Consider the following 114,521-nt stretch of genomic DNA (forward strand, 5'->3'; position numbering starts at 1 on the left):
AAATAAATTAAATAAAATTTGATTATTAACTCTTCATAAATACCGTAAAATTAATTTTTTTTATTCTATAAATAAACACGTACATCTAGTTTCGAATAAAAACCTTTTAAATTTTTAGTATGCTAACGTGTTTATGACCTGAATATTCCAATTTTAAACAAAAGCCTAACTCAAATTTATATATGCTATCGTCATAACCTAAAAGTCACTATTTCTTTTCTTTTTTTTTTTTTAATAATCTAAACCAGAGATACGATGTCTATAAAAAAGATTTAGATCTTCTAAAGTTTGAATTTCATTTTAGAAAATAAAATGTGATCTCTTATTATTAATTTTATAGGTAAGATCAAAAATAAATATAAAAGAGAAACTATTCAAAGTAAAAAATTATACTTTACTATCTAAAATGAAATTCAAACTTTAAATGATCTAAATCTCTACCAAAATTAAGATAATAAGTTAATAAAATAAAAGACTTGGATGTGAAGCAAAACTTGCATTGCTCCTATCGTGCAAACAGCTTGTCAAGCAAGAACCTTCATTGGCTTTTTAATTTGTTGGGTCAATTTGTCAACTCTGACGTTCAAAAAGTGCACAACTTAACACCTTATACCACTCATGCCATACATACTTCTATATCTGTATTCTCCTATTTTTTGACCATGTGCTTTTTTAAGTCTTGCCACCTTTTAACTTGTCTTGCCTTTGTACCTATCTTGAACTCGTCAAATAAATTGAAAACTAGTATACCCTAATTCAACGTAATTAAATACTATTCAATTCGTACGTTTATTGATGTATTTAGGGAATAATCAAGATTCCACGAACTTGAAATTTCCCCCGTATTTATCCTAATAAACATTATTATTTTCATTAATAATTAACAATTCCAAGGAAATATCGTTTTCACAAATAACTTAGCCTTGTCTTAATCAAAGTAAAACCCTCCTAGATTGTTAATTTCCTAACTTTTTTAGATAAGTAATATATAATATAAATTAATTTGAATTAGTCTAATAATTAATTTATTTATCCGATCCACTTAAATAAATATAAAAAATTTAAATTAAATAAAATGACAAATAAATTTTTAAAAATTATATTTTAAATAAATAAAATCTTTTAAAATAATAAATATAGATATATTATTTTTAAATTAATTTTTATAATTAGAATAAAAAATTATAATTTAAATTAATTTATTTATATTTGTTATTCTATATAATTTTATTAATATTTTTTTTAGAGACTAATATATTTAAATTTGTGGTATATTAATGGTTTGTCTCTGAATTGAGATGGAAATTAAAAAAATTAACCCTTTAATACTGTAGTAAAGCAAGTATATGTGTTAGGGTGGGTCCATTATACTTGCAGAGCAAGTCGGTGACTTAGTCTTTTACAAGGAAAATCCAAATGAAATATGGAAGTTTCGAGGAAGTTACCAATTGAGAATGAGATTTATATTAAGATATGTTTGACTTTTTTCTGATCTGTCTTTATACACATATAACAAGCACGCAGATCTGGATCGTCACTCACACTCACACCCATGTTGTAATCTTACGTACATATATTCATTCTCTCTTTTGCCAATAAACATCATATTTAATTTGTGTCACGTTTATCTCATACAGTAAATAAATTATCCTTGAATATTATGTAAAATATATGATATTTTTTTTAAACATAAAGAGATTTAAACTTACCTCTAAAAATTTGGATATGAAAGTAGGATAAGTGTTATATCTTAACGTGGTAATTTTTTGTGCTTTTTAAAATTACGAGAGGTGTAAAAAATTTTAAAAATTTGGGGTAAACAAATCGGACGGTCCGAGTACAAAAATCGGACGGTCTGATTTCTGTACCTTTTAAAAATCAAACGGTCTGATTTGTATTCTGTAAATTAAATCATCCCACATTTAAAAAAGATACGGTAAATCATAATTTAGAAAAATATCATTGTTAACCCAATATTAAAAATAAAAAAGTGCGGCCTCTTAGATGAATATAAAAAAATTATACTATTTGAATTATAATTCATTGACGTAAAATATATGATGATTAATATGTAAAATAAAATAAAATATACAGAATATTTTTCTTTCACCGTGTTATATAAAAAGTGCTTGTGAGTTGTGAACCATAATATCGCAACTCAAAAAATAAAAAACAAAAACCTGTAACTCCCAACTACTAACATGGATGAGACAAATGTTATTTTTCCAATGTACTAGTAAAGTCAACGACCAAATGGGTACTGTTATTACTGCATATTACGGTAGTAGCCTTTTGTGTGTGAGAGAATATTAAGTTGTTTGGAAAAGTCAACGAGCGATGCCACTTGCTCCTACTTTCAAATTGTAAATTGCAAATTTCAAGTACATGGAGTTTTTCTGTTTGTCTAATGAGAAAGAAGAATATACACATGAAATTTAAAAAAAAAAAAATGAGTTATCTTCATTTGATATCAAGTTTACAAATTTAACTTTTAAAATTAGGTATATTGATATATTTATTTGTGGAAACTCAGGTGCAGTCGATTTCACGTAAAATTGATATTTGAGAACCGTTAGATAATTTGACTGATTTGACTAAATTTTCATCTAACGGCTCTCAAATATCAACTTCACGTAAAGTTAGTTTTACCTGAATTTTCACCATATTTATTAGGTTAAATGATCTATATTATATCTTTTGAGTGTCAATTTTTTTTAATTCACTATCTTGTTACTTAAAAGCATATTTTAAAAACTATAATAATAAAAAATAATGTTTTAAACTTTTATTATATTTAATGTATTCAAAATATAAAACAAATCAATACCTTTTAGTAAAATATTTTTTATAATATTCTAAAATTTTGTTTTCAAAACATAAGTTAGCATATCTTTTTTTTTCTTTTTTTTTTAGGATTTTGTGTAGTGCGAAATACCTGTATATATACCAAAATACTTAATTAGCAAAAGGATAAAAGTAATTGGTCAAGCAAATGATGGTGTTAATTATATACTTAAAGATTAGCTCGTCTGACTTTATTAGTAGTCAAGTGATCTTATGATGATAATCAAGAGATTAAGAGATGCATTCAATTATTATGGATACAGCACGCTATATATGCATGCTTGATAATTATATGACAATATATAGATGCAATGTAAATTAATATAAGAGAGCTGAATTTTTGTGATTTCGAGAACATACATCTATTACAGCTAAAAAATGCTGAAATATGTCACTTTGTCAGTGGTTGAACAAAATAATTATTAAACCAATTATATGTTCTTCAATAATTCTCATCATATATTTGCAATTAAATAATAATGAAACGAAACAACCCCCTCTCAAAGGAAAAAAGCACATTCCGAGTTCGACTATATTAAATATACGTTAAAATTAGTTACTAAAATTTTGAGTTTTTATGTATACATTAAAATTAATTATTAAAATTAATTATTAATATAAAATATATATTAAAAATAAATTAAATTTTATATATATTTATATATAAATATATTAATAAGAGTGAATATCTCATTTAGTCTTTGACAATTATTTTAAAAAAATAACGAGATCTCTAAAAAAATATTCAATTCAGCTTTTGATATTTTTTATAAGATTGATTAGCTCATGTAAAAATATATAATATTGACTTTTTTGGATACAGAGACTAATTCGTCTCATAAAAATAAAATTCAGAAATTGAATTGATAACTATTTTGTCAAGAATCTCATTATCTTTTGAGATAATTATCAAAAACTGTTTTAAATTTTTTATTAATAATTAATTTTAATGTACGAATACCATTTTTATTCCGAGTTACATAACCTACTTGTTTTTCACATCACCAAATTAATCCATTATGAGAAGAAAAACTAGTCCCTAGTGAAGCTATTATACATCACCTCTTCACAAGTATATACCACATTATTTTATTGTTAATAAATTTGAATTTAACAAAAGAAAGTCAGATGCGATAAACTGGGAATGAATTCTTTTAATTTTTTAAATTTTTTTATAAAATATAAATTTTTACCATACATTCTTTAATTAAGAAAAAAATGCCAGAAAAAATATTCAACAATAAAAAGTTATACCTTATAAAAGAATTTGAGAGAATCAATTTTTATGATAAATTGTGTCCAGATACACATAATTAATTTCCTGCAAAGATTGCAGGAGGCAACACGTGATCCTTCATATGAATTTGTTTAGCATTAGTGATAAATCGTAACGAAGCTGGCACATGTGCCACCAAGGTACTACTAAAGAACTAAAATTAAAATTGACTAAAATACAAAATTAGTTTTAATCTTACATCCCAATAAAACCAAATGATTGTTTGGTATTTATAAATAATAATCAAATCTAAAAAAATTTGCAGGAAATCACATCATTAGTGGCTAAATACCTAGCTAGCTAAGTGAGTTATTTTGCCTAAAATTAAACCCCCTAAATGAAGTTGAGAAGTAGTAGTCATAAGAAAAGGTCAACTTATATTAAAACTACACCAAATGAAGGAGCTGGCATATACTATAATTCATGAACAAATCAAACCAAACCATACCTACCAATTGTGCCATGCCTAACACTCTTATCGGATAACATCGAGCATTAATTAAATTTCATGATTGCTACATGGAGCTGAATCAATAACTTGTTGTTTAATATAACTAGGTTTTAGTTAAACAATATATCCTTAAGACACTAATAATTATAAATAAAAAAATTATTCTTTTAATGTTTTGAGTAATAGTAATGCCATATCTGTTATATGTATATTTAGTAACATTTACTATGAACCCAAAACTATATTAGCATTATCACTTTCGAAACACTCAAATCATGCATGAAGAATAAGAATCTCATAAAAAAAATTTACATTTCTTCTAAGAAAAAGAAAATATTGTGGTGGGTAGTGATTCATTTATTTAGGGTGTATGTCTGGTATTTGATCATGAGAGCAACTTTAATAAAATATTTTTTTGGTATTATTCTTGACTTTTACCGTAATTGAATTGATTTAAATTGAAATTTATATTAGATATAATCTTTAAAATGATATTACTATAAGTAAGGAGATACTGTATTATTTTAAAAAAAAGATTAATGCAATGTCGTCATTTGTATATCTATTAAATCCATTAAATTAACATTATAATGTTAATAAATTGAAATTAGACCAACTATTAGAGTAGGCGCGCATGACTCGACCCGCCTCGAAGATCCGGTCCAAATTTGAATATTTTGAAACTAATTTGGTGTGATTTTATTGGATTTAAGATTGGGCTTAAAAATAGACCCGATCATTATTTAGGGTCAATCCTGAGTCAAAGCGAACTCGTCTTCACCCGACCCATGTGCACTCTAGGGGAACTAAAAAAAATATATATGTTTTAAATTAATTCCAATATTATGTTATATTAATTATAAGTTTATTGTTTTATTTTTAATTACATTTGTTGAATCAAAAATAGATCAAAGAAGTATGAAATTAGAATTTATGGACAAATTTAAGTTTAAATATGGTTATCAACTTCTCTCTAACAAGTATTTTTTTTCTTCTTTATAAATGGGTGCATCATAATTTTTTGATATAAAATTTATCAAGACCTAGATTTTATCCAATCGAGATCTGGTTTTAGTGTGACCCGAAAGTAGTGTGATTTTATCGGATTTAAGACTGAGTAAAAGTCTCAAAAATATGTTCGATCATTATTTATGGTCAGATTCGGATCAAAACTAATCCAATTTCACCCAACTCCATGTGCATTCCTATATTAAAGTAACAAATTTTATATTAAATATCAAATTAATTTTTATAAAATATAATATTTATATAATATTTTGTAAAATCTAAAATAAAATAAAATTAATCAAGGATTGAAGATGCTCTTAAGGAAGGAATTAGTGGATACTGGATAGTGGTGAAAAATCCAAAACATGGAAAGAATAGAAGAAGTGTGAACATACAAAACATGCGGAAAAGGTACAAAGCGAGGGATGCATGGTACCACGGAAAATCAGATCTGTCAAATACTGAAATAGATATTTATTTATTTATTTTAGTTGAAACAGTGTGATTGCCTTGGCCCTTGAGAGATGGAAGTGGCACATGCAAATTTTACCAAATAAGATTTTGTGTTGAACTTGGCTTGGGCAACTTCTGAAATTTCCAGCCTCATACTCAGATTTCAGAAACACAAGCTGTCTGCTATAAACTCTTTTTTGCCAGCCATTTTATCTATAACCTATTCTCTGGACTCTGGACCATATCGCTTTGTTCTTGCACATTAAACGAGAATTTTATAATGGAAATTGAAAATCAATTGGATCCATTATTCCAGGGTCGCAACAAACAGTTTTGTGACTCCTGCAGCTACTTGAATCAGACCTTATAATTAAAAAAAAAAAAGTATGGAATAGTTGGATAGGAAATAATCAACTTTGCCAATTTTATCTTAACATTTTTAAAAACCTTTAAAAATTTATAGAGACTATTTTATGGCCGGTTGCCATTTATTTGTTCCAGATGAAAATGATAGATAGGTACTCAATTATTTGGGTATGTACCAAAAAGCAAAACACACAGAAAATTTATAATCATGTTATGTATAAAAATTCAGTTACTAATTAAGTATTTGTATAGAATATATTAAAATATAAAATACTCATTAAAAATGTATAAAATTATATTTATAAATATATACAAAATATTGAAATCCATAATAGTTGATTTTTTATGCACGTAGCAATTTTGGGCAAACAATATATAATTATATATACACTCATTGTGTTTGCATCAAAATTTGTTTTTGTCTTAGCACACACGCATTAGGCCCAGCTCGAATAAGTTGGGCTATACTATAGCTATCGACAAAAAGGCCCAATTATATTAGGCCTCATATATAATTATGAATGTGTTTAGTCTGTTATGACAAAAAAAAAGTTGTTTAGTTTCATATCATAGAACCCTTAGTCCTTGACCTATCAAGTTGATAGATACCATCACTTGAAAAAATCAATTAAGGTGGTGTTCACGTCAGACATGACCCAAAAATAAAATATAATGTTGAAGTTGATGAATTAAAATTACTTAACGGCTTTAAAATGTTCATTTCTTTAATGATAAAATGAAATGCTCAGGTTCTAAATTATTATTAATTTAGCCTGAAACACACATTGTAGTTTAAGAATTTATTAGTTTGGTTATAGTTGCACAGTTTTGTCACATTACTATTCGCAGTTCCTATTTATCGTGAGTGCTAGAAAAGTTTGTAAATTATAAACTAACAATCAGTGTAATGAAATAAACTATGATCTCATTTTCTTAATAAAGCACCCAGCAAAACAAGCTACTAGTAATGAGTAGACATTATAATTATGAAATATGTGCAAAAGAAAACAAAAATGCTCATTTTACTTGGATGATCTCATTCTCTACTGCTTCACTAATTTGCAGATTATAACATGATGCAATTTAACAGTGTGTGTGACTAACTATACTCTCAAACATTTTATCATTAACTTTTAACAAAGACTGACATCATGGTGGGAACTCCATCAAACTGGTAATGTTTGCACTCTTAAGTGTTTGTACTTTTGCTCTTTGTTGAACCTTTTTGCACTCTCATCATACCCTTGAGATAAAAGGAGCTTTAAGGCATCAACCCCCTCTTGCAATGCCTCATCAATCTGTCCAATTTGGGAACAAGAAATAAATAAATTTACTGTAATGGTGAAAAAAATTGGCTTCATACAAGCTCATCAAATATTAAAAGCTGAAAGGCTGATACACTACAGTGACATGCTATGCCCTATGGTAATGACCTATAGACAGTTAGATACTGCATGCTCTATTGCTAATAATCATTGGCTCACTTTAAGTATTTTGCTTTTGAATTTTCAAATTAGTACAATTATATCAAATCATTGAAGAGCAACACCAAGAATAAAGACAATTCGTTGGCATGTTTATGTGATGCACTATATCTGAGTTGTGGCGGACCCCAACTTTGGCACTGCACATCAAAATGCCAACTCACTATTTTTCTAGTTATATTTATTTGGACCACCATAGATATTCTTGGGTGCTCATTATGAACCATGCTCCATGTGGATATGAAAACAATCAACAAAAATGACTTGATATGATATGGCTAGCTATTAATTTAAACACCAATTTAAAATGGCATTTTTCTAATTGGTTGGGAGCAAAATACACATCATGCTCCAAGAGCACCTAAGAATATAGTACTTGGACATCAATTGCACCGAATTGAGAACTTGAGGAGCAATACTGCGTCTAGCTGTTACAGTATTGGAACCCAAAATGTATTTAACAATAAATGATAACTTACTCGTTGTCTAGCTGTTACATTGAATTTTTGAAGCAAGAATGCTTTAGGATCCATTTGCCCAGGAGGCCTTCCAATCCCTAACAGGAGACAAATTCAATATAAGTATGATGGTGATAATAATAAAATTTAGGGATAAAGAAGAAACAACTTTGCAACAAAACTAACCGATTCTTAGCCGAGGAAATTCTCTATTTCCTCTAAAGTGATAGATAACACTCTTCAGCCTAATTCAGTAAGAAGTGAGAAGCGAGTACAAGATAAATAGTAGAACTTGGGAGAAGAAGCTGAATATAAAAAATTCAGAGCTCAAAAGATGCAAAATTATATTTCATGAATTCACGTTCCCAGAACAACCCGTCCCCCAAGCCTAAAAAATGTTATTGATTGTAAACATCAGTTTGGTTGCTTCAGATAATTAGGGGGAAAAAATTACTTTTCCTCTTCACCTGAATCAGTGAAGCAGTAAAAAAATATCATAGATAACATATTGCCTGTTGACAAACACAAATGTGATGAACAATGATGACCCTTTGAGTCTAATGCATACAATATACTGATTCATTTCTTGAAAGATAGTCATCCACTATAGAGAGCAAATGCAAATTTCTTTTTCGAGTAAACTAGCATTTCTAATCATAAATGTTTTGAACGTTGACAAATTAACTGCGAAAAAAGAAAATTAAAGTTGTATCCATAAAAGATGTGTTCCGGTTGACAAAATTATCCAAATACTAAAGAATTATACAAAATTTCCAAACTACCCTTTTTTTAATCCTAATTTTATTCACAAATCTATCCCATTCTTAACCCTAGTCAATTCCAGTTCTTTATTCCTCCCTCCCTCCTTCCCCCAACACTGTCACAACCTTCCTCAAATCCCACGAGACTCACTGTCCCATTGTTCATTCAATTTTGTGTGTGAGAGATTGTGTGTAGCATGGCAGAGGAACTGATAAAGAATTTTCGAAGCTCTTTATCTTCTACCATCACTCAACTAGCCTCTATATCGCAGTCCCAAATTGAAAGTTTCTAGTCCTTGCAAATTTTATAAAAAAACTTTTAGTTCTATCTTCTCTTGGTTTGAAAGAAAGAAAGAAAAAAGAGTGCTGATTTGCCCCTCATATTAATACATATTTTCTATCTCTACTCTCACTGTGTGTTGGTACCATGCAGCTCTTCCCCACTACTACTGCAACAACAACGCACACCTTTGTTTCTCCTCTATCTCTTAATAAATCTGGTTCTTTTTTCTATTCATGTGATGAATTGTTTGATTGTTTCCTTCACAGGAGACTAGAAGGAAAGCCATAGACCTTACAATTTGCTTGATGCTACAATAGAGAAAAAACAGTATCGAAAGAGGAAGGGTTGAGGGAGGGATAAAGAACTGGGATTGACTAAGGTCAAGAATGGGATAGATTTGGGAATAAAATTAGGGTCAAAAAATGGTAGTTTAGGAATTTTTTATAATTTTATAATATTTGGAAAATTTTGTGAATCGAAATTTATCTTTTATAGGTATAACTTTAATTTTATTTTTTTGTGGTTAGATTTGTCATCGCTCAAAATATTCATTGTTAGAAGTCGTAGTTTACTATTTCTTTTCCAGTATGTTATCTGTATTTAACAAACATACTGATATCTAGAGGAGTAGGTGCATGTATAAGGAAACAAGTTCCCGATGATATCACTGTAAACTATATTTTTCAAAAAGATAGATAAATAAAAACTTCCGTATATGCAGACAACAAATTTTCTTCATAACTATCATTACCCTTTGTGGCTTCCATGGCCCCCTTTGTCATTGAGACGAAGCACCCCACATGGCAAATTCAAGTCATCGTGGAACTACAACCCAAAAAACCTTGGTTAGATAAAGAATATCATACCTATTAACCTTTCATCTATTAGGCGCTAGAAAGCAAAGGTGCATGGAATAACTTACCACAAGCACATGATTAAGAGGTAGTTTGTAATAAGCAGCCAGCGGTTCGGTCTGCAGTACAAGGAAGGCAATATTATGATGCTATTAAACAAATAATTAGCACATGGCTATATATACAAGCTAAACAGCAATGACACTAGCAAAATAGACAATAGGGAGCTAACTCAAAAATAGAAACATTCCATGTAACTATATTAGTATACTATCATATGATCCCAGCAAGAACTCAGCACTGAAAATACAAATAAAACCAATAAATGAATGGGAAGTCATCTCTCATTTCTTGATTACATATGATAATACCACCTACTTGACTTCTCTTTCCTTTTTCCTCTTCTCCGTTTTATATGAAAATGAGGGCAGGTTAATTGTAACAGCAGAGGACAGCTATTTGACAAATTACAAATTTATGTTCTTCTCTCAAAGCGCTTTCCTGTTACTTCAAATCTCCAATTTGAATTAATAGTATCGTAGCAAAACTATTACTCTAAGGAAACCACCACAACTGGCCTAAATCCTCTAAGGAAACTCCAAGGAAAATGGACTGCCAAAGGCCAATCAATAAACAATTGTCCCTCAATTTAGTTTGTCAACTTAAGAAACTGAGTAAATAATCAAAGGCATTGAAGGTTAAGGTAATTTTGGCATCAGTAACAAAAGTATCTTGATGCATAAACAAAAAGACCCGCGGGGTGTTGTTAAGAACATCTTAGTTGCTTACTGATTCACCACTCAAATTCATATATGTTTGAGGCTTGGCGAGGAAAACAGGGATATCACCAACAAAACCTGCAAATGACAACCTCACCCTAAAACTCAAGAAATCCAACATACGCTGAAAGAGAAACAAACAAATACAATAATGAATCCAGTGCGAGGGACAAACCCTTTCCAAAAAGAGCTTTGCAATGGACTGTATCCATAGGAATTCCTACTGACGAAGCAAATGCATCAATCATCTCAAATCCCACCTGCACAGGATGGTTAGTGGTAACTAGAGAAGCGCAAACTAACAGAAAGCAAAACAAAGCATTTAAACGTACATTGTGTCTAGTTCCTCTGTACTTGTCACCAGGGTTTCCGAGCCCCACAAAAAGCCATGGGAGTGGAGCAGCAGCAGAGGAGAAGCACTTTCTGCTTAGCCTATTAAGCATATAATAATTCAAAAAAGAAAAACCAAAAAAAGCTGCAGCAACAACAAGGAAATAGAATTGAAATCAGTTTCACAAAGCTGCACCTGCTTAATTCAAATTATAGGGGAAATAGAATTGGATGCACTGTGGAATTTCTGCAATACCTGAAAACCTGAATGAGCAGACGCTGTTCCTCTTCAATCTACAACCCACATCAATCTGAATTTGTGTTCTGTTACCAGGAAACTATTGAAGCTCAGTGGTGAACAACTGAACTCGGTAAGTAATCCTACGTATACAAATCAAAACAATGATCAAAAGAATGCATTTCGGTTTTTCCAGTTTCCCCAAACAATTTGTAACAGTGACCAAAACAATAATAATAATACTCTTATAGATACTGACTAAGCCTTTTTTTTTATTTAATTTATTTATGTGATTGAAGTCATTGAACCAAATTTATTTACATCTAACTAGCTATCACACTAACTCCCTACTGACTGAATCTCCATCCTTCTCCAGTGAGAGCAACGAGCTCCACTATCCTCCAACAGCGAGAGGCCAGAGGAGTTAGTGATGAGGACGAGGACGGGGACCAACAGGGGTTAGGGACGAACAGCGGCCATAGGAGAGGACGAGGAGCTTACCGTCGACGACGCCGAAGAAGCAAGCAGAGACGTCATTCGGCGGAGACCGGAGAGGCGAGGCCACCGGCAATTTTTGGGCGGCAACTCAGCGATATAGATGTAGCAGTAGCAAGGAGCCAGAGAGAGGGACCCGGGCGAGGGGAGCGTCGCCGTCTGTGTCAACGCCGGCGACAGCGGCGGAGAACGTTGCTGGGCCGGAGCTGCTGCTGCTAGCGGGAGTGAGGAGGAAGTAGGACGAACTGAATCTGGGGCTGTTAGGTTTCGAAATTAATATTTTCTTTTTTAAATTCAAAACAACGCCATTTACAGTTAAAAAACAAAAAATCTAAAGTCTAAAGTAGTCAAAGTGGGGCTAATTTTTTTAGTTATCTAAGTTTAAAATGTGTTATTACAATTATGAAAAAATGATGTGTTTTGTACGGATACCGAGATAATTTTTTTTTTAATTAAAATTCACAAATCGAAAGCTCAAATTTTGTTTTTTGAAATAAAATTTAGGGTCAAATTTGGAGCAATAGAAAAATTTGAGCCTCAAATTTGTGTGGACTCAAATTTTTTTTAAAGAATAAACAAATCGGTGAATCAATTTTGTGAAAAAAAAAATTATAAACTACAAATTTGACCTTTAGATTTATATTTTTTTTAAAAAAATTTAAACCACAAATTTGACTTTGTAGTATAAAAAAAAAAAAAAAATCCACAAAATTGTGCCTCAAATTTGTGATCATCCTATACAAAAAAAACACACAAATTCTCCACATTATTTAAAAACACCACCACAATCTCAATAATAAAAATAAAAAGTGTCAAACTGGTTCTTTTGTATTGGTTTCGAAAAAAAGATAAAATAAGACATTAAAAATAAAAATTTGTATACTTATATTTTATTTAGTAATCAACTAAAATAAATTATAAAAATTTAATTTATTGATATTTTTATTTAAAAAAATTTAGAAAGAAAAATATAATCATAAGAATAGATAAATACCCTTTTCGACCCCTGATCATTTGTTCGTGGGACATGTCACACCTTTATCATCACTAAACCTCAACCAAGTCCCCCCATCGATATAAGTAAACCGATCGACTTCTGTGATCGGTTGCAAACCGGTAACCTGTATGATGTGTCAGTTGGAGGCTGAGTTGTCAAATACAAGTGCTAGGTGTCATTGGAAATTGTTGCAGGGACTAAATACTCTCTCCCTACAACTGAAACGTCGTCGTCACATGGGGTTCATAATCCCTCCTTTTTCGTACGATTCAAAGGGTTTAGGGTTTTAATCTTTATTCTATGGGAGAGGACTCGCAATAGTAGGCATAGGTACTGCGAATTCTGGTTCTTCATTCAGTCGCTAGAAAAGATGCGGTGGGTGTGAGGAGAGTTGGAACAGCTGAATGAGTGCCGAAGGAAGCAGTATGGAAGGAGCATCGAGAAGGCTGAAGAAGAAATTTGCTCCTCCGGTGTACAATTGTGGATCCTACGCCATTTTGTTTGAATCTAGCACTTCAAAAAATCGAAAGAGACTTTTCTTTGGTTTTTCTTATTTTAAGGCAAATTTTGTGTTTAGAGTTTTGTTTGGTTTGATGAGTTATTCTGTAATTGTTTGGAGTTTAACAGTAGGCATCTTTGATATAGAACAACACACGATATTGCAAATACTTTTCTTGGCTAGATGAGTATATTGCCTCTTTTTGTATTGAGAAAGTGCCATAAGATGGAGTTGCAAACTCGACGAAGAAGATGGAAGAAAGAATTGCAGAGATAAAAAAGAAGATGGATGATATCAAATGAGAAGAATAGTGGTGCTCTTAGCAATTAAAAATTATTTGGGTTGATTTTGTTGGGCATTATAATAGGAAAGGGATGTAGTCTAGTTACATATGTATAATGTTAGTATGCTTTTGTTAGTAATATTTTGTAATGGGTACAATTTAGGGATGCATGAAAAATTTTAGACTATGAAATTGTAATAAACTATAGTAAGAAATTAATAGACATTGTGTATTTAGTTATGCATATTTTGTACTTTCCATGATATCTGTATAATTGATTGATAGAATCAAGGTTGAAGGAAACTAAAAACATAGTAACAATGTACATTTAACCAAAGATGATATATTGTCATTTCATAATCACAAGGTATCCAATGTGTAACTCACAAACCATGGGAGGCAACGCAATCAGAAAGTAACTCACAAACTATGTTAGACAAAGTCTTCAAAATAAAACCCACAAACTATGAGACAATTTTTCCAAAAACACACGCCCTTACTTAGTACTAGTTTCCCAAATTCTGGACTAGCAATAAAAAAATAGAAACAACATCAAAAATAGATAACTAAGTGCGATATCTTGTGGTATCCTAGTCAACTAAGTCTGGTTTGGTGGCCTGAAATTTGGTGTTGGAATGAATTTCAATAATTTTGAGAAAGTTCCTCAACTTGCTGCTACCGCTGTTTCTTTGGAGATGGCCTCATTATTTTTTAGTATAGCTGTAGGCTGGCCCGGAAGAAGTTGGACTAGTGGTGCAGGCTGATTAAGACCATAGTTTAGGGGAGGCTGTGGATTCAGAGGACCTGGTGACCTAAAAGTCTTCTACCTAAGCCTGAATCTGGGTTTTAGCTGGGCTGGTGGTGCAAGTGCAGTTTGAGATTGCTATGCAGCGACATCGATAATATGTTGTTAGTTCACACAAAAATGAGTTGAACAATAACTTAAAATTCAAAATAAATAGCATTACCACTGGAGGAGCAGACTAAGTGATAGAAATTTTTGTGAAGTATGTGGCCTCTTTGGCATATTTTTCTTATGCTTCTTGGACTTAGCCTGTTCTAGTTCCAAAAAATAATATGGCAAAATGATACATGAGCACCTATTACATACCAATCATATTTAACTAGTAATAGCCAAGCACAACACTAAACCCCAAAAAAAAAAGCACAGCAAATGTCAGTTCACAGTTCTAACCCTAATTTATTCTAAAGTGGGCTTAGGCTTCAGAGACTTGGGGTTGTTATGAGTCTGGCCAGAGGTTCCACCTTGAAAATGATCATCAACATTTCCATTTTTCAATTTCTGCTCAATTTAACACTTCACAACTCAAAATTCATCAACTTCATCCACAACCTTCCAAATCTTAAGTTATCGTCTTCTAAACTCGTAACAAAACATATCTAATCCTAAGTCATTTAACTCATCCTCAATAGCTTCAAGGCCTAATCACTATTTATAAGTCTTAAACATAAGATAAAGAAGTTTGGAAAGCTAGAAGAACCTTTAAAATGAGGAAAAACAAGCTTTCAACAAAACAGGGGTCTCAAACGTACGCGAACATCTATCCCGCGTACGCACAAGATTGAAACAGGGTGGTTGCGTATGCGAGACTCCCAACCCAAAAGGAATCCCCGTATCGCGTGTTTAAAACTCGTGTACGCATGCCTCGAAATTTCATTCCCGCGTATGCACTTAGTGCCCGTGTACGCGAGATCACTTGGCAGTGGAAAATGCTCACGTCGCGTGCATAGGTTCGCGTACGCGAGCCATAGCAGACTTGGAAAATTGTGAAAGTTGCAGAATTTCAAATTTTTATACCGAACTTCAAATGCACATAACTTCTTTGTTTTAAAATATTTTTCTTCCGTTCTTTAAACGTATAAAATCCCTCGAACCAAATTTTCATTTAAATCAAGTTTCATTCAAAATGAGAGTTCGGAGGCCAAGTTATGTCACGTCAAAGTTTGTCAAAAACAGAGTTTCACAAAAATCAACAAAGTTCACTAGTTTCCAAAACTTCAAAACTAAACCAATTTAAACCACACTCGGAATAACCCAAAGTCTCGTACTAAAAAATTTTCGACAATCTCTGATCTATTCACTATCAAAACCATTCAATTTCACAAATTTACTTAGATCCCTATCAACATCATTATCATAAAACCTAACTACTAATCAAATCCACCAACATCCTTATTCCTCAATTCAATTATCATCATCATATTGGAGTTCCACCACAACAACATCTCAATTCATACCACAATCACAATTCACTTATTTATCATTCATTCAATCGCTCATTCTCATAAATCTCAATTTCAATATTTTATCAACTCATTTTCATTTCTCATAATTACTAAATCTCAATAAGCATCATCAATCCTCAACAACAATAATAATATCCACACCAAACATCAACAATCACCGTCATAATTCATTAAAATCATCACAATCATAAATAACACCAATACTCATCTTATTATTATCATAATTCATATATCACACATTTCAACACTCCATATGCTCTTCATCATCAAACATAATTTCACACACACTTAATCATACACCAACATCATTCAATCTTATCTTAGGGTCAATAAACCTAAATTTCATGAAATATTACATATTACATAAAGAAAATCGAAACCATGCATTGACCGATTTCTAATATGCTCAAATACTAAAACTTGATTCCAACAAGATTCCACCAAAGCCAAACCAAATGCCACAACCAACTCCAAAATCACCAAAGTTAAGCTTCATACAATTTTACGATACATTAATAACTAAAGCTCATAATACACCAAACCACAAGGATATAGAGGTTTCTTACCTTATTCAATGGTGATTGGGAAAAAACTCGACAATTACCCGCTACTAGAGTTTACTTAAACAATCAAAATCACAAAACTTACTCAAAAACCAAACCCAAAATCGCGGAATTGTTAGGGCTAAAAACTGGAGTATGGATATTGACATCTTGCCAACTTTGTTAGCTAGAATTGAAGAGCTCGTCGAGAGCTTCGCGTGGCCACAAACAGATCATCAATCAGAGCACCATAGCTCAAGTTATGGTTTTCGGAAGGTGACAATTAATAGTGACACCCATTTTCTTCTCCTTTCCCTTCACTCACCGTGGCTCCCTCTCTCTAGGGCTGAAAATGAGGTTGTTGACTCATTAATCGAGTTTATATATGTTGGATTTGGGCCCAACCTGAACCCGATCTAACTCGTTAGTATTTTTGTCCTGTTTGGCCAAACTTTTAGAATTAGCACCCGATTTTTAACTTTGAATATTTTTCTAAATTTTTCTACAGTTTTTATTGCTCTCACGCAGTATCAGACAAACTTAAACTGGTACTACTGGCTAATTTATCGGTAGACGTTTTTACGCATATTTCAGCAGAAAAATACTTTTTTCTATTCGAAAAAATTTACTAAATCTGAATTTTATTTTTATATTTTCAAAATAACATTTCTATATTTTTGACCTTATTATGCGCAATTAAATTATTATTTTATTTTATAATCTGGTTCTTACAAAGGAAATGGGGGATTATGAACCCCACGCGATGACAACGTTTCAGTTGCAGGGAATGAGTATTTAGTCCTTGCAACAATTTCCAATGATACCTAGCACTTACATTTGACAACTCAGCCTCCAACTGACACGTCATACAAGCTATCGGTTCGCAACCGATCATAGGGGTCGATCTGTTCACTTATATCGAGAGGTGAGGACCTGGTTGAGGTTTAGTGATGATTAGGGTGTGACATGTCTCATGGGCAAATGTTTAGGGGCCGGAAAGGGTATTTATCCTAAAATTATAATCATAAAAAATTAACAAGAATAAAAAAATAAAAAATAAATTATATCTTTTGTTAGTATTTTTGTGTCTTTTTTGTTAAGATGGATGCAAAATACAATGATTCAGTATCTCTAGACACAATGTCTCTATTCATATCTCATCTGTCAAACACGATTTTATATCTCTGTGTCCGTATCCTGTACCTATAAACAAACATAGTTTAAAAGATCACGCGATTTTCAATTTGATTTCTGAAATTTCTTTTTTAATTAAATCCCGTCTTAAAAGAATTAAAATTATTCATATTAGTTCTTTTCATCACTTTCTTTATCTATGATGTTAACAGAGTCTAACCTAACTGTTAAGTTACATATCAGCGCACACTTGTGACTCCTAATTAATTGCGAGGATAATAATATTTATAAAATTTGATCAAATTAATCTTTAGAGTAAAGTATCGTTTTTGTCTCTAACGTTTGGGGTAAGTTCCAAAGTTGTCCCTAACGTTTCAATTGTCTTATTTAAGTCCCCAATGTTTCAAAATTGACTCAATATTGTCCTGCCGTTAGGGATCCGTTAATATAATTGACGGCGGGACCAAATTGAGACAATTTTGAAACGTTATGGACTTAAATAGGACAAAAATATTGGGGACAAAAATGATACATAAAAACAAAATTTAATTTAATTTTATCTTTCAATAATATCATTTTTTATTGTACATAGTATTCAATTATTTTTTAATTACATCTAAGTAAATTATACCTAATTACATTACTTTTATTTTAAATAAATTTTTTTTATAATTCTAAAGAATTTTGATACATTAGAGAGACAAAAGGTATAATTTATATTTTATTGTATATATATTATTTTTTTCTGCAAGTTTATATACTAGTCATTTTACAAATATTTCATGATAACTAAAAATCTATAAGAGTAAAATTATAAAAAAATAATTTATTTAGAATGAAAGTAATATGATTAAGTGTAATTTACTTAGATGTGATTAAAAAATAATTGAAAACTATGTATAGTAAAAATTTGATATTATTGAAGGATAAAATTAAAGTTTATTTCTATGTATCGTTTTTGTCCCCAACGTTTCCGTCCTATTTAAGTCCCTAACATTTTAAAATTGTCTCAATTTTGTCCCGCCATCAATTCTGTTAACGGATCCCTAACGGCAGAACAACATTGAGTCAGTTTTGAAACGTTAGGGACTTAAATAGGATGATTGAAATGTTATGAACAACTTTAGAACTTACCCCAAACGTCAGGGACAAAAACGATACTTTACTCTAATCTTTAAATGATAAACCCTACTCAAAAGATAGAGGATATATATTTCCTTTCTTTGGACGCTCTATTACTTTGCATCAATTTTCAATGTATAGAGTCAATTGTGGTTGTTGTTGTTGTCGTCGTCGTCGTCACCAGAGATGACAATACTATTTAGATTTGTGGGTATTCGTTCTACCTTTATCCGGTAAGGACGGGTAATTACTCGATCAGGTGTTGGACGGGTTTTTGGCAAAATCGGATTTAGAGAATATTCATCTTTATCATATATATATATATATATATATATATATATAATATGTAATATAGGTAAAATAATTAATAAAATGATTGATAATATTATATTATTTTTAAATTCTTACTTTAATTTATGTTATGTATGTGATGATAGTTATATAAAATTTAAAATTTAATTTTATTTATTGGAATTTAATAATTATAAGAGTGAGATTGGGGTGGGTACTCGCGGAAGCGCGATTAGAATTTAAATTTTTACTATTCTCAAATAAGAATGGGAGAGTTCTATGTAGATTGTTGTAAAGGGAAACTGAATCAGGTAAGCAAAAATCTCTGCTACTTGTCCTATTACTACCCCTTAATTTATCACTTTTATTATATTACTTTTTCTTCTAGGGAGTAGATTACCGAACAAGGGAACAAGCTACTACAAAATAAAGTGACAATTTCTCAAAAAATAAAACTCTACGACCAAATAAAATATTTAACAAAGTCCAATTAAGTTGTTATAATCATTTCTCACATTACGCGCTTTATAACCGTTTTCCACATCACACGCTTCTTCTTTACCACCACCACACCACCACCTCCATCTCTTCCTCCTTCTCCTCTTTATTTTCTCATATGAATTTTTTCGATCTCCTCCTTCCTCCTCTGCCATCATCATCATCGTTATTGTTATCATTGTCGTTTTCTTTTTTTACGTATAACATTTCAAATTCAGAATGCATTGAAATTACTTAATGATGGCGATACACAAGTAAACTCAGTCCAAAATAAGAAACCAAGTACACCTTATTTAAATCCAGAATGCACCAAAATTACTTAATGATGATGACACACAAACAAACTTAGTTCAAAATAAGCACAGACTAAGTGCACTTTATTTAAATTCAGACTGTACCAAAATTACTTAATGATAATGATACACAAACAAACTCAATTCAAAACAAACATAGACCAAGTGTACTTTATTTAAATTCAGAATGCACCAAAATTACTTAATGATGACGACACTTAAGCAAACTCAGTTCAAGACAAGTACATACCAAGTGCACCTTATTTAAATTCAGAATGCACCGAAATTACTTAATAACGATGACACACAAACAAACTCCTCCTCATCCTCTTTTTTCTTCATTATCATCATCATCTTCTTTTTCTTCATAACGGTGTCTCATATGGATATGGCAGAAAGGTTTAAGGACAAAAAGTCTCCCAATCCTAAAACGATGTCATTCCAGTCTAAATCTCAATCCTACAAATTTAGAGAATGGATGAACGAAAATGGGGGGGCTCTGATGCTTTTTATGGTCAGTGATGTTGTATCCTCGAGTTCAAATAGAAGTAGAGGAAGAGGAAGGCAAAAACGATCAGCTGCGAGCTCTGGACCATGTGCATTGCATGCAAGAGATGAGAAAGACAACGTTTCTCCAAAGTGCTTTTGCAGAATGATATGAGAATCTGAATTAAAAAGAAATAAAAGGTATAATTATTTTGTAAATTTTACTAATATATGCTATTGTCCTCAAGTCATGAAGCTAATTTTAATAATATTGACATAAAGTTGATTTGGTTGTTTTTTAAAATTTCATTTAGACTGATGATGCCAAAATTGCAAAAGAGGTTGAAGCCTATGAATCGGGGATAAGAAAAGAGCTTGAGAAGCAAGATAACTTTAGACAAAAAATATTATTAAAATGGATACAGTCTTTTACCATATTTGTGTGGATCTTAAAAAGAATATTTAGCTGGTTTTTCTTTTCCTTCTTTCTCTTAGAATGAAGAGCGATTAAGGAACGATATGGAGAGACAAGAATGCGAAAGAAAAAAAGAAGAAAGACTGATACGCGAGAGATAATGAAAAAGACTGGAATGATGTTGTTTTAAGATTAGAGGACTTTTTGTCCATAAACCTTTTTGCCACCTCCATGTGGGACACTATTATGATTACATCAACACAATAGCATCCACGTCAGACATTTTCGTTACATTTCATAAGCTCAGTTTGACAGAAGAATCTAAATGTCCTAATTTTAAGAAAGTAAAAAATATAAATGTATTTTTTAATCTCTAAAAAATTAAATATCAGTATGACAAAAGATCATTGATCTATTTATCTTTTTTTCTAAATTTTTTTAATATCTACATAGTAGACTTTTTCTTTACTTTCACCACTTGTTATTTTTTCTTTTCATGGATTATTAGTATTAGCTACATTATTTTTATTATATTTATTGAGACAAATACAGAGTGCAGGATAAGAGTAATATGCCAATCACTCGCACTACCAACTAACAATAGCAGGTCAGCAGCACAGAACTAACAAAACAATGAATATTTCTTAAAGTTGTACCAATTTCGGGGCTATCACATAATACGTCTTGTAAAATGTTGTCAGCTAATAGCCTAATACGCCTCATATAGTGAGCATATGATGATGCCCTTTCATCAGGGTCAGTCTCCTAAAATTTTTCAAACCACCTTTTTTTAACACGAGAGAAAAAAAACAATATAGTCAATACCAAACTCTTATGAAAAGAAGTTAATAAAGCCGCAAATAATGCACGCAAAGCACATGATTAATGATTTAGATTAGAGATGAGAAAAAATGAATTAAACTAGGAGAAAGCATATGAAAAACAAAAGAACAGAAGGCATACACTAATGATGAGAGTACAAAAGCATGGGCAACAACAGCTAATGTTCCCATTACACAACTTGCTTCGCGGCTTACCCTAATTAGCCCCACTCTCTCTCTCTCTCTCTCTCTCAGGCTCAGCATAGAAAATCTGTACATGCCCCTACACACTAATTATGGAATAAATAAAAAAGGAATTTATTTGAATTATAAGTCTATAATAATGTTTATCTAAACTAATAATAAATAAATAAATAAATATATAAGTTGATATAATATTACAATTTCGTTGAATATGTTTAAAAATTATTTTCGAGAGCGATTCGTACAGAACTAAAATTGTTTAATATACACATAATTTTAGTTATTACTCATTAGTCAGTCAATCACTGTATTAAAAGAAACACACGGGGTATTTTTCATTTTTTTACTGTGCATTACAGTAATAGAATTATAAAATTAGTCTGTACTTATATTTTGATGTGTTAAATACTCAAATTAATTTATAGGAAACCGTGCCTCCGCCAGAGACCATACCAAGCCACGACCCCTCTCCCTGGCACCGTATAAAATAGACTCGGTAACGTAAACACACACAACGCGACGCAGAGTGAAAGAAAGAGTAACAGTAAGAAGATTAGAGAGAGAGAGAGAACACGGGTGGGTGAGTGAGTGAGTGTGAGTGTGAATCTGAGTCTGAGTCACTCTCATTATCAACTGCCATCTCTCCAAACCCTAAAAAAGCCTCCATCAATCATCAATCATAATATATCATCGTATTTCTCTGCTCTCACTCTTCTTCTTCCTCAGCCGCCGCCAGCCACCAAAAAAGTAAAAAGAAAAAAAAAACAGAGAAATGGATCCCGAGTCAACTCAGTTGCAGCAATCGGAACTGGCCGCCGTGTTGGGGCCCGATCCATCCCCATTCGAGACCCTAATCTCGCACCTGATGTCTTCCTCCAACGAGCAGCGGTCCCACGCCGAGGCGCTCTTCAACCTCTGCAAGCAGACCGATCCCGACACGCTCTCCTTGAAGCTCGCACACCTCCTCTCCTCCTCCCCTCACCAGGAGGCTCGAGCCATGTCCGCCATCCTCCTCCGCAAGCAGCTCACTCGCGACGACTCATACCTCTGGCCACGCCTCTCCCCTCAAACTCAGTCTTCTCTCAAGTCCCTCCTCCTCTCTTCTATCCAGACCGAGAACGTCAAATCCATCTCCAAGAAGCTCTGCGACACCATCTCCGAGCTCGCCTCCGGGATCCTCCCTGATAACGCCTGGCCTGAACTCCTTCCGTTTATGTTCCAGTGCGTTTCTTCCGATTCTCCAAAGCTTCAAGAATCCGCGTTCCTCATCTTCGCGCAGTTGTCGCAGTACATCGGAGAGTCACTCACGCCTCACATCAAGCATCTTCACGGATTGTTTCTCCAGTGCTTGACCTCTCCGACCACGAATTCCGATGTGAGGATAGCCGCGTTGAATGCAGTTATTAATTTCATTCAGTGCTTGTCTGGCTCCGCCGATCGGGACCGGTTCCAGGATTTGTTGCCGGCCATGATGAGGACGCTGACTGAGGCGCTGAATTCCGGTCAGGAGGCCACTGCACAAGAGGCGCTGGAACTTCTGATCGAGCTCGCCGGTACGGAGCCGAGGTTCCTCCGGCGGCAGCTGGTGGATGTTGTTGGAGCCATGCTTCAGATTGCCGAGGCAGAGTCGCTGGAGGAAGGGACGCGGCATTTGGCGATCGAGTTTGTGATTACTCTGGCCGAGGCGAGGGAGAGGGCACCTGGGATGATGAGGAAGCTGCCTCAGTTTATCAGCAGGATGTTCGCCATTCTGATGAAGATGCTGTTGGATATTGAGGATGATCCTGCTTGGCACAGTGCTGAGACAGAGGACGAAGATGCCGGCGAAACAAGTAACTACAGTGTTGGACAAGAGTGTTTGGATAGGCTTTCGATATCACTGGGTGGGAATACTATTGTCCCGGTTGCGTCTGAACAGTTGCCTGCTTATTTGGCTGCTCCTGAGTGGCAAAAACGCCATGCTGCATTGATTGCACTTGCTCAAATTGCTGAGGGTTGCTCAAAGGTAGTGAACATGAAACTTTAACTTTCGAATTGCTGTTAACTTTTCATGTTAGGTAGTATAATATCTTGTAATTTGTATATGATTGTTTGTTGATTGTGAAGTTACTTATCCATGTAGGAAGTATCCCCTTTTTTTTCACTCCGTGTTTGTGGTTTTTATTTTGTGTTGCCTTCCCATTGCTGCTGCAGGTCATGATAAAGAATTTGGATCAAGTTGTGGCCATGGTATTAAACTCCTTCAATGATCAACACCCTCGTGTGAGGTGGGCAGCTATCAATGCAATCGGTCAACTGTCTACTGATTTGGGTCCAGATTTGCAAATTCAATACCATCAAGGAGTGTTGCCAGCACTAGCGGCTGCCATGGATGATTTTCCAAATCCTCGTGTGCAGGTCAGTGTAGTTTTTATTGTCACTGAACATGTGGATAATCTCACAATGATTAGTGGAAATTTAAATGAAAATGTTGTCATTTCCTTATGAGCTTTGGGTATATAGTCTTGATTGTTGCTATGCAACTTTATAACTAGTGCAGGTTTCATTTACAATAATAGTTTCTTGCATTCTCAATATGGCATAAACTCATAAAGAGTGACATTGTATTATATGTTGTAGTTGGTGGAGGAAATACTAAGTAGAAGTGGGAATACTGGCAGAGTGCACATTAGCACTTTCACTGTCCTGTTAGATTCATATATTTTGATGGCAATTGTTTTTATTCTATTCCTTTGGTGATAGTCAACATGCTATGCAAGAGTGCCGTTTATGGATCTACCTTAAAAAAAGTAAAAATAAAAAATAAACAACAACAACAACAAAGCCTTATCCCACTATGTGGGATCGGCTGCATACGCCATTGAGCCCTACTATAAACATTTATGTAATATGATACAGGCACTGGATCTACCTTATTTTTTAATTAGATAAGCTTCTAGTATAAACTTTTCTGTAATATGATCTATACAGGCACATGCTGCTTCAGCAGTACTCAACTTCAGTGAGAACTGCACACCTGATATTTTAACACCCTACTTGGATGGAATTGTTAGCAAATTGCTTGTAATTCTTCAGGTATGTTTATAGAATATTATTCCCAAGAGTAATATTATTGTTTTAATACATATATATTCTTTCATCATACCACTTATTTTGGATTTTTCTTTCCTGTGTTTTTAGAATGGTAAGCAAATGGTACAAGAGGGCGCCTTAACTGCTTTAGCATCAGTGGCTGATTCATCTCAGGTATTTTATATGATTTGCAAATGTCAATATCTATAATCTTATTAGTTCCTTTTCTTATAATTTACTCATTAGTGTTGTGGTCTTGCTTAGGAACACTTCCAAAAATACTATGATGCTGTCATGCCGTACCTGAAGGCTATATTGGTTAATGCAACTGACAAGTCTAACCGCATGCTTCGTGCCAAGTCTATGGAGTGTATAAGTTTAGTTGGAATGGCTGTTGGGAAGGAGAAGTTTAGGGCTGATGCTAAACAGGTAGGCTGTTATTATTTACTTTCTTTGAAATTGATATACCACAACTTTCTGAGTTAATAAAGAGTTTTCTCAATTCTATATTCTTTTTCCAAACAACCTTCAACCTCGGCTAGAACAAATGATTAGTCCTAATTGGAAAGGGTGAAGTTAAGTGCTTAATGAAGTGAACCGTACAGTACACCTTGTCTCTTTCATGAAGAACTTCTCTGTTCTCTCTATCTCCTCTGCAAGTTCTCATGTATTTATCCTATATATGATATATGCTGGCTCTTTAATAGGTCATGGAAGTTCTTATGTCCTTACAAGTATCTCAAATGGAGACTGATGATCCAACAACCAGTTACATGCTACAGGTATAGTTCTTAATTTACTGCCAGTGCATACATAAAGTGCGAATTAGATTATCCAGTCACAATAACTTTCATTTGTTACAGGCATGGGCTAGGCTTTGCAAGTGTCTGGGGCAAGATTTTCTTCCTTATATGGAGTTTGTTATGCCGCCTTTGCTTCGGTCTGCTTCACTTAAGCCTGATGTGACCATTACATCAGCTGATTCAGAAAATGATATTGATGATTCTGATGATGACAGGTGTTGAATCTAGTCCATCTCTTGGTTAACTATTTTGGTTCAAAATGATTCCCCTTTGCTTTCATGTATTGTCATTTTGGCCTAAAATATGTTCATGTTGACTTAAACAAATTCTGATTTAGTGACTCTTTTTATTCTTTGTTTTCAATACTTAAGAAATTTGCTTGCATTTCATGCTGTATGTACCGTGCTCACAGCACACATAGATCTTGATGCACATGCACATACATATTTGCAGTCATTTCGGATGCTCATTACAGTTTCATTTGACCGGTGAATCAGATGCATTGATAATTTTACTTAGGCAAGATAAATCCAACTAAGTTTTGTTTATTTATTACACTATATAGTATGGAGACCATCACTCTTGGGGACAAAAGAATTGGTATCAAAACTAGTGTTCTGGAAGAAAAGGCCACAGCCTGTAACATGCTTTGCTGTTATGCTGATGAGTTGAAGGAAGGATTCTTTCCATGGATTGATCAGGTTAGACTGGGAACACTATAAAAGTTAATAACACCTTTACATATAGCACTTTGTTTATAGAAACACCTTTTTCTGAGTATTAAATTGCATGTGGGACAGGTTGCAGGAACTTTAGTTCCACTTCTTAAATTTTACTTCCATGAGGAGGTTAGAAAAGCAGCCGTTTCAGGTATAAGAATGATTGTTCCTTTGCATCTTTTTTGTTAACAATTTTCCTCTGCTCATTAAGTTGTTTTATGCCATTATCCCAGCTGTTTTTAATGGTTATGATTTCTTATATCATTTTAGCAATGCCGGAGCTATTACGTTCTGCAAAGTTGGCTATTGAGAAAGGGCAATCTCAAGGTCGGGATGCATCCTATTTAAAGTTTTTGAGTGACAGTATAATCCCAGCTCTGGTGGACGCGTTACATAAGGTATTCCTTATACAAGTTTATCTGTTCTTAGATGCATCTATATGGAATTCATTAGGTTTTTACAGCATGAGTAAGTTGTTATTATGATCTGAATCCTTAGGGGTTGTTGATCAGTCTCTAAATATCATATAAGCTGAGGTGTTCCTTTGTGAGTGCAGTATGGACTTTTTTGTTAGTTTAGGAGACCTAGTCTAGGCATGGATTTGATAACCAAGCTTAATATAGGTTATATTGGGTGGACTTCGCCTGGCCAGGCTCTACAACGGCATTTGTTGTGCTAAAGTTCTCCCTCTTCTGTTTGCTTGCAGGAACCAGATACAGAAATTTGTGCAAGCATGTTGGATTCATTGAATGAATGCTTACAGGTTAGTATCATTAGATGATAAATATTATACAAAATTAGGGGGTGTTACACTCGAAGTTTGATACTTAACATTCTAGTTGGAAATAAAATCTAGCCTCGCATATATTAGCTAACATCATGTTTTATAATTGATCTAGAATAGTAGAATTCTAGATTAGGATTTATATTTTTTCTTGTTGAATTGGTTATTAATCTGTTCAACCATTTCCCCTCATTTCCACGTGATAGCAAGTCTGCTCCACTTTGTAATTGTTGTGGTTTTTGTAGTTTTGTTTTTAAAAATAATCATATATTATTATGCAAGAATTTTCACTCCCCTTCACTATTAAGGTGGATCCTATTGCTTACTTCCTTTTGAATACCCTTTTTGTTGTCACTTATTTATTTTATAATCAAATTATTACAAGGAAAGAGTAATTCCTGTGTAGCCTCAATCCAGTATGTGCTCTGTTCTTTTTGTGTCCTTCAGATTTCTGGGATGCTTTTGGATGAAAGCCAGGTCAAGGCCATTGTTGACGAGATAAAACAAGTGATCACAGCTAGTTCAAGTAGGAAAAGAGAGAGGGCAGAGAGGACCAAAGCTGAAGATTTTGATGCTGAAGAGAGTGAGCTGATTAAAGAGGAAAATGAACAAGAGGAAGAAGTTTTTGATCAAGTTAGTTGTTTAAATTCGTTTTTAAAAAATCTGAGTTATGTTGATTGCTGGGCTACTGTCTTTGTATTATGTTCGTACAGATAAATTCTTTGGTCATCCTTTCAAAACATTTATGTGTCCCAGGTGGGAGAGATATTGGGAACTTTGATCAAAACCTTCAAAGCCTCCTTCTTACCTTTCTTCGATGAACTGTCATCATATTTGACACCTATGTGGGTATGTTCCTCCCAGAAGCTGTCACTTCTCTTCTCTAATTAGTTTTTCTGTTGATATTAACTGCATTTTTATTATTGAGCTGGTCATTTAGCATTTTGATTGGGGTACTAGATCGTACTTGAAGTATATGTAACTGTTTATATTTTTCTGTTTTCTAAGTTTTAGCTGCACCGAATTGTAGTGATGGCTCTAAAACGCAGGATCTGTGTGATAGCAGCAATCTGTGACCATATTATTTTTGGAATATTCCTGAATTCTTCAAGTCACACTGTTGAAAGCTTTAGTTCAACGATGAATCTTTAGGCTTTCTTTGGGAATTTAATTTGGCTGTGGGTTATGTTCAAATAAATTGGGAGTTAGAGATGAGCCATTCATTCTGCAGGGTTAATTCTTCAGGGCAATAAAATTGCACACACACACACATGACTTTTTCTGGTCGTCATGTCCATCATCTGCAAGCTCACGTATTGCTTTTATATTAAATCATAATATTTTCTCAACTGTTGGATATAGGGAAGGGACAAGACACCTGAAGAGAGGAGAATTGCCATTTGCATTTTTGACGACATTGCGGAGCAGTGTCGTGAAGCAGCTATAAAGTAAGTGCTGTTGTCTACTCTTGATTATCATCAAAATGTTTTGCTGAATGAGTTGTCATATTCACTAATTGACCAGGTATTATGATACATATCTTCCATTCTTGTTGGAGGCTTGTAATGATGAGACTGCTGATGTCCGGCAGGTCAGGCATTAGACATGTTCCATTGTTTGATATTTTGAGTTCCATTTTTTCTTCTCAAGTTTTTTTTTTCTTTCTTTCTTCCTGTAGGCTGCTGTGTATGGCCTTGGTGTTTGTGCAGAGTTTGGTGGATCCGTGTTCAAACCTCTGGTTGGAGGTACTGCTTCGTTCTGTAATAAAATTTGTTGATATGTATTGCATTACATTAATTAACAAGTTAGTGGCTCATTGCAGAGGCTCTTTCGAGGTTAAATGCTGTGATCCAGCATCCTAATGCTCTTCATTCAGATAATGTAATGGCATATGATAATGCTGTTTCAGCTCTGGGAAAAATTTGCCAATTTCATCGGGATAGTATTGATTCTGCCCAGGTCTTTACATTTTTTCTGTTAATGGTCACTCTTATTGTTTGGCTTGTTCATCAACATCTTGCCTTATCATGGTGTAATCTCTGTGGAGGCTGAGTTTTTTAATTGTCAGGTTGAGATGGCATATGCTTATTTAATCTTTTTGCAATCTTGTGTTATGTTTACAGGTGATTCCTGCATGGTTGAACTGTTTGCCAATAAAAGGTGATTTGATTGAGGCCAAAGTTGTCCATGATCAACTTTGTTCCATGGTTGAAAGGTAAGGAACTCAAATTTTCCTTTTTAGTTTCCTAATGCAGTCCTGCATTTTCTCTTTTTGTTCTAATTATCATTTTTGTTTACCTGTAGGTCTGACAGTGAGCTTTTGGGTCCAAACAATCAGTACCTTCCTAAAATAGTTTCAGTTTTTGCTGAGGTTAGTTTTTATCAAGCATTTGCTGCTTTGATGAGCCAATGCATATTTGATTTGATTTATTTGTATGTTGCCCATTTTATGCGATGTAGGTTTTGTGTGCTGGAAAGGACCTCGCAACGGAACAAACTGCTGGCCGTATGATTAATCTGCTCAGACAGCTTCAGCAAACCTTGCCGCCTGCAACTCTTGCTTCTACTTGGTCATCTCTGCAGCCGCAACAACAGCTTGCATTGCAATCCATCCTTTCTTCATAGTTTCCATGGTTTTGCTTCCTTGAAGTCTATCCTTTCTTGATAGCGTCACATCTGAGTTCGCTATTGGTGTCTTGCACTGCTTGGGGACATGCTTTTTCCGGTTTGGTGGTCTCTCAATTTGTTACCCATTCTTTGCCATAAGATGGTTTCCATCATTCATTCTTGCATGGTGTTTTTATAGCAACATGGCTTCAGTTTTGAGAATGCAGATTCAATTGTGATTGGAAAGGAAACTTTCTGTAGAATGTGTATATTACGAGTGTTAATAGTGCCGTTTAGCCCAAAATAAGGGTAGGCAATTGTGGCGTGGGAGCTTCTGTTTCTATTCCTCTTTTTGTTTTTTCTTACCATTTTGCGTAAGAATAGAGTTGTCTGGGAGACAATTCATACAGTTTTGGTCATTTGTATTGGTTCCTTTTTTATTTTTATATTATCACCGAGTATGAAATGTATCATATAAAATACTATTTATTCATTAAGGTTGAGGATAATTTTTCTTTATATACAGTATTTACCAGAGCTTATGTTCATGATTAATTACCTTGTTAACGAAGCAAAAATGATGCGTTGAATTGTGTTTATATAAACATAAGAGGATACAAAGAACACACCGTTGACGAAAAAATAAGAACATAAAATTGATAGTTGAATTATGTCATTGTAAACTTAACTAAAGATGCTTTTGTTTTAATTCTTTGAAAGAATGAACTGTCATCGTCTCATTGATCACCTGTCTTGTTGAAAGGATGTCTTCTAGGTTTATTTCACTAATTAAAACTCGATAAATAAAATCAAGGCAGGATAGTTAAATCAATAATTGAATTGTGTCTTTGTCAAATTACATAAAGATGATATTGTTGTCTTAATTTCTTGAAACAATTAACTTTTTCAACCACCTAAAAAGAGCATGTGTGCTAGCTTTATTTCACTATTTACTCAACAAAAATAAAGGCACAATAATCACTTAACAAGTTCGAAAACAGATGAGGACTTTGAAATAGTATGCCATTTGTGATACTCTTTACAGCTATTCACTATATAATAAAGAAATAATTTGAAATTATCTATTTAAAATAGTATGCATGAACCGGTGCTATGTATATAGGCTCTAGGCTCAACTGTGAAACATCTTAAAACTAATCGAAAAAGATAACATTTTATATAAAGCGGTCATCACGAATCATGCTTTGCTTTGTCTAAATTGGGTTGACCAAGCTAAGCCACCGTGATGAGAATTGAGGACAACCACTACAGAATAAGATGTTAGTTAAATGAGACAAGAAACTGAAAACGAGCATTCCACTACTATTAGATTCTTTAACTTGTGAATCTTCTTTATATATATGTTTTTGGGTTTTGGCTAGCTTAACATATGCATATGAATTAATGTGTATAAAGTGTGAAGAACAAAAGACCAAAGAGAAAGTGAATATGAAAAACAAGTCAAAGTTTGTTGGGGTGAGGCAAAGAGCTTCTGGAAAATGGGCAGCAGAGATCAAAGATACATCAAAGCAGATAAGGATTTGGCTTGGAACCTATCAAACTGCTGAGGAAGCTGCTAGAGCCTATGATGAAGCAGCTTTTCTCCTTAGAGGTTCCAACACTCGCACCAACTTCAACACTCGTCACACTATTGCTCCCAATTCTCCTATATCTCTCAAAATCAGAAATCTGCTCGATCGTAGAACCATCTCAACTCGAATTCAAAAGCAACTCCCTATGGTTAGTCCCAATGTTCAAGATGCCAAGCAAGAAAACCATGCATGTAGATATAGTGGTAGTAGTGAAGGTGAGTCTTTGTTTTGGGTGCAGAACCAAGTTTCTGACAATGTTTATAGGCCAGAATTGAATATGATGACCTGTGCAACGGGTCCGGTTGAACTAAATGAGTATCAGTTTGATTATTCATGGGCATTAGCTCAACAAAGGATTAATGAATTACCAATATTATCACCAGAAAGTGGATTCAATGAAGAAAGGAAACTGTCAGATTCACTTTTTGCCATGAATGAGGATGACCATGGGAATGAGTATGAGTGTGATGTCAGTTATCCTCTCTCCCACTTGTTCTGCTTTAATTGATGTTCATGTTCTTATCCATGAGTAATTGTTTTGAGAAATCGACTTTTGTAATTGGAAGTATTTATATGCACTTAGAATACTCTAGTTTGTATGAAATTACCACCTTTTCCATGTCATTTTTTTAAAGTGAAAGTTACTCATATAGCTCATCTATGATAGTTTACTGTTCTAGCTTCAACCAAACATATCCATAATAAATAAACGGCACAAAAATTTCTTGGAGCTCGATAAATTCAATATGCAAATAGGGAAAAAATTGCAGCCTAGCAATGGCAGGTTCCCGAAAGTAGGCTCATTCTATTTTTGCTCTCTTTCAAGCCAAATAATTTGTTGTTTAAAGGCTTTCTTGAGTTTTAAGCAAACTGAACCTGTAGCTCCAAATGATACTTGATAGTTGATACTGAATGATCTAGCGGCCAACGGATCAAAAGTACAAAGCTCCTCATTACCAAAGATTCTCACATTTGTTAGGTGCTGCATTTTCTATTTTTGAGACCAACATAAAATGCACAAAGACTTGATTCTATCCGGTTAAAAAGCATCATGAAAGATGATTGACTTTCTTTCATTCATTCCATACAAAGACTTGATTATCATTGCTGTTATGAGTGTTTTCACTTAGACTAGCAGTAGCTACATTTGATTCACGTGCCTCGGTGAATCTTTCACTTCCATCTATATTGAAATAATAAAAACGGAGATCTATTAGAAATTGCAAGCGGCGACACATAAACTAAGAAAAAATATAATAACATATAGGATGGACAACTCTGAATACACAATTGAAGCAACAAACGATAGAATCCTAAGTCAACATATAGAAACATAATTGTTTTAATCACTTAACAGTTGGAATAATAGAAAACTACTTCACACAGGATTAAAAGGAACAATGCGGGTTCGGGGCAATGTAACGAAGCATATACCCCTTTTTACTTGTAACAATTATGTAGAAAATGGTTTCTCAATTATTTATAATATCAATAGTCTTCTCCTTCTTCTTCATCTTCTGCTCCCTCAGCTCCAACTTCCTCATAATCCTTCTCAAGAGCAGCAAGATCTTCACGGGCCTCGGAGAACTCCCCTTCTTCCATGCCTTCACCGACATACCAGTGAACAAAGGCTCTCTTGGCATACATGAGATCAAATTTGTGGTCAATGCGAGAGAACACTTCAGCAACTGCAGTGTTGTTACTGATCATGCAGACTGCCCGTTGCACCTTAGCAAGGTCCCCACCGGGTACAACTGTAGGAGGCTGGTAGTTGATACCACACTTGAAGCCAGTTGGGCACCTATCATAGAAAAAGACAGCAAAATAGAGATCACATCGTTGCAGCCGACATACACCAAAGATTCACATAAATGCTCAGTTATCGAGCTATATTTCACACGCAACCAGGCTAAACAATTCTGAGGTGAATAATGCACTTAAAGACAGGTCAAAATCATTGTTATTGTTATAAATTACCCTACCCGTACCAAAATAAATTAATGGTCCACATATTAGTGTTACAGCTAGGTTGATGTTGTGTATCATAGTGATACAACGAAAATTTATTTCATCCCTACTAAATTGTTGGTCCACAGCACAAAGCTCCCATGATTCCAAGGAATGAGAATTGAATTGAGCAACATTGGCACCTTATCGTGTTATATTACCCACGTTGGGATGAGGCTACTATTTTCAAGATTAAAATTCGATATCATCAGGTCACTGAGTGTACACAACAATGTAAAACTATAGAAAGCAAACATGTTCCAAGTAAAAAATAATATGATGATCAATGAACCTGTTAACGAAACAAAGTTCAGTAAGAGTTGTTACCAGTCAACAAACTGAACAGTCCTCTTTGTTTTTATGGTGGCAACGGCGGCATTGACATCCTTTGGAACAACATCACCACGGTACATTAGGCAGCAAGCCATGTACTTGCCATGCCTAGGATCGCACTTGGCCATCATGCTGGAGGGCTCAAACACTGCATTGGTGATCTCAGGCACTGAAAGCTGCTCATGGTAGGCCTTGGCAGCCGAGATAACAGGGGCGTATGAGGACAACATGAAATGGATGCGAGGGTAAGGCACAAGGTTGGTTTGGAACTCAGTGATATCCACATTGATGGCGCCATCAAACCTCAAGGAAGTAGTCAAGGATGATATGATCTGAGATATCAACCTGTTGAGGTTGGTGTAGGTAGGTCTCTCGATATCAAGGGCCCTCCTGCAAATATCATAGATGGCTTCATTGTCCAAGAGCACGGCGACATCAGTGTGCTCCAGGAGAGAATGAGTGGAGAGAACACTGTTGTATGGCTCCACAACAGCCGTCGAAACCTGAAATCAGAGATTAGAGCACCGTCAATTTCAGGCAAAGTAGAGATTAGGGAATAGAAAACATGCAGGTAAATTCTTGAACCCTAAAATCTTCAAGTTATACCTGAGGGGAAGGGTAGATGGTGAAGCCGAGCTTGGACTTCTTGCCGTAATCGACGGAGAGGCGCTCAAGGAGGAGAGAACCGAGGCCGGAGCCAGTACCGCCACCGACGGCGTTGAAAACGAGGAAGCCCTGGAGGCCGGTGCAGTTGTCGGCGAGCTTGCGAACGCGGTCAAGGCAGAGGTCGACGATCTCCTTGCCGACGGTGTAGTGTCCCCTGGCGAAGTTGTTTGCGGCGTCCTCCTTGCCGGAGATAAGCTGCTCCGGGTGGAAGAGCTGGCGGTAGGTGCCGGCTCTGACCTCGTCGATGACGGTTGGCTCGAGATCGACGAAGACGGCACGCGGAACGTGCTTGCCGGATCCTGTCTCGCTGAAGAAAGTGTTGAATGCATCGTGCGCCACTCCGAAGGATGTGTCACTGGCAGTTACAGAAATCAGATCGAAGAACTGAAATTGAAATGGAGTGAGTGAGCGAGTGAGTGAGTGAGTGAGTTAGTTACCTAGGCATCATTCCATCGGGCTGGATGCCATGTTCGAGGCAGTAGAGCTCCCAGCAAGAATTGCCAACCTGGATGCCAGCCTGTCCTATGTGTATGCTGATTATTTCTCTCATCCTTCCTTCTCAATTCTCACTTGCAGTGTTGCAGAGCAGAGCGATTGAAATCGGAAATGAACCAAGCAAAGAAAGAAAGAAAGAAAAGGGGAATTGATAAGGGTTTAGAATCCGCCTTCTCTCTCTCTCTTCATTTGGCGCCAGCCTAGCTTCCCTTTCTCTGTCTCTTTCGTCACCCACGGACCCCACGTCCCCACCCCGCAATTGAATCAATATTTTACAGTAATAACCAAATAATTTTGATACATTAATTGCATAAAATATTTTTTAACTATTGAAATATTATTCTTGTTAAGTTGTTAATCCCTGGTCCTTCTCAAAATTGAAGAAAAAGAAAGAGTTTTCTTTTTTATACTATATTGCATATTAATATCTGTGTGAGTTGTGATTACTGTTTAAATAGAAGGGAAGGGATGGGGTTGGTATTTGGTGGAGCATAGTGGCCATGTGCATACCACTCTTCTCAGTTCTCAGTCCTCAGTTCTCACTTACAATTATTAGTCTCACCCCTCCCAACATGCCAACATCCCAACCCACACTGTCCCACACTATTATCTGATATCTCTTTCGTTTTCGGTTTTTTACCCTCTTTATCCTAAACACCATTCATTACTTTCCTTCCAAAATATCTTCACTTCTCTTCTTCAACATCCACATACAGTAAAAGGATCTTATATACTGATGCAACATAACAAACTTGTACATAAGGAATGAACTTGTATTTGAAAAAAGAAAAAACTATTGTTAACTCTTCCATTCAAACTATAACATTCTTGTTACACCATGGTACGTTAGATAATATAATTGCATAAACTTGTACATTCTTCCTGTTGAATTGCACATATATACCGTATTGAGTAGTGAGTACTATATATTGACCATGCTGCTGGCAAACAAAAATAGAATTATGATGAGAGGGACCATATATAATAAAAGATGGAAGATCTAAATCCCATTAGTAGTCTTGCAATTCTTAGTTGGCAGATGGTACCCACTTGGCCACAATATATATAACATTCATATACTCTACAGAATGTGCAGGCCTCCGCCCTCGTTTCTTGTTAATCATTATCACATGTCGTGTAACCAATTCAATTATTTTTCATATTTATATCTATCTAACTATCATTAATTAAACTATTTTCTGTTTCCAAATTGTAGTATTATTCTTGTGGTCTTGTCGTGCATAATGTCCTCTGCTCCATGAACTCTAATTCTACAGTACTTTTAAACATTTTTTCAAGTAATTCGTTCATGTAAAACTATACTCTTAAACGAATAATTACATCTGGAAATGATGACAATAATCAGAAAACACCAAACTGCTGCCCTTTGTGGCCCATTGCTCAAATCTCAATCAATGCAACCCTTTTAGATACAATCATGTTCACTTTGTTATAAATCATAAGGTGAACTTTCCAAGATCCAAATTAGAAGGGAAATGTTAATGAGGTTTGAATCTGACGCATTGTTTTTTATTGTGGGCTCTTACTTGTTGGATCCTGGAATATGGACATGTTAACAAACCAAGGCCCAATAGTTGAGTCCACGAGATAGACAGGTTAACAAAACATTTTGTCAAAAGAAAAACATCCAAAAATTCTCCGTCAAAAGAAAAATAAGCAAAAATGTATCCAACGTGACGATAATGTATGAATAGTCAAAGTTAGGGCAGTTAAAATGGGCCGAGTTATTAGCTGGCCCGTACAATCACCATAAATAGACGGATTTTTTTAACTCTAATTAATGGATTAACCAAGCTGTGCTTGTTAATCCATTAATTAAATAGACTGATTCGTGAAATAAACGAATTAATCAGTTTTAACCCATTTAAATTTTTCTCTTTTTTTTTTTCAGTTTTTAACAATTCAATCGAAATATCTCAAATTTTAACGCAATAACCTACTAGAAGAGAAAATATTTGCTCCAAAATTAATATTTTAAGAAAAAGTCTAAGAAGCCAGAACTTGTGTGTTTTTTTGTCAGCACTTAACCATAAAAAAAAGTGAGTAATTTCTCACCATTAAATATAATCGCACATCATTAAAAATATTATTGATAACTAATTCATGATTACAAAATACCAAAGTTACTGGCCCTCTAGCATTGCTCATATTTTAATCCAACAATTAATTATTTTTATTTTGTAATAAAAATTATTTATTTAGAAAAAAATAAAAAATTAACTGATTGGCCTGCTTACTTTGACAAATTTTTGTAAATGAATTAAACTATTTGTGTAAGTTTGCAAACTTAAATGAACGGGCCTAAACTGATTAAACTAACTCATTTGATAACTCTAGGCAAAGTGGTTCTAAAAGATTATGTATTTTAATTTAATTGTTGACCAAATTAACCGTGTTATAAAATGATTTATATCGCACGTTATTATTTAATTAGAAAACCAATCTTACTCATGGTTGTATCTTTCATTTATTAATTTAAGGTGTCTGATTTTTCAAGAATCAAATTAACGAGAACATAATTTGAGGACATTTTAACTATTCAGCTAGAAAAATTAAAGGTAGACGAATTATTTACTTTTAATCTTCTATGTCTATTAAATCTCTCCTAGTCAGCACTAATATTCAAAACTAAATTAGTTTACATTATGGTACAACCAATTGATCTAAGAAGTACAATACATACACCTTGTTGTCCGGTTAATGAAAGAAAGTAGTCCAAGAAAGTAGTCTATCACAAAAGAAATGAGTAACTTAAACAGGGCCCCCAAGAAGTTTCCATGTAGTCTTATGCGGTTTCGTTCAATTGGCAAAATGCTACCTTATGGATTATGGTACGTAACGTACAAATATACGTATACTATTAGAATTTATTAGAATGAATTAAAGGGCAAGTAATTACCAATTAAACCGTGTCCACTCTTAGTCACAAAAAAAAAAAAAAAAACGTGTCCACTCTTTATTGTTATTATTATTACCATTAGCATTAACTAACTGCTCAACAAGCACAATACCAATTAAACGTGTTCATTATTTATTGTTATTATTATTACCATTAACATTAATTAAAGACTTAATAGATATTACTCTACTTATTCAAATATTTTTTTATTATTTTTAAGAAATTATTTTTTATATTTTTACTTTTAAAATTATAAATTCAATAAAATAATTTAAAAATTAAAAATAAAAAATATTTAAATATATATAAATTTTATAAGTTATTTAACTTTTAAAACGTATAAAAATTATAAATTTAATTAAATAAGATATTAAAAACTTATTATATTGTTATTTTGTATAATAAAATTAAGATAAATATTTATAAAATAATTATCTATAAATATTATATAAGTTTATTTATTTATTTTTAACAGTATTTAATTTGAAATAAACATAAAAATTTATATTCAAAGTATTTTTTATTTTCATGTATAATTTTAATAAATAAAATATATTTTATTTTTAATTTTATATTCAATTTATTAAATTATATTTAGTTTTATTACTTTTTAAAAATTATTAATTTATACTTTTATTATATTTTTTCATTGTATCACGCACTATTATTTTTTTTTTACTATTATTTTTTATACACATATTTGTCATTGTCTTATCGTCACTATTGTATGTATTGTCTTGCTCTCTTTTTCATTTTCTTCTTTTTCTTCCACATTCTCTTCACTCAATCGTAATTAATTATCACCAAGTTCTATTATTACAACTTTTAATCTTGTCCATCATTTTGATCTATAACCATCCATTCTATTACTTTTTATAAGTCGTTGAAATGTTAAAACAATTCGTTTTTGTATCTTTTGAATATCTAAATGTATAAAAACAATAAGAAATTTTTTGATGTGCGTGTTAAGTTGTCTTATTATTCTTTAAGATAAAATTTGAGACATAAAGTATTCAAAATTTTTGCTCAAATTATCAAAATTTGATGTTAGTAATTCCTAAAGATAATATCAAGATATATTATTTTTAACTAATATAATAAAAACAGTACTGTTCTTGCAAGGATACTTTGTCTGAGCTATACGTCGGCTCTAAGTTGGTCTGACTATCCAGCAAATTCATCCGAGCCGATAATGCCCTTGTGAACTTAAACCCAAGCGTGGTACCTGTAAAAGGGACTCTGACGCTCAAGTCAATAAGAGAATAAAATAAACAAATAATGAGTATATAAGATCGGGAGAAAAATGACTCCAGAGTAAACTTTATGGGTGAGGTGATTTTCTTAAGCAGAAGTCTTGTCCGTCTCCTCGCTCTTTTCTTCGGTTTTATAGATTCATTGTGTAGCTTAACGGTCAGTGTAATTCGAGATTTTGGCGAGTGAACTAGTCCGATATTTTGGCAAGTGAGCTGGTTCCGAAATTTTGGTGCGTGGAGACTGTTTTGAGGTAACCGTTATGCCGAGGTATGACTCGAGTTGGGTCGAGATCTCTGGATACAGTACAAGTACATTATTGTAAATTTTCAACTAATAATTATAAATTTAAGTTGCAATTTAATATAGTACCTTGAAAGAGAGACTGTCATTATTTTTTACATTTGACTGATATTATATAAGTTTCATATTTATTTTATTGCGCAAATTAATTAAACTATACTTTATTATTTTATTTTGCATATTTTGAAATAATGCGATCGTACTATAAAAATAGCATTAGTTTTCATAATTTAATGTGAATCTTTTTATTATTTCATTTGTCATTTAAATACTATTCATAAAAAAATAGTTACTTCAAGTGAAATACTATATACAGATAGACAATTTTTTTTTTAAATTCATAGTTCTAATTTATTTCTTAATCCTCACATGATATAATTTAGTAGGTTGATGGTGATGATTTTTTTTATTAGTTAAAAAATTTTAACTATTTTCCCCCCCTTTCTCTCGATCTCTCTCCATAATATTTTTAATTTCCTCTATAATAAATATTTTTTAAATTATATAATGCTTAAAAGATCATATATTTTTATTTATTTTAAAAATTAAAAATTAAAGTTAAATGATATTAATATTTTTTAACAAAATTAAAATAAATTAAAAGAACAATATTAGGTTTTATATTCTTTTGTTCAAAACATTACAGTTTATTATATTATTAATTATTATATTATTTTTGTACCATATAAAAAAGTAAAATTTTATATCTTCTTTTAGTTATTTATTTTATTTTATTTTAGTTATCTAATTAGCCTATATATCATCTGTAAGAACCAGAAGTTTATTAACAGATTAATTAGAATAAAATAATAAATTAATTATTCGAAATAGGTTTAAAAATTTAGGAATATTAATTTAAAAATTTGAAAGTGAGATTTGGATTCAGTGAATTTTTTTGAGTGGAAAAATGTATTTTTCTGCGAAAAATTTACGTAAAAATACGTACCAATAATTTAACTGGCAGTACCAACTTAAGTCTATCTGGTACTGTGTAAGAATAATAAAAATTGTAAAAATACTTAGAAAAATAATTAAAATTAAAAATCGAACGCTTATTCTAAAGATTTTGGTCCAAAGTTGGGTCATATGAACAAAAAATACTATCCAGTTTGACTGTACCCAACATATATATACTTCATTAATGAGCCAATTCAGCTCATTTCAGCACTAGAAAGGGAATGAGCAACTGAGATTAAAGAAGAATAACCCTAGCAAGGTTACTATTGAATATTGATTGAGGCTCATAGGAGTGGATTTTCTATTCATCTAAGAAGTACGAAGATGCATCACGATTTGAAGAAAAATATTTTGGTGGCTTGAAATGAAGGGTGATGTAGCTTCACTTGTGTCCAAGTATCTGATGTGTCAGAAGGTAAAGATAAAATATCAGAGACCGTCAGAAATGCTACAACCTCTTGACATTCCTCAATGGAAGTGAGACAGAGTTGCTATGGATTTTATAATGGGTTTGCCGAGGATTTAGTAAGGATTTGATGTGTTTTGGGTAATCGTAGATCGCTTAACCAAGTCCACTCACATTCTACCTATTCGAGTGAACTATTCGTTGGAGGAATTGGCAAGACTGTATATTAAGGAGATAGTGAGGTTGCACGGTGTGCCAACGACGATAGTGTCAAATCGAGATCCCCGTTTCATGTCAAGGTTTTGGGGAGCTTTTTAAAAAGCTTTCGATAGGAGACTATGTCTCAGCATGGCATATCATCCACAAATTGATGGACAGACAAAAAGGACTATTCAGACATTGGAGGATATGCTAAGGGCATGTGTGTTGAATCAACCGAGAAGTTGTGATCATTACATGCTGTTGGTGGAGTTTGCGTATAACAACATCTTTCATGCGACTATGTTAATGGCTCCATATGAGACTTTGTATGGACGAAAGTGTCAGTCTCTATTGTGTTGGTATGAAGCCGGTAAATCAAGTGTTTTGGATCCGGTTTTGGTAGCAGAGAGACCACTGAGAAGATCAAGAAAATTCGAACTAGAATCCTAACTGCGCAGAGCCGATAGAAGAGTTATGCTGACCAGAGGAGAAAAATGTTATAATTTGAAGAGGGCGAGCACGTATTTTTAAAAGTTACTCCGACAACTGGGATTCGAAGAGCGATCAAGACGAAGACGTTGAATTCGAGGTACATTGAACCTTTTGAGATTTTAAGACGAGTCAGGTCGGTGGCTTATCAAGTAGCCTTACTGTCACATCTTTCTAACTTACACGACGTATTCCATATGTCACAACTCCATAAGTACACACCGGATACGACTCACGTGTTAGAGCCCGAATCAGTTGAATTGAAGAAAAACTTGACTTTTCAAGTCACATCCGTGGGGATTGATGGCATGAGCGTGAAGAAATTTTGCGAAAAAAAGTTTTGTTGGTGGAGCTAGCCTAGAGTAGAGCCGGAACCGAAGAGCTTACTTGGAAATTAGAGTCAGAGATGCAAAAAGATTATCTCGAGTTATTTTCAGGTAAGAACCGGAAGCTTATTAACTGATTAATTAGAATAAAATAATAAATTAATTATCCGAAATATGTTAAAAAATATAGAAATATTAATTTAAAAATTTGAAAGTGAGATTTGAATTCAGTGGATTTTTTCGAGCGGAAAAATATAATTTTCTTTGAAAATTTTGTGTTAAAATGCATACCGATAATTTAACCAACAGTACTGACTTAAGTCTATCTGGTACTGTATAAGAATAATAAAAACTGTAAAAATACTTAGAAAAATAATTAGAATTAAAAATTGGACGCTTATTCTAAAGGTTTTAGTTCAAAGTTAGACCAAACGAACCAAAAATGCTAACCAGAAGGGAATGAGCAGCTGAAATTGAAGAAGAAGAACCCTAGCAAGATTACTATTCAACTTCTTCTTCTTTCGATCATATCTTGAGGTACGGAACTCTGATTTGCGTGCCATTTGTGGTCACGCGAAGCTCTTGCTGAACTCATCATTTTTAGTTAAACAAAGTGGTATGAAACTTTTAATTTCTTGTCCATTTCTCTCGTCCACATAATTTCAAATTTTGGGTTTGGTTATTGAATGAGTTTTATGATCTTGGTTGTTTAGGTGCCAACTAATAGTGAAAAATTTTTAGATTTTGTCTTAATTCTCAGTGGGTAAAATAAGAAAGCTCTTAACTCTTGTGGTTTGTCAGTATGTTAAATTTTAGGATTGATTTTTGATAATTTGTGTGATAGCTAGCTTGAATTGATGTTGTTTGGAGTGAAATTGATTATTGAAATACTTGGAATATGAGCTAAAGTGGTGGATAAGTTTGGTGTCTTTCTGAACTTGGAAATTTTGTGGAAGAGGATCAATTTGGTGATTTTGTGTTTGTGTGGGAATTGGCCAAGGTATAGTTTCAAATTTCTTTAAATAATATGTACTGTTGTGGGCAACTTAGGCTACTGGACCCTAAGATAGGATTGAATTGAATGAATTGCATGACTTGGTTAATTGTTGTTGAGCTTATTATGATGAAATGGAAGTTGGTGATGTTGATTGATTATAATGTGATTTGATCGAATGAAAGATTGAACAAATGCAAAATTGATGTTTGTTGTGGAATGATGATGGGTAATTATTGTGATGGGAATGGCTAAATGTTGATAGTGTTTGTTGACGACTATGTTGATAATGGTATTGATATCAATTAGATTGAATTGAAAACTTTGAATGGTTTAGATGGTTGAAGAAGGTTTGGTATAGATTTTGGGTTGTTTTGATATGGTTGGCTTGTGATTAAATTGGTTTGGTTTGAGAGATTTGGTATTTTGAGGATTTGACAAATTTGATAAAATCTTATTTTTAGCCAACTTCAGCAGACCATAACATGGCCCTCGAAGTTTGAATTTGAGTGAATCTTGTTTCAAATTAAAGATGTTGTGAGAGCTTTAAAACGGTATAAAGATGAGGTAAATTGGAGTTTTGTAGGAAAAGTTATGAACGTCGGAAGTTAAGCATGAAAAACTGAATTATGTGATGTTGTAGAGAGCCAGAAACTCTGGTTTGTGTGTCCACGCACACTATCATGCACACACACGGACTAGAGCATGTGTTGCAACTCGTGCGTACGCACGAGGGGGTGTGCATACGCACAGGCTGGGAAAGTCCTTCTGGTGCGTGCGTATGCATAGCTATCATGCGTATGCACATGTCCTGTTTTCCACCAAAAAACCTGTTTTTAACTATTTGACCTTTGCGGCAAGTTTGTAAACTTTCATAACACTTGTTTAAGGTCCCCTAGCTAGTTTTTAGACTTTGGAACACCTGAGAGAGCATTGAGTGAATTAAAAAAAGGTTATTTTTTGTTATTTTTGGAATACCAGAGAGAGCATTAGGATATTCAGTGGTTGGGTTAACTTGAGTAGATTGACAGAGTGGTGTATTGATTATAATTGAGAAATGAATATGAAGGATGAATTATGAAAGATTGAGAATGATGAATTACAAAAGATGGAGATTGTGACTCATGAGAATGTTGTTTGCTATGCACCTGGCAAGGACGGTGGTTAATCTCGCTTGTCGAGGTTTCGGCGCCGGCATACGGGTTGTGATAGTCTTCCACCTATGTTTAGATGTGAGGGCTGAGGTAGTATCCTCTCACATAACCTTTCTTGTCATAAGAGTGAGTTGGACACTATATCACAGGATTGAAAGTATGTTGGGTACTATATCCTAGGGTTGCGCGTGAAAGTGAGCTAGGCACTATATCCCAAGGGTGCACACAGTGAGCCAGTCACTATATCCCAAGGACATGGCAGAAAGGCGACATCTAAAATAATGTGTCGGGTTGGCAATTTAAACTGACAAGTGATATCATGAGCCAAATAGGGTAGGCATTCATCATATGCATTTTTTATATGCTTGTTTGCTTTGATTTCTTGAGTTATGCCTAAATGAATAATATGCCTAATTGCTAATTGATTTACTTGCTATACATGTATATTAATTGTGCTTTACTTGTTTGCATTAATTGTGTCTTACTGGGGTTGAGGAGGATTGGTAGGCGGTGGCGATGGGATCGCATGGAAGGTAGGTTGGCGATGGTTGTGGAATAGGGGTGGCTATAGTTAGATTAGAAATCCCTTAAGTTAGATGATCCTGTTATGGCTAATTTCATGTTTCTTTAAGCTTGAATTTTTGTACTGATGTGAAGTTCTATAATTGTCTTTGGATTTCCGGAACCTTATATCTTATCTATTGGGTACTGTTACTATACTAAGAACTACCCGATTCTCATACCATATGTTGTTATTTTTTTCAGATGCAGGTTGTAACTCACCTCGGTGAGTTCACGGATGCTGACAGAGCGGACGATGGCTCAACTTTTATTTTGATTTACTTTTGTAGTCTCTCACTTTTGTATATTTTGTTGCCTTAGAGGCTTGTATTTTGAAAAACTTTGAGAGATAGGATGTTAGTTGTTTTAATAACGTGAATATGATGTGAGAGAAACTGGTAGAAAATTTTTAAAACAGAAGAACTAATGTTAAGTGGAGGAGTTAATTAAAAAGGGTATTATTGAAAAGAAATTTTGGACACCAAAATCCATGTTTTACCATTATATATTGTTATAGTTAATATTAAAGTTGCGCTTTTGGTGTCTGGATAAATTAAATAAGAACCAAGAGACAACAAGAGAAAGAAAGCTAAAAAACTTTAGCAATGTCTCTCTGGGGGAGATGGTCTAGCATATCCCCAGACTCTAACCACACCAGGTAATCTCTGCTATCCCTTGCACCAGTTTTAGCTAGCGAATCAGCAGCGCTGTTAGCATCACGCTTGTTAAGATCGGACTGAACATTTCAATGTCGAATCAGTAGGTGCTGGATTTTGTTTACAAGATCGATGTCACAAGCATTATCATAATTCCAAATACCACCCAGAAGAAGAAAGACATCTAAACTATCTATTTCACAAATAACTTGTCAAAAGCCACACTCTCAAGCCAGGACTAGGCCATTCCAAACCGCAAAGAGCTCGCACCTCTTTATGGACCAGACAGGAAGAGTCCCAGAGCAACTAATAATTCAAGCACCAGCATAATTCCTTAACACACACCCAAAATCTGCACACCCTTCGTCATAATATATACGAGCATCACAATTAATTTTTATCAGATTCTGAGGAGGAGGTCGCCAAATCAGACTTTGCTCTGGAGAATTAGTGGAGTAGAAGGAGAACATTTGCCCCTAGATCTCATTCGCTATAGCTCTCACTAGGTTCACCACCCTCCTATCAGACCACTCAGCAATTGCACTAAAAATATGTTGGTATTTAGGTCTCTAAATCCACCAAATTGTTGATGCAAAGATAAATTCTCCTCCCTTGATATTATTCCTGAACCACTCATAAAAATTGTCTTCTCTCCGAAGAATAAGACACTCCAAATCCGACATCTTCCAAATTACTTTCTCAGCCTCACACTCCCTAAGACAATGAAGTACTGATTCTTGAGTCATGTTACATCGAGGACAAACATCAGAATCAACAAGACCTCTTCTAAAATGAAAAACAGCAGTTGGGAGAGCCTCATTGACCGCCAGCCAAATAAGCTTCTTAAACTTCTCCTGAATCTTTAATTTTCACGACCAAGACCAATCAGTCCCATCATTCTACTGAAACTTTCTTTTAGCAAGCCTGAAGTATCCAGTTTTGGTGCTATACTCCCTATGATTATTTGGATTTCAATACCAGCTAGGGGGCATCATTACAATGCTTGGATGGGGATAAACTCAAGATCATATCTCTAACATTTTCTGGTATAGGTGATATCAAGTGATCTAGTCTCCATGAATTACCATTGAAAGCATCCGCAATAGTAAAGAGCAACTCAGAAATGTAAATATAACAAATAGTACCTCCAATTTTGTCAATTGGCCTCCAGTGGTCATGCCACAAAAACTGCTAAAGATCTCCGTAACACCACATAAACCCTTTCCTTAATCTGAGAGTAAGCCTTCAAAATACTACGTTATACATTAAAAACATTCTTATTGTTATCTGGGATGAGAATCATCGAGTTCTTCATGTATTTACCTATTAGAAGTTGGACCCATAGCTTGTCTTTGCAGTGAAAAATCTGCCAGATGAGCTTACCAAGTAAAGCATAGTTCACACAATAGAAGTCTCTAATACCCAGCTTACCTACCTTTTTGGGAGTCGCAATCTGGTTCCAGTTTACTAAGGAGAGTTCCTGCCCTTTCGCACTCCCTTTCTAAAAAAATTATCTCATTATGGAATTTATTTTCTCATTTGCATAAGCTGGTAGAAGCGATACTTGCATCTGATAGACATGGATTGATGAAAGAACATATTGAATTAAACAAAGCCTACCTACTTTATCAAGCAAACGTCATTTCCAGGAAGCCAATCGACTTTTGACTTTTTCAATCACTTCCTGGGCCATCTTCCTGTTTGCTTTGTCATGCCCTATGTTCACTCCCAAATACTTCCCTAAATTCTGGGTAAATCAGATACTAGTAACTCGCAAAAGCATCTCCTTCCTTTTTTGAGATATGTTCTTCGAGCATTGAGCCTTAGATTTAAAAATATTCACTTTCAAACCAGAAGCTTTAGTAAAGAGATCAAGCGCATGTATCATAATCTCAACTTGGGTCTTTGTTGCTTTGCAAATTAAAAGAAGATCATCCGCAAATATTAAATGAGATATTTTTTGTCCTTTCTTAGAAATAGCTACAGGCATCCAGTCACCAGTCTAAACAAGATGAGAGTTAAGACAAACCAATCTTTCCATACAAAGCACAAATAAGTAAGGATACAATGGATCCTCCTATCTAAGCCTTCTTTGGGGGGTAAAATTTTGCAATCGGTCACCATTCCATATAATAGATAGAGAAAAAGAACTCACACATGTCATAATCAGCTGGACAATGCTGTCAGAAAAATCGAAATTTTGCAAAGTATACTGAAAAAAACGCCAATCCACCCTGTCATAAGTTTTTTCCAAGTCAATTTTAAAAGCTATCACTCCTTTTTTTAATTTAGTCTTTCGCATAAATTGAATAATCTCTTGGGTTATGATTATATTCTCCGAGGTCCTTCTACCAGGAATGAAACCACCCTGGAGAGGGCCCTCAATCTCTGAAAGAAATGGCCTGAAGCGATTAACCAAAACCTTTGTGATAATCTTATAAATTACATTGCAGAGGCTTATTAGCTGAAAATCCTTCATACAAGGCGAATTGTCCACCTTAGGGATCAAAACCAACAGTCTCGAAAAATGTGGCTACTAAGAGATCTCCAAGAAAAGCTTTATTCACAATTCTCCGAACATCCGGCCCAACAATCTTTCAATACTCTTTGAAAAAGAAAGCTTGGAAACCATAGGACCACGCACCTTAAAAGAATTAATTTCCATGATCACTTTTCTTACCTCCTCCATGAAAATCGAAACTGTGAGTCTCTCACAAGTTTCTTGACTAAGTTGAGGGAAAGAAATGCCCTTCAAATTATCAATCATAACTTCTTTTTTAGAATAGAAAAGTTTTTGAAAAAATATATTTGCTTTCATCTGAAGGAGGCTTCATCTGTTGTTGATCAAGAACTATTTTCTAGAAGCAGGCCATGAATTTTATTTCTTTTTCTTCTGACAATAATTTACAAGTGAAAAAAAAACTAGTGTTGCGATCACTAAATTTTATTCACTGTTCTCTCGATTTTTGATACCACATAAGTTTTTCTTAGAGAAGGATAGTGTTCAACTTTTCATGCAGCTCCTTTTCAATTTTTTTTATAAGACTAGCAAATTTTGAATTTTGTTAATCCAATTCTCTAGATCCCGTTTCTTGATAAAAATATTATGGAAGATTTTTGAGTTAAATTTCTGAGCCTTCTGCTGAACCCACTTAAGGCTCCTCACAACATCACGAGAATCAAATTTTCAAGCTTGTTGTACTATTAATTTAAAGTTTGAGTGTGTAGTCTAAGCCACTTGAAACTTAAAAGGTCTATACGTCTTATGTGTTACTTTAGGTATTGTATTCCTAATAAATAAATATAAAGATATAAAAATAAAATTATATTTAATAGATAGAATAAAGATAGAAATATTTTATTAAAAAAGACATAAAAAATTAATAAAAGATATAATTAATTTTTTATTTTTTTATTATTTTCATCAATTTTTTATAATTATATATTTTTTAAAGTTTTTTATATGAAAAAATAGAATAAATTAAATTTTAATTATTTATTTTAATTTATTATAAAATAAAATATAAAAATATTAATTTTTGTATTTAAATTGTTTGTGTCTTATTATTAATGTGTTGTTATCCTATTTTAAGATTGGTAAAAACTTATGTACAATTAACTTCATGTAAAGTTGATAATTGAAAATCCTAAATAATTTAATTAATTTGACTAAATTTTTATCTAATAATTATTAATTATCAACTTCACTTAATGAAATTGATTATACATGAGTTTTCACTTTTAACATCCAAACATAGGCTAAAAATCCTGAGTGGGAACGGTTTCTTTTAGCACAAGCCACAGTTAAGACGTGCGCAGTTGAGCTAAAAATAATGTGTCTAAATTACGAATCGCTCAGATAAATGAAAACGAAAAAAAAAAAAAAAGAAAGGATAGACATGAAATTTATCTAAGGTTTGAGAAATTAAATATTTTATATTTGAATGAATATTCTATTCGACTCTTAATAATTATTTTTTTTTTGTCAAGAGCTTCATTATTTTTGAAGTAATTGTCTGGAGATATTTTAAATTTTTTTTATTATATTTTAGAAGAAGGCTTCCATGAGTTGAACATATATATGCTCGGCGTCAATTGAAAACAATGTTTTGTTTTGAAAAAAGATGTGAATGGAAAACGTAGATGTGGAAGCTTCGATGCGCCGACCGGATGTTAAAATCCAAGTTATAACCACTAAGAAGAAGATAAGTGGTGAGTTGTAATCGGGCTCAGTGATACGACGGTGCTGTACAAATTTCCACATTGTTTCTTGTTCAACGCCATTCAGTTGATCAATATTAAAACCTGTATTATTATATTAATTGAAGAAAATCTTATGTCTTAGATTGTTCAAGTTGTGATATTGATGGTTTGATGAATCAAAAAAATTAAGAGAGAAAGAAAAATAATAAAAATTTAATTTGAAAAAAGAAGAAAGAGGAGGAAATTTGGGAGAAATGTGGAGTGTTGTGTGGATGGAAGTGGCACTACTTAATAGAAGGGGCGGGTAAGTCAGTTGGATTAGGCACAGTGCAGTGAATAATAAATAGCTTCCTTTTTGGGTAGGTACCGTACCAATCCTCCATTGCGAATATGAGTCAGTGTTTGGTGAAATTATCGGATCAAATTCCACTACACTTAATTCCCATCCCTTCCTTACGCATCCTGTTAATTAATTGTTAGGTAAAGTTTCTTATGTAGTAGTAGTAATAATTTCGGTTATTTACCGAATAGGGTAAACAAAAATGATGATGATAGATTGATTAATGAATAACGTGAAAAGGAAAAAGACAAGACACGTTTAAAAGAAGAATAAGTAAGTAGTGTGTGAAGTGCACACACTGTGGGCTCGTAATGGCGAAGGAGAAAGCAGGTGTCGTTTTATGGGTTTCTCATTCTCTCTCAACTCTCTTGCGGGTAAAGCAAAGCAATCTCTAACACCAAACACCAATGCCGTGTGGGTTAGCCTCCTCTCTTCTCAATCTTAACCTTCTTAATTGCGCCACCCATTCCCACTTTTAATTACCATAACATAACCCCCTCTTTTCTTCTTTTTATTTATTTCAAACAAAATAAATTAAATAAATCATATGCCTTTATGCCTAGGTAAGCATAGTGCCAAGGGATAATATTATGTTATATGATTCTTTGTTTCTTTCTTTCTTTCTTATTCGTGAATAATTATATGATGATGACTATGGGGTCTGTTCTCTATGCCTTCTCAATCTTGATCTCGGCATCATAAGATTTTCAATCATATGTGAATTCCACTTATCCAATTCAACTCTTTCTTTTCAACTTTTTCCAATATTGAATGTGGTGTTGCAGAACGTTTTCTTGAAGGCAAGATTCATCATCACTTGCTTTGCTTTGCTTTGCTTTTTGGGGGAACTTGAATGAAAGCTGAATTTTGTGGTATCAACGCCTTTTCTTCTTTTCTGATTGTTTTCTTTAACTGATTTACTTTATTTCTTTTATGGGGTGGGGTTCAAGCCTCAGATCAGGGCCTCAGGGGGAAGATCAATAGTAAAAATTGATTTTTTTTTCCTCTTTATTTTGTGGGGTAATTTTTTAAGAATAAAATCATCTTTTAAAGTTTTGAGCTTGGAGAGAATAAGTTCAAAGAAGAGACAAGCTGACATCAAAAGATCAGAAACCCAGATGTGGAAAATTACAAGCAAGGATTGATTCGAACCTTCTCTTACATGACATAAAAAGTATCCTATGTCCTGCAACACTGCAACTCTCTTTGCTTGTAATTTGTGAACAAGTGAACATATGTTAACTTTTCTAGTCCTCATATTCATTCAAATCAGCTATATAACAGATTCTTGTTTGCTTGCCTCAGCTATAGTATAGTAATGCACTTCTCCAATTCTTGTGCTAAATTATAACAATGAATTTGCTGTTGTGAGTTCAACAGTTGTCTCCTATTTGTGTATTCATTTTGTTGCTGCTAATTTACAGGAAAAGATGGCAACTTTAGTTGAGCCTCCTAACAAAATTAAGCCAAAGGGAAAGCATTATTATACAATATGGCAAACATTGTTCGAGATTGATACCAAGTACATTCCAATCAAGCCGATTGGTCGAGGTGCATATGGCGTGGTTTGCTCTTCCATCAATAGGGAGACTAATGAGAAGGTGGCAATCAAGAAGATTGGCAATATCTTTGATAACTGTATTGATGCACTGAGGACTTTGAGAGAGGTGAAGCTGCTAAGGCATATCCGGCACGAGAATGTCATTGCTTTGAAGGATGTGATGATGCCAATCCAGAGGACGACCTTTAAGGATGTTTATTTGGTCTATGAACTCATGGATACAGATCTTCACCAAATTATTAAGTCTTCGCAGCCACTCTCCAATGATCATTGCAAATATTTCTTGTTTCAGGTACAAACCAGACTATTATGGACCTATTTCTACCTGTTTAGATATTGTTTCTAAAGCATTTATGGTTGTGGCCATTCTTGGAGTTTCGTAAATGTATAACACATATTCATAACAACTTTGGTTTGGGTTCAGAGTACACTCAAAGTACACTCTCATATGGATTAACTTTGCCTTTTGTGAATTCACCTTTTTCATTTGTGAACATGTAACTTGGTTGAATTTACCATTGAATGTCCTTTTCATGCATTCTCATACAATAGCATTTGTTTTGTTCTTACCAGTTGGAAAAATTAAGTTCTGTGGTTTGAATGTTTGTGGTAATTAAGTTACTGCTTTCAGTTCCATTAGTTTCCAGGTGAAGAAGTAGCATATACTATCATTAATTCATTATGTAGACCAGTGAAGTCTAGGGAAGGGGTATTTGCAGTTCTTTACTTCAGGTTTCTTATTGGCTTTTCATTTAGGTCGTTTTAAGTATTTTTAGCTAGAAGATTGCAGCATCCTGTTTCATTTGGATTTTTAATTTTTGAATTTCTAGTTCTTTTTCATTTTTTATGTGTTAACTATCATTAATGCCAATACAAATCATAAAATCTTTTCAGCTGCTTCGAGGTCTCAAATACCTTCATTCTGCAAATATTCTGCACCGGGACTTGAAACCTGGAAATCTGCTGGTTAATGCCAATTGTGATTTGAAGATATGTGATTTTGGCCTTGCGCGAACCAATGGAGCTGAGGGCCAGTTCATGACAGAGTATGTTGTCACCCGCTGGTATCGGGCTCCAGAGCTCCTGCTTTGCTGCGAAAACTATGGAACCTCTATTGATGTATGGTCAGTGGGATGCATTTTTGCTGAGATTCTTGGAAGAAAGCCAATCTTCCCAGGAAGTGAGTGCCTCAACCAGCTGAAACTGATCATAAGTGTACTTGGAAGCCAGCAAGAGTCTGATCTTGCATTTATTGATAACCCGAAGGCCAGGAGGTTTATCAGATCACTGCCGTATACAAGGGGTAGACCCTTTGCTCAACTATTTCCACAAGCCGACCCATTAGCAATTGATTTGTTGCAAAAGATGCTAGTATTTGATCCAACTAAGAGAATTTCTGTCTTAGAAGCACTCCAGCATCCGTATATGGCTGGCCTGTATGATCCAAGACTTAACCCTCCTGCTCAAGTTCCAGTCAATCTTGACATAGACGAAAACTGGGGCGAAGAGATGATTAGAGAAATGATGTGGAATGAGATGCTTCAGTATCATCCTGAAGCTGCTTCTGCCAATGTTTGAAGGTTATTCTTCCAAGGCTTCTAGACATTTTTTGTGTCTAGAAGTAGTTCTGTTTTTCCATAGAGAAAAATGTAATCTTAAGGACTTAGCTGCCAAATTTTGTACTTGCATAAAAAGACTGTTTATTTTGTTAGATGTCCCCATAAGGTAAAATGTCATCTTGTAACTGAAGTTGTAAATATCCGTGCTTACTGTTCTAGTCATGTGGTAAATTTCTGCTTGCAATGTTTCTTGTTCTTTAGCTGTTTCCCTGAATTATAGAGGACTGCCTCCAGATATATCCTGATCAAGCTATTCTGTATAACATGGAAGTGAATTACTACCTGGTTTTCAATGGCAGTATCATTTTATGTAACCAAAATGCTCTTGATTGTTTACCAATTTTCACATTGTGATCTTGTGTTTATGAAGGACCTGCATAAGGGGCATATTTGTATTACAGTATATAAGCTGCCACAGGTTTTGAGATCCTTTGAGCTTGTAATTCTCCAATCTAAATCAGTTGATATGGAAAATTTTAGTTACATGAATTATGAGTTTTCTGTGACATTCAATTATGAGGAGTTTAATGAGATTATGAAGCAGGTAAAGCCTCCGGTTAATTATGTACCGCATTTCCTTGCTAGCAATTCACCATTAATGGATGCTATCTTACTTTGCATAGAGATAACTGTGTTATCCCCTGTAAGAGGTAATGTTACAAGAAAGATATCAGAGTTTTATTTTTTTTACAAACATACTTTTTACTCTGTTTCAAGTATTTTATATATATTTTTAACTCCGCCTATGTTACACTTGCAGTACATAGCCGGTCCCAAGCCTGGATAAAGGAGGAGGGTTGTGTTAAGTCTTCGACAACCAACATTAAAACATAGTCGAATCCCCATGACATGTTGTTGTATTTCTCTAATACCTAACAGACCAAATTAGACATAGTTTGAGTCACATGTATAGGATTAAATTCTTATAAAGCGAGAAAATGAGAGTCTAATCACCCCTAACTCAAGATAGTGAAGCTCACATATGTTAAACCTCTTACTTTATCACTTTACAAATTTGCACACTTTGGAAGATCCCCCCCCCCCCCCCCCCCCCCAATATGTATAGTAATTAAAGTGACAATTGAATGACTTGCACTTCCAAAATCGCAATGCAAAAGACTACTAAAACATCCATCTAGCATTCTCTGTCTTTTATATACAAGTGTTACTATTTTCTAACAGACATCCAGCTGTGGTGATGTTTTCTTTTCCACAAAGGAATAATTCACATTTTTATATAGTTTGAAACAAAAACTTCACACACAGAGAGAGAGAGAGACACACACACACACACACACAAACTCATTGGCAAGTTGAGTAGTAGCTTGGTTTAAGCATTTTGTTCCAAAATATATAATAAATTCATATTCAAAATTTCAGAGGATGGTTTTTATGGGGAACAATGTTACAAGTCTCATAATAAGAACTTTGGTCTCTAATACTCATAATAAGTTAAGTGGGGGTGGCAAATTCTTGTAATTTTATTGCTTGAAAAAAAGTAATTCTGAGTTGGAATATGCCAGCAAGAGCAAGAGATGCTCCTTCTCCTAATCTGACATAGATGATGAAACATCAACAGGGGCCAGTCACAATCAGCACCTGACATTGTGAAAATGGATTAACAAACTCATCAACCACTGCATGTGCTTGCTTACTTGATTATTCTCCCTTCATAACACTAATTAGAAACGCAACAATCATCAGTCGTTTTATTAATTGACAAATATGGGTAATAATAAATCTTTAGTATATATCATGTATATCCAATTTATCCATGCAATATTATTATTATTATATTATAGCAGCCTTTCTGTATGTAACTATTTAATTGCACTCCAAAAAATAAATATCTCCATGGATATATATAATTAAATTATATTGCAGATTATTTTGAGTCAAAGAAAAAGATTAGCTGAAGCTAGCAGCAGCCATCTTTCCTGGGATAGATAATTAGACTTAAAGTTGTATATGTGAGTGTACCACGTGAAAAGCATTTGTCTGAGTGAGTTTCCAATAGAGAGTAGAATATATGAGAAAGAAAGGGTCATTAGTGTGTTACTATGTTGAAAAACAAAAAAATTGGCTGGCGAAGGTGATGTCAATGCAATGACTTAAGGGATAAGGTTCTTACAAGTTGTAAAATGAATGAATGTACATTCTCGTTTTGAAGCTTCTGAGAAACAACTAACTAACACAAAAAATATATATTAAATAAGATAAAAACTTGGGTGACGGTGAGACCCAATAAGCTGGTTTTAATTATGATTACAATACTGATTTCAGTTATTAACTTCACATAAAATTAATTTCACTAGAATTTTTACTTATAGTTTATGAGTGTCAAAGTTACAAATATTATGAAAAGAAAGGAATCATATATCTAATGTTATCTAATTAGTTTGAAATAGTGATAAATCAAAATTATTATAATTATATATATATATATATATATATATATATATATATAAAGTTCTATGATGGTATTAATTTTGATGGCCAAAAATAATATAAATTTGATTTATAAATAAAATACTAACACATGACATGATAAATTTATGATCAAAATAATTTTATCTCTTTTATAATTTTTATGATTATTTTTATTAAAATAATTTTTTATAATTATTTTTATAATTATAAAGAATAATTTTAAAAAATAACACTAAAATAATTTTTAATTATATTTATAATTATTATTTTATTATTAAAAAATAATTTTTTATCATTATTTTACTAAAATAAGTTTTTATAATTATTTTTATTTTTTAATTATTTTTTATTATTATTATTTTTAATAATTTCTAAAACTAACACTAAAATTATTTTTTAGTTATTTTTATTTTTAAAAAATAATTTTTTATAATTATTTTTACCAAAATAATTTTTTTATAATTTTAAAAAACTAACATCAAATAATATTTTCTCTCTTAGTGTTACTTTAAAAATAATCATAAAAAAATTATAAGAGAGAATATATTTTGGTGTTAGTTTTTTAAAATTACAAAAAAATAATTATAAAAAATTATTTTAGCAAAAATAATAATAAAATAATTATAACTTTTTTTAAAACAAAAATAATTAAAAAAATAATTTTGGTGTTATTTTTAGAAATTATTAAAAAAAATAATAATAATAAATAATTAATAATAAAAAATTATAAAAAAACTTATTTTAGTAAAAATAATTATAAAAAATTACTTTTTAAAAATAAAAATAAAAATAATATAATAATTATAAATATAATAAAAAATTATTTTGGTTTTATATTTTTAAAGTTTTTTATAATTATAAAAATAATATAAGAAATTATTTTGATATAAAAGTAATAATAAAAAATTATTTTGGTCATAAATTTATTATGCAATGTGTTAGTATTTTATTTATAAATCAAATTTAAGTCATTTTTAGCCACCAAAACTAATAACATCATAAAATTTTCTATATATATATATATATATATATATATATATATATATATATATATATAGATTGAGTAGCAAATAGTTGCTGGCATTGCCGCCCCACTGGATTTTGGTCGGGTAATTTAATAACTTTTGCTTCTTTTTCAACAACCCACAACTGTAACCATGTGCTTATTAGACAACATACATTAATCTACATATGCTGCTTATACACATGCAATGGAGAAAACTTTAGGTATTTCTAAAGTGTCATATGTATTATATTGTGTTTATTATTATCAATAAAATACTATTTTAGTGAGGTATAAGTTACTAGTAAATTATATTTTAAAAATTATTTTTGATTGGTTGTGATTATATATTTATATTATTCAAATAATAATACTCCATAAATATTGATCACCAAATAAAGAAACTTTATCATATAGTGGTCAAATGCCGGCTGTATCTAGATGAAAAACTTTGGCATCTATTAATAACCAGTCAGTAGTCAATCTTGTGATAATGGAAAATTCTGATTGGTGTAAATAAAATTTAATATTCTATGCCACTATTACGTATTGATAAAGAATGATTTTAGGCCTCCGTATATATCTATATTATTAATTTAATTTATTATCCTGTAGCAGTCGTATTACAAATACCAAAGACTACTCCGTGGAAAAAGATCGATATTTAAAAGCTACTTTGCGGTTAAAGCATATTCTTTGTCAAAGTAACTTTTTCAAAATTACGACAAATAATATTATTAAGCAAAAAATCTTGAAATGTTTAAAAGTTTAAACAAAGACTAATGTTTGAAATAGAATAGGATTGATGTCTGACCGTAGATAATAACAAAGACTAAAAATTCACATGCAAGGAGCAACAAGAAAACTAACCTGTAGAATTAGAAAGTTAAATAATTATATAATTTAACTGCAAGAGCCATTCATTACCTAAGATTCCACGACTCCATTTGCATACCATTCAACGAAAAAACAATTTTATTACAAATGGTGGGTGGCTTGTTTGTATGTAGGTCACCATCATATTGCGTTTTCCATTATGTAAATTACTAAACAATAGGAATTACAAATAAATAAATATACGCGTGCACATGCACAGTAACATATTATTATATATGTCACCCCCTTTCCTAGTCCTTTCCTTACTCTATATATATTTAAAAAAAAAATTACTATGCCCTAAAATTATTAATATTTTTAGTAGTAATTCATAAATATAAAAAATTCATCATGTGGATTTAATTTAAAATGTTATATATGTTTTTAATTTACATATTATTATATTAATAAAAATAATTATTTTTTATATTTAAAATATTATAAATAGAATTTAATTTTAATATACTGTAAGTATAAAAATAACTTTACACGTGCATCCTGTTACGTTCATAAAAAATAATTATTTTTATTGAGGGTATGAATAGTCATTCAAAAAGACGAATGTAATTATACGACTTTATAAAATATTTTACACTCTCAGTGTATCAAAATTAAACTGAATATAATTAAATTATTAATATGTAATTAGAGAGGGGAATTTGTGTATAAATTGGAGAAGTGAAGTCCCTTGAAAACCTCTTACATTCCCATAGTCATCTTATCCTTGTGCAGAGAGAGAGAGAGAGTTGGTCAATTCATATCCATCCTCATATTATGTTTCTTTGCATATTCTCCCTTATCATCTTTCCTTTCATCGCCTCCAGATTTTAGATTATAAGATTATTACACCTTTATTTATTTTCCCTCCTTGCCCATAGTCTTTGACACACACACAACACTTTTTCCATCCTCTAGAATCTTCCTTCTCTATATAGATACATACATACATACCATCTAATCCATCATCAGCAACCATCTTAATTATTGATTAACAGAACCTCAGCTTTGTTCTATTCTTGTTCATCATAATCATCATATTCATATACATACATGCAGTTATGTATGTCTGAATTTGAGAGAGATATCACCAAGAATGTCTCCAGTAATCTGTGAGATCCTCCTCTCTGGCTTCACAATCAACTCAACTCTAAGACGCCGCAGTCATTTGGTTCAATCTTTCTCAGTTGTTTTCCTTTACTGGTTCTACGTTTTCTCATGAACTAGCCCTTCATTCATCATTCATAATATTCCCAGCTTTCTCCTTTTTCATTTCAAACCATTTTACCATCAAAATTCAAAATCAAATAGTTAGTAATATATATATAGATAGATAGATATATAGTTATGGCTTCTCCAATTAGCGGAGGCTACTCTGGCTCTGGCTCTGAGGGAGATCCACAGCAGCATATAATGGATCAAAGGAAGAGGAAGAGAATGCAATCGAATCGGGAATCGGCGAGGAGATCGAGGATGAGGAAGCAGCAGCATCTTGATAGCCTGATTTCCCAGACTGATGAGCTGAAGAAGGAGAACAGCCAGATCAGCACAAGCATAGGGATCACCACAGAGCTTTATCTCAACATAGAATCTGAGAATGCAATCTTGAGGGCTCAGATGGCTGAACTTTCCAACAGGTTGCATTCTCTCAATGACATCATCAATTACATCAACTCTGTGTCTAGCACCACCACCGGCAACCACCACTTTCTTCATGCTCATGAGGCTCAGGAGACTCTTTTCAATGATTGTGGCTTCATGGACCCTTTCAACTCTCTGGCTGCTAATCAACCAATCATGGACATGCTCATGTATTGAATGACTCATTCATTCTTCAAATTGAATCATCTGTTAAGAGATGTGTGTGTTTTTTTACTTTTCTTTTCCTTTTCTTTAGGTGATGCTTTCTAGTATTTGTTTCTTGTTTTTCTTGTAATGTTAATCATTAGTATCAGTTATTTCATTTGTTGTATCAGACAATATTGATTAAGGGCTCTGTATATTTTGAGAAGGGGAGTTTTCTTCTCTTCTCTTTCTATTTTTCTTTCTTTTTTTCATTAATCACGTTTAATGCGAGTTTATATATGATGTGTTGAGTAGGTATTAGCACATAGATTATTGTAATAATATAAGATGGAAAAGTATAGGTAGACAATGAAAATATTAAACAATGTGAATAATGAATGTATTGGATGTTCATTTTACTAAGTGTGTAGATGGTTATTCTAATATTAAGATTTAAGTGAATAATTTAGAAATGTAGTGTATTTTTATTTGATTGGTAATTATTTATGTTGTTCTTACCATATAAGATTTTAAGTGCTAATAATAGTCTCATAAAGTTAAAAGATCCCCTAAACAACAACTCTGAAAGTCTTACAAATACAACAACCCAGGCTTTTAGTTATATAAAATTACAAATGAAATTTAATTTATTAATCTAAATGATAGTTGTTACATCAATATTTAATAATATCACCGCCAAGTAAAGGGATCACATCTGTCATACTATAACAAAATTTCCATGCCAATCACAGCCAGTTAATGTGCAAAGCCACTAGAGTAATTATAAAGAAAGCTAATTAAAAGAACAAAATTTGTTGGATACTTTGGTCATTCTAGAAAAGGACAATTACCAACAAATGTTAGCATATGACATAATCCATTAATTTGTTTCATTTCCTTAATTAAGAACAAACATTAGAGTTTGTGTCGTGCATAAGACTATAATAATTGCATTATTGGTTTTGAATTATTGTTTTATTGGATTTTCATGGTTGGACAGAACAAGTGAAGGACATAATATTGATAACTTAGAATCAATTCATTACCCAATAAAGTGAAACTGAAATATATGATATTCTTATTCTTATATTCCAATAACTAAAATATATTAGGTATCATAACTAGACCTAACTAACTATGATCACTTTGATATTACAAAAAGAAAAGAAATTAAACAGACAATATCACTTTGAGTCATAATTTGTTTTGGGATCTTATAAAGTTTCAGAAAGTATGCTTCAAATACACTAACCATTTTTATATAATGCGTCCACCTCATACTGCACATGCAATCAAGTTTCAATGCTGTAAGCTTTTTCAGAACAAAAGTATCAATGACGCAAGACTTTGATAAGGGAAATTAGGTTTTTGGACTAAAAACAAATCCTTATGTTAACCGACCAGATATTAATCTTTCTCATACTAATATATTTTTATGCTTGAACAGCTAAACTCCAAATCAATTAACACAGTTTAGCTTTGTCTTTGCTTAAATATACTCTCCCAAGTTGTTATGCCCATTGTCATTGTTCTCCTTTCTTTTGGGGGAGGGAAAGGGTTACTTTTCTTTTGAGGGAAGGCAAGGGGTACGTGCATGCATATGATATATGAAATTTGAGTTCATTCTTGAACAGCATTTTATGATTGTGATATAATTTTCATCAATTGAAAGTAACATATCTGAGGTTGAATCCTCTACCGGTTTCAATTCAGTATACATTACAATAATTGGATAATAGATATTCACATTTTCCTGTCTAAAATTTTGAATAATAACTGAGTTAGGAATCACAAAATATTGGACTATTAGGTGTGTTTTCATAAGAACTTCCTATAACAGTAGGTAATGATTAAAGGAACCATCTTTGCAAGGTACTCTTTAGCAGCCTGCTATATCTGTTCCATAATTATGGAGATATAGTTCTTAATAGACCGGATCAAATTGAAGAACAAAAAGTATAACGGTTTCCTTTAGCTGGTTTCTTCAGTATCTCTTCCACATTCTTTCTATACTAGCACTGCTTTATTTGTCAGTGTCATGAAGTTTCAGGATTCCAACAGAATCAAAGTTGGTCAATTTATCTCAATCCCCTATTACTCTGACCATGCATGTATGTATATCCATAAAAACATAGTCGCTTGCGTTGCCTTGCCATCCATCTATTACTTTCCCCGGTGACAAATTGAGCAACCCTGCATTTGATCTAAGATTTCAAGTTTCCTTTTCTGAAAGTTGATATCTGGGCAACCACAAAGCAATTGTTTCTAAGCATATACTGCATCCAGAAAATAACAAATGGTGATTCCCACTTCAAAGCTTTTCGTTCCGTAAAAATATGTCAGTTTTTTGCCTGCACAATGACCTGGTGTCCATTACCAAAAGTTACTACAGGAGCAGGTTCCATTGAGGAAGTGATGGAATCTCATATTATCCCTCACAACAATTTTTCTTCCTGTAATTTTCGATGCACCACACATTACAATGTGACAATCCTCACATATCCTAAGGTTCTTCATGATCTTTATAGTGGAACCTGGATCAGTGACTAGCAATCCATATGCCAAAGCTAGTTTTTCACTATGAGCCATAAGTAAACGCTTCTTTTCTTCATCACCAATATCATATGGCACTGAACTTAGGTTTGGCTGATATCCAATTCCCTTCAATCGCTCCATAAGATCATCTAAAGCCTTCTTGATCTCACCAATTTCAGGATGTGTCGCATCACCAGCAAAGAACTCGTGAACCATACCATTCTTCGCTTCAACCCAGCTACAACCTGGATTTTTCCTCAAATTCTTCTCTTTCATCAATTTTCTTACCCTTGACACATCATCCCATCTTCCAGCAGCTGCATATGTGTTAGAAAGCAATAGATAGTTCCCTATGTTATCAGGTTCAAGCTCAAACAAATGGCTAGAAGCAACTTCAGCAACATCAGGGTTCTTGTGGATGTGTGATGCTCCAAGAAGTGCTCCCCATACACCTCCATTGGGCTCCATAGGCATTGTCTGAACGAGCTGAAGTGCTTTCTCCAGGTGTCCAGCACGGCCAAGAAGATCCGCCATGCAAGCGTAATGATCAGCAGTTGGAGCAACACCATAACATTTTTCCATGGTTTCAAAGACCCTCTGACCTTGCTCTACCATGCCTGCATGAGTGCAAGCTGTAAGAACTCCTAAAAAAGTAACATGGTTTGGTTTAGTCTCAGTCTTCAACATCTCATAAAACAATTCAATAGCTGCATGAGCACGGCCATGCATTGCAAACCCTGCAATCATGGAGCTGTAAGAAAACACATTCCTTTGCTTCATTCTTGAAAACACATTATGTGCCTCTTCCACATTACCACACTTTGAATACATGTCTATCAATGCTGATCCCACAAGAACACTCTTTGCTGGTTCAAACCTAGAATTCTCAGCAATGTCCCTTATCCAATTAGCATACTTGGATGCTCCCAATTGAGCACAAGCGGATATGGCACCAATCAAGGTAACCTCATCAGCCTCCAAACCTTCGTTTTGCAACCGCTCGAAAAACTCCAAGGCTTTCTTTGGCATTGCATTCTGTGCATAACCAGTAACCATTGCAGTCCAAGCCACCATATCCTTCACATTCAATCCGTCAAACAGCTCCTGCGCCGATCCCATGTCACCACTCTTCGCATACGCAACAATCAACTCGGTCCAAGAAACCACATCCCGTTCTGACATTTCATCAAACACCTTGCGTGCACAGTGCAAAGAACCGCATTTTACATACATATTGATCATTGTATTGTTTACATACAAATCAGACTCAAACCCACCAACTAACACCGTCTGGGCATGAACCTGCGCCCCCAAGGTCGCGTCACGCGCGGCGCCACAAGCCGTGAACAGAGCAGAGAACATAAATGACACGGGACCAATGCCTTCCGTCCTCATGGAGGCGTAAAGGCGAAATGCCTCGGAAAGTGGTCCCTTCAGGGCATAGCCACGAACAAGAGCCGTCCATAGAAAGGGGTTGATAGGGTTTTGGACCTGTGAGAAGACGAGGCGAGGGTAAGATTCCACTGGAACGTGGAGCACCGTGAGGACGCGGATGAGTTTGGTAATGACGTAGGAACATTGGTGGAGGTCGTTGCGATAGATGTGAGCGTGGACTTCTTTGACTTTTTTGAGGTTGGTGCAGCCTTGAAGGACAGATACCAATTGCGACTCCAAAGCCTTTCGATGAAGTACCATATTTTTCTGGTGAGAAAAAAAAAAGTTCAAATTTTTCTACTACATTTTGATTATTGAAATCTGCACTACCTTAATTATTACTATTACTATAGATATTATATAATAAGCGCCACGTATTTTTGTTAGGTATTGTCCAGAACCACGTGCTCAAGTTGTTGACTTTAATCTAATCTTGATCTTGTTGACCTGCCATTGGCCACTTTTGGTGGCCATAGCTTGTTGGAACTTGGAAGAGAGTAGGAGAGAAATGGGAAAGGGGTTGAGGGAGTTGGGAGTGAAGGACTTCTTGGAGGCAGGGTTATCAGTGGCAGAAGCCATTGAATTTGATGGTGTTTTGAGGGAAATTGTGTCCCTTTGTGTTTCATCTACAGATATCTGGCGCCAAATTGTGACTCGGAGAGTGCTGAAGCCATCTCACCCTCATTCATTCCACCAACTTGTTTATTACTCTCTCTATCAATCTTCTTCCAATGCTTCTCATCATGCTGATCCTCCTCTATATTGGTTCCCTTCTTTGTAAGTACTCTTAACTCCTCTTTCTCTTTCTCTTTTGTCTTATATCTTGTTTTAGTGTTCATTGCAACATTTTGATTGTAGGGAACAGGCCAGAATTTCCAACTTGGGGCATGTCATGGAAACCTATGGTCCAAAGCTTTTTGGGTCTTCCTACAAAGACCCAATTACCAGTTATCCTCTCATGCACAAGTTTTCTGTCGACAATCCTCAGGCAAGCATTAACACCCTTCGTTTTTTGTATTATTGTTATGATTAGAAGTTATCCTATTCCATCTCATAATGAAATCATGGATTGTTATTGTTGTGGGGGGTAGGAATACTGGTCTATTGTTCTCAAGGAACTCTCAGTTTCATTCATTGAAGCTCCAAGGTGCATTTTGGATACTTCTGATCCCTCAAAACATGGAGGAACTTGGCTTCCCGGCTCTGTCTTGAATATTGCTGATTGCTGCTTGCAGCCGTGCGCACGCCCCTACAAATCGGATGACAGTTTAGCCATCGTTTGGAGAGATGAAGAATGTGATGATTCCATGTTTAATCGTATGACACTCAAACAACTCCGACAGCAAGTAATGTATGTTCTCCTTTTAGATTTTATAATTGAAGCAGTTTTCAAACTGTGATCTCCTTTTCAACACATTTTTTGCCTTATTAATTCAAGGTTGGTAGCAAGTGCAATAGATGGCACATTCTCAAAGGGAGATGCAATTGCAATTGACATGCAAATGACAGTTAATGCTGTTGTTATATATTTGGCCATTGTTCTAGCTGGATGTGCTGTGGTATCTATAGCAGATAGCTTTGCACCAAAAGAAATTTCTTCTCGGTTGCGTGTTTCTAAAGCAAAGGGAATTTTCACACAGGTAACTGTTTAAATCCGGTGCTGTGCATGACTTTAGTAGCATAACAACTGTTGATTGAAGTGAGGCTATTCAATATGTGGAAATACGTCTTTGCTCTTTCTTCATTACCAATTTCTATATACAATCTTGATTAGTATATGTGAAGCAATGCTCAAGTTAAATACTTAAATAGTTTCAATGTTTCCGGAAATCTCATCTCTAGCAGCAGTCAAATTTATCAGTGTTACAGCTACTTTTGAATTTTTAATGGTGTTACTATCTATTTGATAAGTTTCCCTTACAAGGTTAAAATTAGAAAAAGAAATGAGGGAGAGATATCTAGTTGTTTTAAAATAAATTTTAGTAGTTCCTTATGAATTTGAATACCAAGAGAGTTTGATGGCTCCCAACTTACACATAGTAGAAGATTCATATGTTTAGTCATTTCATAATATAGCCAATTTCATATCCCAAATATTGTATTTCACTCAGCTTTAATTTTCAGGATTTCATATTAAGAGGTGGCAAGAAATTCCATTTGTACAGGTAAAACTTTTGTTAACTTTATACTTACAATTGACTTTTTGCCTTGGCAATGTTTAGTGTAATTAAAGCCATCCGAATTACTTAGTCGAACCTTTTCTTCTCTAGAGTGATTTATATAGGTGAGTTTCAGCACATAAACCACTGGAAACCTCATTTTCCATATTTCTTGCAGTCGAGTCACTGAAGCGGCTTCATGTAAAGTTATCGTGGTCCCTGTGACTGGCGAAGAACTAGGTGTACAGTTAAGAGAACAAGACATGTCATGGAAGGCTTTCCTTTCTACTGTCAGTCAAAACGGCAGGTACTGTGTGGCATTGTGTCTCTTCCCCACATATGAACATATTAATCTAATAAATGGTAACTTTTGTGTTGTTAAACCATATTTTAATCTAGTAAAAGTAGAGTAAAGTTTGCTAACTTAATGATCACTGATATTCATTCTTTTCTTGTATTTTGTGTAACTTATCATCCAAGTTATCCAACTCTTTGCTCTTGGCAGATCAGGCGGCTACTCTCCGATATATCAATCAGTTGATTCTGTCACTAACATACTATTCTCGTCAGGAACCACAGGTAAAGATTATCCTTCAATTGTGTCAGGTTGAGACTATCATTCTAATGCTTTTCTTGTTATATACTCATATGTTTTGATTCCATCAGGAGATCCAAAAGCTATTCCTTGGACTCAACTTGCACCAATAAGAAGTGCTGCCGATGGATGGGCTGCAATTGATATTCAACCTGGAGATGTCTATTGTTGGCCTACAAATTTAGGATGGGTGATCGGACCAACCGTGTTATACCATTGTTTTCTAAATGGTGCAGCTCTTGCTCTCTACCATGGATCGCCTCAAGGCAGCGATTTTGGAAAATTTGTTCAGGTGATTCCTCCAAATCAATTGTTCCATTACTCGTATCATTTGTACAATGGTAACGATTATTTTGATCTCCTGAAAAGCTGGGAGTGCATACGAAGAACTTATAGAACTATGATTTTTCAGGATGCAGGTGTTACCATACTGGGAACTGTGCCGAGCTTAGTTAAAGCTTGGAAGAGTACACAATGCATGGAGGGTTTGGATTGGACAAAGATAAAGTAACATCTCTCACGAGTTTAAATAATCAAGTGAGTAGCTAAACCACTAATGGAAAATAGACTGAACTAGTTAAATATATGTAGGGCATTTTGTTCCAGTGGAGAAACTTCAAATGTTGATGATGATCTATGGTTGTCTTCAAAAGCTTACTACAGTCCAATTGTTGAATTGTGTGGAGGAACAGAACTTGCCTCTAGTTACATTGCGGGAAGCCCACTTCAGCCTCAAGCCTTTGGTGCTTTTAGCACAGCATCAATGACAACTGGTTTTGTCATTCTTGATGAAAATGGAGTTGCTTATGTAAGTACATTTTCTGGATTATAAATATTCCATTGTCATTGAAAATCGGTTTTCTAATGTGTTTGATCTCTTTGAACTATATGACAGCCAGAGGATGTTCCCTGTGTTGGTGAGGTGGGCTTGTTCCCTTTATCTCTGGGTGCTTCTGATAGATTGCTTAATGCTGATCATGATATGGTTTACTTTAAGGGAATGCCAACTTATAAAGGACAGGTATCAACTTCAATTTCTGCATTTAGTCCCAACGAATGATTTTCGCATGTAGATGCAGCTAGAGGGATGAGATTCTTTTGATTCTAAACCATATATCAAATGTTAATAACTTCATAAGCTATCAATCTGCCAAAGTACTATTAATCATTTTCTGATTGCCCTTCTTTGTAAATTAGAGCATAATAATTAAATATTTAATCATAATTATTATTTCTGTATTAACAGGTACTTAGGAGACATGGGGATATAATAAAGAGAACTGTTGGAGGCTATATTATTGTACAAGGGAGGGCAGATGACACCATGAATCTTGGTGGAATAAAGGTATTAGTATTATCATTGCTTTTGCTATTATGAGACTGGCTATTATTGTTACTTAGGATTTTTCTGTTTCTGTAATTCTGATTTGCAGACAAGTTCTATAGAAATCGAGCGCGTCTGTGATAGGGCCGACGAATGCATTTCGGAGACGGCAGCAGTCAGTGTTGCTCCTCCAAGTGGTGGTCCAGATCAGCTGGCCATATTTGTTGTTTTAAAGAAAGGATACGTTTCCAATGCAGAAACTCTAAAGCTGAGATTTTCCAAAGCAATTCAAAGCAACCTTAATCCTTTGTTTAAGGTATGATCATTAAACAGTTGTGATTGATACCAATAGCACTTTATTGTTTGGTGAAGGGACACAAAATTGATTCAACATTCAAAACTGTTCTCATTGCATCACACTACAGGTAAGCCATGTTAAAGTTGTGGGGGAGTTTCCAAGAACAGCTTCGAACAAAATACTGAGGAGAGTTCTGAGAGATCAAATGAAGCAAGAGTTATCAGTTAAGAGCAGACTTTAGCGACAGACCATAATAAACAATGTTGAAGGAGCATGTCTAATTGTCTATAATAATGTTCAAGGAATACAATGTAATACCATAAAAAATGTTTTGCAAAAGGTTATGGGAACATAAAAGTACAAATGTGATGTTGAAGCAATGATATTTGATATATCATGTATGATTTGAAGTCAATGGCACAGGCACAACATTCAAAGGGTTGACATCTTTTTGCCTTCTTCAATCTTCATGTCCCGGTTACATGAAGTAGCGGGAGTTTAATTTAGTTGATTTCATTTCTTTTTTAATATAGAATAAGGTAAGGTAAGTAAAAAATTTGCCTGAAATTAATTTACCAATAAACTATCTAAGGTCCGTTTGGATGAGTTTTTATAATAAGATTTTTTTTTAATTAATTCCTTTAAAAAGATATTTTAAAAAAATAATTTTATGTTTAAATATTTCATGTAAAATTATTTTTTTATCTAATAATTATGTTTAGGTATAACAATATAAAAATATTTTTTGTTTATTCATAATGTTAATTTTTTTAAATAAAAAAAAGATCTTTTAAAAAAATACAAATGGTAGTTCCTAAAGAAAGATTTTTTTTCTAGTAGTTTTATTTTTACTATTAAAACTTTGTCAAACACACTAACAAATAAAAAAAGATATTTTTCTAACAACTTAATGACATCCAAACAAGTTCTAAACCGTCTCTAATATTTGAAAACGTTAAACTTCCCTTTTGATAATAACAAAAATATCTTTAAAACATTATAAAAGATAAAAATATTCTTAAAATATTTTAAAATGTTATAAAAATAACATAAAAATATTTTTTCATAGGTGACAAACTATTTTTATATTTGTTAAATGGTTTATACATTCGATTCAAAATTTTGTAAGAATATTTGAATAATTATTTAAAAATATATAAAAAAATCAAATAAAAATTTAATCTCTAATTTTTTTTTTCTCTTTACTTTTTAAAATTATTCTTGTCCATTGATAAAAAAAATCACAAAATAAAACCTAATGAGGTAAAATCATCACATTTTAAAGATAAAATTATTATTCTAATTATAGTTACAAAAAATTATATCAAAATTCAATTTTTAAAATACTTATTAAAAATATATATTTAATATTAGACATTTTATAATATTTTGAAATATTTTGAAAATATTTTTATTGTTAATAGAAGTGAAAATATTTTAAGAAATGAGTTCGGTTTTATTTGTTAACCACTTTACCCTCAATTCACCTTTCATTAAGTTAATTAAACAGAAATAAAACTTTATCTTCGAAATGAACTAAGGATTTTTAAGATTTTTGCTTCTCTTGGGTCTTTAATCTTTATCAATGATTAGGAAAAAAAAACAAAACAAAACAAGAGAGACAGTCCGAACACACTGAAAGCAAAAAATGAGGAAAAAACCCCACCCAAGAACAAGGAAAAGCGTGAGTATCATTTGGTGATCCATCTACTCTAATACTTAGCTCCTTCATTTGAATAAATTTCATTCCTACAAGACTCAGAAACAGTGAAGAAAAAACCATGCATTACTAAGTTTTGGTATGCATGATTTTCTGCTAGTCGATTAGAGCACAGTAGGTGTTCGACGAAATGCTTTATAGAAGATTCCCACAGTCTTTTCAAAATTTCAATTAATCATTACATCTTTTAAACTACATGTTCTCTTGCATGCACTACCCGCCGGTCCGGGATGGGTTTCTTCTGTTTCGTACTCATGTTTGTTTAATTCTGTTTCACTTGGTGAAAAGTTCTTGGAATTTTGTGATTTTAACAAGTTCTGTTCTCTTTGTGTGGTCATGCATTAAACGCAGCTAAAGCCTTTGTTTTATGAACTATAATAGTGATGCCCTTCTCCTTTTCTTCTTTGACACCAGGCTAAGCAGAAGCAGGCAGACAGAAGCTTAAAATATGTGTTATTATTGACAACCTTGTGTCCTGTTTGATTGGTTGCTTCACAACGAAGTAATCAAAATGCTATATCTCCAAACTACTGTCCTTCCTAGATGCCCTTCTCCTTTTTGCACCACAAAAATGGATGATTGTTTGCGTTCATTCTCATCAGTTAATGTTCAGAATTCTAGTTTAGAATCTACTCATGCCATTGTTCATTTGGGATTCTTGTTTCATTCCCCTATATCTACCCATTGCACTCTGAAGTAGTTTTCTTGATATGCTTCAGGAGAATCTCCTTCAAATACTGAATATGATTCTGAACCTAAACCTGACTCTAACAAAAGAGTTAGGCCTAAGGCAAGAATGCAGTCTTCAAAAGATGTGGCATCTGGCATTGGTGAAATAGGTTCTGCTGATGCCTTCCCTACAATAATTCCAAGGAAGCCAAGGCATGGTCGTAGAAGCGAAGCAATGGCAGTGGAAGATTACATACATGGTTCGTTTGAACGCGCATTTGAAATAATTCGGCAGCAAAAATAAGATGTTTTGGAGGATCAGGAAAACATAATGAAGGATAGCGTCCATGGCAATTATGAATCCGAAAGCAGTGATGATGATGATGATGATGATGATGATGATGATGGTGAAGAGGAGTTGAAGAAGGACAATGAAGAAGAGGAAGATGATGAAGATGACAATGACAGGGTAAAGAATATGGTGATTGAGGAAGAAAGTGAAAACTGATGATTACTGGGTGCAGGAGATCAACTGTTTGGAGTGGGAGAATTTTGCTTTCCATCCCAGCCCATTAATTATCCTTGTATTTAAACGTTATAACAGGTAAACTCCCCTATTCTAAATAATATAGTATATTTTCATTCACTAATATTAATAAAAAAAAGGCACAAAAACCAGCCTTTGGTGTTTGAAATTGTTATTCCACATAGCAAGTGATAACTGGAAACTTTTGAAAGAGCTGGAGGAAGCAATCAAGGTATATTGGAACGCCAAAGATCGGTTACCTCCTCGGGTATAGTCAATCTTTTTTCTTGTAGCTAAACCTCAAACTTGCTAGAAGCCTTAAACTGCAATTCATATAATGCCTTGAATTTTCTGTTTATAGGCTGTTAAGATTGACATTAACATCAAGAGAGACTTGGCATATGCCCTGAAAGTTAAAGGATGTCCTCAAATTTTGTTTTTGCGGGGACACGGAGTAGTGTACAGGAAGAAAGGTGAGATTGCTGCTCTTTCTAGTCTCATTTTAAACAGAGAAGTATTGTACATTCATTTTACCTAGTACATTGAGCAGATATATACCTCATTTCATGTATGATGCATGAACGGATACAAATAACATATCTCTCTGAATATACTAGGCCACATACTCACATAGTATTTGTTTGGTTAGCTTCGTTCCAAGACAGCATTCTCGTTGTTTTAGTTTTTCTTTTTCACAATGAAACACTGCTTCTGATGCCATTGCAGAAGTGAGAAATGCCGATGAGCTAGTTCAGAAGATGGCATTTTTCTATTACAATGCAAAGAAAGCCTGCCTGGATTGACAACAAGGCTTTGCCACGTTTTCGTTTTTAATCAAATTTCAGAAATGTCATGTAGCCCTTATCAACTAAAATATTGTCTTTGTTGTGATGCGTACAACCAAATATGCCGCAACATTTGTTTCACTGTGATCTTGTATTAAGGAAAAGTAAATAACTAAGGTGAGTTTGTGTATATATTTTCCAACGGATCAAAATTAGAACTCTTTTTCCATAACAATTTTGTGTAGTCAAATTTGCATTGTGTTATATATAGTAGATGTTTTCAAAATATTAAACACACTAGTTTGCATTGACCATTTCACTTTCTAAAAAAGGAGTTTCTCACTACATCGTTTTCTTTTTTTATAGGGTTTACTGTTACTCCCATAATACACTCGTACCCCTTTTTTCATGTCATAATCATATGCATAAATTGGGAAATTATATGAAATATTTAATTCCTAAGAATGATTCTTTTTCTCAAAAAAAAAAGTCAGAAGAAAATTGCCTTTTATTTTCTGAATAAAAAGATTTCTTTTTCAAAGAATAAAATACCCCATTGGTCACAGAATATTCTGTGGTCTTATTTATTAGCCATAGTCATTATCATTTGTATTCCATATATATAGCGCTCTCCTTTACACTTTACAGGAAGCAAATATTATTTTCCTTTCTTATATACGCTAATTTAGAGAGCAACACCATATACTTTTTAATAACCTTTTTCTCACTATTCATTATTTATATAGATTTAGATAACAAAGTAAAAGAAGTATTGAATATCTTAATATTTGAGATTTTGTCTTCAACAATTAAATGAAAAAGGACATTATGATTGTTATTCATTAGATCTAGATCATTGGTGTTGCAGTGCTTTGCAAGTTGTAACACCTATCTAGATCCATATTTGGTGCTGATGTCTCTGAATAACTGAATATGAATTATGAAACAATTTCCTTGATATAAACAGCTTTCGAAAGCGATAGCTTTCTGTTGTCTTCGTAAATGCATGATAATATTTAAAAGCATGCTTTATATTATGATAGTATTTTCTACAAAATATGGTTACAAATGACGTATCTTCTGCCATATAGCTACTGCTGTCTTGTTTTTATCAACCACCGAAATTTTGCAAAATAACGGAGGCATGAAAGAGACATTTTTAATGTAATAATCACCTTAAGAGCGACGAATACAAAATGGAGAGTTTGGTAATTTATATATTATTATTTCTTTATTATATGGGGACAGTGTTTTGCTTCGGTAGGTCATATAACATTCACAGCATGCAAGAGGGCAACTACTTCTACAAGTTGCATGCATCTCACATGGATTCATAGCCACAGATCCTCGTGTGGAGCACCAACATGGAATTCACCTAACCTAATTTTGTGAAACTCTAAATTACCCTTCACGCTTTTACACTTATGAAGTACACATGTTTGGTTGAGCTTTTATGATTGGTCACACATTACAAGAAAAACACTAAATATCGTTGAATTTAGCGTCGGACATTAGCGTCAGGTTTATCGGCAGATTTGACAATAAATTCTTTAGATAAAAAGGTTATTGTTAAATTTGATATTTCGACGATAAATTCGTCTGTAATAATGAGAAAAAAAATTGACGCTAAAATTACTGTGGGATTTACCGTGAATTTATCTGCTGATAAATCTCAATTAGTGAAACGTTGCGTTCTAGTCATATGCAATGCATTACTGTCAGATTTATCCGCCAATAAATTCGCCGGTAAACCTAAAAATGCGTAACCCTCTCCCCTCACTTTCAAGAACAACCTTCTCTCTCCTCCATTCTCCTCTCTCTTCTCTATCCCCTACAACATCTGTTGACAACCCCTCTAGCCACTCTCGCCAACGCTACCCACCTCGATTCTCCTCTAAAATATGTATTAAGTTGTCTGGATCGTGTTTCGTTGTCTCAAACTAAGTTGTTCCATCTGTTTCTGCCACCGTTAGAAGAGCTACCGCTGCCGCTCCCTCTGATGTTGGAGTTGTGTCTCTCCTCTGTCGTCCAGGTAGGTTGGTCTCATCTAGAGATGACAACACCACCCGAACCCGTGGTACCCACCCCGCCCCTATCTGCTCGAGGTGGGTAATTGCGGAACGGGTTCTTTGGAGGGGCGGGCGGGCTCAGTTTAGGTAATACCCGCCCCGGTATATATGTATAATATGTAAAATAATTAGTAAATAATTAATAATATTGTATCATATTTAAATTTTTACTTTAATTTATGTTATGTATGTGATGATGGTTATATAAATTTTGAACTTTAATTTTATTTATTGGATTTTAATAATTATAGGGGCGGGTAGGGGCGAGTACCCGCAGGAACAAATTAGGGTTTAACGTTTTACTACTCGCGGGTAGAATTGGAGCGGATTTTACGCGGATTGTTGTACAGTGGGGCGGGGTCGGGTAGAGCAAAAATTCGTCCCTACCCGCCCCGTTGCCACCCGTAGTCTCACCCCTCTTCCTATTTCATCTTCTTTTTTTTAATAAAAAAATCCTAACCCGTTTTTGCCCTAACCCCTTTTTTGAACCATCTTTCAAGTCCACCTCTGCCTCTGATTCTTCTTCTACCGGCAACGAATTAGAGATGAAGAATAAGAAACAAAATTAATATTAGATGTGCACGTAGCAGAAAATAGCCTGCAACGACCATAATGAAAGTTTTGCTATCGACGATGTTACTGCTGAAAAGGAAAAAAGGGTAGTTTATTTTATTCAAAATATAATTTTTTAAATTTTTATTTTTCAAAAAAATTATTTATTTACTACTAAAAAAATACTATTCTAATTTTTTTCTAAATTTATTTTGTTTTTGATGAATGTTTAGGTGGATTTACAAAAGATGTGTTAGTGTTTAAAGGTTGATTGATATAAGACAATGGTAAACGATTTTTTAGGTTTGGTTTAAATTATGTTGCTTTATTAATGATGGCCGAATGTCAATTAGTGTTTGATGTAGCTAGTTGATTGATTTTGTATGTGGTTGTTTTGGCTGATGTTGTTGGATTTTAGATTTGGTGAATAGATCTACAAAATTTTTATGGTTTTAGTATTTTTGGTGTTTGATTGGTTTTCGTTCATGTATGTATGGTTTGTGAACTTATGACTGAATGTTAATGGTGACCGTGCAGATTCTTTGTTTTAAGTTCTTTATTAGACTCTCTTTGGCTGTTGTAGATTCTTATAAAACAACACTTGACAGATCAATTTAATTATTAATAATAAATAATATATTACCGTTAGATTTATTGAAAAAAATTCAATGATAACAAGCTCCAAAATTTCGCAATTAAAAGTTTATATCTGCCGTTAAAACCGTTGATAATTAGCGACGGACAAAAAAATTCGACGATAAATAATTACCGACGAGATTTATACCGACGAATTTATTCAATTCGATTTGCACTAAATTTATTGGATTAGATATCATATTTATACTTTTTATATTCTAATCTAATTCACATATTTGTAAATCAGATAAGATCTCGTATAAATACAAAATTATTTCTATAAAAAAATCAATACAATTCCTTTTCACTCTAATAACTTCTTTTATTATTTTTTTAAACATATTTAATTTTAAAATATTATTAAAATAATTTTTTAAATAATACAAATAATATAATATAATATATATGAAATATTTATTATTTATTTATTTGTTATTTGGTGTAGTGGATCCGCAACTATGCGAATTAGATTTGCAGATGTCGATATAATATTTGCAAATTGTACTGCACATTTATAAATATAATCTGATCTAATAAACAATCTTATTCCTAATTTAATTTTATTATGATATGGATGTATATAAATCGTGAGTTATCTTGTTTAAGTATTTTACATCCGATATGTACCTTTTGTGAAAGAACTATCTGATAACTATGGGGTCTAATACGCAAATTCATATCTAATCTTGTAGTAAAGTCATTTTTTATTTTAAAAATAAAAAATAGGACATGAATTGATATTTTAAAAATTAAAACCCTTCGATTAAAAAAAATCAAATTATTAAGTAAAAATACAATGGGATTGTTTATTGTCTCTGTTTGCTAGCCACTGGCACTTTGCAATACGCAAAAAGATAATATAATAAGAAGGAATTCGTATTTTTCAGGAGCATGCGTATGAAGGATGGACCATGCTGCATTATCATCATGTGCTGAAATTGACCTGAACTTGCTTATTACTTTTGAAACTGCTATTTGTTGAGTTACGTGCACACTTTGACACTTTATTACTTGGATAATAATGCTCATTTCTTCCAAGAAAGAAATTCAACCACCCATGACTCTAGTTGAGTTTTTATGAGAGGCCACATTTTCATTGCTTTACTTTAATTTAATTTATGTGTTTGTTACGTCTATATTGAGAGAACCACACACATCTTATATGCATATGTTGAAATCGATTCACCCCCTTCCTCTCGGCTCTTCTTTTTCTTTTTCATATTTTGTAACTAAAAATCACTAATTTTATTGTCGAATAAATTACCATTTGTATTTATAAAAAATATAGATACTCACAAATGTATTTTTATAAAAATAAAATGACAATTATAACAACGAAAAATGGTTTTCGTGTGCCTAGAATATTCGAACATTGGTTACATAATTAATCCGTTAAGGTATTCTTGACACACAAAAATTATCTTTCGTGAATCCAGTTGTTATTTTATTCTTATATGAATATATTTGTCAATGTTTATATCTTTTAAAGATATAAATGATAATTTATTCTTTTATCGTCATAATATCTATTATCTTTCTTATTATTTTCTAATATTTTATAATTGCTACTAAATAATTATTCGTTTCTCCTTATTTTCTTTTTATAGTTTTTGTCCGTAATTGTAACCTGGCGCTAATAGTCATTGACAGTGACGGATCCAGAAAATTTTGGTAGTGGGGGCAAAATTTATATAACATTATAATTATTTTTATAATAAAAATAATATATGTATATAAAAAATTAAATATTAAATTATTTATTAATTATTATATATCTGTGTATAAATATGTATTGTTTAACTTATTTTTAATGTGTATTTTATATTTTAATATATATTTTATACAAATAATTATTTTTTATGTACATATAACATAATTATTGTTATGATTATATTTTATTATTGTAAAATATGATTAGCCTTCAAAATATCTAATATATAAATTACAATACTAAAATAGTAATTTAAATAATAATATATAATTTAAATTTCTATTATTTTAGGTTTTATATTTTAAAAAATTAAATAATTTTTCTGTTAACTACCATCAAAATTTCTCTCTTTTTATATATATTACTAAATAATTATTTAAAAATTCACTTCCTAACACAATTAGAAGTCGACTCTTATTTATATTTATAGTTAAAAAAGTTCTTTCAATTAATACAATTGTTATGAAAAAATTAAAGCTAATTTGAAAATAAGATAAATAATATTCTTTTAAGTTGATTTTTAAAAAAGAACACTAGTTTCGTTTAAATTTGAGAATTGATCATTCTAAGTTTTAACGAATTTCTAATATAAAATTTTTAAATTGACGATTAAGTACCAAAAGTTGAGTAAAAATTTATTGTGGGGTCAAATTTAATAATCTAATGGGGGCAAATAAATATTATTATCATATACTACTCAAAAAAATTTCAAATTGTAGTGGGGGCGCTTGCCCCCACAACAATGTATGTAGAACCGTCCCTGGTCATTGACTTATTTTCTGTGTTATTTACTTATTTGTTTTTTGAGAAATAGTAATTCGATAAGGTCAAAGTAGTAGATCGCATCAATTTCTACCTCCACGATGCATGTGTGACTTAATTTGCTCAGCGTTACTACCAAGCAAGTTCAGATTCAAAATACATTAAATTCAATCTAAAAGTTAAGCTTGACGAGGTTTGGGTTGTGTTTGTTTATAGAGACAAGAAATTAAGATATAAATATAAAAACTATATTTGACAGATAAAATATGAATAAAGATATTATATTTAGAGATATTGAATAAGTATATTTTATATTTATTCTGATAGAAAAGATATAGAAACACAACTTATTTTTTATTTTTTTATTATTTTTGTTAATTTTTTATAATTATATTTTTTATTATTGTATAGGTGCAGAAAAAGAAAAGTAATAAAGATGATTATACTATAGATTCATACAGAGATATCGGTGTTGACGTTGCTCAGTCTAGCGCTCGTCCTATTCACAAGGCAAAGAAGAAAAGATTTGATTCAGATAAGTCTTTGGAAAGTGGAGGAGATGGATCTGGGAGGTGGGAATGTGGTTAAAAAGCAAAGGCGACTTCATGGTTATATCAATGGAGCAAGTGCTCAATCGATGTGGAGCAAGCAATTTTCGCTTATGGAATTGGCAGATAAGATTGCGCAGTATTCTGACAATGTCAAGCTGTTGAAGGATGTGGGAAAAGAGGGCATTTGACAGTATATGCAAGTATGGATAAAATTATATGCATTGAATGTGTATGTTTATGTTGAATTTGATTTTAATATTTTGTTTGTCTTTGTAGACGGTCAGTACTAGATTACTATGTATGGGTCCGATAACAGAGCTGCTGGGTGCTAAAGAAAAAGGTGAAGCGGAAAGGATATTAAAATTGGAGAAATCTTTGAAAGAAAGAGATGATGTTATTGTAGATGTGACCACAAAAATGAAAAGCAAAGAGGAAGAAATAGAGAAGTTGCAGGTTTAGATTCGTCTGTTACAAAGTCAACTGAAAGAGTCTAATAATGACAAGGGAAAAATGACCTCTAGGATTCACGAGCTGGAAAACGAGGTATTAGAAATGTTCTCGGCTGGTTTTGATCAGGCGGTGAGTCAAGTGGTTACCTTTGTGCCCGAGTTTGATGTCGGCAATCTTGATGTTACCAAGATTGTTGTTAATGGTAAGCTTGTAGATGATGAAGTTGGGGAGGCTGAGAATGAAAACATGACCGCTGACGAAAAAGATAATTGATATATGTTTGTATGAATTTAGTATGAAACTTTTGTTGAACTTTGTTAATGTTATGTCAAATTTTTGCCGATCTTTAATATCGATGTCTTTTGTATGAACAATTGTTAGACTTTTGAATGACATAATATTTATCCTGCTTAGTTATGATAATTTTGCTAGCTTCCAACTTTTGTATGTTGGTTTGTGTAGAGAAGAAAATGTATAACATTTTATTTGAATTGATAAGGCCTTCCGTTGTAGAAGACGCGGGGTGATTAGCCTCGTTAATAATCTCTCTGAGTAAAATCCGATGCGAAAAAAATCTCGTGAGTAAGAAAAAGAGTACCTCTCGACCCTGTCTTTTACAAAAAAACTAACTATAATATAAACATAATGACGATATGTTCCAAGTATTAGGAAGGTCGGTCCCTGTCAATGTTTGTAAAGAATATGCACCTCTCTCATGTACCTTTGAAACTTTGAAAGGACCTTCCCAGGTTGCCGCTAGTTTTTCTTGTCCTAGTGATTTCGGGATATCCTCGAGTTTGTGGAGTACTAAATCTCCTTGTTGTAGTATTATTGGGCGCACCTTCTTGTTATATTTTCGTTGTATTGTAATTTGCATAGACTGTTGCCGAGTCTGGCTAAGTCCCGCTCCTCATCCAATGTATCAACTTCAGCTAATCGTGCTCATGTGTTGGTCTCTTCATCCAAGAGGTCGGTTCGGATTATTTTTGAGAGATTTCTACTGGTATCATGGAATCTGCTCCATAGACTAGTCAGAATAGTGTGTCTTTTATTAAGGATTGTGGCGTGGTGTTGTAACTCCATAAGATCTTAGGAATTAGCTCAACCCAGCATCCTTTGGCTTCTGCTAGCTTTTTGCTTAGAGCCTGCAATATGATTTTATTAGCTACCTCTGCGAGCCATTGCTTTGTGTGTTTGACAGAAGAAAAATGGTGTTTGATGTGAAGATTTGTTAAAAAAGATGCAATTTTTTTATCAGTAAACTGTCTACCATTGTCGGTAATGATTTCTTTGGGTAATCCGTATCTACAAATTAGAGATTTTTAAATGAAAGGGCGTACCTTATTCGAGTTATTTTAGCAAGTGGTTGTGCTTCTATCTACTCTGTAAAGTAATCTATAGCTACCAGTAAGAATTTTACCTGTCCTATTGATGTTAGGAATGGTCCGAAAATATCTAGCCCCAATTTATGGAAAGGCCACCTGACTTCCGAGGTGTGTAACAACTTGGCAAGGTTATGGATAATTGGCGCGTATTTTCGGCAACTGTGACAGCGCTAGACTTTTTACATGCAATTTTTTTCTCAATAAAGGCCAGAAGTACCCTGCTCTTAAAAGCTTCGAGGCCAGACTTCGGCCTCCTATATGCATATCACATACACCTTCGTGGACCTTCGAGATTGCTAGTTCTGCTTCTGCGGTTTTGAGACACTTGAGTAATGGTTGGGATAACCCCTTCTTGTATAGATCATCTTTGTTGAGGGTAAAATAGTGATCAATCCATATTTGATGGTCAATTTTGGCTTTAATTGAGTGAATTTCATCCTACAAATCCGTATTTATTCACTTAAATAGCATACTTTTGTGATTTCTCTCTAAATTGTGCCTAAATATGAAAACATGCTTTTTTTATGCTTAAATTAATCAATTTTATTCCACTTTTATTCCATTCGATGTCGTGATATGTTTTGTTGAGTGATTTCAGGTCCAATAAGCAAGAATGACTAGGTAGAAGTAGAAGGAAGCATGCAAAATGAGAGATTTCATGCAAAAAATAAAGGAGAAGCACACACTCTAGTATGCGTATGCACACCTTTCTGTGCATACACACAAGTGACGAATCAGCTAGTGTGCGTACGCACAAGTCTTGACGCGTGACTTCGTTAAAAAGTCACACGAATCACGATTTTAGAGGCCTCTTGGCCCAATTTTGCAAAGATGAAATAAGAGCTATATCAAAGGGACAACATGGGATATGAAGGGAGAGCAACATTACACACCATATTAGATAGTTTTTAGTTAGGTTTATGTTATTTTTAGGAAATTCTCTCTTAGGTTTTAACAGGGTTTATAGTAGAAGTTGCCAATTTACAATTTTGATATTGGATATTTGCTTGTCTCATTATAAGTAATCTTTAATCATCTCTTTAATTACACTACTCTTACTACATTTTCTTATATTTGAAGTTACTTTGTTAATATATCCAATTTTGACTTCTTGAGTTTTTGGTTGATGATTTTGATGTTTTATGATTTATATATGTTTGCTTGAGTTTCTATTGTTGATTTTGTGCATAGTTTGGTTATAGTTTTCATTATCTTGTGCAATTTGCTATGTTTTACATTTATGCCCACCAAGTTTTGTGAAAATGTCAATTGTGAATTTTGAGTAGATTTTCACACCTTAACTTGGGAAATGAGTAATTAGGATACTAGAGTCATAATGTCCGACATTTAAAGGTAATTTTGGGTTGTTAATTGCTCTTATTTCCACTAACGCTAGCTTTTTACTAAGTTAATTAGTAAGTTAGCTAGGATTTGTAGATTAAAATCAATTATGATTGCCTGACTTACTCATCGATGTTAGGAGTTAACAAAGTGAGATTAACGTAATTACCATAGTTGTGGTTATGACAAAGATAGAATTCCTTAACTTTCATTCCCAAGTCAAGGCTCTTTTATGCTCTAAATTTCATTTTCATTAGTTTTGATCTTGTTTTTTTCTATTTGACATCAATTGTCTTTTGATCCATTCTTATTTTATTTATTCTTTAGTTCTTTTTAATTTTTGTTCAATGCTTGAAAACCCCACCTATTTCACAACCAACAGTGTGCGCACCTAATTGCTAGTTTGAGGAAAGACGACCCGAAATTTAAAATTCCTGGTTAGTTTGTTTTGGATTGTGACAATCTCTATTTAAATTTTTATGTGAGGATCGATGGCCGGTTTGGACTATACTTACAACGAAACACTTATTTTCTATTAAAAAATTTTGAACTGGCATAAATTCTCACATCAAGTTTTTGGCGCCGTTGTTGAGAAATTATGCAATTGGTGTCATATTTTTTGTTGTTGTGAATATGTGAATAGTGTAAATAGCTTACTTTTTAGTTGTTTGGTTGTTTTCGTTAGTAATTAGGATTTCGTCCCTCTTGTTTATTGATGTCTTTTGTTTTTTTTTTCTATGAGTTATCACCTCCTTTGCTTGGAGTTAGGTTGTGATTATATTGTAGGGAGTGATAACTTATCTACACCACTACCCACATCCACATCTAATGAATCCAAACACTTATCCATCTTGTCACCAACTCTATACACAACCACCTGATGAGTTATGTATAAAAGTGTAATGACATAATGTTTAAGTAATGAATGACTATGAAATGTTAATGAATGATATTTGAGATACGAGTTTCCCTGGGTAACAGAACCGTGACTTGCCACCACGTGTTCCAGATTGAATTTCAATATTCTGTTGACCCTACGTCGTAAGGGTGACCGGGCACGTATAAATTTTCGGGTATGGATAGCCCCCATTGAATGATTTAAATGATGAATGAATGTGAAATTTATGCATAGACTCATGGGGATGCGCGACGGGGGGACAATCTAAGGTTTTCAGACTTGTCGGGTTGGCTGGATAACCGACAGATGAGTCTCATCAGCCATAGGACAGGTATGCATCATATGCATCTTGTTTATTTGTCTGCTGTGCATTAATTAGGATTGCCTACCTGAACATATATACAGCTATCTGTTATACTTGCTACTTGCGCTATCTACTTATTAATTGTGCGTAAACTTGTTTTGGTTGCTTGTCTCTGCTGAGTTATGGATGACGGAGGGACGGAAGAAGGGTGAAATGGCTTGGTGTTATGTTAGGATTAAAGTTGAGTAATTTAGGAAGGTTTAGATTACCTACCCATGTTTATGGCTTTTGTTTAGTAATTAAGTTTTACAATTGTACGACGGAGTTCTAGGATTGCCTCTGGCATTCCCATGACCTTATTTATTATACGCGTGGCACCTTTATCATGCTGAGAACCTTCGGTTATGATCCCATACTGTGTTGTTGTTTTCAGGTGTAGGTTGAGAGACTCCTCGCTAGGCGTCTGGATCCTGAACCGGAGTAGTACCTAAGTGTATTTTGGGTTTCCTGTTTGTATATATGTATTTATTTACCTAGTATGCTCTCCAAAAAACTTATTTATTTTGCTCCTCGTAGAGGTGGAGAGAGAGATAAGACATTATCTTGTATTTTGTGTATTTTGGGATATATATATATATATATATATATATATATATATATCCTCCAGCCAGCCTTGGCTTCGCAGGCTGAGTCAGGAACTAGTTATGTTGTATTCTTGGCCTTCTTTTACTCTGTTACTTATTCTTATTCTTATTTTCTAGGTTTCTTAGCACGCAAGTAATCTTATCTCTGGAGCGTTACGCTTTTCATTTTGCGATTTTGTTTACCCGTTTTTCAAGACTTCTAGTGTATTACTTCCTTTCACTATTATATGTTAATATTTTTGAATAGAGGTCCGTAACACCACACTACTTCTGTTCTACGACTTAAGCGTAAAATTCTATGTAGAAGATGAATATAACGTTACTCAACGTGAGTAGCGTACTTTTTACATAGTTAGGATTTGGTATTTATAGAGTTTAATCCTCTGCAGAGAGGTTGAGATATTTTCCCGATCTTTCGATAACCACCTTAGTTTGTTTCTGAGTGGATTGTTATGAGCGAAATTCTCTCACTAAAGATAAACCACATTTATTATTGTATTTGTATTTTGATTTATAGGCATAGTTGCACCGAGTTATAACTATCAGATCAGGATCAATTTTGGGTATCACTTTTGATTTGTATAATAAATGAACTAATATAAAATTGAAACTTGTATTAGATACTATTTTCGAAATGATACTAATATCAGTAATAAAATACTGTATCACTCTAAAGAAAAAAGACTAAAATATTGTCAGCGGTTTAAATCCATTAAATAAACACCAATAATGTTACTGTAATGTTGTAACATTATTATATTGTAACATTGTAACAAAGACTCCATTAAAATTTAATTAAATAAATGAGATGTATTTTGTATTTTATTATTTTATTATTTTATCTTCTTATCAATTTGATAAAAAAAAATAGACCTAAATCAATTTAACGTAAGTTATTATCAATTTTATTCTATTTTTTATTATGCTTAATTAGATAATATTTTAAAATTTATTTTTATTAGTATGTAATATCTTTAAAATATAGTATATAATTATTAATTTTATAATTTTATAATTTTATTTTATTTAACATTTTTTAATTTAATCAAATTTATTTAAAATAACTAAAAATATTTTAAAATTTAAATTAAAATAAAATTATACATCAAAATGATAAATTTTATATTAAATTTTAAATTAAATTTTATTATATATAATCTCATAAATATTTATGTAATTTTGTAGTATCTAAAATAAAATAAAATTAATACTTAAACATTGGGGATGCTAGACGGAATCGTAGATTCGTAGTATCGTAATTCGTAGGTTATGGGCTCTGTTTAGAGATTAGTGTGTTGCAAATTTTGATGTTTTTCTACTCCTTCAGTGTTACTATTTTATTTATGTGATGTTGATAAATAAATACTAATATTTCAGCTTCGCTTCTTTTCTCAGCCGCTAAAACCTCGCTCTACTTGCAGCACCTTCAAGGCTTCACCTTCTTCTTCTTCTTCTCCCTCGCTTTCTTCGTCAAACCCCTTTGTTCCTTCTATCAATGGGAGACGACAAGAAGGCCAAGCCTGCTGCCCCAGTCGGCGTATGGTCCACCGTCAAGCCCTTCGTCAATGGAGGCGCCTCCGGCATGCTTGCCACCTGCGTCATCCAACCCATCGATATGATCAAGGTTCCATCAAAGTTCTCTCCTTTCATCTTTTTTCTTCTTTCTTCACTCAATTGGAATACTGGGTCTGTCTTGCTTTTCCTCCCAGATTCAGATCTGTGGTTTTCTTTATGTACGATCCATCTTCCAATGATTTCCTTGAAAAAACTTTTGTAGGTCAGGATTCAATTGGGTCAAGGATCAGCTGCACAAGTCACTTCAACCATGCTCAAGAATGAGGGTGTTGCTGCTTTCTACAAGGTATTTGCATCTTTTCCCTCCTTTATTGGTTTTCTTTACCTGCGTTTTCTTGATTGATTTTGGCTGGTACGGGTTTGCCTTAGTTTCCTCTTGTCTTTCTGAAAGATTAACGTTGATGATTCCAATGTAGCTTGCATGCTCTGCTCTTTACAATATGCTTGGATGTTCTATGCTTGTTTCTTACACTTGCTTTTAACCCTTTTTACATACCTGCCTATAGATCTGTGAGTGGAAGTGGGTTTTATGCATTATTGCTTTGGCTTATGTGTTATAAAAGTGTTTATTCCCTTAAGAAAGTGTTTATTTACTAGTATTTATTTGAATTTGGACCTTGATTTTTACACGGATATACATCTAATATCGTCTAAATAATCTAAATCACCTTGATACAGGGTCTATCTGCTGGACTTCTTAGGCAAGCAACTTACACCACAGCTCGTCTTGGATCATTTAGGTGAGTTGTCTTGATCACTGTCACACTCTTGATCCATAAAAAGGAGAATTTTCATAACCGACCTTTGTAGGGCCTTTTTTTCATTCGTTTTTGTTATTTGTGGAAATTGATAGCTTTTTTAGCTGGGGTAAATAATCTTGTATGAGTTTAAGGGAATCAAATTGTGTTTGAATCTTATTTGGTGGTTTTAATTGCTTTCTAGAATCTTGACATCCAAGGCAATTGAGGCTAATGAGGGCAAGCCCTTGCCACTCTATCAGAAAGCTTTATGCGGGCTGACTGCTGGTGCGATTGGAGCGACTGTTGGTAGTCCAGCAGATTTGGCACTTATTCGTATGCAGGCCGATGCAACTTTACCTGCTGCTCAGCGCCGAAATTACACAAATGCCTTCCATGCACTTTATCGTATTGTTGCTGATGAAGGTGTTTTGGCACTCTGGAAAGGTGCTGGACCTACTGTAGTAAGAGCCATGGCATTGAACATGGGTATGCTTGCGTCTTATGATCAAAGTGTTGAGTTCTTCAAGGATTCCATGGGCTTTGGTGAAATGGCTACTGTGGTCGGTAAGTAATCATTTTCCTGTCGTTGAATAATTTACTCAATTTATTGGCTTTAGATCTATATACTGCCATAGTTGATCACTTAAACGTCTAAAGTTTTGGAAGAGGATTTAATCCATTATGTTTATGAAATATTGAAATGAATTGATCCTGTTTTTGTGTAGTTAGTTTTTTTTTTTTTTTTCTTTTGGTACTGTGTTCATCAATTCTAATGTATCTATGGCGACACTGCATATATACTGGGAGGGTATGGTATTTCTCTAGCCACCTACTTTTTCCATTGGGGTTCATGATATTTGTCAAATAGCACCTAGTCTTTCTGTCAAATTATTAGGATTATCATTGGTAATGCTGAAATCCTAATATTAAAGGAAGCATATATCATATTAATTAACCATTTATATTCCAAGTCTCCATTGGGGTATTGTTTGTTAATGGTTGTTTATTTTCTTGTGATCTTCCATTTTTGAATGAGGACCATAGGCAATATGTGCGAAATTTGCTTTTATACTGTGAAGGATTCATGGTCATCATTTTGCTACTAACTGTCTATTGAATTTTTTTATATAGGTGCAAGTGCTGTTTCTGGATTCTTCGCATCTGCTTGCAGTTTGCCATTTGACTATGTCAAGACCCAGATTCAAAAGATGCAACCTGATGCCGAGGGAAAATATCCATACACTGGATCTGTTGATTGTGCTCTCAAAACCTTGAAATCAGGAGGACCTTTCAAGTTCTACACTGGATTCCCTGTCTACTGTGTTAGAATTGCTCCTCATGTCATGGTATGTATTCTACTTTATCCGGTTAGTTAGTTTGGATGATCTCCAATAATATCTTTCAAGGAAGTTATACTTCATGTTAGGTATAAAAATTAATTTATGTTTAGATGTGATATAAAAGGATCTTTCATTGTTGGACAATTTTTTGATGATGTAAACAAGTTCCAAAGTCCTGCCTATAATGATTCTAATGGCTTTGTTCTATCATTTAATTGTTAGTAATCATTGTTATTTGGTTGGTTATGCAGATGACATGGATTTTCCTAAACCAGATCCAGAAATTGGAGAAATCTGCTGGGTTGTAGGGGAAGCTAGTGGTGGGCATTTTGTGTTGGATTCAAGCTTTTTGAGCATTTAATAATTTGTTGGCTGTGTTGTAGCCCTTTTTGGCAAAAATTAAAACATGAAAGGAGCTAATCATTTTTTATAAGATTTAATTAATCTTGGATCATGAAGCGGGAATATGACATACTTGACAATGTATTATCTATAAATTGCGGCTGTAGCAGAATAGTATAAATTCCATTTTTGAATGGATGTCATGTGATTGAGAAACTTGTGGAGATGATTGATGTCCTAAGCCAGAATAAGTACTCTATCTCATATACCATTTCAACATCAACTTTGTTCTTTTATTGGATGCATTTCTTGTCACTCCATTTTTGTTTGAGTTTATCTGCCTTTTTATATGAAGTTATGGTTGAACACGAGATTCATGTGATAATGTAGATATTTTAAATTATAGAATTTAAAAGCTTATTTGTTTCCCATTTTAAAGACACTTGAAAGTTTAGCTTCACCTGTAACTTTCGATCTATAGTTAATCAAAAAATAATATTGTTCGTTTCGGATTTCTTTTGTATATGATAAGTCTATTTTTAAAAATAGGAGTTTTTACTAAATGTCTTAAAAGTTTAATTAAACTATTAAAGATATAAAAGTAAAATGTTTAACCTTTCGAGAAAAAAAAAAGAGGAAAGAATACAAGTTTTAAGTTTATAATTATCTATGAAGCATTAATTAATTTCAATTTTTTTATAAGACGTGTGACATGGCACACATTTTTTGTAAGACTTGGAAATATAAAATGTATATAAAATATAAAGTTTTTTTAAATAAATTATAATAATATTTTATATTTTTATGTTTTTACTATTTTTTTAATTATAAAAATTATTAAAGATAATTTTTGTATTAATAAATAATATTAAATATTATTTCCAAATTTAGTTAAATAATATTATAAATAATATATTATTTATAAGATGGCACAAGTTAACATGTGATTGTGTCTGACACCATAAAAATTGAATAAAGAATGCCACTGAATCCTTAAAGTGGTCTCTCAAATTCATAATTTTTATTATTTTAGTCGTTTGAATTTAAAATTATTTTTACTGATTCATGAGATTTAATCCTAGACACCATATTGATTTCTAAACTTTTTTTAGTACTGAATCAGCGAATTAAGTACTGAATCAGTGAATTAAGTGTTGAATTGGTTTTGACTTGTCATGCTGGGTACATGACTAAATAATATCATTTCGTTTTAGTACTTAAATAAGACAAAAAGCGAAAATAATAATTTATATAATGTGCAAATCGTTATATCTTTCTTTATTTTCTAAACCGACCTTATTTTTATTTTATTTAAGAACTAAAACGAAAAGATACTATTTAGTCATGTGTCTAGCGTAATAAGTTAGAGCTAATTTAACGTTAAAAATGGTTCAAGAATTAATATAGTGTCTAAAACTAAATCTCAAAAACGAATATAGTAAATTTTAAATTTAAAAAACTAAAATAATAAAAATAGTAAATCTTCATACCACTACAAGAATTTAGTCAAAGAATGTCCAAAGAGTATTCTTAGCAAAAGCAAACATAGATAAATAAATAAAATAACAAAAGAAAAACATACATTATCCGCATCTTGAGTATTTGACTTCGCTGTTGACTCGGAGTCAATGATAGTGTTCCAATCATTTGTATGTATACGTTTTTAATTCTGAATTTGTTCTTAAATGGAGAGTGCAGTCACTAAATCAAAGTAGTTGTTACTTATAGATCTTCAAACATGGCTAACTGGTTGGGAATCTTGATCCCTTTCTTGTTGATCATCTCAACAGGAAGAAGTTCCAGCGAGCAATGCAAAGTAGCAAGTTGCAGCATGGATGGACCTTCCATCAGGTTCCCCTTCAGGCTGAAAGGAACACAACCAGAATGGTGTAGCCATGATTCTTCCTTTGATCTTTCTTGCACTGATACCAATAACACAATGCTGCAGCTCCCATTCTCTTTCAAGGCCTTAGTCAAAAGCATCAACTATTCATCACAACTCATAACTCCCTCTTATCCTCAAGGCTGCTCCATTCACACACACATTCCACTGTTTGACTTTTCTCTTTCTCCTTTTAGCTTCATTGATGGCTCTCTACTCCATAATTATGCATTGTTCAATTGTTCGAGGATGGATAAGGAATACTTCTTAGCATCTAGAAGCTTTTCTTGCCTTCATGTACTTTTCAAGTTGTAGCAGTGAATTCTGATCAATCCATTGTTAATACTCAGTTATTCTCTTGCACTAGTATCCGCAGCAGTGTACCATTGCCTAGTTCTTTGTTTGACAGGAACATTGATACTGTTCTTAATTGGTTCCAACCGGATTGCAAAGACTGCAAAAGTGAGAGGAAACGAATCCAATCATAGGCTTGAATGTATAGGCCTCCCCCATAGTACTAAAGGTATAATTTCTTCCTATATGTTAGTTTTGAGTTTATGAGGGATTTTCTTAAATCTTTGAACATTGTTATTGCATTGATTGTTAACTTGTTATGTTCATTTTATTGGCAGGTTTACATAGAGGGAAAAAGCTTGCTGGTAAGCCTTTTATAGCTATTGGTCATTTTGCATAAGGAAGACAGAAATTCCAAAAATGAACTTGTTATGTTTCTATGTACAGGTGAAATTCTAGGCCCTTTTATGTTTCTATTTGTTGGAGTGGCAGCTTATTGTGTCTATGTAGCTGGCAATGAAAGGCTGAGTTATATGAAGAATTGAAGATCAAAAAGCTTTTGGAAGAAGAATTACAAATCAGTTTAGGGAAGAATTGGGGCAAGGAGCATATGGAACTGTCTTCAAAGGGAAGCTAGGGGATGAAATTGAGGTTGCTGTAAAGGTCTTAAATGCTTCATCAGGTAATGGCCAATAGTTCATCAATGAAATGGAAGCAATGTGTCGAATTCACCACGTCAATGTGGCTCGCTTGGTCGGATTTTGTTCTGATGGATCTAGAAGAGCTTTGGTATACGAATTTTTATGAAATGGTTCGTTGCAAAGATTCATTTCCTCAGCAGACACCAAAGATGCCTTTCTAGGCTGGGAAAAGCTACAAGATATTGCTCTCGGCATAGCCAAGGGAATTGAGTATCTTCACTAAGGATGTGAGAAAAGAATTTTACATTTTGATATCAAGCCTCATAATGTACTCCTAGACAGTGATTTCACACCAAAACTCTCTGATTTTGGTTTAGTAAAGCTCTGCCCAAGAATCGTCCAACCATGAAAGATGTGGTTCAAATGGTGGAAAGAAATGGGGAGGGGTTAGAGGGCTAGATTATGTAATGGAAGCCTGAACCAAGGACTAGATGTTATCTCAGAAATAGAGTGAAGTTGTCATTAGCAGTTAAAAAATTTATTCTTAAATTACATAGTATTTATATGAAGAATAGTGTAAGAATGTTTATAAAGTAGTTTCAGAGATGTTTAAGTTGGTCCAAATAGATGTGAGTTGATGCAACTGAAATGTTTGTTTAATCCCAAGTCATATACCATGGGTAATTGGGTTATATGCCTAATTTTAGTGTTTTCTTTTCTTTTTTCCACAGTAGTATTTGGACAAAGCAAAATTGAAAAGGAAAGATGACATATTTATTGCTGAGTTCAGAGACAGAACTAAACACTTAGTTTTGCTTGAGACTCAAGCAAAGGCAATTGATTACATATGATAGTTATGTTACTGGCCTGAAGCAAAAGCCTCAAGTGGGAATGTTTTTGTGATCCCAGCAAGACTCTTGAAGTGAATCTTCCCAGTGGGAGGATCATCAATACTTATTTCACTAACTGGAGGCCAAAGCATAAGCTCCTTGGCCTTCACCCCTTTGAGCTTCTTGATCTTCTTCTTCTGAACATAACCATTGATCTCAGTGTCATAACTCACAAGCTTGCTAATCAACTTGAAGTTATGTTCAACCTTCTTCTTTTGCAGGATCCACATGTAACCGGTGCTCCTGACATAACCGACTTCGATCACGTCGGCCAGAGGAAGAAGCTCCAGTGGAAGTCCAGATTCTTCTAAGAGGGAGATTGCCATTTTCATTCCCTCCTCATGGCCCTTGCCAACAATTGCACCTTCTTTCTCTGCCATTTTTTTCCTTTTTACTCTTTCTTTTGTCTAAGGTAACTGATGCAATTCAGTGGCCTGTTATGTAGAGAGTGGCATACCAATATGTGACAAATAGTGCATGGAGAAACCAAGATTTGTAGCATTGTGTTAACCATCAAATTATTTTACTGCTTACACTTTTCAGCCGGCTCCTTTAACTTATTTCTATGTCTACTAAGGAATTTAACTTGTATGAAAAATCATGAGTTTAATTCTTACTAAGTTTCTCAAGAGTTATCTATCCAAATTTTATATTAGATAAAATATGATTTTTGTCCTTAATATTTTGATTTTTTTTTTAAAAATATCGTTAACGGTTAAATTTTGTTCATAGTTTATCTTGATATTTGTTATGATGTTTAAAAAATATTGTCTAATTGCTAAAATAGGTTAATTTTAAATTTAAAAGTATAAAAGTTAAAATTTTTTAAATATTTTAAAATTATTATAAAAGATAATTTAAACAAAAATTAGACATCAAATAAAAGATACTATAGAATTTACCATTGATCTTATCAAGAGTTAATTATATGATGCTAATCTTATTGACTAAATCCGTAGACTACCAACATTTATATAATCAGAAATATATAATTGGACATAATACACACTCATAAGAATAATTAATTATTTCAAAAAGAAGAGACTTCAATAGCTATATCAATAATTCAATATTGTTACATATATTGTCAACAGATTTGTTTTCATAATGGATGCATGGAAATTGCCTGAGGAGTAGATGGAACTGTTGGAATAAATAATTTTATTAATTTAGATTGTTCATATTGAATCACAAAAAATATAACATAATGTGAAAGTGTACCTTTATTTGTAAGAGTCAGAAATTGATGGAAGAATATGGATCTTGTGGTTCTTTCGATCTTTCTCAATCAAAGTCTTCTGTATTCTTAGGTGGCTGAACTGCAACTCTTTTGATGGGGAAAGAATAACAAAAGCGGCTTTAGTATATTAGGAACCGAAACCCTGAGGCGAGATTCGAACCCCGACACTTATTTAAGCGGACAAGTGAGCTGACCACTCGACCAATCTAAGCTGGTTATGACGTATATTACTTAGAGAGAAAAAAAAAAAGTCTAACGCCGTGCCGTTTTAAATTGCAAAATGGTCAAAGCAATTCTCTCTTGAAGCTAATCATCATTAATCATAAAGTCATAATTTAGGACATAGAGTTAAAATATTAATAAAGTGAGAATGAACTAATAGTGACGTGTGGCACATTTCCACACATATGTAGAGGTTTCACTAGGAGCTCCTCCCTATTTCCGAGTATTTGCTATGCAATTTCCATAACGTGGACACGCTCAACTAATTGTTTACAAGGAAACAAGTTATGAAAAGAGAAAGAAAGTGCCGTGGGAACCAAGTGTGAAATAATTATATAAATAAATAACCTTTCTTTATTGATTATGTCACAATTTTTTAATGTTCTTGTCTTCGTCGTCGTCCTTGCATTGCTTGGTCACAATCGTGCACTACACATTCATCGGTTGTTTGTGATGAATAGTTTGCCACCTATAAATAGGACATATGAACTTCTGTCCTTCACCATTAGAACTTAATTTAAAGCTCACATCATTTCAAAAATATAAAGAACACTAGAGCTTCCTGTGTTAACTTCCAAATATGACGGTTAGAAAACACTACTATTTATTAATATTTTTTCTCCCTGCCATTGCTATTGTATAGTGTATACCATGTCTGTTTGAATTTGCATTTTGTTGTGCGTTTGCATCATATGTAATGCACATATAACTACGTATAGAAGTTCAGTAATCATAGTACTCTGTTATATATAAATTAAAGTTTAAATGAGTTTCCATTTGATATGTCCAAAACTTCCGAATACTAAAACAATTGGTTATGTGATGACAATGATATATAAAAAATTGTTAGCCCAATTTAAGGCTAGCATATCACCTTGTATTATTGGTTATTTATGTCATTTTATGTATGGTGTAAGAAATCATTATAGACTTGTAATTGAACAGTCATATTTATCGGGGCAAGTGAGAGTATTAGACTATTTAATTAGTACTGTTTTTCTAATTTTATATAAGAGAAAGTTTAGGGTCAGCATTTTTGTTGAAATTTGACCACCACTTAATCATCATCAAAAAGAAAATGAGTAATTCTACACTATTAGATGTCATTTTACACCATTAAAAATATTAATGATGGCTAATTGATGGCTAAACGTCACAAATTCTGCTGACTCCTAACACTCCTCTTTACATATTGAAGGTAATCACATAAAAATATGACACATTATTTAACTAACTAATCTTTGTTGTGACTTAAGATAGTAGAAATGTGTGTGCATATGGATTGTCCGGGGTGCGAGAGCAAGATAAAGAAAGCTCTGAAGAAGTTACCAGGTATGTAAAATTAATTAATTTAGCGTTATGTGCTATGTAACATGTATATATGATGATGGATTTAAATGGCATACACAGGAGTTGATGAGGTAGACATAGATATGAAGCTGCAAAAGGTGACGGTTATGGGATGGGCAGAGCAAAAGAAGGTTTTGAAAGCGGTTAGGAAGACAGGAAGGAGAGCTGAGCTGTGGCCATATCCATACAACCCTGAATACCATGCATTCTCACGCCAATATGCCAACCACACCAACACCATGACCTCTTCTTCCTCCTCTTCTTACAACTACTACCACCATGGTTACACTTTTGCCGATGACTTTGGCTATTACCGAAAGCCTATTGCTGCTTCCATCGTTAGTGACAAGGCCATGGCTATCTTCAGCGACGAAAACCCTCATGCTTGTTCTATTATGTGATCTCACCATTATGTAATATTTCTTATTGATTTGTATGCTTGTTTGTCAAAATATATATGAGATATCTAAGTTACATAAAATATAAAAATTACTTGAGTTGCTTATTAACCAAGTCTTAAGTGTCTAACATGCGAAGACAATATTATGGTATTTTTTAGAAATTAGAGAATTAATTATTTTCTTATATAATATCGTATAATACAATTACACATATTTATGGGCATCATGATTGTGTTCGTATAAATAAAAAAAAGAGAGTGCCTGTAGGCCAAGTGTTTAAGACTTTAAGGTGACTAAAGTGACCATGTGATGTGTCTTGTATGATTTGTGAACACTGTAGTTAAAAAAAATTAACAGTAATATGTTATTAAATATGATTTAATTTTTTAAAAATTTATTTAATATTTAGTTTAGTATAAATAAAAGTTTATTCTAACCTAAATATTAATGATTTTTAATATCTAAAAATTAAGTAACAATATTAAACAAATCTAAAAAAATATTATTATTAATATTTTTTAATTAAATAATTTTTTTAAATCCCATAAAATAAACTTACAGGTAAAATTGTTTATACAACCACAATTAATAATTATACCAAAAAATAATTTTTTTAAAATTTATTTAGTGTCAATATTATAAAAGTTTAAGTATGTAAATATTCACCTTCATAATTCAAAAATTAACATTTTGTTATGTTAATGAATCAGCGTATTGAAAACTTCTAGACATGCATGTTCTATACTTTTATGGATCATATAGTTCCATTCTGTTGGTTTATCAAGGCTAATTCAGATTATTGTGTTCATTTATTGTTCCCAATATTTATTTGTTTATTTTTTGTAAGTTTCATTTCTATCATTAGCTTAATTGTCATTTTTTATTTTTCAAGTTCTATTATTTCAATATTTTATTTATCTATGATTTTTGAACCAATGAGTTATTTGTGTGAATTGTCTAATCATTTTTATGTTAAATTCCTTGCAATATACCAATATTTAGTTTTTTTTTAAGAATCCAACCCATTAAAGTTTATAGTGGGCTGTTCTTATTAATGTACTATGTGGATAAGTGGTGCTGGAATTATATATGAGAATTACTATAAAAGACTTTGGTGTAATGTGTTGATCTTTTAGCTTAGTTTTTTTGAAAATGCTTGGTTTTGTTGAAATGTTGTGTTATATTTGTTTAACAAATTTTGGTTATTAGTTAATCATTAATATTTAAAAGTATGGAATAAAACATGTTATTGAAAAACTAGACTAAAAATACTAAACTAAGAATTAAAGTGATGACTAAATGATGGTAAAAAATAATAAATTCTGATTACCTCCTAATATATTTTTTTTTTGCACGATTGACCGACTAAACTGTAATGTTTGAGAATAGTTTGAGTGAATATGTTTTCATCCAGGCGCATTTTGTTAAGCAAATTAGCCATATCTTTGTTTAGTTTCTTGTGATGATCTTCTAATGATGATACGGTGATTTTGATATAGAAAAGTATGGACAACAAAAGAAAAAGGCTATTGAAAGGTAGCTAATTTTAAGAATAGCTTTAGTCATGTGCCAAAAAAACAGACTAAGAAAATCATAGCTCAAATGAACATCATGAAAATACACTTGTGAAGTGTATTACATTGTTATTATAATCCTTTAAAGCATTCTGTGATTTATATATCTATTATTAAATGAATCCTTAATTGTTAATGGTATAAATGCAACCATTAATAAATATTTTTAAAGAATGATATATTGCAGATTTTTGTTTACAATCTGAATACGTTTTCATTAGTTTGCATTGCTTTCCTTTCATTATGAGAAGGTGACCACTTGGCAAAGGATAAACGTGGACAGAGAGACCTAGAAGTTACTGAAGATCAAAATAAAAATATGAAACAGATTTTTTTTTATTTAGCACCTATGAATGCTTTTTTGAATTTCTAATTTGTATTAGCTATCTCATAAAGGTTTAATACCTTTAATTAAAAGTCTGATGTTCATTTAGTTTTTGTTCGCTGAAGCTATCATCTATGTCTTGCTCACAAATTACAAATATTTTTTTTTAATGTCCTTACATATCTCACTGTTAAAGCAATTTTGTCATGATCAAATAATGGATTGAATAGATGCAACACTGATTTTTGGACAAAATAAGAAGCTACAATGACCTAGAAGCAATTAAAGTTACGGACTAAATTTCAGGTACTTGAGTTTTGGAACATAGGGTGATAGGGAGTCAAACATTATACCGTATAATAGAACATTTTAAACAAGGTACTTAAAAAATTAGTAATAGGTGTTTAATTAATTTAAATAGTCATACCAAGTATTTGAATCCATATAAAGTTTGATAAAATTTTTAGATATAATTATTTTTATGTGAGACTCTTTCACGTTTGAAAACATTAATTTACATTTAGAATCTCACACAAAGTAAAAGTTAGATAAGAATAATCAATTATTTGTTTTTTTAAAAAGACAATAGGTTATTTTAATTATGTTAAATGAAGGAAAATATTTTGTTTAAAATTCAGGACTACATAAAAAGAGTGAGATTATCTCAGAAACTAAGAATGAAACTAAGAAGAAAGCAAAGTTGGAATTAAGTTGGCGTTTCACTAGATAAATTTACAAGTTTTTTATTTTGTTTGATAGCAATTGCCAGAAATTTATCAGAATTCATAGATTGGCGTTCGAACAACCTCCTAAACTTTTTTTTCCGTATACGCTAGACAATAATCAAAGTAAAATGGGTCGAGTTCTTAATCAGAGATAAGAATAATTAATTATGACAACTGAATCAGTTTATAATTTATTAAATGAGTTATAATAACTATGGTATTAATATAAAATATTTTGCCTATTAATATTAAAATATCTCATTTTAAATAATATTAACAAAATTTATTTTATATTAACTTTAAATATTTCATATATGAACTATTAACAAAGTTTTAGTTATGGTTTTTTTTTATTCAAAATTAAAAATTGAAAATATAAAATTTGAACAACAAAAGATAATTAAATTCAAATTCAATAAGAAGTACTCAATATATATAGATGTAGTACTCCCTCTTAGTATAATTAGATAAATTAATATAGTATAAAAAACATTCTAAAAAATACTGTGTATTTTAGACATTTTTGTTGAATCGATAAATTTAGATATCCACCACTGTATGTAAGTTTTTTTCTTGTTAATTATTTTATAATTATAATGTGAATAGTATTTTAAATAAATAATTGTGATTCAATATTTATATAAAATATTTTATACTATTAAATTTATTATTGTTATATATTTTAAATTTATAAAAATATTATTTATATATTAATTTATATATTTATGTATAAATATATATATATACTTTATTCTGTAATTGTAACATGATTGTTATATTTTTATATATATTATTTATATATTAATTTATATATTTATATATAAATACATATATACTTTAATGTTATACTTTTATATATATACATAAAAAATTAATGGTATTAGGAAAAGGTCCGTTGGGATGGCGTGACAGAGCACGGCACTGCAAATGTGATTAACTAACTAATTCCCACGAATGGTGAACTTTTGATGTTACCTGAACCAGCAGCAACCCCAAATTGAATCGCCAGAAAAGAACAGAGTAGAGCAGAGAGGATAAGTTATGGGCACCGATTGCAAGATGTGATTCGCGATTCTCTCTTCACTCTTTGCCTTGAAGCAAGAGAATTCAATCACGATTACCATTCGGTCCCTAGCTCTCCCTCTCCCTCTCCATTTTTTCCCTATATTTATATAAATAAATACAGATGGCAACCGCTCCCTTCACCCACGCGCGCTGTCTTTACTCGCCACGAATTTCCAGTTGCAAACAACCACCATCCTCCTCCTCCGCCTCCCCCTCTTGTTCTTCTTCTTCTATTCCTTCCTCTTCCTCTTCATCAGTTGTGTCTTTCTCTTCTGGTAATTTATCTTCCTCACCTAATATAATTTTGATTTATTTATATGTTTTTCAATTCGTATTAAATTCATCGTCATGCTTTCATTTCAATCATTCATTATCTCCCACCTTATTCAACTGCAATCAATTGTCTATTTCTCAAATTCTGTTTCTCTAACCATAATCAAATATGTAATTTCCAAGCTTACCTATAATTAATTAATTAGTTTGCGTTGGCACTAATATCTTAAAAACTGTATTAAATTGCTACAAGTGTAAATGTCACTATACTTGGGGCGTAATCTAACTTTTTTTTGTTCAGCCACAAACAGCGGGCAGAGACACCAGGGCATTGGAATTCAAGCTATGAATACTATCACTCATGGAAAGTCTATAGCTGGCGCATGGAATTCAAAGAATGAACCTGAACATCTCCTTGTTCTTGTTCATGGAATTTTGGCTAGGTCTGTCTCCGAGACGCATCAGTTGCTTTGGTTATTAAATATTTGAACGTTAAAATTTAATTTAGGAGAACAATAATTGCTGATGGCTTTTCTGATGCAGCACAAGTGATTGGACATATGCAGAAGCAGAGTTGAAAAGGTGTCTGGGAACAAACTTTCTAATATATGGTACTTCCTACGACTTTTATTATGTATACATAGTGAATGCAATGCTAATTTTTTTTATATGAAAATGAAATAAGTGATATACTTTAATATTGTGTAATTTTTTGTATTTTTCAAAATTGTGAAAATAACTAAAATTATAGGATTCGATTTATAGGAGTACAGAAATTAAACTTTTGGAAGGACAGGAATTAACCTAAATCAAATGGCTTCACATTTGAAATTAATACTCAAACTGTACATAATTTTAAAAAACACTATTATCAATCCAAATATTAAAAAAAAAAAGTGTGAATGAGAACTTTGTGGTTATACGTTGTATTCTGCTTGCATTTTAAACCATGACTTTCTTAGCCAATTTACAAAAACCGAAACTTTGAGATTTTTTTTAGAATAAATGCTAAATGTATTGGCCATTACTATTTGACATGCCTTGACATCTCAAACTCGATCTATGATGTGTGAACCTTACTTTTGTTTTTAAGTTTTCCTAGATAGTGCATTGAGAAATCATATTTACATTGTTCAAAAAGTTATTAGTGTAAGCTGCTGAGGATGAGTGGATAACAACTTTTTGTCTTTTAAGTCATCAATAAGTACAAAATTATGTGTAAAATAGAACTCCATAAAAATTATTTTGATGGCTGCAGTAAGTTCATCAAATACTTATACTAAGACATTCAGTGGGATTAATGGAGCTGGAAAGCGATTAGCTGAAGAAGTAAGTATTGAGATATATGCAAACTTATATTCCAAAGTTTGAACATTTAATTTAAGTAGATAGTTTGGAGTTTTTTATAAATTGTTAATTTTTATGCTTATTATTTTTCATCAAAATAGGTCAAGGAAGTTGTTAAAAATACAAAAAGCTTGAAACGGATATCCTTTCTAGCCCATTCGTTAGGAGGCTTGTTTGCTAGATATGCAATTGCTGTCCTATATTCACCTGATGCATACAATAGGGACCAATCTGGTGATCAAGCAAACAGCATAAAAGAAAAACCTCAAAATATAAGCTTTTTCAAAGGAGGGACAATTGCTGGGCTAGAGCCAATAAGTTTTATTACTTTAGCAACTCCACATCTTGGTGTCAGGGGAAAAAAACAAGTATGTCATCGTTCACAACATAAATTTCGGTGCCCATGTTTTTTCTGTCTTCATCTATGTTATTATTCATGTTCTTCCTCTTCTTTTCGAGTCATACTGAAAATCTACGCATAACAGTTTTGGTTGTTGGCTATGTGTATATTTCAGCTTCCATTTCTACTGGGTGTTCCAATCCTAGAAAAGCTTGCTGCACCAATAGCTCCTTTTTTTGTTGGCCGGACTGGTAGTCAGTTGTTCCTTACTGATGGTAAAGCCAACAAACCACCTCTTCTTTTGAGGATGGCTACGGATTGTGAAGAGGGGAAGTTTCTGTGAGTTTAGGAACCTAAATATACTTACTCTCTTTCTCTCTTTTCTTTTTAATTTTCAAGTGATCTAGTACTCAAAGAATGATTTATTGTTCTGTAGATCTGCACTTGGAGAATTTAGATGTCGGATTGTTTATGCTAATGTTTCGTATGATCGTATCCTTTCAGTGTGTTAATCTTGGATTATAGCATACTAGATATATCAATAAGACCTTTTTGGTCTAATTTCCTCGATTTTGGAATTTTCTTTGACTGTGTTTAGATATGGTTGGGTGGCGCACATCCTCTATAAGAAGGGAAACCGAACTCAGTAAGGTGAGTATCATGATTTTTCCTTCTGGGTTATCTCTATTTTTTCATTGTTATTGATCTTTATCATTCATTTATTCAACATATGTAAATTTATTATTTAATACTTATATTAAAGAAAATATCTACCAAGGTTCTTGATATGTACCTGCCTTAACTTTGTCACTAAAATTATTATTATTAGTTATCATTTAAATTTTTTAATTGCCAGTTGGGTAACTTTTGTGGGTTTGAGGTTGACATGTTATTTGAATTGAGTTTCAATTTAAGATTTTGTTTCTGTCTTTTATTTTGAAGTGGAGCCTTATAACAACAATTAAATTGTCTCTGTGTGATTTTAGGGTTCATATTAACAGATAGTTTAGGTAAATATAAAAATATCATATCAATGATATTTCTATATTTCTATAATTAACTATAAATACAATATTTATATATTCATTATTAGAATAGGATATTATGTATTTTAAATTAAGAAAGATATTTGTCTTGAGAGAGTACTGTATCTATAATTAATTATAAAATCCATTAATAGTTCAAGTGGGTTTTTTTTGTTACATATGCTTCAGTTGATCACTTATCCATATTATGCTGGTGTACTTATATGTCTGCGATAATCCATTTTATTGAGAAAAGTGATGGCTCATACAAAATGACAATTTGCAACTAAAATGCAGGGTGATAATGGGGTTTCCTTTCTTGCTAGTGTTGTCGGTAGGTTCTGTATTGCAAACTTGAAACAAAAACTATGGAAAGATTATGCAGATTCTGTATGAAAACATAGAAAGAAAAACTATTTAATGTAAAAAGGAAAGAAGTAGTAAAAATGAGAAAGCTAAGAGCTCATATAAATTTTGCTAAGAATGCTGATATTGTCCTATTATATTTGCAGCCTCCTCGGCGATCTTTAGATGGATACAAGCATGTCGTTGATATGGAATACTGCCCGCCAGTTCCTTCTGATGGATCTCATTTCCCTCCAAAAGCAGCAAAAGCAAAAGAGGCAGCACAAAATGTACCCAATGCCCAGAATACTTTGGAATATCATGAACTCATGGAAGGTGATTATCAATGCCAAGAGCCTGAAAATATATCAACTAATTATTTCAGTCATGGTGCTTTTTCTTGTTCCACTAAAACTCTGTTTTCAACAGAGGAGATGATACGGGGATTACAGCGGTTGGGGTGGAGAAAAGTTGATGTCAGCTTTCACGCAGCATTCTGGCCGTTCTTTGCTCATAACAACATTCATGTACTTCAATTCGCCCATCAAACCTTGTTGTCATGGATGATGATATATCATTAATACATAGTTTCTAAATGAATACTTATCTGATTCCAGGTGAAAAATGAATGGCTTCACAATGCTGGTGTGGGAGTAATTGCTCATGTTGCTGATAGCTTAAAACAGCAAGAAGCATCATCAATTTTGGCTGCTAACTTGTAATCAGATGTAATTGCACTCTGCTGGAGACTGGTTATCTACGGAATACAGATGAAAAAATCAATCCTTTGGTTTATGAGTCATTGACACGCACATCATTTCTTTACAAAGTATCACATAGTATAGTTCTCAGTTAAAGGGGATCGCTATATGCAACTTTTGTAGAACCATATATTCCCATTACCATACGAGTGATGAAGAAAGAAAACAGATTTCTGATTTTTTGAGCACCAAGTTGCTTGCTCTAGATGCCAACACTCCCTTTGGCAGTTAGAAATAGCAGCACGCATCAGTGCCTCAACATATTTGGAGATATATAATTTATATATAAAAAAAATCTTAGGTGATTTTTTTCTCATGTGAATCAATATTAGTAAATTTTATTTATTTATTTTTACTAAAAATATTAGGTTATTTTCTTAGTATTTTTTTTACGTAGAAGAATATTAGAAGTTCAACAGAATTTATTGTTTTTGATCAGTAATTAGCTAAAAATGTTTAGAAATGTAAAGTTAAAAGTACGATGTTAAATTGTTAGGTTAAAAAAATTAAATCGATGATTAAAAACACTGACTAAAAATATTAAATTCTGTTGACCTTTAAACATCTCTCTTCTACATATTTAGTTGTTACTTGTTATATTTTTTTATAAAAGTATACATTTTCTCATTCTATTATTTATATTAAACATTGTTTGGATTAAGAAAAAGAATATGAGTTTAATTTTAATACATAATATAAAGCTTATTCAATCATATTTATGTTAGTGGATTTAAAAATTAGTTATTTTTATTATAAGCCTATAATATACTATCGGTGCTGAGTAAAACTCCTTTATGAAAATTAAATTCAAAGAATATTTGATTAACTTCTCTTCTATAATTATTCTTATGTATTAGGTAACTATGTGAGTAAATAATCAAATTGACTTTTAAGAAATTTTAAATTAAATATTTTGGTTTTTAATACTTTTTTATTTTTTAAAATTAGTTAGATAAATTGATTTTTTTAAAGAAATATTAATTTATTTCATAATAAATTATTTTTAATTTATTTTATAATAAAATTAATATTGATTATTTTGAAGGAAGATTAAATTATTTTATAATAAAAAAAATTATTAAAATTTTATTTGTCCTAAATTAAATTGTTTAATTTGAATTTTGGGTCGGATTTAAATTTGGAGTTTTAATTTTTTTCTTTTCTTAATCTGACTCTGACAAAAAAGATTTTTTTTATTGATTTATCAACATAAATTTCTTTTAATTAATTTAATTTAAATAATTAATTCATTCACTCGTATATTTAAATAAATATTAAAATTTTTTATTTAAATTAAATAAAAATAAAAATTACCAAAATACATAAAATATAAAGTAATTATCTAAATGCATAACAAATTACATCTCGAATACTTGGGAAATTACAAAATAGGTATATCTTAGGTACTTAAATTTCATTCTGTGACACTGGGTGACGTATCCGAGATATATGTTTAGTGGAGAGATGCATGTAAACTTTGAATACGGTCTTAATATTCGAGATATGTTCGAACGCATAATACGGGTCTCAAAGTTGACGAAAAATATTTTCAGAGACTGGAGCAACAAGAACCAAAGTTTAATCTTTTTTTATTTTGAGGAGTTGTATTGCCATTTTAAAGAATGGACAAGAAATCGAATTAGTAGTTTACTCATTAATACGAATGATTTTGGAGGTTAAAAAAATTCTAAAATGTTAACAAATGTATTAGAATTATCTATAATTAAATCATTAAAACAATAATAAATTTATTTTATTCGTACGTGGTGTTTTCGATTTTTGTTTTGTGGAATCAAATTTAAATCTATAATATTTTTTCTATTTTTATGACCAAATGCCGATCTTGGCACTGATTACAAAACAAAGGATTCTCCGATTCAATCCTTTTATTGATTTATCAATATAAATTTAATTAATTTAAGTTATTCGAATAATTAACTCACTTATTTGTACACTTAAATAAATAATAAGGTTTTTTTTTTGGGTTCGAATACCCTCCTATGTATGCGGCAAGTTATTAGTCCTGTTGCCAAAAAAACATAAATTGCTTCTGCGTCCTCGTAATTTTTTTTTTTTTACTAACATTACGAAAACATGTTGATTGAGCACACCCACTGAGCCACTTACTAACCCACGACCGAAGCGTGCCAGTTTCTGCGTCCCGATTCCTCAACTAAAAAATATTCAAGAAAGGAAAAAAAGGAAAAAGTGAAAAACTATTGCAACCTTTTTTTCTACATCTTGACCGAAGCTCAGAGAGAGAAAGAAAGTTTTAGTTCGAGAGCGAGAAAGAGAAGAGACACACAGAGAAAGGTAGCAGATCGTCCATGGCGTCGCCCACCAAGGAACGTGAAAACTTCGTCTACACCGCCAAACTTGCTGAACAAGCCGAGCGCTATGAAGGTCCCTTTTCTCAACTCCCTTTTTTTATTCTTTTCTCCGATTCGATGTTCTTTTCTGACTCGCTGATGATTTCTTCCACAATCGCTCCCAATTTTTCCTTCTTTGTTGAGATTCCGTGGGAAATTGTACATAAGGTCTTCAATTTTCGCAAGATCCTCCAACAAAATATTTAAAAAAACGCAAATTTCTTGTTTTATGCATAGAAATGGTGGATGCAATGAAGAATGTAGCGAAGCTAAACGTGGAGTTGACGGTTGAGGAGCGAAACCTTCTGTCAGTCGGGTACAAGAATGTAGTTGGGGCTCGCAGGGCTTCATGGAGGATTCTCTCCTCCATTGAGCAGAAGGAAGAATCCAAAGGGAACGATGTTAGCGTTAAGCGGATCAAGGAGTATAGGAACAAAGTTGAATCTGAGTTGTCTAACATCTGTACTGATATCATGACTGTTATTGATGAACACCTTATCCCTTCTTGTTCTGGTGGTGAACCTAGTGTGTTCTTCTATAAGATGTGAGAGCATTTTGTTGTCCCCTTTCATTCTCTCTGATGTCTTTCTTTTTGAGGAATTTGGAATTCATTGTTTTTGTGTCTTGTTATGTTATTTGCAGGAAGGGCGACTATTATCGGTATCTGGCTGAATTCAAGTCTGGAGATGAGAGAAAGGAGGCTGCTGATCAGTCCATGAAAGCATATCAGGTTTTCTTCTATTTATTTGTGTGCTTTGAAGCTTCTTGATGTTTCTTCCCTGCCATGCCTTGTGTAATTATTCCGTTCATTAAACCAGAGAAGGGAAAGTGTTTATGTGTTATGTCTTATCTTTCCTTATATCTTTGGAATGGCAAGAATTAGAATTCACACAAGAATGAAATTCTTTTTCATGGTTCGGAACAAATAAAAATTAATCATTTTAATTCATTTTAGAATTCCAATTTTCATGTTTAGTCCAAATGGTTTTATCAAGGGTAAAATTGTAAAAGAAGATAATTCAACTCATTTTGAAAGTCATTCCAAACTAAAAATTTGAATCCAATTCTACTGTTATATTAGAGGCAATCTAAACCATGGAATTGAGTTTCTGTTGAAATTAGCATAGAGAGAAACTGATATGAAAACAGAGGAGGGAGAGTTTTCTTATTCATGCATTGAGTACAAGAACTAGAAGACTTTGTGAACCTTGTGAAGCTTATATACAAAGGCTATCAAGCTAGCTCCCTAAATGAATTATCCAACGTGTCACCCTTTAGTTACTTACTTCAACTTATTCCTGAGTAACTAACTCGGCTGCATATTACAGTGACAGTTTCAAGTAGAAATGGATTCTTTCTTAATAGAATTATTTTCTCAATTTAAAAACTTTCCAATCACACTTGAGCAACATTTATCGGTAAAAAAGGAGAGACGGGAGCCAAGAGCACAGTGTGTGGTTACTCTTTGGGCATGACATTCGTTGTACATGTGTTTTGGTCACTGATCTATGATCAGTTAAGTTCTGCCAGTGTGGAATTTTAGCATGAGTAGGTCACCGTTTAACAATTTTTTTTCTACCATTGCATGTTAGTGTTGATAAATTTGTGAATATTGCAGGCGGCTTCTACTACTGCCGAAGCTGAGTTACCTCCAACGCATCCCATTAGATTGGGTTTGGCTTTGAACTTCTCTGTTTTCTATTATGAAATTTTGAACTCTCCTGAAAGGTATGCCAAATATTCCGTTTTTTCCTGATAGTATTACCCTTTCTTCTTGGTGTGCGATTGTCTGAGCCAATCTGTTTGACAAATTTAACATGGTACTCCTAATATTCCAGGGCCTGTCACCTTGCTAAGCAGGCATTTGATGTAGCAATTGCTGAGTTGGATACTCTAAGCGAAGAGTCTTACAAAGACAGCACATTAATTATGCAGCTTCTGAGGGACAACCTTACCTTGTGGACCTCTGACATCCCTGAAGATGGAGGTAATATTATTAATGGAAGCTTGGTCTGCAATGTAACTGAAACATATGAAATTCTTTAGCTATAGAATTCCTTCACATTTTTATTTGTCTGTTGTATTTTGTTTACTTCTTCTATCTGTGGTCGTTGTTATCCGGTTCCAATATCTCTGATTTCCCTGATCAATCAAGTTTGTCTGTCTTCAACAGCTGATGAACAAAAGGTAGAGTCCGCACAAGCTACCCAAGGGGAAGACTGAAGGCATAGGTAGGTTATGTAGCCTCTTAGCATATGGTATTTGGCGTTTACTTGTTTTACCCTAACAAAGTTATGTTTTGCTTTTGCAGTGAGGTGAAGCATGACATATTGAATAGGAGTTTGTGGTGTGCATAGGAGACGTTTGCAACTCTTGGTAGTGTACCTTACATTAGGATGTTGTAATAGAACATGAAGAGAAGCTTGCAACTCTTGGCAGGGTACCATTACATTAGGCTGTTGTGATAGAACATGAATTTGGTCTCTAGAAGATTTCAAACCATAGGTCTTTGATGACATTTCATTCTATGCATTTCTTTTCTGCTAGTTGGAGACTGCAGTTGAGATTGCAGGGTGTTTGGCTGTAATTTAGTTTATTGCTTCATTTTGACTTAACAACTTTCCAAAAGAATGCTGGCTTGCATTATTTCAAGTTTTCAACAATTTACAGTGAAGAACGTTGGTTTAAAGTTGTGCCAATAGTGAATACATGTTCGGAGATTTTTAGGGACTTGACGTTTTGGATATTGGCTTTTGTCATCTGTATCGACGTTTATTATCATTTTATGGAAATAAAAAAGTATTTTTAATCCTTTTGTTTTTTAGAAAGCAAGTAGGTATAAACTTTTTAACTAAAGACAAATGGAAATAGGCATTAGAAAGAAATTCAATAGGTATAACAATAACAGGATAAAGTATTTGTCAAAAGTTTTAAACTATTTAAGTTTTATTTTATTTTAAATTTGTTTTAAAAATGTTTAATTTGCATCAATTGTATTCCTTGGTAATTAAATATTCAAGAAATTTATGATAAATGAAGCTATAATATTGAGTGGGTATGTTTAAAACAAACACAATAATTTTGTGCGCATCAGATGTGAACATTATATAAAAGAAGAGTAAGGATGGATTTTAATAAATATAAGATATCTTAGTACATTAAAAAATAAATATTTTTTAATATATAATATTTTAAATGCCAACATAATTTTTTATTTTTAAATAAATAAATATAAAATACATAAATACAAAAAATATGAGTATTTTTTATTCATTAAGATTAATTATTATGTAAAATTTTATAATATTAAAAAATATATTAAAATAATATTTTAAACTGCAATATAAAAATATAAAATAATTAAATTCTATTTTGTTACTCGATAAATAATTAGATTATTATATTTAAAACTTATTAACTAACTACTTTTGTTAAAAATATTATTATATAATCTAAATATTTTTATCAAAATATTTGTAAAATTTAAAATATTTAGAATATTTAGAATATCACTTAACGAAAGAAACGCTTAATGCCAAGAGTTGCACATTGGTAAAAGGCCAAGAATTTTGTGTTTGGCTCGATTGTATTTAAGATTATCTTTTTAAAATTGTTGTTAATAAAAACTGTTGCAATTGCTAGATTATTTTACACTTTAAACTGTTTTAAGTTGTCAGAAATGCTGTCGAAGAAATTCAGAAGAAAATTTTGTAATTTTGATAGAGACAAAAAAGAAAGCGAAAGGAGGATGCAGTGGATAAGCGGAAAAATTATTTGTAGGCCGAAAGAACAAGACAAATTAAACTTTAAGGATCTAAAAGCCTTCAATCTTTGCTTTGTTAGCTAAACAAGAGTGGAGATTAGTGACTAAACTTAATTTTCTTATTTCTAAGGTTTATAAAAATAAATATTACAGATTTTCTAGTTTTTTATGGGCTGAGATAGGAACCAACCCCTCATGGGGTTGACAGTGCGTGTTGGAGGGTCGAAAAATTTTGAAAAAGGGCATTATTTAGAGAATAGGATGAGGCAGCATGATAAATATTACACAGAATTTATAGGTCAAAGAGTTTACTTCAATAACACCTATAACTAATGTAAATACAGAATACACTCCACAGTGAATTACAGAACTAATGCTACTAAACAGACAATGGAATCAAACAAAAATAAAAAAACATTTCAATCCCTCAATAACAGAGACAATTATTGACACATAAATTATAAACAGAGAAGACTACATTACCTGATTAAAAGAGAAAAAAGGAATATAGAGTCTTAAAAGCCAACCTAAGATTAAAAATTTTTTTATAGAAGCTAACACATAATAGATTACGAGTTAAAGAAAAGCTCCACACCCGAATTTTTCAAGTTAAGCCTATCTGCCACGGTGTAACTCAGCAGACAAATCGATTTCACACTGTTTATGAATTTGTCTAGATTCAGCAAAAATTTAGAGGCTATTGGATATTTATCTTCCAGCAGTTACCGATAAACCTTGGCAGATTTAAAAATCCAAAAATGAACAAATTTTTAAAAATAAGCAGAAGTTATCAGTAAAAATTGTTCACGATGCTCGAAAGCATTACCTTTCTATTTTCCCTATTTGAAGATGACCTTACCTATACCTTTTATTACTTCAGTTACATAGTTTTTTAATGTATTGGTGGAACTTTTTTATGTGGGTCATTATTATATTGGATGCTTGTTTTGGACCAACTTTATTAAAGAATAAAAATAATTATCTTAAAAAAAATGAAAGAAATGCTTAATGCCAAGAGTTTGCACATTGGTAAAAGGCCAAGAATTTTGTGTTTGGCTGGATTGTATTTAAGGTTATCTTTTTGAAATTATTGTTAAATTAATTTTTAAGTTTTTTTCAAAAATGAGATGTCAAAAATATATTTAATATAAATAAAAAAATTTAAAATAAAATTAAAATAAAATAAATTTAAATTTTTTTAAAAAAATTTTAAAGACAAAAATATATTTTATTCATAATAATAATAATTTAATTTTTATATAGAGATTATTATCTATTTAATTGAATAAATATATAAAATTTATTATAATTAATTAAATGGGACTATAAATTTTTTTTTTAGTCAAGTGAATTGGACAGTCCCCAATTTTTAACATTACATCTATACTTTATACCCCTATACAACATATTCAGTCACTCACACACGCTATATAGATATTATAGATTCTTTAAACAATATCCAGTCTCAGCTGGAATTTGGACGGTGAGTGCAGCTTACATGAGTGTGAGGGAGAGAGAAAGAAAAGGAAGGCTAAGAGGCTAAGAGTTATTATAGGAAAGTTTTGTTTCTATCCATTGAAATTATAGCATATAACCACTATATAAACGTTTGTAGAATTTTAATTCAATCATCATCAACAATAACAAATATATATACATTCACATCTTCTCTTCATATTATTATTATTTTATTTTATTTCATTTTCTCTTTAGTAATTATATAGCGAGTGTATTATTGTGAGTAGTGTTCAATTTCATATTACTTTGTAGCTATTAGAAGTCAAAATTCCGCTGCAGACTCAACAATTGGTATCAAGAGCCAACATTATATTATTCATTATTTGAGTGGTAAAATTCAATTTTGAATATAATGGCTTCTACTAGTAGTAATGTCAAAGTAGGCAAATATGAAATCGAGAAGTTCAATGGGAAAAATGATTTTTCCTATTGGAGGATGCAGATGAAAAATCTGCTTATATCACAAAAGTTACACAAGGCACTAGCAGGAAAAGAGAAAAAGCCGGAAGGAATGGAAGATGAGGATTGGGAAGAATTAGATCTTGAGGCGCGGGCTGCAATAATCTTATGCCTTGAGAGGGATGTTGCTTTTTTGGTAAATGAAGAAGCAACTGCAGCAGGCGTTTGGTTAAAGTTAGAGAGTAATTTCATGACGAAGACTCTAACTAACAGGATCTACTTAAAATCCAAATTGTATACATGCAAGATGGAGGAAGGCACCTCAATCCGAGAATATATCAATAAGTTTGACAGGATCATATCAAACTTAAAGGATATAGATGTGAAGATTGATGATGAAGACCAAGCACTCATATTGTTACTTTCATTACCGAAGTCCTATGAAAATCTGGTGCAGACATTGATGCTGGTGGGTGACACTCTGACCATGGATGAGACGAGGGCATCACTTTTAGCGGATGATCTACGTAAGGTTGCTACAAGTATAATGTCATCTTCAAATGGAAGAGAGTATAATGATCAAGCACAAGGATTGTTCGCGGCTAGAGGAAGGACTAATGAAAGAGGAAAAGGTAATAAGCGTGGAAAGTCTAGGCCAAAATCTAGACCTCACGCGGAGAGAACATGCTTTAAATGTGGTGAGGCTGGACATTTCAAAGCAAATTGTCCAAATAAGAAGATAACTTTCAAGAGACAAAACAACGACAACCCAAAAGAAAAGCAAGAAGCAAGCTACGTCTCAAATGATGAGGAAGATTGTTACTCTGTGACAGAACAATCTTATGAAATCTTCGATAAGTGGATTCTTGATTCAGGAGCCTCTCACCATATGTGTCCAAATAGGAAGTGGTTTACTACCTATGAAAGCATAAATGGTGGCACAGTTTTAATGGGCAATGATCATGCTTGTAAAACTGTGGGATTGGGTACTGTAAGAATCAAGATGCATGATGGTGTCGTAAGAACCTTAAAGGATGTGAGACATATTCCAGACTTGCGGAAAAATCTGATCTCCATAGGTTTGTTGGAGAAAAATGGTTGCAAAATAGTTGCGGAAAATGGGGTACTGAAAGTTGTTCGTGGTTCTTTGGTAGTGATGAAAGGAGTTCGTCACGGTAATCTTTATTCCCTTTTGGGGACAACAGTTATAGGTGAGTTAGCAGTTGGAATCAGTCAAAGTAGAGATCAAACAGATTGCACGAGAATATGGCACATGCGGCTTGGACATATGTCAGAGAAAGGTCTATCATTGCTTTGTGGACAAGGTTTGCTGAAGAATATGAAGAAACCACAAATGGAATTTTGTGAGCATTGTGTGTATGGAAAGGCACATAGGGTGAAGTTTTCTACAAGCAAGCATAAAAACAGAGGGTTGTTAGACTACGTGCATACTGATGTTTGGGGCCCGGCTAAAGTTACTTCCAAGGGTGGTTCCAGGTATTTTGTTACTTTTGTTGATGATTATTCCAGGTATGTTTGGATTTACTTCCTCAAACATAAGAATGAGGTATTCGATACTTTTAAGCGATGGAGAGCAATGGTTGAAAACCAAACAGGTAGGAAGCTGAAAACTCTACGATCTGATAATGGCACAGAGTACACGGATGGGGCTTTCAAGGAGTTTTGTGACCGAGAAGGCATTACAAGACACTGGACAGTTAGAGAAACACCACAACAGAATGGAGTCGCCGAACGACTGAATCGTACGCTACTTGAGAAGGCAAGGTGTATGCGCTCTAATTCTGGGTTAGGCAGAGAATGGTGGGCAGAATCGATTGCTACAGCTTGCTACATAGTGAATCGATCCCCACATTCTTCTCTAGATGGAGACACACCTTATAAGGTATGGTCAGGGGAACATGCAGATTACGAGAAACTCAGAGTCTTTGGATGCACAGCCTACTATCATGTTAAAGATAATAAGCTTGATGATAGAGCTAAGAAGGCAATCTTTTTGGGGTATCCAAGAGGGGTTCAAGGCTATCGCCTCTGGAGTGTAAATGATTCTAAGTTTGTAATTAGCAGGGATGTTACCTTTGATGAACGATCTATGGTAGCTTTGTCTAAAGATGTGGTGCCAGATGATGGTGATGTTGGAAAAACTTCAAATACTCAAGTGGTGGAGATAGAGTCTAAATACCAACAAATAGACTCTAATAATGTTCAGGTGGAGCATCCTAATGCTACTCGAGATGACGCAGAAGATGAACTTGATCATGAGGAAATTCAGCGAGAAAATGCACATGCATTACAACAGCAGCAGCAGGATTCTTTGGCATCTACTAGGCCAAAGAGGAATTATAAATTTGTTCAGAAGTTCGGGTCAAACAAGCCTTTGAGACATTATGGGCAGCTAAACCTGGTAGATTATGCACTCTCAGTGGAGGATGATGAGCCGGTCACCTTCAAACAGGCTATCAAAGACAAAGATAGAGAGAGTTGGTTTGTCGCTATGGAGGAAGAGATGCAATCTCTTCATAAGAACAAGACATGGGATGTGGTCCCATTGCCCGTGGGAAAAACTGCAATTGGTTGTAAGTGGGTGTATAAAAGAAAAGAATATCCTACTAAGTCAGATGGTACAAGATTCAAAGCTAGGTTAGTAGCAAAGGGATTTGCACAGAAAGAAGGTGTTGATTACAATGAGATATTTTCTCCTGTGGTGAAACACACTTCCATAAGGGTGCTTTTAAGTCTTGTTGCTCATAGTAATCTTGAGTTGGAACAACTAGACGTGAAGACTGCATTCTTGCACGGTGACTTAGAGGAAGAAATCTACATGTATCAACCTGAGGGTTTCAAGGTTGAGGGTAAAGAAAGTCAGGTATGTCGCTTGAGGAAATCGCTATATGGATTAAAACAATCTCCTCGGCAATGGTATAAGCGATTTGACTCCTTTATGTTAAAACAAAGTTTTTCCAGAAGTAATTATGATTGTTGTGTATACATTCGTAAGCTTCCTGGAGGTGATTATATCTATCTTCTATTGTATGTGGATGACATGCTTATTGCCTCTAAGAGCAAGGTAGAGATAGATATGTTAAAGGTTCAACTTGGTAAAGAATTTGAAACAAAAGACTTGGGTGCTGCACGAAAAATATTAGGCATGGAAATTAAAAGAGAGAGATCAAGCCAAAAATTGTTCTTGAGCCAAAGAGGATACATTGAGCGCGTCATTGAAAGGTTTGAAATGAAAAATGCTAAATCAGTGGTAACGCCGTTGGCTCCACATTTTAGGCTCTCTGGTAAACAATCTCCCACAACAGCAGAGGATAAGGCTTACATGGAAAATGTACCTTATGCTAGTGCAGTCGGTAGCCTAATGTATGCTATGGTATGTACACGCCCAGATATTTCACAGGCAGTCAGTGTTGTTAGCAGATTCATGGCAAACCCGGGTAAGGCACACTGGGAAGCAGTCAAGTGGATATTAAGATACTTGAAGGGTACCATTGACACAGGTTTATGCTTTAGTGGAAAATCATGTCAAATCAGCGGCTTTGTTGATTCTGATTATGCTGGTGATCTAGATAAAAGACGTTCTACGACTGGTTATGTATATAAAATACAAGGTGCTCCAGTTAGTTGGCGATCGATGTTACAAGCTACAGTGGCACTATCTACTACAGAAGCTGAGTACATGGCAGTAGCAGAAGGGGTGAAAGAAGCATTATGGCTAAGAGGTCTTCTAGATGATTTGGGGTTGAAGCAAGATTGCGTGAATCTGAGATGTGATAGTCAAAGTGCAATTCATTTGGCTAAAAATCAGGTTCATCATGCTCGTACCAAGCATATTGATGTTAGATATCACTTCGTGCGTGATGTTATGGAGAAAGGTGACATTTCTCTTGTAAAAGTACACACGGATGAAAATCCCGCTGACATGTTGACTAAAGTGGTGTCAGGAAGCAAGTTCCAACACTGTTTGAAATTACTCAATATTGTTCCATGTTAGGCAGTCATTGTCAAATGATGCAACCGAATACGAATACAATTCTTTGATCGTCCAAAATTTGCATAGATTTCAAATTGTGAACGAGGTGGAGAATTGTGAGGGAGAGAGAAAGAAAAGGAAGGCTAAGAGGCTAAGAGTTATTATAGGAAAGTTTTGTTTCTATCCATTGAAATTATAGCATATAACCACTATATAAACGTTTGTAGAATTTTAATTCAATCATCATCAACAATAACAAATATATATACATTCACATCTTCTCTTCATATTATTATTATTTTATTTTATTTCCTTTTCTCTTTAGTAATTATATAGCGAGTGTATTATTGTGAGTAGTGTTCAATTTCATATTACTTTGTAGCTATTAGAAGTCAAAATTCCGCTGCAGACTCAACAATGAGGCATATAAGTATGTCATCCATGCTAGGAATGAGGCTATAAAATTTATTATACTATTAGTATATTAGAATTTTTTTTTTCTGAATCTTGTTTCTGTATTTTTCTCTGTTGGACTTGGTATTTTCGGTCCTCTACTGTTATAGAGTTATTTCCTTTAATAATAATAATAATAAGAATAATAATAATAATTAGAAATTGTCAAAATGAGATGTATAACCTCAGCTACGTGTTCGCCTAATTACTTACTTCATTGCCTCTTCATTCACTTTAGAATTATTTTTATTTAATAGAATTTTTAAATAAAAATAATTCTACTAAAAAAATTTACCATTAACTCATATAAATATCTATTTTAGAATTGTATTTTATAAAAAAAATTCGAATAAAATATTAAATTAGTAATCCAAAAAAATAATTTTTTAAATTTATTTTTTATTTTTAATTGAAAAAATATGCATCTCTTTGAATTCCAAAATGAAAATTTTATTTTTTTGGAATCACTAGTTTAGTGTTCCATTGAAAATTCTTTTTTTTCTTATAAAATAAATAGATTCTAAAATAAATATTTATGAGTTATAAGAAAAAAAATTATGTAATAGAATTATTTTTATTTAAAAATTTTATTAAATACAAATAATTGTGAAATTCTAACTATAAAACAACATATAATTAAACTACCATTTTTTTTATAGAATTGAATTATTATAATATTTTTTTAGGTTATGTTATGTATACACTAAAATTAGCCACTAAAATTAGCCATCAGTATAAAATATATGCTGGAATACAAATACACTATAAAAATAAATTAAACCACACATATATTTATACACAAATACATTAGTAGCTAATTTTAGTGTACAGATAGCATTTTTCTATTTTTTTTATATGATAAAATATGTGAATCCTAGATATATGGTCAAAATGATAACTTCAGCTACTATATATTGTACCTTATATATTCTTCTTA

The 114,521-nt window shown here is 32.8% G+C and overlaps 12 protein-coding genes, 2 long non-coding RNA genes and 1 other non-coding gene across 33 annotated transcripts; 12 read left to right on the top strand and 3 right to left on the bottom strand.

Moving 5' to 3' along the window:
- Nucleotides 1-7,303: 7,303 nt before the first annotated feature.
- On the bottom strand, nucleotides 7,304-12,397 carry LOC112792694 (peptidyl-tRNA hydrolase, mitochondrial). Of its 2 annotated transcripts, none has more exons than XM_025836019.3 (10): nucleotides 12,087-12,397; nucleotides 11,604-11,728; nucleotides 11,350-11,492; nucleotides 11,193-11,277; nucleotides 11,028-11,095; nucleotides 10,307-10,357; nucleotides 10,136-10,209; nucleotides 8,527-8,585; nucleotides 8,362-8,438; nucleotides 7,304-7,696 (listed from the first exon to the last, which is right to left on the bottom strand). In XM_025836019.3, the coding sequence occupies exons 3-10, from the start codon at nucleotides 11,458-11,460 to the stop codon at nucleotides 7,565-7,567; spliced, it is 657 nt and encodes a 218-aa protein (XP_025691804.1). In that variant the 5' UTR covers nucleotides 11,461-11,492; nucleotides 11,604-11,728; nucleotides 12,087-12,397; the 3' UTR covers nucleotides 7,304-7,564. The 2 variants fall into 2 exon arrangements, with proteins under 2 accessions (XP_025691804.1, XP_025691805.1); XM_025836020.3 differs by having other exon boundaries at nucleotides 11,604-11,671; nucleotides 12,087-12,369.
- A 9,934-nt stretch (nucleotides 12,398-22,331) lies between these two features.
- Nucleotides 22,332-30,437, top strand: LOC112792695 (uncharacterized). The gene is made up of 20 exons (XM_025836021.3): nucleotides 22,332-23,938; nucleotides 24,127-24,330; nucleotides 24,904-25,008; nucleotides 25,114-25,179; nucleotides 25,270-25,434; nucleotides 25,713-25,787; nucleotides 25,869-26,023; nucleotides 26,374-26,509; nucleotides 26,609-26,678; nucleotides 26,798-26,925; nucleotides 27,234-27,290; nucleotides 27,759-27,944; nucleotides 28,068-28,160; nucleotides 28,674-28,759; nucleotides 28,836-28,902; nucleotides 28,990-29,056; nucleotides 29,134-29,270; nucleotides 29,435-29,526; nucleotides 29,616-29,682; nucleotides 29,772-30,437. The coding sequence occupies exons 1-20, from the start codon at nucleotides 22,706-22,708 to the stop codon at nucleotides 29,934-29,936; spliced, it is 3,354 nt and encodes a 1,117-aa protein (XP_025691806.1). The 5' UTR covers nucleotides 22,332-22,705; the 3' UTR covers nucleotides 29,937-30,437.
- Nucleotides 30,438-31,322: 885 nt separating this feature from the next.
- On the top strand, nucleotides 31,323-33,169 carry LOC112792696 (ethylene-responsive transcription factor ERN3-like). The gene has a single exon (XM_025836022.3). The coding sequence runs from the start codon at nucleotides 31,323-31,325 to the stop codon at nucleotides 32,016-32,018; it is 696 nt and encodes a 231-aa protein (XP_025691807.1). The 3' UTR covers nucleotides 32,019-33,169.
- Nucleotides 32,753-35,536, bottom strand: LOC112792697 (tubulin alpha-5 chain). Of its 2 annotated transcripts, XM_072213318.1 has the most exons (5): nucleotides 34,954-35,431; nucleotides 34,457-34,871; nucleotides 33,845-34,353; nucleotides 33,191-33,311; nucleotides 32,753-33,105 (listed from the first exon to the last, which is right to left on the bottom strand). In XM_072213318.1, exons 1-5 carry the CDS (start codon nucleotides 35,064-35,066, stop codon nucleotides 32,983-32,985), a joined length of 1,281 nt encoding a protein of 426 aa, XP_072069419.1. In that variant the 5' UTR covers nucleotides 35,067-35,431; the 3' UTR covers nucleotides 32,753-32,982. The 2 variants fall into 2 exon arrangements, with proteins under 2 accessions (XP_072069419.1, XP_025691808.1); XM_025836023.3 differs by having other exon boundaries at nucleotides 32,753-33,311; nucleotides 34,954-35,536.
- Nucleotides 35,537-50,039: 14,503 nt separating this feature from the next.
- LOC112792698 (mitogen-activated protein kinase 7) lies at nucleotides 50,040-53,136 on the top strand. Of its 15 annotated transcripts, none has more exons than XM_072213320.1 (4): nucleotides 50,057-50,190; nucleotides 50,558-51,087; nucleotides 51,197-51,625; nucleotides 52,228-53,136. In XM_072213320.1, exons 3-4 carry the CDS (start codon nucleotides 51,203-51,205, stop codon nucleotides 52,909-52,911), a joined length of 1,107 nt encoding a protein of 368 aa, XP_072069421.1. In that variant the 5' UTR covers nucleotides 50,057-50,190; nucleotides 50,558-51,087; nucleotides 51,197-51,202; the 3' UTR covers nucleotides 52,912-53,136. The 15 variants fall into 15 exon arrangements, with proteins under 15 accessions (XP_025691810.1, XP_025691816.1, XP_072069421.1 ...); XM_072213321.1 differs by having other exon boundaries at nucleotides 50,558-50,946; XM_025836027.3 differs by having other exon boundaries at nucleotides 50,558-50,644.
- A 4,798-nt stretch (nucleotides 53,137-57,934) lies between these two features.
- On the top strand, nucleotides 57,935-59,296 carry LOC112792700 (bZIP transcription factor 44). Its single transcript, XM_025836036.3, has one exon. The coding sequence runs from the start codon at nucleotides 58,606-58,608 to the stop codon at nucleotides 59,074-59,076; it is 471 nt and encodes a 156-aa protein (XP_025691821.1). The 5' UTR covers nucleotides 57,935-58,605; the 3' UTR covers nucleotides 59,077-59,296.
- Nucleotides 59,297-60,647: 1,351 nt separating this feature from the next.
- Nucleotides 60,648-63,273, bottom strand: LOC112792702 (pentatricopeptide repeat-containing protein At5g44230). The gene has a single exon (XM_025836040.3). The coding sequence runs from the start codon at nucleotides 63,271-63,273 to the stop codon at nucleotides 61,417-61,419; it is 1,857 nt and encodes a 618-aa protein (XP_025691825.1). The 3' UTR covers nucleotides 60,648-61,416.
- Nucleotides 63,123-67,832, top strand: LOC112792701 (probable CoA ligase CCL12). Its single transcript, XM_025836037.3, has 15 exons — nucleotides 63,123-63,282; nucleotides 63,400-63,789; nucleotides 63,871-64,000; nucleotides 64,104-64,363; nucleotides 64,451-64,652; nucleotides 65,137-65,177; nucleotides 65,350-65,478; nucleotides 65,677-65,750; nucleotides 65,838-66,058; nucleotides 66,179-66,273; nucleotides 66,358-66,574; nucleotides 66,662-66,787; nucleotides 67,013-67,111; nucleotides 67,200-67,406; nucleotides 67,516-67,832. Exons 2-15 carry the CDS (start codon nucleotides 63,521-63,523, stop codon nucleotides 67,627-67,629), a joined length of 2,184 nt encoding a protein of 727 aa, XP_025691822.1. The 5' UTR covers nucleotides 63,123-63,282; nucleotides 63,400-63,520; the 3' UTR covers nucleotides 67,630-67,832.
- Nucleotides 67,833-70,193: 2,361 nt separating this feature from the next.
- On the top strand, nucleotides 70,194-71,278 carry LOC112784172 (uncharacterized). The gene is made up of 4 exons (XR_011870323.1): nucleotides 70,194-70,381; nucleotides 70,457-70,571; nucleotides 70,665-70,776; nucleotides 71,030-71,278. It is a non-coding gene; the product is annotated as an uncharacterized protein (transcript).
- A 5,732-nt stretch (nucleotides 71,279-77,010) lies between these two features.
- Nucleotides 77,011-78,250, top strand: LOC140178223 (uncharacterized). Its single transcript, XR_011870488.1, has 2 exons — nucleotides 77,011-77,569; nucleotides 77,646-78,250. It is a non-coding gene; the product is annotated as an uncharacterized lncRNA (long non-coding RNA).
- Nucleotides 78,251-83,624: 5,374 nt separating this feature from the next.
- Nucleotides 83,625-86,684, top strand: LOC112792703 (mitochondrial dicarboxylate/tricarboxylate transporter DTC). The gene is made up of 6 exons (XM_025836041.2): nucleotides 83,625-84,015; nucleotides 84,169-84,252; nucleotides 84,645-84,706; nucleotides 84,909-85,270; nucleotides 85,838-86,052; nucleotides 86,298-86,684. Exons 1-6 carry the CDS (start codon nucleotides 83,887-83,889, stop codon nucleotides 86,352-86,354), a joined length of 909 nt encoding a protein of 302 aa, XP_025691826.1. The 5' UTR covers nucleotides 83,625-83,886; the 3' UTR covers nucleotides 86,355-86,684.
- A 1,408-nt stretch (nucleotides 86,685-88,092) lies between these two features.
- LOC140178045 (uncharacterized) lies at nucleotides 88,093-90,628 on the top strand. The gene is made up of 3 exons (XR_011870125.1): nucleotides 88,093-88,793; nucleotides 88,903-88,929; nucleotides 89,012-90,628. It is a non-coding gene; the product is annotated as an uncharacterized lncRNA (long non-coding RNA).
- A 1,292-nt stretch (nucleotides 90,629-91,920) lies between these two features.
- LOC112771808 (heavy metal-associated isoprenylated plant protein 28) lies at nucleotides 91,921-93,396 on the top strand. 2 transcript variants are annotated; one of them, XM_025816626.3, is made up of 3 exons: nucleotides 91,921-92,143; nucleotides 92,814-92,889; nucleotides 92,968-93,396. In XM_025816626.3, exons 1-3 carry the CDS (start codon nucleotides 92,138-92,140, stop codon nucleotides 93,306-93,308), a joined length of 423 nt encoding a protein of 140 aa, XP_025672411.1. In that variant the 5' UTR covers nucleotides 91,921-92,137; the 3' UTR covers nucleotides 93,309-93,396. The 2 variants fall into 2 exon arrangements, with proteins under 2 accessions (XP_025672411.1, XP_072069077.1); XM_072212976.1 differs by having other exon boundaries at nucleotides 92,067-92,143; nucleotides 92,818-92,889.
- Nucleotides 93,397-96,814: 3,418 nt separating this feature from the next.
- LOC112792705 (uncharacterized) lies at nucleotides 96,815-101,404 on the top strand. 2 transcript variants are annotated; one of them, XM_025836042.3, is made up of 11 exons: nucleotides 96,815-97,272; nucleotides 97,572-97,713; nucleotides 97,814-97,881; nucleotides 98,529-98,599; nucleotides 98,719-98,985; nucleotides 99,133-99,296; nucleotides 99,394-99,449; nucleotides 99,556-99,608; nucleotides 100,495-100,663; nucleotides 100,757-100,854; nucleotides 100,945-101,404. In XM_025836042.3, exons 1-11 carry the CDS (start codon nucleotides 97,119-97,121, stop codon nucleotides 101,047-101,049), a joined length of 1,347 nt encoding a protein of 448 aa, XP_025691827.1. In that variant the 5' UTR covers nucleotides 96,815-97,118; the 3' UTR covers nucleotides 101,050-101,404. The 2 variants fall into 2 exon arrangements, with proteins under 2 accessions (XP_025691827.1, XP_025691828.1); XM_025836043.3 differs by lacking the exon at nucleotides 98,719-98,985.
- Nucleotides 101,405-102,943: 1,539 nt separating this feature from the next.
- On the top strand, nucleotides 102,944-106,146 carry LOC112792706 (14-3-3-like protein C). Its single transcript, XM_025836044.3, has 7 exons — nucleotides 102,944-103,491; nucleotides 103,695-104,001; nucleotides 104,100-104,187; nucleotides 105,076-105,185; nucleotides 105,296-105,444; nucleotides 105,631-105,688; nucleotides 105,769-106,146. The coding sequence occupies exons 1-6, from the start codon at nucleotides 103,416-103,418 to the stop codon at nucleotides 105,678-105,680; spliced, it is 780 nt and encodes a 259-aa protein (XP_025691829.1). The 5' UTR covers nucleotides 102,944-103,415; the 3' UTR covers nucleotides 105,681-105,688; nucleotides 105,769-106,146.
- Nucleotides 106,147-114,521: the final 8,375 nt, after the last annotated feature.

Source organism: Arachis hypogaea, chromosome 13 (genome assembly GCF_003086295.3).
Source record: "Arachis hypogaea cultivar Tifrunner chromosome 13, arahy.Tifrunner.gnm2.J5K5, whole genome shotgun sequence".
Taxonomy (NCBI): domain Eukaryota; kingdom Viridiplantae; phylum Streptophyta; class Magnoliopsida; order Fabales; family Fabaceae; genus Arachis; species Arachis hypogaea.

Coding starts and splice junctions, on each gene's coding strand:
- LOC112792694 (XM_025836019.3), bottom strand. CDS start 11,460: ATGCTTAATAGGCTAAGCAGAAAGTGCTTCTCCTCTGCTGCTGCTCCA. Junction 10,210..10,306: donor CTCTTAATCATGTGCTTGTG/GTAAGTTATTCC, acceptor TTTGGGTTGTAG/TTCCACGATGACTTGAATTT. Junction 7,697..8,361: donor ATGTAACAGCTAGACAACGA/GTAAGTTATCAT, acceptor CAAATTGGACAG/ATTGATGAGGCATTGCAAGA.
- LOC112792695 (XM_025836021.3), top strand. CDS start 22,706: ATGGATCCCGAGTCAACTCAGTTGCAGCAATCGGAACTGGCCGCCGTG. Junction 26,024..26,373: donor GATGATTCTGATGATGACAG/GTGTTGAATCTA, acceptor TACACTATATAG/TATGGAGACCATCACTCTTG. Junction 27,945..28,067: donor AGGAAGAAGTTTTTGATCAA/GTTAGTTGTTTA, acceptor TATGTGTCCCAG/GTGGGAGAGATATTGGGAAC.
- LOC112792696 (XM_025836022.3), top strand. CDS start 31,323: ATGTGTATAAAGTGTGAAGAACAAAAGACCAAAGAGAAAGTGAATATG.
- LOC112792697 (XM_025836023.3), bottom strand. CDS start 35,066: ATGAGAGAAATAATCAGCATACACATAGGACAGGCTGGCATCCAGGTT. Junction 34,872..34,953: donor CCCGATGGAATGATGCCTAG/GTAACTAACTCA, acceptor TGTAACTGCCAG/TGACACATCCTTCGGAGTGG. Junction 34,354..34,456: donor CCATCTACCCTTCCCCTCAG/GTATAACTTGAA, acceptor CTCTGATTTCAG/GTTTCGACGGCTGTTGTGGA.
- LOC112792698 (XM_025836024.3), top strand. CDS start 50,113: ATGGGTTTCTCATTCTCTCTCAACTCTCTTGCGGGTAAAGCAAAGCAA. Junction 51,626..52,227: donor GCAAATATTTCTTGTTTCAG/GTACAAACCAGA, acceptor AAATCTTTTCAG/CTGCTTCGAGGTCTCAAATA.
- LOC112792700 (XM_025836036.3), top strand. CDS start 58,606: ATGGCTTCTCCAATTAGCGGAGGCTACTCTGGCTCTGGCTCTGAGGGA.
- LOC112792702 (XM_025836040.3), bottom strand. CDS start 63,273: ATGGTACTTCATCGAAAGGCTTTGGAGTCGCAATTGGTATCTGTCCTT.
- LOC112792701 (XM_025836037.3), top strand. CDS start 63,521: ATGGGAAAGGGGTTGAGGGAGTTGGGAGTGAAGGACTTCTTGGAGGCA. Junction 64,001..64,103: donor TTTCTGTCGACAATCCTCAG/GCAAGCATTAAC, acceptor TGTGGGGGGTAG/GAATACTGGTCTATTGTTCT. Junction 67,407..67,515: donor ACCTTAATCCTTTGTTTAAG/GTATGATCATTA, acceptor ATCACACTACAG/GTAAGCCATGTTAAAGTTGT.
- LOC112792703 (XM_025836041.2), top strand. CDS start 83,887: ATGGGAGACGACAAGAAGGCCAAGCCTGCTGCCCCAGTCGGCGTATGG. Junction 84,016..84,168: donor AACCCATCGATATGATCAAG/GTTCCATCAAAG, acceptor AAACTTTTGTAG/GTCAGGATTCAATTGGGTCA. Junction 84,707..84,908: donor GCTCGTCTTGGATCATTTAG/GTGAGTTGTCTT, acceptor ATTGCTTTCTAG/AATCTTGACATCCAAGGCAA.
- LOC112771808 (XM_025816626.3), top strand. Junction 92,890..92,967: donor AGCTCTGAAGAAGTTACCAG/GTATGTAAAATT, acceptor TGGCATACACAG/GAGTTGATGAGGTAGACATA.
- LOC112792705 (XM_025836042.3), top strand. CDS start 97,119: ATGGCAACCGCTCCCTTCACCCACGCGCGCTGTCTTTACTCGCCACGA. Junction 98,600..98,718: donor GAAAGCGATTAGCTGAAGAA/GTAAGTATTGAG, acceptor TCATCAAAATAG/GTCAAGGAAGTTGTTAAAAA. Junction 98,986..99,132: donor GTGTCAGGGGAAAAAAACAA/GTATGTCATCGT, acceptor TGTATATTTCAG/CTTCCATTTCTACTGGGTGT.
- LOC112792706 (XM_025836044.3), top strand. CDS start 103,416: ATGGCGTCGCCCACCAAGGAACGTGAAAACTTCGTCTACACCGCCAAA. Junction 104,002..104,099: donor AGTGTGTTCTTCTATAAGAT/GTGAGAGCATTT, acceptor TGTTATTTGCAG/GAAGGGCGACTATTATCGGT. Junction 105,445..105,630: donor TGACATCCCTGAAGATGGAG/GTAATATTATTA, acceptor TGTCTTCAACAG/CTGATGAACAAAAGGTAGAG.